General features: G+C 47.6%; 1 protein-coding gene and 1 long non-coding RNA gene across 19 annotated transcripts; one reads left to right on the forward strand and one right to left on the reverse strand.

Moving 5' to 3' along the window:
• Positions 1-42,889: 42,889 nt before the first annotated feature.
• LOC140899366 (uncharacterized) lies at positions 42,890-109,840 on the reverse strand. 18 transcript variants are annotated; one of them, XM_073314785.1, is made up of 14 exons: positions 109,775-109,840; positions 107,482-107,570; positions 106,669-106,795; positions 90,334-90,443; positions 89,537-89,663; positions 87,268-87,414; positions 70,229-70,342; positions 69,187-69,885; positions 61,223-61,336; positions 60,366-60,863; positions 47,783-47,881; positions 47,014-47,433; positions 44,198-44,314; positions 42,890-43,826 (listed from the first exon to the last, which is right to left on the reverse strand). In XM_073314785.1, the coding sequence occupies exons 2-14, from the start codon at positions 107,551-107,553 to the stop codon at positions 43,195-43,197; spliced, it is 3,276 nt and encodes a 1,091-aa protein (XP_073170886.1). In that variant the 5' UTR covers positions 107,554-107,570; positions 109,775-109,840; the 3' UTR covers positions 42,890-43,194. The 18 variants fall into 18 exon arrangements, with proteins under 18 accessions (XP_073170886.1, XP_073170890.1, XP_073170888.1 ...); XM_073314789.1 differs by lacking the exon at positions 109,775-109,840 and adding an exon at positions 109,425-109,763; XM_073314787.1 differs by lacking the exon at positions 109,775-109,840 and adding an exon at positions 109,142-109,300.
• A 27-nt stretch (positions 109,841-109,867) lies between these two features.
• LOC140899369 (uncharacterized) lies at positions 109,868-114,296 on the forward strand. The gene is made up of 2 exons (XR_012155301.1): positions 109,868-110,231; positions 110,635-114,296. It is a non-coding gene; the product is annotated as an uncharacterized lncRNA (long non-coding RNA).
• Positions 114,297-137,726: the final 23,430 nt, after the last annotated feature.

The following is a 137,726-nucleotide window of genomic DNA, read 5'->3' on the forward strand; positions in this document are numbered from 1 at the left end:
AGAGACTGTTAGATCATCTCATCTGGCCTCCCTACACATCACAGGCCTCCTGCATGGCGCAGTAGCGAGTTTTGGATCAAAGCAGACTCGAGAAAGGCATCTCATCAAGGGATGGAGGAAGCACCACTTCCCTTGTGAGTCTGGAGGAAATTGATGCTGTGGGGGGCAGGGAACTGACCCCAAGGCCACATTTGTGAGTCTGTATCATAATACACATGCACAACAGCACTGCGCAAAGTATGTACACATCACCTTAACTCTGATGTTTCCTAACGTTTAAAGGCCTGGCCTCCAGGGTGTTCTTTGTGCTTACAGATCTATTTTGGGGAGAGATGCACTCATTTAGTTCAGAGTGGTAGCCGTGTTAGTCTGTATCAGCAAAACCCCCCAAAAAACGAGGAGTACTTCTGGCACCTTAGAGACTAACAAATGTATTTCGGCATAAACTTTCGTGGGCTAAAACCCACTTCATCGGATGCATCCACTGGTGTTAAGGTTCCTTCCCCACTCTGAACTCTAGGGTACAGATGTAGGGACCTGCATGAAAACCTCCTAAGCTTACTTTTACCAGCTTAGGATAAAACTTCCCCAAGGTACAAACTATTTTACCCTTTGCCCTTGGACTTCCACTGCCACCACCAAACGTTTATCTGGGTTACTGGGAAAGCGTTGTTTGGAAACGTCTTTCCCCCCAAAATCCTCCCAACCCTTGCACCCCACTTCCTGGGGAAGGTTTGGTAAAAATCCTCACTAATTTGCATAGGTGAGCACAGACCCAAGCCCTTGGATCTTAGAACAATGAAAAAAGCATTCAGTTCTTGAAAAGAAACATTTTAATAAAAGAAACAGTAAAAAAAAAAAAAAAAAAAAAAAAGGATCACCTCTGTAAAATGAGGATGGTAGATACCTTACAGGATAATTAGATTCAACATAAAGAATCTGTCTAGGCAAAACCTTAAGTTACAAAAAAGACACACAGACATGAATATTCATTCTCTTCAGCACAGCTATTTTCTCAGCCATTTAAAGAAATCATAATTTAACACATACCTAGCTAGATAACTTACTAAGTTCTAAGTCTTGGCCCTACACCAGTCGCATTGTCAGGATTCTTTTAATTCCTAATAGATTTTTTTAAAAACTCCTTCTTATTGTCTTTAACTGTTGGCCATAGATTTTCACTTCCGTGCCTTTACAAATGAAGTGCTTGAGTACTTAAAGTGCAAGCCATCTAATCCACATTGCTTCACATGCATGGGTTCAAACCAGTGGTGAGCTGGAGCCAGTTCACACCGGTTTGCTGGAACCGGTTGTTAAATTTAGAAGCCCTTTTAGAACCAGTTGTCCTGCGAGAGACAACCAGTTCTAAAAGGGCTTCTAAATTTAAGAACTGGCCAAAAGTGGCACCTTAAGCGCTGACTCCGTGGGTGCTCCTGGGCTGGAGCACCCACAGGGAAAATTCGGTGGGTGCAGAGCACCCACCGGCAGCTCCCCGCCCCATCCCGTGCCTGGCTCCAGCTCACCTCCTCTCTGCCTCCTCCTCCTCCCCTGAACGTGCCGCCCCGCTCTGCTTCTCTGCCCCCCTGGCTTCCCGCGAATCAGCTGTTCGCGTGGGAAGCCGGGGCAGGCTGAGAAGCAAGCGGCTGCTTCATGCTCAGGCCCAGGAGGCGGAGGCGGTGCGGAGGCGAGCTGGGGCGGGGGGGGTGCAGGAGAACCGCTCCCCACCCCAGCTCCCCTCTGCCTCCCTGGGCCTGAGTGTGAAGCCGCTGCCTGCTTCTCAGCCCTCCCAGGCTTCCCGCGCAAACAGCTGATTCGCAGGAAACCACGGGGGTGGGGGGAACGGAGAAGCAGAGCAGGGGGGCGCATTCAGGGGAGGAGGCGGAGGTGGAGCAGAGGTGAGCTGGGGCTGGGCGTGGAGCGGGAAGCTGCTGAGCACCCACCAAATTTTCACCATGGGTGCTCCAGCTCCGGAGCACCCACGGAGTCAGTGCGTAAGGTGCCACTTTTGATGTGATCAGTGGGGGAGCAGCTGCTCCCCCTGCTCTCCCCCTAGCTATGCTACCCTGCCCCTAGGAGCCAGAGGGACCTGCCGGATGCTTCCTGGGAGCTGCCCCAGGTAAGCACCACCAGGTCTCTCCACCTTGCCCCCCAGCAGGTCCCTCGGGCTCTTAGGGGTGGGGTGGGCACCCACTACGGTGGCCCACGAGACCCTCATGCCCGGTTCTGGGGGCAGTTGGGGACAGGGGTCTGGGGTGGGGGGCATCAAGGAACATGGGGGGTTGGATGGGGCAGGAGTCCCGGAGGTCAGGGGTGGGCCATGACCCCCTTGTGGGGTGAGGAGGGAACCGGTTGTTAAGATTTTGGCAGCTCATCACTGGTTCAAACCTCATCCTCCCTGGATGTTTATATTCTTCTACCCTCCTTACCAAAAAACCCCTCCCCCTTCAGTTTAGGGACAACCTCTCATTCATTGCTTCATAGACACAAAAACCTTGCCAAAAAGACCCTCCCCAAGGAGACTGGATCCCTGCTCCTCTATTCCACAGAATTCAAACATGATTCAAGGTATCAGGCCCATTGGTGGTTGACAGGGAGGTTGGTGCTGGGACGTTTAAGTTACATTGTCTGGCACCACCTAGATACTATTGCACCCACCTTCTCTCCTACACCCCTCAAACCTACCTACACAGCAACTTCTTCACCTGCAGCATCACTGCACATTCTCAGAGTGTGGGGTACAGGTGAAAGCACTGGTTGAGCTGCAAACAAGTAACATTTGCAGCTGCGTCTGAGAAAAGAGCCTGTATCCAAGAGTTATTCAGAGCAGGGCTTTGTTCTCACATCTTGCTGGGATTGGCAGGACTCAGCTGGGAAAGCAGCAGAACCTGCCTGGAGGGAATCAATGTCCCATTTTCCTCCCTATTCCATCAATATCTATTTGCAGCACAAGTGACTGGAGCTGAGTCAGGTCTCTGTTCAAGTTTCCCACTCCCTGAGCCTGTGCTGCTACCTTCTGGCCATTGCACAGAGAAAAGCTATTTTCCTTGCACAGACCCAGAAACAGGAAAAAAAATTCAACATTCTGTCTTGTGCCAGGACCCATCTGGGCTGATCCCCAGAGGCACTAGGCACTCCCAGTTCTAAGTGCAGCCAAGGAGGGGGATGAGCCCTCTGACAATCCAGTCCTGGGCAGGGGACAGACTATTTCTCGGGAGAATTGCCCCACTTGGGAAGACACAGGTGTAGTAAAGAGAGCCTGGAGCACTGGGCCTGGTGCAAGATCTAAGGCCTGAACCAGAGGCTGTGAACCAAAGTCAGGCCATATAATAAAGCAGATGCTTACGTGTTCGCTGTCCGGAACATGAATTTGGCAAAGTTGTTGCTAGTGTACTAGGCACTAGCTGTTTATGTAAATATATTGCAGCGAGGACACATACATTGCCATATAGTACAAGAAAAGATGGTCTGACAAAATAATGAATAGGGATGTTTGGTTCAAGATCTCAGGAACAAGGGGAGATGTCATGAAATACGTATGGCGCTGTGTAAGTTGTTTGTGTTAGTTGTTTGTCTCAGCCTATAAATGTCAAGGTACTTCGCCTTAAGCCTTTGTTCAGCCTGGGGGACAGCAGACTGAGACATTCCTTGCTAGTAGGCACTTAGGTGTCAGTGTACCTGTGACCACAGAGCCAGGGTGCTGAGACTGTGTCTAGGGGGGAATAAACCTGGCTGAGTGCCTTTGTTGTCAAACTGTGCCTTTCATTCTTTTACATAGAAACTGTCCAGTTTGGCCAATGTACATGGCAGAGGGGCATTGCTGGCACATGATGGCATATATCACATTGGTAGATGTGCAGGTGAACGAGCCTCTGATAGTGTGGCTGATGTGATTAGGCTCTGTGATGGGGTCCCCTGAATAGATATGTGGACACAGTTGGCAACGGGCTTTGTTGCAAGGATAGGTTCCTGGGTTAGTGGTTCTGTTGGTTGGTTGCTGGTAAGTATTTGCTTCAGGTTGGGGGGCTGTCTGTAAGCAAGGACTGGCCTTTCTCCCAAGATCTATGAGAGTGATGGGTCGTCCTTCAGGATAGGTTGTAGATCCTTGATGATGTGTTGGAGAGGTTTTAGTTGGGGGCTGAAGGTGATGGCTAGTGGCATTCCTGACAGCCTGTAGTCCATCTTTGTGTGGAATGTTGGTGTAGAGGGCTTCTACATCCATAGTGGACAAAAATCAGACGTCAAGAATTACAACATTCAAAAACCAGTCGGAGAACATGTCAATCTCTTTGGTCACTCAATTACAGACCTAAAAGTGGCAATTCTTCAACAAAAAAAACTTCACAAACAGACTCCAATGAGAGACTGCTCAATTGGAATTAATTTGCAAACTGGATACAATTAACTTAGGCTTGAATAAAGACTGGGAGTGGATGTGTCATTAGACAAAGTAAAACTATTCCCCCCCGCCACTGTTCCTCAGACGTTCTTGTCAACTGCTGGAAATGGCCCACCTTGGTCATCACTATAAAAGGTTCCCCCTTCCCCCCCCCCACCCCGCTGGTAATAGCTCACCTTACCTGATCACTCTTGTTACAGTGTGTATGGTAACACCCATTGTTTCATGTTCTCTGTGTATATAAATCTCCCCACTGTATTTTCCACTGAATGCATCCGATGAAGTGAGCTATAGCTCATGAAAGCTTATGCTCAAATAAATTGGTTAGTCTCTAAGGTGCCACATTTTTTTCGTTATTGTTGTGGTGGGAGGTGTAGGCCTTGTTGGAGCCCTTGACATAACTAGGAGTTAAGCTTCCTTTATATCCTCTCTCAGTTTGCTTGCTAAATTCTCAGGTGCCTGTACTTTAAAATGACACCACAGAGTTAATTAATCTTTCTTGGCTCATGCCTCCCTCCCTTCCTAGGTTGTGTCCCTCACCCCCCTCAGCCCTCTCTTGGTTTTAAAAATTAAAACTTATTGCAAAAAACCCCATTGCAGGAAGAAACAGAGGAATGAAAAAAATCATCCAAATGCCGCAGGTGGTAATGTTACTTTAAATAAGGCCAGTAAATGAATTATTTCAACCCTTCTGGAATGAAACAGTTGGAAATTCTCATAGCTATCTGAAGATAGTGTTGCCAAGCAAGAGAAATGCAGACTCTGCTTCTACTCCCAGCCACTAACTAATATTTGAAACATGGGCTGTTCTTATTTCTAGGTAGCAGCATTGTAAAAATAAAAGTAATATGAAGTAATGGAAGTTGCTTTAAGTTTAGTAAATAAATACAAAAAAGTGGGCAAATAATTTTCTAGGAATTTTTATCAATTCTTATTAAAATTTTTAAATAAAAAGGTGATAACCTACTTATTTAATGTTTCTTTTGTTTATCTCTCTCTTTTCTCAAGTGCAATTTCCTCAATAACTTTAAGCTCTCAATTCATTATATTCTATAGTTATAAATACAGTTCTGGCATCATTTGTCTTTAATTGTAAGTTTATCCTGTATGTCATGCCTGTTGTCCTCTGTCATTGTATGTTGTGAGTGTCAAATTACTATTTTTTTGTTTTTGTTTAGTTGCAGCAAAAGCAAATTTTTTACTTTTAAAAAAAATTCTACCATACTATTTTAATATTATGGTTGGGGTTTAGACATAATTATACCAATTCATTTTTTTCAAAGTTCAAAAAGGCTTCAGTTGCAAATATATGTACGTTTATTTCTGCATAAACAAGTAATGCTGTTGTAAAGAAAAAGAATTCTCTTCTATTAATCACAGGATTTTAAAAAAAATTCAAAGAAAAAACTGTAGGGGAAAAACCTCAACATTAATGCAAAGTTAATATTATCAAAATGTCAATTTCTGCTTTGGGTTTTTTAAAAACAGTTTGATTATAACCCTATTAGATCTTAAAATATAGTTATAAATGTGCTAGCAAAACTTTCAAAAATATAATTTACATATAAAATGTCTGGCTATGTTGCAAAATGTTAAATAACCAAATAATTTCAATAGGTTTCTACCTTTGTCTCCCAAACACAACCAAGTACTGTATCATAAAAGCTTAACACCCTCAAAATGTTTGCACAGACTTGCAGTTAACTTCATTTTGATTTAATTTTATACTATTTAGCTTGATGTTAATGAGAAGTAGGGTTATTCGAGAGCTTTCATACAGTTAAAAAAAGTTGAATTGCTATCACAAACAAATTAACTTTAAAGAGCTTGGTTAAAAATTCTGTTACTAACCCTTTTGCCAAAAACAAAGTGCTCCTCATGGGACAGCAATACACATTCTCACAGAAGACTGGGAGCCTCTATTTTAGCAGTCAAAAAAATTTGTGATACACATGTTAAATGAAAACGAGTGTTTATGCCACAACTGCAAAGGAACCTAAAACGGTATATTTGTGCTAAAGCAAAATCAGAGAACAAAAGCATAGCTTGTGTTTTAAAAGTCTTGGTCCCTATTACCGTGTGAACAAACTAAATTAATCTGTGTATTAAATTTCTGCTATTAAAACAAGTGAAATGTAAAATAAACTAGCAGAAACTTCATTATGTTTACCAAGTTAAGCTGTTTAAGGGTGCACCGACAGTCCGAAGACACCAAAAGATATCAGGTTTCAGAGTAGCAGCCGTGTTAGTCTGTATCCACAAAAAGAACAGGAGGACTTGTAGCACCTTAGAGACTAACAAATTTATTAGAGCACCTTCAGCCCCCAACTAAAACCTCTCCAGCGCATAATCAAAAGATTTACAACCTATCCTGAAAAATGATCCCTCACTCTCACGGATCTTGGGAGACAGACAAGTCCTCGCTTACAGACAGCCCCCCAACCTGAAGCAAATACTCTCCAGCAACCACACACCACACAACAAAACCACTAACCCAGGAACCTATCCTTGCAACAAAGCCTGGTACCAACTCTGTCCACATATTTATTCAAGTGACACCATCATAGGACCTGATCACACTAGCCACGCCATCGGGGCTCGTTCACCTGCACATCTACCAATGTGATATATGCCATCATGTGCCAGCAATGCCCCTCTGCCACATATATTGGCCAAACCGGACAGTCTCTACGCAAAAGAATAAATGGGCACAAATCTGACATCAGGAATCATAACATTCAAAAACTGGTAGAACACTTCAACCTTTCTGGCCACTCCGTAAAAGATTTAAGGGTGGCAATTTTGCAACAGAAAAGCTTCAAAAACAGACTCCAACGAGAAACTGCTGAGCTTGAATTAATATGCAAACTAGATACCATAAACTTGGGTTTGAATAGAGACCTGGGAGTGGCTGGGTCATTACACATTGTGACAAAGCTCTGTCCTTGCCTCTGTGGGTCCTGTGTTTCCTGGCGGATTTCGCTAGCTTCAGAGGCTCACTGTGACCCTCCACGTAACCTTTCTCTCTCTTGAGACAAGGGTCACAGTCTACTGAGCCATTTTCATCATAAGCCAGTGAGGGAGGTGAGGAGAAGTTATCCTTCCTTGCACAGTCTCTGTTGTCTCCCAGTCTCAGTGATTAATCAGGGGGCAAAGGGGGGGGGGCCAACCCTCTACTCCGGGCTCCAGCCCAGGGACCCTAATAGTATCAGCTATGGTAGCTGACCTTTTAGAAACATGACATGTACAATTCCCTGGGCTAATTTCCCTATAGCAGCCCTCAATTCCTCAAGCTCCACTTCATCCTTACCTCAGGGCCTCCTTCCTTGTGCCTGATATGGTGTGTACTGCTCAGCCTCTCCAACAGCGCAACTTCTTCCCACAGCTCCTGACACGCACACCCACCTGACTAACTGGGAGGCTTTTAACTAGTTTCAGCCAGCCCCTGATTGGCTTCAGGTGTCCCAATCAACCTAGCCTTCTCCCTGCCTTCTGGAAAGTTCTTAATTGGCCCCAGGTGTCTTAATTGACCTGCAGCAGCTGCCATTTCACTTATCCTGGTACCAGGGATTTGTTTAGCCTGGAGTTAATATATCTATCTCCCACTACTTTTCTATAGCCATCTGGCCTTGCCCCGTCACAACATATTGAATCGATTTCTCTAAGTTAAGTATCCTCACACCTTCTTGTCAACTGTCTAAATGGGCCATCTTGATTATCACTCCTGCTGATAATAGCTCATCTTAATTAATTAGCCCCTTACTGTTTGTATGGCAACTTCCACCTCCTCTATGTGTATATATATATATCTTCTTACTATATGTTCCATTCTATGCATCCGATGAAGTGAGCTGTAGCCCACGAAAGCTTATGCTCGAATAAATTTGTTAGTCTCTAAGGTGCCAGAAGTCCTCCTGTTCTTTTTTCAAAAGATATCAGTACAATGAACAACCCCCTGGGCATCTGAAGAAGACAAGATAAAGTGCTTTATACCACATATAAAGCACTTTATCTGGTCTATAAGCATATGCTATATATATATATGTCTACCACATATGGACAACTGAGTATGCAACTAACTGTACAGACATTATAGAAAACTGTAGTTGGGCCAGTTCTAACTGTAAAATGTGTATTACTAAGCAAAGTGAGTTAATGTACTCGTAGCTTTAAATCTTTATAATTGAAACATGGCTGAATTTGCTTACAATGTAAAAGCCAATGTATCTTTAGTGTATGTTTCTTTGTTAATACAATATTAGCATAGAATCATAGAATATCAGGGTTAGAAGGGACCTCAGGAGGTCATGTAGTCCAACCCTCTGCTCAAAGCTGGACCAATCCCCAACTAAATCATCCCAGCCAGGGCTTTGTCAAGCCTGACCTTAAAAACTTCAAAGGAAGGAGATTCCACCATCTCCCTAGGTAACGCATTCCTGTGCTTCACCACCCTCCTAGTGAAAAAGTTTTTCCTAATATCCAACCTAAACCTCTCCAACTGAAACTTGATACCATTACTCCTTGTTCTCTCATCTGCCACCCCTGAGAACAGTCTAGATCCATCCTCTTTGGAACCCCCTTTCAGGTAGTTGAAAACAGCTATCAAATCCCCCCTCATTCTTCTCTTCTGCAGACTAATAATCCCAGTTCCCTCAGCCTTTCCTCATAAATCAATCGTAGTTTGCCGACCTCTGACTTAGATCCATCCCATCTCGGTAGATAATTTTCAAAGCCAATAATAACAGTTGTAGCAATTTTAAGACAACAACCAAGGATCGCTCACAAGAAAGCCAAAGGGTTTTCCCAGGTTTTCCTAAGTTGAACTTCAGTCCCAGAGTATCTTCTATTTTTCCCAAGATGTTCAGTCCATTTGGACACTTGCTGAAAAAAAAAAGAGTATAATGAAGACATAACATTTATGGCTTTTTAAATGTCTTTTGAAGATTCAGCAGCTTGTACTAGCACTAACCGGAGTAGATGGCCTGTGCAGTGTGTATACGAGAGATTAGGGTTACACTTTTCTCTGAGCAAATCTTGTACTCTACTATGTCTACCAGAGAAGTTTGCAGCTCTACCAAATGCACAAGCAGCCATCTGTCTGGGGTTCATTTACAAGCATTTAACTCAGAGGTGGGCAAACTACAGCCCGCGGGCCACATCCGGCCTGCGAGAACGTCTTTGCCCAGCCCTTGAGCTCCTGGCCAGGGAGGCTAACCCCTGGCCCCTCCCATGCTGTCCCCCCTCCCCTGCAGCCTAAGCTTGCCCTGCGGACAGCGCGGCTGGCTCCATGAAGGCAGCGGGGTTACGAGCTCCTGCTGCTCTGAGTGGCAAGGTAAGGGGGCGGGGGCAGCGGGGTTGGATAAGGGGTAGGGGGTCCTGGGAGGCAGTCAGGGGACAGGGATCGGGGGCGGTTGGATGGGGCAGAGGTTCTGGGGGGGAGTGGTCAGGGGACGGGGAACAGGGGGGATTGGATAGGGCGTGGGAGTCCTGAAAGGGTCTGTCAGGGGGTGGAGGTGTGGCTAGGGGTCGGGGAGGGCAGTCAGGAAATAGGGAGCAGGGGGTTGGATAGCAGGTGGGGTCCCACGGATTGGGGCGGGAGGTTGGATTGGGGAGGATTGGGGCGGGAGGTCCTGGGAGCGGGCAGTCAAAGAGCAGGGGGCGTTGGATGGGTCGGAGGGTCTGAGGGGGGCAGGGGCCAGGCTGTTTGGGGGCACAGCCTTCCCTACCCGGCCCTCCATACAGTTTTCGCACCCTGATATGGCCCTCGGGTCAAAAAGTGTGCCCACCCCTGATTTAACTCGTCTAAGCTGTGAGATGTTACAGATACAGCCAATGTGTCTTCTTTAATCTGAACATCTAGAGATGCGTTTATTGGCCTACCACGGACATGAAGATAACCACAGTGCCCTAATACTTGATGCCCATTTGTCTCATAGCATTCATCAGCCGTGCATGCACATTTTGGAATATGGTGAGAGAATTCTTCACTTTTTCAACGGCTGAGTCTTTCACTGTTGCACCACATGCATCTAGCCAGTCAGTGGAGTTTTTTGCAGAAAGACAGCGAGCATTTGCTGGTCTTGGTCAGAACCAGTGTCCAACTTCAGGATTAACAAATGATAATGGATTTAACAGAGGCCTCCAGTTTGTAGTGTGTGGTAGTCTTGCTTAAATAGAACGTATGATGAGACTGCCATGTTGGTTTGCATAAACTGTGTTTGTGTCTCCAGCAATCTCAACAGCCTCATTAAATACTTCTAAAACTGGCTTTTACAGTGACTGGCGAATAAGGCTTTTTGCATGTTGATGCAGTCCAGAGGATTGGTGTTTGGCAGTCTTTTCACGTAGTTTGTTGGCATTGGGTTTGCTGATCAGTCTGGCAAACCAAACTCATAGATTCATAGATACTAAGGTCAAAAGGGACCATTATGATCATCTAGTCCGACCTCCTGCACAACGCAGGCCACAGAATCTCACCCACCCACTCCTGCGAAAAACCTCTCACCTATGTCTGAGCTATTGAAGTCCTCAAATCGCAGTTTAAAGACTTCAAGGAGCAGAGAATCCTCCAGCAAGTGACCCATGCTACAGAGGAAGGCGAAAAACCTCCAGGGCCTCTTCCAATCTGACCTGGAGGAAAATTCCTTCCCAACCCCAAATATGGCGATCAGCTAAACCCTGAGCATATAGGCAAGATTCACCAGCCAGATACCCGGGAAAGAATTTTCTGCAGTAACTCAGATCCCACCCCATCTAACATCCCATCACAGGCCATTGGGCCTATTTACCATTAATATTTAAAGATCAATTAATTACCAAAATCACGTTATCCCATCATACCATCTCCTCCATAAACTTATTGAGTTTAATCTTAAAGCCAGATAGGTCTTTTGCCCCCACTGCTTCCCTTGGAAGGCTATTCCAAAAGTAGCTCCTCTTCTTTTATAATATAAATCCATGGTACACCCACATCTTGAATTCTTTGTGCAGTTCCGGTCACCCCATTGCAAAAAAAGATATATTGGAATTGGAAAAGGTACAGAGAAGAGTAACTGAAATGATTAGGTGTATGGAACAGAACACTCTGGCCACTGTTGTTCGCCGTGCCACTGTTCACTCCATCACTCCATTGCTAATTGCCCTGCACCATCAACGTTTGCTGCCACCTGCCACTATGAACTCTGTGTGTTGATCCCTTGAGGTTCCACCCAGCTCTCAACGATTTCAGCTCTCAGTGGGTGAATCTCACTGCTAGCGCAGGCTGGGCAGTCCCTTCCACAGAAGCACTGTCTTATAGCAGGTCTCAGCACTTAAGACCTGATTATCAGTGAGTCAGCTCTAGTGGTCACTTAAAAACACAAAAACTCTCTATGGAGCCTAATCAGCTCTATTTTTAAACAGGGGAGGGGGCAGGTCAAATAGTGCCTGTGACTCTTAAGCAGAGGCCACACCACCAATCAAAACACCTGTCCCAACCCTCTATCTCTCTCCCCTGGTATCTGGCATCCAAACCGCCTGCTTAGCGAGGTCAGTTCAGTTGAGGGTGACCAGTGCTTAATTTGCAATGAAAAGGATGCCAGGGCTCAAGAAAGTTTTTTATATTCATCATTGATATGGCAAGCCAGAGGTCCTGGGGCTATGAACTGCGAAGCCTAGAGGTGCCGGCTCTCAGCCCTGGCAAGCCCTGGCACAAATTAAGGTGAGGGTGACCCCCTCAATCAGGAAAAGCTAATCACAGTTCTGCTGCCCTTTACTCCTACAACAACAGCATTTAATGACCCCCACATTCAATACTAAAGTGATTTGTAAGCCAAACCCAGCCAAAATTGATCACTTGGGCAACACAGCTCTGTCTGTTGGCTACCTAGGCAGAGTATGTGTGTTCATGTAAATACAGTCTGGTCCTGAAGCTTTTCCTCCCCACCCCCTGGCAATTCACTAGCTGTCAGAAGAGAGCTCATTCAAACCTTGCCTAGAAATCATAATTGAAATTATAAAGTTTGCCAACATTGCTGAAACAAATGTGCCAACATTGTCATAAAAACAACAGCTGTGTGAGGAAGCTAATCTTTGTTTATACTTTTCAAAATTATGCTTTTTCAGGTACAAGTATTTTATCATATACTGTAAATGTGTATTAATGTTTTGATTTAAATTCAAATTTTTAATCAATGACAAAATTAACAACACTGCATGTAACTAGCTGACCACTGTGGGGTGTTGGGGAAATTGGGGTGGGGGGGTGCACAACCCACTCAGGGGGGTGTAAGGAAATCCCTGCCTTTTGCTGCTGCATTTTGTGTCCATCAAGAAGGAATATAGAACAAACTCCTCCTGGAGCAGGGATTGTAACACTGAGGACTGTGAGATACAGACACATGTTCTCCAAGGAGTACTTGTAAAAAGAAAAGGAGTACTTGTGGCACCTTAGAGACTAACCAATTTATTTGAGCATGAGCTTTCGTGAGCTACAGCTCACTTCATCGGATGCATACCGTGGAAACTGCAGTAGACATTATATACACACAGAGACCATGAAACAATACCTCCTCCCACCCCACTGTCCTGCTGGTAATTACCAGTGGGGTGGGAGAGGGTATTGTTTCATGGTCTCTGTGTGTATATAATGTCTACTGCAGTTTCCACGGAATGCATCCGATGAAGTGAGCTGTAGCTCACGAAAGCTCATGCTCAGATAAATTGGTTAGTCTCTAAGGTGCCACAAGTACTCCTTTTCTTTTTGCAAAGACAGACTAACACGGCTGCTACTCTGAAAGGAGTACTTGTGGCACCTTAGAGACTAACAAATTTATTTGAGCATAAGCTTTCTACTGAATGCATCCGATGAAGTGAGCTGTAGCTCACGAAAGCTTATGCTCAAATAAATTTGTTAGTCTCTAAGGTGCCACAAGTCCTCCTTTTCTTTTTGTGGATACAGACTAACACGAGTGCTACTCTGAAACATGTTGTCCAAGGTTTGCTGTCTTTCTCAGCAGGCACAAGGATGACACTTACAGCTCCTTTCCTTGTACTCACTCCCAGCATTCCCTTGGGAGGCAGGGGGATCTGGGAGACCCTGGACACTGGGGGATATTTACCCAGAGCTCAAGAACAATCTACTCAGGGGTGATGCAGTAGAAAAGAGTTGGGCGCTGCTTCCCCCCACTTACTTCCACTTCTCCCTGTTAGGGGGCTTATTCCTTCACCCACTTACTTCCCTGGTCCTTCTCGCATGAACAGAGAGCAACAATACCCAAAGTCCGAAGGTGCAAACAATTCGATGTTTATTGGGGTGAACTTCCAGCAAGCTTAAATACAAGTTCCTTTTTTCCTTATTTTCGAATCCCAACTTACTTCCTGTTTGCCCCTAATTTATATAGTAATATTCTTAGCTATACCTTAACCAATCATTCTACTAAAATTTAACTAACCAATCCTAACATGGATTAGCTAACCAATTATATCCCACCACCTTAATTAGTTTACACCCAGCAAAATTAATTATACAGCAGACAGAAGCAATCACAGAACCAGACAGAGACCATGCCAATAAACAATAGCAAAGTGGGAACTATAATGACAAAACAATACAGAAGTGAGGATTTCACAACTACATCTGTAAAGACATAAGAGTTTCCCAGCTGTGTCTATTGATAAGTGAGTTCTTACCAGACAGAAAACTATCAACCTCAATTTCCTTTTACAGCTTCTAGGCACTTCCCTTTCTCTGGAGGTGATAGGCACTATAAGGACAGGATTAAATTCCTAACAGCCCAATAGCACCTTATTTCAATGTGACTAGTTTGGAAAGTGAGGATGTGACCGTTCGCTTCCCAGCTTATGGCTGCCTCTGTCGCTTAGCCAAAGGCCTTAGCCTAAGCACAGGGCCTCAGACTGTCACAGTAAGAGAAGGCCCTTACACCAGCAGACAGTGATTTTGATTCTTTCTTTTATACCTCTAGAACTAGCCAAGTGATAAGAATACACCTAAATTCTTAGAGTACAGGCCTTTACAGACAGGCCTGAATATCTATATCCTAACACTCCCCTTCCAGTATGTTAGGATATAGATATTCAGGCCTGTCTGTAGAGGCCTATACTCTAAGAATTTAGGTGTATTCTTATCACTTGGCTAGTTCTAGAGGTATAAAAGAAAGAATCAAAATCACTGTCTGCTGGTGTAAGGGCCTTCTCTTACTGTGACAGTCTGAGGCCCTGTGCTTAGGCTAAGGCCTTTGGCTAAGCAGCAGAGGCAGCCATAAGCTGGGAAGCGAATGGTCACATCCTCACATTCCAAACTAGTCACACTGAAAGAAGGTGCTATTGGGCTGTTAGGATACAATCCTGTCCTGATAATGCCTATCGCCTCCAGAGAAAGGGAAGTGCCTAGAAGATGTAAAAGGAAACTTAGTTTGATAGCATCCTGTCTGGTAAGAACTCACTTATCAATAGCTGGGATGTGAAATCCTCATTTCTGTGTTTGTTCTATCACTATAGTCTCCATTTCCCTATTGTTTGTCTGTATAATCTCTGCCTGGTTCTGTGATTGTTTCTGTCTGCTGTATAATTAATTTTGCTGGGTGTAAACTAAGGTGGTGGGATATAATTGGTTAAATAACCATGTTACAATAGGTTAGGATTGGTTAGTTAAATTTCAGTAAAATGATTGGTTAAGGTATAGCTAAGCAGAACTCAAGTTTTACTATATAGTCTGCAGTCAATTAGGAAGTGTGTGGGTGGGGTGGGGGAAATGGGAACAGGGAATGGGGGTAAGGAAATTGGAATCATGTTTTGCTAAGGGGGGGAATGGGAACAGGGACACAGGTAAGGTTCTGTGGTGTCAGAGCTGGGAAGGGGGATACTAAGGAAGGAAACTGGAATCATGCTTGCTGGAAGTTCACCCCAATAAACATTGAATTGTTTGCAACTTTGGACTTCGGGTATTAATCATAGAATCATAGAATCATAGAATATCAGGGTTGGAAGGGACCCCAGAAGGTCATCTAGTCCAACCCCTGCTCAAAGCAGGACCTATTCCCAGTTAAATCATCCCAGCCAGGGCTTTGTCAAGCCTGACCTTAAAAACCTCTAAGGAAGGAGATTCTACCACCTCCCTAGGTAACACATTCCAGTGTTTCACCACCCTCTTAGTGAAAAAGTTTTTCCTAATATCCAATCTAAACCTCCCCCACTGCAACTTGAGACCATTACTCCTCGTTCTGTCATCTGCTACCATTGAGAACAGTCTAGATCCATCCTCTTTGGAACCCCCTTTCAGGTAGTTGAAAGCAGCTATCAAATCCCCCCTCATTCTTCTCTTCTGCAGGCTAAACAATCCCAGCTCCCTCAGCCTCTCCTCATAACTCATGTGTTCCAGTCCCCTAATCATTTTTGTTGCCCTTCGCTGGACTCTCTCCAATTTATCCACATCCTTCTTGAAGTGTGGGGCCCAAAACTGGACACAGTACTCCAGATGAGGCCTCACCAATGTCGAATAGAGGGGAACGATCACGTCCCTCGATCTGCTCGCTATGCCCCTACTTATACATCCCAAAATGCCATTGGCCTTCTTGGCAACAAGGGCACACTGCTGACTCATATCCAGCTTCTCGTCCACTGTCACCCCTAGGTCCTTTTCCGCAGAACTGCTGCCTAGCCATTCGGTCCCTAGTCTGTAGCGGTGCATTGGATTCTTCCATCCTAAGTGCAGGACCCTGCACTTAACACTTATTGTTGCTCTCTGTTCATGCGAGAAGGACCGGGGAAGTAAGCGGTGGAAGGCATAAGCCCCCTAACACAGTACCTCTCTCCTCTTTCCCTTTCTCACCTCTTCCCTCCCCCATCTAATAGGGAGAATTGGTCACACTCCAGCTCCCAGGGGTGCTCACTCTTCCAAGCTGGATCGGCCCTTGTGCGTGCTGACAGGAGCGTGAGTCTGGGTGTGGGTCAGACCATACAGAGGCTCAGGGACATGCCGAAGAGGGAGCAGAGATGGGGCTAGTTCCCACCTCAGAAAGTCCCTCCAGTGGGTGCAGCAGGCTGCAGCCCAGGTTAGCCTGGAAGAAGCCAGGAAGGGGCCGGAGCAGTGTGGAGCGGGGGGCTGATAAGAAGGAAGCAGGAAAAAGAAGGAAAAGAGCCGTAGGGCAGCTCCTGGAGGTGGGGCTCTGAAAGGTACAAGATGCTGCTGCTGCCTCCAGTGTGAGCTGGGAGCCCGGGCTGAGCTCTGGCTGCTGCTGCAGCCCCAGCGGGGCTGGGCCAGGGACAAACTTTCACTGAAGCGCTTTCTGTGCCCATCGGTCTGGGGACTTTCTCCAGCTGGACCCAGTCCCGGGCTCTGCCGCCCCTGGCCAGAAGCCACAGGCACTAGGGGCCGGAGAGACCTGGGGCCAGCGCTGGGCGAGCAGGACAGAGATTCCGCACAAAGTCTCCGGGAGAAGCAGGTCTCGCAGCCCCTGGGGATCTGCTCCCGTGTGGGGAATGAGCCTGGGCGGGGCCTGGTCAGTGATGGAGCCGCTGCCCTCTCGCTGCCTCAGGTGTAGTGCGAGAAACTGCTGTCTGTAGGAATTTGCTACTTAGGGTGCACTAAGCACGCTCACACGGTCTGAGCATGCTCATTAACATCAGCTGAAGTCACTTCCCTTCACCCTGCCCTTACTTGGCATAAGGTTCTGCCGACTGCTTTTTACAGGGCTTAAAAAGGGGCAAAGGGGGCAAATCAGAGCAGGGGGCAGAAATTGACTGGTCAGGGGGGTCAAGCAGCTGGAGGCAAGGTTAGGATAGGGGCTGAAGGGCAAAATCAAGGAGTTTGCCTGGGATCTGCCTGAGAGGAGGTATGCTAAGGGCTGCATTAAGGAGGCTGTGTTGGTGAGTATCTGAGTGTTTGTTTGTTGTGAGTATCTGAGTGTTTGTTGTGAGGACAGTTTGACCGTGTGCTTGATTGTTGTTTGAAAAGGGCGGGAACTGGGTGTGCTTTGTTCCAGGTGAGCCTTAAGTGGGCCTGACTGTATAAAAAGCCAGTTAGCTGCGAACCAGCTGAGCAGTGAACAGCACAGCAGCTAACAGAAGGAGTTTGCCTGGGAGTTCGCCTGGGGAGAGCCTGCTTAGGCTTACATCTTGCCGAAGTCTCTGAATAATTACTACAACTCCTGAGGAAGCTCGTAGAAGGAAGGTAATATGGATGGGGGGTGTTCAGCTGTTGTGACATGCACTGGATGTGCCATGTTTGTCTTTCTTCCACAGGACAGAAGTGACTTTGTATGTACAAAGTGCAAGCTGGTCTCCATATTGGAAGAGAAGGTTCAAGGCCTGGAGCAACAGGTATCGACCCTGTGTTGCATAAGAGAAACTGAAGATTTCCCGGACAGACGTCAGGATATGCTTCTACGGGCACAACGTTCTGAAGATTCACTGCGCAGCGGGGACAGGAGGATGGTGAAGAAATTTGGCAGCATGTGACCTCCAGAAGAAGAAAGGGGAGCGTCCATTACCAGCAACGCAGATACAGGTAAGTAACCATTTTCATGTTCTCTCCACAGGTACTAATGCGGAGAGTGGACTAGATGATTTTGGAAAGCGATTTTGGAAAGCGATTTTGGAGAGTGGACTAGGAAGTTTTTGGAAAGCGTAGGGGACAATTTCCTGGCGCAAGTGCTAGAGGAGCCAACTAGGGGGGGCGCTTTTCTTGACCTGCTGCTCAAAAAACCGGGTAGAATTAGTGGGGGAAGCAAAAGTGGATGGGAATCTGGGAGGCAGTGACCATGAGTTGGTTGAGTTCAGGATCCTGACGCAGGGAAGAAAGGTAAGCAGCAGGATATGGACCCTGGACTTCAGGAAAGTAGACTTCGACTCCCTCAGGGAACGGATGGCCAGGATCCCCTGGGGGACTAACTTGAAGGGGAAAGGAGTCCAGGAGAGCTGGCTGTATTTCAAGGAATCCCTGTTGAGGTTACAGGGACAAACCATCCCGATGAGTCGAAAGAATAGTAAATATGGCAGGCGACCAGCTTGGCTTAATGGTGAAATCCTTGCGGATCTTAAACATAAAAAAGAAGCTTACAAGAAGTGGAAGGTTGGACTTATGACCAGGGAAGAGTATAAAAATATTGCTCGGGCATGTAGGAATGATATCAGGAGGGCCAAATCGCACCTGGAGCTGCAGCTAGCCAGAGATGTCAAGAATAACAAGAAGGGTTTCTTCAGGTATGTTGGCAACAAGAAGAAAGCCAAGGAATGTGTGGGCTCCTTACTGAATGAGGGAGGCAACCTAGTGACAGAGGATGTGGAAAAAGCTAATGTACTCAATGCTTTTTTTGCCTCTGTTTTCACTAACAAGGTCAGCTCCCAGACTGCTGCGCTGGGCATCACCAAATGGGGAAGAGATGGCCAGCCCTCTGTGGAGATAGAGGTGATTAGGGACTATTTAGAAAAGCTGGACGTGCACAAGTCCATGGGGCCGGATGAGTTGCATCCGAGAGTGCTGAAGGAATTGGCGGCTGTCATTGCAGAGCCATTGGCCATTATCTTTGAAAACTCGTGGCGAACTGGGGAAGTCCCGGATGACTGGAAAAAGGCTAATGTAGTGCCAATCTTTAAAAAAGGGAAGAAGGAGGATCCTGGGAACTACAGGCCAGTCAGCCTCACCTCAGTCCCTGGAAAAATCATGGAGCAGGTCCTCAAAGAATCAATCCTGAAGCACTTGCATGAGAGGAAAGTGATCAGGAACAGCCAGCATGGATTCACCAAGGGAAGGTCATGCCTGATTAATCTAATCGCCTTTTATGATGAGATTACTGGTTCTGTGGATGAAGGGAAAGCAGTGGATGTATTGTTTCTAGACTTTAGCAAAGCTTTTGACACGGTCTCCCACAGTATTCTTGTCAGCAAGTTAAGGAAGTATGGGCTGGATGAATGCACTATAAGGTGGGTAGAAAGCTGGCTAGATTGTCGGGCTCAACGGGTAGTGATCAATGGCTCCATGTCTAGTTGGCAGCCGGTGTCAAGTGGAGTGCCCCAGGGGTCGGTCCTGGGGCCGGTTTTGTTCAATATCTTCATAAATGATCTGGAGGATGGTGTGGATTGCACTCTCAGCAAATTTGCGGATGATACTAAACTGGGAGGAGTGGTGGATACGCTGGAGGGGAGGGATAGGATACAGAAGGACCTAGACAAATTGGAGGATTGGGCCAAAAGAAATCTGATGAGGTTCAATAAGGATAAGTGCAGGATCCTGCACTTAGGACGAAAGAACCCAATGCACAGCTACAGACTAGGGACCGAATGGCTAGGCAGCAGTTCTGCGGAAAAGGACCTAGGGGTGACAGTGGACGAGAAGCTGGATATGAGTCAGCAGTGTGCCCTTGTTGCCAAGAAGGCCAATGGCATTTTGGGATGTATAAGTAGGGGCATAGCGAGCAGATCGAGGGACGTGATCGTTCCCCTCTATTCGACATTGGTGAGGCCTCATCTGGAGTACTGCGTCCAGTTTTGGGCCCCACACTTCAAGAAGGATGTGGATAAATTGGAGAGAGTCCAGCGAAGGGCAACAAAAATGATTAGGGGACTGGAACACATGAGTTATGAGGAGAGGCTGAGGGAGCTGGGATTATTTAGCCTGCAGAAGAGAAGAATGAGGGGGGATTTGATAGCTGCTTTCAGCTACCTGAAAGGGGGTTCCAAAGAGGATGGCTCTAGACTGTTCTCAATGGTAGCAGATGACAGAACGAGGAGTAATGGTCTCAAGTTGCAGTGGGGGAGGTTTAGATTGGATATTAGGAAAAACTTTTTCACTAAGAGGGTGGTGAAACACTGGAATGCGTTACCTAGGGAGGTGGTAGAATCTCCTTCCTTAGAGGTTTTTAAGGTCAGGCTTGACAAAGCCCTGGCTGGGATGATTTAACTGGGAATTGGTCCTGCTTCGAGCAGGGGGTTGGACTAGATGACCTTCTGGGGTCCCTTCCAACCCTGATATTCTATGATTCTATGATACATCTGAGGGAAGGGAACAGAAGGAGACTCCGCCGATTGGAAGGCATGAGATGCACTGTCCTAGGGTTGGGGGTTCCACGACCACCACTCCCAAGAGAAGAAGGTGGGTGGTGGTGGTCGGGGACTCTCTCCTCAGTGGGACTGAGTCATCTATCTGCCGCCCCGACCGGGAAAACCGAGAAGTCTGCTGCTTGCCAGGAGCTAAGATTCACGATGTGACGGATAGACTGCCGAGACTCATCAAGCCCTCGGATCGCTCCCCCTTCCTGCTTCTCCATGTGGGCACCAATGATACTGCCAAGAATGACCTTGAGCGGATCACTGCAGACTACGTGGCTCTGGGAAGAAAGATAAAGGAGTTTGAGGCGCAATTGGTCTTCTCGTCCATCCTCCCCGTGGAAGGAAAAGGCCTGTGTAGAGACCGTCGAATCGTGGAAGTCAACGAATGGCTATGCAGGTGGTGTCGGAGAGATGGCTTTGGATTCTTTGACCATGGGATGGTGTTCCAAGAAGGAGGAGTGCTAGGCAGAGACGGGCTCCACCTAACAAAGAGAGGGAAGAGCATCTTCGCAAGCAGGCTGGCTAACCTAGTGAGGAGGGCTTTAAACTAGGTTCACCGGGGGAAGGAGACCAAAGCCCTGAGGTAAGTGGGGAAGTGGGATACCGGAAGGAAGCACGAGCAGGAGCACGTGAGAGGGGAGGGCTCCTGCCTCATACTGAGAAAGAGGGGCGATCAGCGAGTTATCTCAAGTGCCTATACACAAATGCACGAAGCCTGGGAAACAAGCAGGGAGAACTGGAAGTCCTGGCACAGTCAAGGAATTCTGATGTGATTGGAATAACAGAGACTTGGTGGGATAACTCACATGACTGGAGTACTGTCATGGATGGATATAAGCTGTTCAGGAAGGACAGGCAGGGCAGAAACGGTGGGGGAGTTGCATTGTATGTAAGGGAGCAGTATGACTGCTCAGAGCTCAAGTATGAAACTGCAGAAAAATGTGAGAGTCTCTGGATTAAGTTTAGAAGTGTGAGCAACAAGGGTGATGTCATGGTGGGAGTCTACCATAGACCACTGGACCAGGGGGATGAGGTGGATGAGGCTTTCTTCCAGCAACTCGCAGAAGTTACTAGATCGCACATCCTGGTTCTCATGGGAGACTTCAATCACCCTGATATCTGCTGGGAGAGCAGTACAGCAGTGCACAGACAATCCAGGAAGTTTTTGGAAAATGTAGGGGACAATTTGCAAGTGCTGGAGGAACCAACTAGGGGCAGAGCTCTTCTTGACCTGCTGCTCACAAACGGGGAAGAATTAGTAGGGGAAGCTAAAGTGGATGGGAACCTGGGAGGCAGTGACCATGAGATGGTCAAGTTCAGGATCCTGACACAAGGAAGAAAGGAAAACAACAGAATACGGACCCTGGACTTCAGAAAAGCAGACTTTGACTCCCTCAGGGAACTGATGGGCAGGATCTCCTGGGAGAACAACATCAGGGGGAAAGGAGTCCAGGAGAGCTGGCTGTATTTTAAAGAATCTTTATTGAGGTTACAGGGACAAATCATCCCAATGTGTAGAAAGAATAGTAAATATGGCAGGCGACCAGCTTGCCTTAACAGTGAAATCCTTGCTGATCTTAAATACAAAAAAGAAGCTTACAAGAAGTGGAAGATTGGACAAATGACCAGGGATGAGTATAAAAATATTACTCGGGCATACAGGAGTGATATCAGGAAGGCCAAATCACACCTGGAGTTGCAGCTAGGAAGAAATGTGAAGAGCAACAAGAAGGGTTTCTTTAGGTATGTTTGCAACAAGAAGAAAGCCAAGGAAAGTGTGGGCCCCTTACTGAATGAGGGAGGCAACCTAGTGACAGAGGATATGGAAAAAGCTAATGTACTCAATGCTTTTTTTGCCTCTGTCATCACGAACAAGGTCAGCTCCCAGACTACTGCACTGGGCAGCACAGCATGGGGAGGAGGTGACCAGCCCTCTGTGGAGAAAGAAGTGGTTCGGGACTATTTAGAAAAGCTGGACGTGCACAAGTGCATGGTGCTAGATGCGTTGCATCCGAGAGTGCTAAAGGAGTTGGTGGATGTGATTGCAGAGCCATTGGCCATTATCTTTGAAAACTCATGGCGATCCGGGGAAGTCCCAGACGACTGGAAAAAGGCTACTGTAGTACCCATCTTTAAAAAAGGGAAGGAGGAGGATCCTGGGAACTACAGGCCAGTGAGCCTCACCTCAGTCCCTGGAAAAATCATGGAGCAGGTCCTCAAGGAATCAATTCTGAAGCACTTAGAGGAGAGGAAAAGATCAGGAACAGGATCAGGAACAGTCAGCATGGATTCACCAAGGGCAAGTCGTGCCTGACGAATCTAATTGCCTTTTATGACGAGATAACTGGTTCTGTGGATGAAGAGAAAGCAGTGGACGTGTTGTTCCTTGACTTTAGCAAAGCTTTTGACACTGTCTCCCACAGTATTCTTGCCATCAAGTTAAAGAGGTATGGGCTGGATGAATGGACTATAAGGTGGATAGAAAGCTGGCTAGATTGTCGGGCTCAACGGGTAGTGATCAATGGCTCCATGTCTAGTTGGCAGCTGGTATCAAGTGGAGTGCCCCAAGGGTCAGTCCTCAGGCCGGTTTTGTTCAATATCTTCATAAATGATCTGGAGGATGGTGTGGATTGCACCCTCAGCAAGTTTGCAGATGACACTAAACTGGGAGGAGAGGTAGATACGCTGGAGGGTAGGGATAGGATACAGAAGGCTCTAGACAAATTAGAGGATTGGGCCAAAAGAAATCTGATGAGGTTCGACAAGGACAAGGGCAGAGTCCTGCACTAGGACAGAAGAATCCCGTGCACTGCTACAGACTAGAGACTGAATGGCTAGGCAGCAGTTCTGCAGAAAAGGATCTAAGGGTGACAGTGGATGAGAAGCTGGATATGAGTAAACAGTGTGCCCTTGTTGCCAAGAAGACCAATGGCATTTTGGGATGTACAAGTAGGGGCATTGCCAGCAGATTGAGGGACGTGATCGTTCCCCTCTATTCGATGTTGGTGAGGCCTCACCTGGAGTACTGTGTCCAGTTTTGGGCCCCACGCTACAAGAAGGATGTGGAAAAATTGGAAAACGTCCAGCGGAGGGCAACAAAAATGATTAGGGGACTGGAACACATGACTTCTGAGGAGAGGCTGAGGGAACTGGGGATGTTTAGGCTGCAGAAGAGAAGAATGAGGCGGGATTTGATAGCTGCTTTCAACTACCTGAAAGGGGGTTCCAAAGAGGATGGCTCTAGACTGTTCTCAGTGGTAGCAGATGACAGAACAAGGAGTAATGGTCTCAAGTTGCAGTGGGGGAGGTTTAGGTTGGATATTAGGAAAAACTTTTTCACTAGGACGGTGGTGAAACACTGGAATGTGTTACCTAGGGAGGTGGTAGAATCTCCTTCCTCTGAGGTTTTCAGGGTCAGGCTTGAGAAAGCCCTGGCTCGGATGATTTAATTGGGGATCAGTCCTGCTTTAAGCAGGGGGCTGGACTAGATGACCTCCTGAGGTCCCTTCGAACCCTGATATTCTATGATTCTATGGGGGAGAGAAAGGAGCTGGACTTAAGCCCAGGGTGAGGTGCTGCCAAATGGTTACAAAGGGCAAAACTCTGACACAGGCTGGGGCAGAGGGCTAACAGTTACCCCGCTGGACTGAGACACCAGTATTCAAAAAAATATGGTGGTGGGGAAGAGGTGCTTTTATTTCCCTTCCCACAGACAGCACCTCTCAGCATTGGCTTCCCAGGGGTGGGTTCTTAAAGACACATGCATTCCAATGCTTTTTCTTAAAGGCACAGGCATCCCAATGCCTAGTCACTGCAGCTCCTCTCTGTCTGATGTAACATACTGTTGTGCTGCAGGAGAGTTAATTCAGTGATATATTTTACATATACCCCCTCAGAAACAAAGAATCCCTTATCAGTGTATCTGACTGCACAAAGTCTCATAGCACTTCACAGATTTGTCTTATCTGATGCTGGGATTCCCTGATTCCCTGAATTACTCTTATCACTTCATCATTTAGCTTTGTTATTGTGGAGATGCATGTGATTGTGCTATTTAATTTATATTTTAACTACTCATTGAAAATATGCATAAGTAAGTACTTGCTAGTAGTTTTAGCAGTGACATTTGTGTTTCTAGTATTGCACTTGCTATGTTTTTTTTACTGAGATTTCTAATTTGGAATTTTTAATTCTAACTTTTTCTTCTTATTTTTAGAGCAGAAGTTTCTTCTCTTGGATCATCTGACTTCCAGTCTGACTGAATTTCTGACCAACTTTTTTTTCTGATCAAAGCAGGATCGGTCCTGCTTTGAGCAGGGGGCTGGACTAGATGACCTCCTGAGGTCCCTTCCAACCCTGATATTCTATGATTCTATGACCGGCTCTCAAAACTTTTTTTTCATTCAATCCACCAAAGGTGATTGCCTTTTGCAACTGCTGTTTTGCTTCTCAATCCAGCCCTTAGTGTTTTTCCAGATGCTATTGCTTGTGTGTAGAACTTGATTCACAAATATTCAACAAAGGCCGTATGCAATTGTAACACCGACAGACCCCGATCGTCCCTGGAGCTTAGTGCATGAGCCTCTATCGCATGAGCTAAGGCTGTAGGGCAGACTCAATCAAATCTCTCTCTCTCTCTCTCCAACCCTCACCCCCTGCCCCACTAGATGGGACAGGAACAACACACACACCTATAACATCTTTCTCAGAGGCAAAAGTCTGTTGTAACTTTTGCTGAACATTAGAACTGCCATAGTGGGTCAGACGAACAGTCCATCTAGTTCAGTATCCTGTCTTCTGATAGCAGCCAGTGCCAGGTGCTTCTGAGGCAATGAATAGAACAGGCAATCAACGAGTGAACTATCACATCGTCCACTCCCAGCATCTGGCAGTCAGAGGTTTAGGGACACCCAGAGCATGGGGATGCATCCCTGATTATCCTGGGGCACTCCACTTCATACCGGCTGCCAAGTAGACATCAAGCCGTTGATCACTACCCGTTGAGCCTGACAAACTAGCCAGATTTCTATCCACCTTCTAGTCCATTCATCCAATCCATACTTTTTTAACTTGCTGGCAAGAATATTGTGGAAGACTGTATCAAAAGCTTTGCTGACGTCATGCCCACTGCTTTCCCCATAACCACAGAGCCAGTTATTTCATCAAAGATAATGGCCAATGGCTCTGAAATCACATCAGCCAACTCCCTCACCATCCTCGGATGCATTAGATTTGGACCCATGGACTTGTGCATGCCATGCTCAACTCCTACTCTCAACCCACCCACCACAGTGATAAATCATAGAATAGAATATCAGGGTTGGAAGGGACCTCAGGAGGTCATCTAGTCCAACCCCCTGCTCAAAGCAGGACCGATCCCCGACTAAATCATCCCAGCCAGGGCTTTATCAAGCCTGACCTTAAAAATATCTAAGGAAGGAGATTTCACCACCTCCCTAGGTAACACATTCCAGTGTTTCACCACCCTCCTAGTGAAAAAGTTTTTCCTAATATCCAACCTAAACCTCCCCCACTGCAACTTGAGATCATTACTCCTCATTGTTAGGGGGCTTATTCCTTCACCCACTTACTTCCCTGGTCCTTCTCGCATGAACAGAGAGCAACAATACCCGAAGTCCAAAGGTGCAAACAATTCAATGTTTATTGGGGTGAACTTCCAGCAAGCATGATTCCAGTTTCCTTCCTTAGTATCCTCCTTCCCAGCTCTGACACCACAGAGCCTTACACCTGTGTCCCTGTTCCCATTCCTGCCCTTAGCAAAACATGATTCCAATTTCCTTACCCCCATTCCCTGTTCCCATTTCCCCCTTTAGCAAAACATGATTGCAATTTCCTTACCCCTATTCCCTGTTCCCGTCTCCCCTCTTTAGCAAAACATGATTCCAATTTCCCCACCCCCATTCCCTCACTTCCTAATTGACTGCAGACTATATAGTAAAATTTGAGTTCGGCTTAGCTATACCTTAACCAATCATTTTACTGAAATTTAACTAACCAATCCTAACATATTGTAACATGATTATGTAACCAATTATATCCCACCACCTTAATTAGTTTACACCCAGCAAAATTAATTATACAGCAGACAGGAACAATCACAGAACCAGAGAGATTATACAGACAAACAGTAGCAAAGTGGGAACTATAATGACAAAACAATACAGAAGTGAGGATTTCACATCCCAGCTATTGATAAGTGAGTTCTTGCCAGACAGGATGCCATCAAACTAAGTTTCCTTTTACATTTTCTAGGCACTTCCCTTTCTCTGGAAGTGACAGGACTACAATCCTGTCCTGATAGTGCCTAACAGCCCAATAGCACCTTATTTCAAAGTGACTAGTTTGGAATGTGAGGATGTGACTGTTCGCTTCCTAGCTTATGGCTGTCTCTGCTGCTTAGCCAAAGGCCTTAGCCTGAGAACAGGGCCACAGACTGTCACAGTAAGAGAAGGCCCTTACACCAGCAGATAGTGATTTTGATTCTTTCTTTTATACCTCTAGAACTAGCCAAGTGATAAGAATAGACCTAAATTCTTAAAGTACAGGCCTTCGCAGACAGGCCTGAATATCTATATCCTAACACTCATTCTGCCATCTGCTACCACTGAGAACAGTCTAGAGCCATCCTCTTTGGAACCCCCTTTCAGATAGTTGAAAGCAGCTATTAAATCCCCCCTCATTCTTCTCTTCCGCAGACTAAACAATCCCAGTTCCCTCAGCTTCTCCTCAGAAGTCATGTGTTCCAGTCCCCTAATCATTTTTGTTGCCCTCCGCTGGACGTTTTCCAATTTTTCCATATCCTTCTTGTAGTGTGGGGCCCAAAACTGGACACAGTACTCCAGATGAGGCCTCACCAACGTCGAATAGAGGGGAATGATCATGTCTCTCGATCTGCTGGCAATGCCCCTACTTATACACCCCAAAATGCCATTGGCCTTCTTGGCAACAAGGGCACACTGTTGACTCATATCCAGCTTCTCATCCACTGTAACCCCGAGGTCCTTTTCTGCAGAACTGCTGCCGAGCCATTCGGTCCCTAGTCTGTAGCAGTGCGTGGGATTCTTCTGTCCTAAGTGCAGAACTCGGCACTTGTCCTTGTTGAACCTCATCAGATTTCTTTTGGCCCAATCCTCTAATTTGTCTATGTCCCTCTGTATCCTATCCCTCCCCTCCAGCGTATCTACCTCTCCACCAGTTTAGTGTCATCTGCAAACTTGCTGAGGGTGCAATCCACACCATCCTCCAGATCATTTATGAAGATATTGAACAAAACCGGCCCGAGGACCGACCCCTGGGGTACTCCACTTGATACCGGCTGCCAACTAGACATGGAGCCATTGATCACTGCCCGTTGAGCTCGACAATCTAGCCAACTTTCTATCCACCTTATAGTCCATTCATCCAGCCCATACTTCTTTAACTTGCTGGCAAGAATAGTGTGGGAGACCGTGTCAAAAGCTTTGCTAAAGTCAAGGAATAACATGTCCACTGGTTTCCCCTCATCCACAGAACCAGTTATCTCGTCATAGAAGGCAATTAGATTAGTCAGGCATGACTTGCCCTTGGTGAATGCATGCTGACTGTTCCTGATCACTTTCCTCTCCTCTAAGTGCTTCAGAATTGATTCCTTGAGGACCTGCTCCATGATTTTTCCAGGGACTGAGGTGAGGCTCACTGACCTGTAGTTCCCAGGATCCTCCTCCTTCCCTTTTTTAAAGATGGGCACTACATTAGCCTTTTTCCAGTCGTCCGGGATTTCCCCGGTTCGCCACGAGTTTTCAAAGATAATGGCCAATGGCTCTGCAATCACATCCGCCAACTCCTTTAGCACTCTCGGATGCAGTGCATCCGGCCCCATGGACTTGTGCTCTCCAGCTTTTCTAAATAGTCCCGAACCACTTCATTCTCCACAGAGGGCTGGTCACCTCCTCCCCATGCTGTGCTGCCCAGGGCAGTACTCTGGGAGCTGACCTTGTTTGTGAAGACAGCTTTTCTAAATAGTCCTGAACCTGTTCCTTCACCACTGAGGGGCGAGATGCTGATGTGGCCAACATCAGAAGATGGTAGGAAAGCAGGGCCAGCCCCCCTGGTGGGGCGTCTTACCGTTCCCACTCAAGGTGCTCACTTTTGCAGTGGGGCAGGAGATTTTTCCCCAAGAGGCTTTTCCCCAGCTGGCAAGAAGCAGAGAAACACCGAGGCTCCAAAGGTACTACTTCGCCCCCTCAGGCACAGGGACAGGTGCACATTTGGAGGAGGAAACTGCTCTACACGCTAGCCCAGGCAGCTGCCCATTTTCTTTGGCAAGTCAGGAATGGAAAAGGCTAGACTGAAAACACCTGGGACTCATGCCCTAGCCTTTGTGACGCCCAAAACCAACTCCTTCCCGGGGCTCTAGCTGAAGCCACAGCATTGGCCTGAGCGGCCAAGAAGGGGATCCAGCCCTGAAAGGAGCAGGACTTTCAGTACAAAAGGAAAACTGCACAAGCACAACCACAAAGGGACTCGACCCCTCAATCGCCTGATCCGAAGTCAGACGCTGTATCCGTTAGGCCACGTGGTCACAGGAGAGAAGCCTCTCCAAGCACTTCTTTAGGAAAGGCAGACAATGTGTTTCTCAGGTCATCTACTGAGGGGGCAGAGACACTCTGAGCACACAAAGTCGAGTTCCCAGCGAGATGTGAGACTTAATTCTATGGAGCCAGGTGCAGGACTTTTGCAGGGAGGGTTAAGCATGGGGGATTGGGGTGCAGTGGACGGACTGGTTGTCTAGGAGTGGAGATTTAGTTGCACTGAGGCACAGGAGGGAGGAGGAGGAGGAGGAATCCTGCTGATAGGCAGTAGCAGTGGAGAAAAAGAGGAGGGGTTCCTGGGACTTTTTTTTGCCTCGCTTTTGCATGCCTGCCTGCTTGTGTTTGTGGTGGAAGGGGTAGATGTTTTCAGCAAGCCTGGCTAGTTCAATCTGTAGAGCAGGGGTGGCCAACCTGGGGCTCCGGAGCCACACGTGGCTCTTCAGACATTAATACGTGGCTCCTTGTCCAGGCACCGACTCCGGGTCTGGAGCTACAGGCGCCAACTTTCCAATGTGCCGGGGGCGCTCACGGCTCAAACCCTGGCTCTGCCACAGGCCCTGCCCCCACTCCACCCCTGAGCCTGCTGTGCCCTCGCTTCTTCCCCCTCCCCCCAGAGCCTCTTGCACGCCACGTCATAGCTGATTGGGAGGTGCAGGGAGGGAGGGGGAGGTGCTGATCGGTGGGGCTGCCAGTGGGTGGGAGGCGCTGGGAGCAGCGGGGAGCTGATGGGGGGCTGCTGACATATTACGGTGGCTCTTTGGGAGTGAACACTGGTAAATTCTGGCTCCTTCTCAGGCTCAGGTTGGCCACCCCTGCTGTAGAGCATCAGGCTCTTAATTTGAGGGTACAGGGTTCAAGCCCCTGCCCGGCCCCTCAGCTTGTACACTGCCTTGTGGGCCAGGAGCTAAATGATTCCTGATCCTGGCCAGAGCCACACACGGATTCCCGGAAACCGTGGCAATTTCCTGGAAAGGCGCCTTTCTCCGGCTGAGTCCTTAGGAATCAGGAGAGGCCCAAATCCACAGGAGCAGGCCTAGAAAGCACAGTCTCAGGCTGGCAGGAAGTGCTGTGGGGCCAGGTGCTGAGGAAGCCCAGAGGGAGAGCAGTAGAGATGGGGGAGGAGAGAGAGGGAGCAGCTGCAGGGAAGCAATGAGTACAGCATGCAAGTGTAAAGGGGGGGTCTGGTCCTGATGATGTGGCAAACTTTCCTGGCTTATACACGACACGGGTGGAATTGGTTAGTGAAAGGATCCAAGTCCTCACTCCCACTCCCTTACCCAGAGGCCTGCCTGACCTCGAGGACTCTCCTTCTAGTCTCCTGTGTGGCAGAGTCCTCGTAACCCCGACAAGGCTGGGCCCAGGATTCCTGGGAGGCTCGATCCCCAGTCTTGTCATGGTCACTTAGAACAGGGGTAGGGTGTACCCGCTCTTGACACTTCCCTGACCCACTCATCATTGCATGCGCTTCAAGCAAATACAATTTATTAACCAGCAATCAATTTAAACCATAAGGAAAGATGGGAAAGGTTAAAAGAAAACATGTCACCCCACTCTGTGGCACAGGGAGATCACCAACAGTGTCTCTGGAACGCAAGGGAAGTTCACAGTCTCTCCCTCATATGTCCAAGGCGTCCTTCCCAGGCCCTGGCTGTGCTGCAGGGATGCCACGGGCTGGACGCTTGCTCTGGCCGTGGTCACATGCCCTCAGGCTCTAGGTGGCAGGACCCTTCTTCCAAGCGTCAGCCCCCATGTTGGGGTTATGATCCCCCCACAAGTCCGGCCTGCAAGGCCTCTTGACTTGTGGCGTCTCCCTGCACTGGGCCTTCTACCCAGGGTCCCCCTTGCCCTTCCCAGCTGCTCACCACACCCACCTCCAGCCCCAGTGCCGCTGCTGCTCTGCCTCCATCTCCCTGGGCCATTCCTCCGGCCTCTCTGGCTCTGCTTGCTGCAGCTCGTCTCCCAGCATAGATCTGCTCCCTGGACTGCTTCTATGGCTCCTGCTGCTGCAGCTCGTCTCCCAGCACAGATCTGCTCCGGTTCTCTCTGGCTGGCGCAGCTCTGCTCCCCGGCTCCTGCTCTCTCCTTAGCTCGGCCCCACTCTGGCCCACGTAATTCCAGCTCATATGGAGGATGGGACCCCTTGGCCTGGTGACTCCCCCATTAGATTGCCTGCCCTGTCAGTCCAGCTAACTTGGAGCTTTGTCCTCTCCCCATTGCCCCTAGAACTGAAAGCCAAGGAAGCTGAACCCCACAGACTAGCCATGGAGAAGAAAGAAAGAAAGAGAGAAAAAAATGCTAATTGGATTGCTAGTAAAGCAGAACCAGAACCTTCCCACATCACTGATTCCCACCTTCCAAAAATCCACAAATGGGAACGATTGTGTCCTGCATGCAAAGTGACAGACGACATTACAGAATATTTCAGATTCCTGAGGACAAGAAAATTCCCACAAAGTTGCAAAGTTAACTAGTAAAGTTCTGAATACATTCAAGGAAGTGCCAATTCAGGATGGTTTAGATTGCTATAAACTCAAAGAAATGATTTTGAAATGATTTCAGATCTCCCCAGAAACATATTGGGTGAAATTTAGGAATCTTAAAAGAAATGCTGGTATGAATAATGGGGAATATGTAAACAAGATGAAAGATCTGATGGGAAAATGATGAGTGGAAGGGGAATTGCAAGCTTTGAAGAAATGTTTGAATTTGTTGCTCAGGAGCATTTCTTAAGCATATGTAAAGATGATGTGAAGCAGTGTCTATGGGACAAAAATGTGAAAACTGTGGATGAGGAGGTGTCTCTAGCTGATGCCTTTGAACAGACCCAGATATCTACTGAGTGTAAACCACAGAAAGGGAGTTTAAACCTGGTGGAAAGCAGGGTTCCCGTTTTACCCCTGGGAAAAAGGAGGGTGGCTGGGAGGCTGGGCACTCATCCCCAAAACCATTCCTCTAATCCCCATCCCAAACCTCCTGTGAAAACAAGAGCCAAAAAGGTGCTGTCACTGTAATTCCACTGATAACCTGAGGAATAAATGCCCTGTTCTGAGAGGAAGCAGGCAACAAATAGCCCATGTTAATTCTGCTGTCCTCAACACAGAAACCTTGCATGTGCCAGACACTTATTGTATTGGTTTTGTGGGATTACCATCTGCAGAACCAGACACGGAGCACATAAAGGTTGTCAAGATTAATGGCGAGGTTTGCCTATGATGGGAGGCTACAAGTGCAGAAATTTCTGTGGTTAAGCAGAGTGTAATTCAAGAAGGTAAGACTGCCAGGAGAAAGGGCAGAACTTTTATTAGTAGGAGGTTACAGGATTCTTGTGCCTTTGACGAAAATGCACATAGAAACTGTGAAACGAAACATAGAAACGAAAGCTCATGCTCAAATAAATTGGTTAGTCTCTAAGGTGCCACAAGTACTCCTTTTCTTTTTATAGAAACTGATGGTTTTAAAAACTATCCCCATTGACATGCTTATTGAAAATGATTTTTTTTAGTGTAGCTCAGACTGTTATGGTGCATAGTCGCAGCAAGAAGAAATATGATGCTGGGACCCCATAGGGAAAGAGTAAAGTTCCATGAACTGCTGAATGAATGGGAGAGAGTCTCTTTAACTGCTCTGCAGGAGGGGGAAGCAGCATTATTTCAGGTGTAGGGGAGGTTGAGACCAGTTCCTGCACTGCTGCTGAAGACTCCACCACGTCAGGAAGGGAAGGGGATAAAGTGCCTGTCAGTGAGAAAACTGTCCAGGCTGTTAGCTGTGAACCCTTTGCAGCTGAAGAGGGGTCATATCCTGCTGTAGAGAGCACAGAGAGGTATGGTCATAGAGGGGGGCCTAGAGAAGAAAACTGGGGAAATAATAGTGGAAGTACATGAAAGTCTCCTCACTGGTCATTTGGGAGAGGATGCCAAGGATAGAGTGGCTGATTCAGCATCTGTGCACCCAGGCACTCAGCCTGACTCAGGTTCAGAGAGGACTGACTGTGAAACTGACCTCCCAAAGGGGAGCAGTCACACAGCTCACTTCTCGGGGATAGAGAAAGGGGCAATGGAGGGTACCCCAATCCAGGTCCCAGTTTTTCAGGACACCGGTCCTGATATGCTTCTGGAAATAAACTGTCTCTCTTTAAGACAGGATGCAAATTCTACTGAAGAAATGCTTGTCTGTGAGAATGCAAATGACTCAGTTGGCAGAGGGGAGTAGGGCTTCCCCTGGGGTTGGTAAGACACAGAGAGCAGCTGAGTGAGAGCTCCTGGGAAAAGTTTTGTCAGACCAAACAGCAAACACTCTTAACCCAGACAGCTCATATCACAACCCTCTAGGAAAAGGGGGAAGGTCCCAGTGCTGGGAGTGAGGATCACATTGTAACACCAAGAGGGGAAATGGATTTTTTGCATGTGCATAACCCCAGGGTTGGGAGACAGCTCCACAAAAGGCCAGCCAGTATGCAGAATCCCCCTACATCCTTATCTCACCACACCATGGAGTACCAAAGCCCAAAATATATGATTGCATTGAGGACCCACACTGAAGGGGACACTGAAGGGAACACTGGAGGGAAATTAAAACCAGTAACTGAACACGTTCTAAGGTTCAGGAAGGAGTTGGAAGACACAATGTGGGTATTGAACAAACCAGACTGTCTAAATAGAAGATAAAGATACTTGGAAATGCCTACCTGTGATGAAGGATATGGTGTTACTATTAAATCTCATGATAAAAGGTTTGATACTAATGGTAAACCTTATGACAAAGAATTTGATATTGATGGTAAATTCTATAAAAAGGTGCAATATACACAATTTTTGGGAAAAGCTTTTGGGACATGCTAGGAGTGGTAAATAAGAGCACAGCCTTTGTTAGGAAGCTTTATGGTAATGCTGCTTCTCAGCTAATACCTGTAAATAGGCTTGAAGCTTGTCACAGCAGAGAAACCATAATAAACTTGGTCTGCTGAGAAAAAGGGGAAACTAAGGCACTCCACCTCATTGCATTGATGGCTAAATGCCAAGATACACTCTAGAAAACGTTAATATCTGTATTGAGCTAATACCAGTTGGAAAAGCAGAAGGGTTAACAATGCTGCACAGATACAAAGAGGTACTTTCTAGCAACCCAGAGAAGGCATACTGGCTACCTTTTGAGATCATCAGACTGATCCAGAAAGTGTTAAAAGGTACACAGAACTTTGCAAGAGCACATGTGGGAAACACTACCATGTTTAGCAACACTTGGGAGTTATATGGTCAAAACCTAAGACAGACGTTGGGCACACTGCCTCCGCATTAGACTGGCTAACACTCCTGTAGTAAGTAGGGAGGTGTGACACTCTGGGCCCAAAAGCAACACCCTGGCACCCCCGTATTTACTAGGGTGATATGATTATGATATGCTTTGTACAAAGTATGCCTTGGGAGGTTCATTTTGAACGTCTTAATCTGTTGAACATTAATATCCTGTTGGATTGTATGAAGTATTGTGAAATGAGTTACTAAAAACTGTTATGATGTTGGGAACACCCACATTACAGTTACAATAAAGAAGTAGCCATCTACAGCCAGAGAGCATTAATGGCTCATCAACCCACAATCCACTATCCCAGAGAATACTTGGAGAAGGCAAGCAGGCCATGGGGTGGACTACTACATGTCACAGTAAGGATCTTTCTAGCAAGCTGGAAGAAGGTATAAAGAGAGAGACAGTGACATCATCACTTAGCCTCTTGCCTCTACCCCATCTCAACATCTGGAGGAAGGCCTGGAAGACAGAGACTTTGAACTGGGGAGTTTGGTTCCAGGCTGGAAAAGGGGCCAGTCTGTGCACTGAGGAACTGTAACCTGCTCGCAACAGCTGTCAGGGTGAGAAAAGCTGTTTGAACCAACTCTTGCTTAGAATAAAAGTTTAGGATTTACAATGGGTGTTTCTATTTTTATTTCTTAAGATAAGTAACTTTGACCTTTATGCTTACCACTTATAATCACTTAAAATCTATCTTTCTATAGTTAATAAACTTATTTTAATGTTTTAGCCTTACCAGTGAATCTGTCTAAAGTGCTTGAGAAATCAGCCCAGGTCTGCATGTCCACTTTCCTTTGACAAAGTGGCAAACTAGGTAATGAACTTACACTGGCCAGGCTTCTGACCAGTGCAAAATGGGACTGTTCTGGGGTGCAAGGCTGGAGAGCTGGGGGGAATTGGCTGGAGCCTATTGATCATTCATGAGTGGCTGGGAGATCATCTGTGTTACACAGTTGGGTGTGTCCCTGCCTGTGGATGGCTGTGTAAGTGCAGTGCCTATCAGAGGCTTGGAGCTTAATATCAGCATCACAGTGTGAGAGGCAGCCCAGGCAGTGCAATCCACACTAAGGCAGTTGAATATTTTAACATCAAAACCAAAACATTGTTCATGGTTAAGCTACAACCCCAAAGCCAATTAAATCTTCCTCCTCAGATTTCACGATTGGCTAAATCCTTCTCCTTCCCCCTCCAACACAGATCAAAACCTTACAGGGGCTTTAATAAGCAGAAGTTTAACAGCTTGTCACTGAATAGTTTACAGCTAACAGTTTAGTTTCTTCAGACTTCACAGAATGGGGAGTACACATTCGAGCATTTCAGAGGGCAGAGTTTAAGGGATATTTAGATTTGGAGAACTATTCTATCTGGTGCGTTCCCTGTCTGGATTCCACTGGTGATCACTGGTGCACACACTGACACACTACTATGATAGGAAAGCCAGGACATCTACCAGTCAATAAAAATGAAAGAAAAAAACAGGACAAGGAATGCTAAAATGACAAGGGGTTGGAACTTGCCAGCTCTCGTAGTGTTCCGACTCACATAGAGTAGGAGCAGTAGCTGTAGTCAAGAAACAAAGTGATTGGGCAGCTGGCCAAGCACTCCCCACTGCTGGGTTTTCTCAAGTATAGAGAGATGGAAAAGGCTGCCAGAGCCTGTCATTGATTACATGACTTCCTTCCCTAGAGGGGATCAATCTTTCTTAGAGAGCTTGTTGACTGGAAAGGTAGAAGATTTCAGCCTTTCCTTGGTCTTTATGGTTGACAATTCCAGCTTACTCCACTTTAGGGTGTGTCCCCTGAGATCTCTGGGCAAATCAGGGTGAAGTATGCCTTGGACACCGACAACATGACCCAATGCAGTTGGAATGAGGCAAACTTTGGGTTAACATCATTTTGGAAAATTCTTCCCTAATCCAGCAGTTTTCTTAAAGTACCTGTTCATGAAAACCACATTCAGTGTAGATGTGTGAACCCCAAAGATAAAAACGAAAGAAAAAGCAAGGCCAGTTTTGAGGATGGCTCCATAGCCTGGCCTAAACGGTTCAATAGCTATGCTTTAATATCTAGTATTAGGATATAGATATTCAGGCCTGTCTGCAAAGGCCTGTACTTCAAGAATTTAGGTGTATTCTTATCACTTGGCTAGTTATAGAGGTATAAAAGAAAGAATCAAAATCACTGTCTGCTGGTGTAAGGTCCTTCTCTTACTGTGATAGTCTGAGGCCCTGTTCTTAGGCTAAGGCCTTTGGCTAAGCAACAGGCAGCCATAAACTGGGAAGCGACCGGTCACATCCTCACATTCCAAACTAGTCACATTGAAAGAAGGTGCTATTGGGCTGTTAGGAATACAATCCTGTCCTGATAGTGCCTATCACCTCCAGAGAAAGGAAAGTGCCTAGAAAATGTAAAAGGAAACTTAGTTTGATAGCATCCTGTCTGGCAAGAACTCACTTATCAATAGCTAGGATGTGAAATCCTCACTTCTGTATTGTTTTGTCATTATAGTTCCCACTTTGCTATTGTTTGTCTGTATAATCTCTGTCTGGTTCTGTGATTGTTCCTGTCTGCTGTATAATTAATTTTGCTGGGTGTAAACTATTTAAGGTGGTGGGATATAATGGTTACATAATCATGTTACAATATGTTAGGATTGGTTAGTTAAATTTCAGTAAAATGATTGGTTAAGGTATAGCTAAGCAGAACTTAAGTTTTACTATATAGTCTGCAGTCAATCAGGAAGTGAGGGGGTGGGTGTGTGGGTGGGGGTGGGGAAATGGGAACAGGGAATGGAGGTAAGGAAATTGGAATCATGTTCTGCTAAAGGGGGAAATGGGAACAGGGAATGGGGGTAAGGAAATTGGAATCATGTTTTGCTAAGGGCAGGAATGGGAACAGGGACACAGGTGTAAGGCTCTGTGGTGTCAGAGCTGGGAAGGAGGATACTAAGGAAGGAAACTGGAATCATGCTTGCTGGAAGTTCACCCCAATAAACATTGAATTGTTTGCACCTTTGGACTTCGGGTATTGTTGCTCTCTGTTCATGCGAGAAGGACCAGGGAAGTAAGTGGGTGAAAGAATAAGCCCCCTAACATCTAGCTTTTTCAAAAGGAAAGGAAAGGGGTCTGACTACCTATAAAAATAACTGGTTACAGACGTTTTTAACAAAAAGAACAAACCAAAAAACTAGTAATGGTCTCATGCTTTTTCCATCATCTTTCTTATAAATATATATTGACATCTCATCACAGAAGTTGTCTTTCCTTTGCTAACAAGAACTAGAGAAATTAGGTAACCCTAACAGTCTAACTGGGTAAAAGGTTACATAACTGTCTCCTTGAGTAGTTGTGCTCCTAACAGAAATTGACTTTAAAGCTTGTCAGAATAAATTCAGTTTGAAATAGAAATCATTAAAGTCTATACAGTTCTGTATTCTCATGCACATTATTACTCTCTCATATTCCATCACCACAACCTTTGGAGTATGGTTTTATTTCAAAATTCCTTAGTAAGAAGTGGTAAAATACCTCAAATAAGCTTTTAAGGATTAGCTACTGTTTGCTATATTAGTAATGAAAAGAGAAATATAATCAGAAATATATTGGAAAGATGAAAGTTATCACATAATTAGTCTCTTGTTCGTTAACAAATAATGAACCTCATGTTTAATTTCATTGTCACTGGTAACAATAACATAATCAAAGATTACAAAATCTTATAATATATGGTACTTTCCTTTAATTCCATTTAACACCCATTTCCACCAAATGAACCCTTCTGTAAACTTGTGGTTTACACCCATATAGGTGCCTTCCATTTCTGGAAGTTAATTTATCTGTGGCTTTTCTGACATAAGTGTTGGTGGAAAGGGTCTCACACTACGGGTGGGAAGGCTTGCAACATGAGTAAAACCATCTCTATTCTATTTTCACACTATTTATCTTTCAAAGTAGCTGGAGATGGAGACATGATGCAAAGGCATAAAACACAAGACCAAAACTAAGAGACTAAAGCATAGAATCAGGACTCAACATTCATGTATCTTGCAGTCTGAACCTGGAGCTTGACACAGTATATCCCTAATGGGTTACCACCACTTGCGCAGAAGGAAAGTCCTTATTGTCCAACAGTGCAGCCAGATTGGGATTCATGAGGAAGGAATGTCCTCAGAAAAAGAGTTGATCCTCCACTCTGCCTCGTGAAACTTTGGATTCAAATGGTAAAGGGCAATTTCAATCTAACCACTGCATCCTTTGGGACTCTAATCAATGCCACTGAACTAGGGAGTTGTGTTCTAAACACAGTTTTACTTTGACCATAGCTGTCAAGGTTCCTCCCCCACTCTGAACTCTAGGGTACAGATGTGGGGACCTGCACGAAAACCTCCTAAGCTTACTTTTACCAGCTTAGGTTAAAACTTCCCCAAGGTACAAGCTATTTTACCCTTGGACTTCCACTGCCACCACCAAACTTTATCTGGGTTCCTGGGAAAATGTAGTTTGGACACGTCTTTCCCCCCAAAATCCTCCCAACCCTTGCACCCCACTTCCTGGTGAAGATTTGGTAAAAATCCTCACCAATTTGCATAGGTGACCACAGACCCAGACCCTTGGATCTTAAGAACAATAAAAAAGAATTCAATTTCCTTACAAGAAGACTTTTAATAAAAGTAAAAAAAGAATCACCTCTGTAAAATCAGGATGGTGAATACCTTACAGGGTAATTAGAGTCAAAACATAGAGAATCCCTCTAGGCAAAACCTTAAGTTACAAAAAAGACACACAGACAGGAATATTCATTCTATTCAGCACAGTTATTTTCTCAGCCATTTAAAGAAATCGTAATCTAACACATAGCTAGCTAGATTACTTACTAAGTTCTAAGACTCCATTCCTGTTCTGTCCCCGGCAAAACCATCATACAGACAGACACAGACCCTTTGTTTTTCTCCCTCCTCCCAGCTTTTGAAAGTCTCTTGTCTCCTCATTGGTCATTTTGGTCAGGTGCCAGCGAGGTTACCTTTAGCTTCTTAACCCTTTACAGGTGAGAGGATTTTTCCTCTGGCCAAGAGGGATTTTAAAGGGGTTTACCCTTCCCTTTATATTTATGACAATAGCTCACAACAGCTTTCATCTCTATGGTGAAAACCAACTACTGGGTGCCTGCTGTTTTTACCTGAGTTCTTGCCAAATCCTTGGTCTTGATGAGGGCAAATTTACATTTCTCTGGAGAAGAATCCTTTACCAAACCATCCAAAATCTCAGAAGTGCTAGTGAAGAATGACTTCCCCAAACATGCTCAGTTTATTTCTTTAATCTGATGGAACAAGTCTAAATTAGAAACTAAATAAAGGTCTGGATGAGAATCACTATACGGTACAAGACGTGGGGGGTTTATTCAAAAAGAGTAAACTTTCTGCAGCTGTCCCACATTAAACACTCATTTCATTTGATACACATTGGAAGCATTACAGAGGGTGAGTTCAACAACAACAACAAAACACTTCTATTTTCTCCACATTTGCATTGCTAGAGACAGCACTTCTCTCTGTTAGGATTAGCTAGGAGATATCTTCAGGAGTAACCACCTCTAGCGCCTGGGTAACAACTAGGGTTGCCAACCTTCCCAGATTGGCCGGGAGTCTCCCAGAATTGGCCTCAATCTCCCGGTGGCTATTACAAGCCATTTGTGAAATTTTAATAGGTCATTAAAAGTCCAGTGGGCAGTGCAGCAGGGCTAAGGCAGGCTCTCTGCCTGCCCTGGCTATGAGCGACTCCTGTAAGTGACCGGCAAGTCCCTCTGTCTCTTAGGCGCAGGGACGGCCAGGGATCTCTGCGCACTGCTCCCGTCCAGAGTGCTGACTCCACAGGTCCCATTGGCCCGGAACTACGGCCAATGGGAGTTGCAGGGGTGGTGCCTGCAGGCAGGGGCAGCACGCAGAGCCACTTGTCACCGTTCCTCAGTCATAACTGAGAATACCAAATTCAGGACAAACTCAGAAATAGGCCAGACACACCCCAAAACTGGTGGTTATTCTCCCATAAGATATACCAGACCAGCAACAAACGTAAACTTCTGTTTCACCACTCTGGCTAACAAGAAGTCAGAAAAGCAGTTTCCTTAGGTATTCCAGTCCTTGTACCACCACCAAAAACACTAAACTTAATGATGAGTAGTTATTTAAAACCAATTTAATCAACCAAAGGGTTCTTCTGATCTCAGAGGTCCAGCCACACACCCAGGTCAATACAGAACTCAGATCTTACCCAATAAACATGCTGTTGCCATTCCTTTAGTATCTAAAATCTAAAGGTTTATTTATAAAATGAAAGAAAGAGGTGAGAGTTAAAATTGGTTAAAAGAATGAAATACATACAGTAACTGCAAAGTTACTGGATCAGGCTTCTAGCAGTGATGGAATAAACTAATGGCTTGTTAAGTCTCTGGTTGCTGCCAAATCATTGGAAGGTCCTCAATCAATTGGTTAGAATGCTCCCATTAGTGTAAGTCCATATTCCAGTGGCGATGTTTCCAGGGCTTTTACAGCTTCTGCGAAGTGAAGGGAAACCCATTGTTCTAGTTTGTGGAAAATTACAGGTAACAAGATGGGGTTTGGAGTTACATGGGCAAGTCACATGTCAGTGCCTGCTTCGCTTAGTTATAGCGGAGGCCATTACCCATACTTTCTTTAGTTAGAACGTTCACAGGAAAATCCATCAGGCATGGATAGAAGTCTTCCAAGGTCCACTGTGAGTTCAGTGTTCTTTGATGGGCCATTCAACTTGAATAGTTCCTTCACAGTGTGCTGGCTAAATATCTTGTGGGTGTTACCACAGGAGCAAACGTGTAGTAATACAGGTACATAATTAATATTCGTAACTTCAGGTACCAAGACAATACATGCATAGAAATAGCATAAGCATATTCAGAAAATCATAACTTTTCCATTGACCCCTAACTTGACACACTTTGTACAAGATCTGTTGCAATTATATAACAGTACAATGATCTATATGATCATATTTTAATTATATAATGTCACAGCCTGGCTGCCCCTGAGCCTAGGAGCCGGACACGTCAGCCGCTTCTGGGAGCTACCTAAGGTAAGCACCGCCCAGCCGGAGCCCGCTCCCCACACCCCCTCCCGCCCCCAAACTCCCTTCCAGAGCCCTCTCCCCACACTCCAACTCCCCACCCCAGGCCTAAGCCCACTCCTGCACCCAAACTCCCTCCAAGAGCCCCCTCCCCCTGCCCCAGTGCTGAGTCCCCTCTCACACTCCGAACCCCTAGGCCCCAACTCCCAGGCCAGAGCCCACACCCTCTCCCCCTTCCCCAGCTCAGTGAGAGTGAGTGAGGGGTGGTGGACAGTGAGCGATGGAGGGAGGAGGATGGAGTGAGCGGGGGACGGGGACTCAGAGAAGGGGTGTGGCAGGAGCATGGCCTCGGGGAAGGGGCAGGGCAAGGATGCTTGGCTTTCTGCGATTAAATGTCAGCCTAGCCGTATTCAAGGTTATGTGAATATTTCTATTGGTGTAACTATATCAGGAGGTTGCACCAATGTAACTAGATTGATTTTTAGTTGCCAAGGTGCAGGCTGTCTCGTAGATAAGCCTTCGTCAGATGAACCTTGCAAGAGGATAGCTTAAAACCACTAAAAACCTTAGCAAAACCTTGATTTAAAATGTCAAGGAGAAGAGTCCTTGCAAGATTCATGTGAGCAATAATTTCCTCGATAGCATATCCCATAACTGTGAATATTCTCTCCAGTTGACTGAACTGCATTTGAACTTTCCCATTTCTTCACGGAGCGGAGAGGAAAAACAAAAAATAAGGAAAAAAATTACCATTGAAGCAAATGGGACTTTGAGACAATAAATCTGCCAGAGAAAACGAATATCCAGTTGTGTGACCAAACATCCTTTAAGAAAGAGAAAAATCTACCAGAGATATAAGACATTTTCTGTTTCCGACAGAATGAGATTCTAGAGCAGGTTTCATCTGATGACTCAAAATCAGGGCCACAGATTTTCCCACTGCATTGTCCTCTGATCCACTGAAACCTGCTTCACTCACTGCTGTCTCATTATTATTGAGTTGCATTATTTGCAAAAGTTTTAGCATCATGATAATGGTTTGTCTAGACTAGGAAATGTGGAGAACATTAGGACAGGTCAAGGGGAAATACACTGGCTAACCCACAATAGTATACTTGGGCCATGTCAGTATAGAAAACAGCTGTGATTTTACATCTGGGTAGCTCACTGGAGCTAGCTAACTACAAAAACATGCTAATGGAGAAAAGGCTCAGGTAGATTTGACCACAATCTGACTAACTGACGTCATTTGTATTTCACCAACCTGGGGCTGATGTGCATTCCTAATAAGAGGGACTCATAACTGCCATTACCCACAGAACAAAGATGATGATAGAAAGGGTCTTTGGGGATTCACCCAAAGAAGGGCAACCTGCAAAAAGCAAAACTGGACAACCCACCTGGGGGAGCAGAGGGACCACAATGAAGTAAATGGCACTAAGAGCCTAAATACCAAAAACATTAAAGAAAAAAAAACAACACATTTTATTGTTAGCCCTAGACAAGGTATTTATGGTGTTTATCTCCTTTGTGGCTTCACTGAAGATAAATAACGTGTGACTTCTGATAGAAGCTTTTTTCCCACTCTCAGAACATGTACAAGGTGTCAATCCTGTGTGGACCATTAATTATCTCCTGAGGTCTGAGTGGTAAATGAAAGTTTTCCCGCACTCACAACATTCACAGGGTCTCTGTCCTTTCTGGAATCTCTGATGATTAATAAGGGCTTATCGAACAGAAAAGTTTTTTCTATACTCACAGCATTCCTAGGGCCTCTCACAAGCATGGATTCTCTGATGTCTACTCAGGGTTGAGCTCTGAGAGAAGGTTTTCCCGCACTCACAGCATTGAAAGGGTCGCTCTTGGGTGTGGGTTCTCTGATGTCTGATAAGATGTGAGCGCCGAGTGAAGGCTTTCCTGCACTCACAGCATTCATAGGGCCTCTCTCCTGTGTGGATTCTTTGATGTACAATAAGCTGTGAGTGCCAAGGGAAGATTTTCCCACACTGGCAGCATTCATAGGGGCTAGTGCCTGTGTGGGTTCTCTGATGTCTGATAAGGTCTGAGCGCCGAGTGAAGGTTTTGCCACACTCACAGCATTCATAGGCTGTCTCTCTTGTGTGGATTTTCTGATGTAGAATAAGGTGTGAGCATCGAGGGAAGGTTTTACCATACTCAGGGCATATGCTTTTTCTCTCTCCCATAAGGATTCTCTGCTGGGCTGTGGTTTCCTTGAGGTCCTTGTGATTTTCCTCACAACTGATGGATTTACTCACTTTCTCCCCTAGTGGGGATACGTTTCGTTTAATTCCCTGTGATAATCCCCCACGCAGTTCCACGTGCTCATCATCTTCCAGCTGTGGATTCTGCTCCTTGTTCTCACTCACCATCCCATCACCTGCAAGAACAGAAAGAAACCTCAGAAGAAGAGATGGAAAAGGGGAGAGGAAACCAAAGGAAGTGCTGGAGAGATAGGGGAAAAATCAGGAAATTACTTCCCCCAAACTCGTTCCCAGAGGGAAAAGAGGAGGGGATCAACTGTTGTCTGAGATCCAATTCCAAAGCTCAGGATGAAGGCAGGTTAGGAATTGAACTATTGCCATGGGTCAGCCAGGATGGGTAGGAAGCCATGAGCGATATCTGCTCTGAGGATATGACACCTGCTCGGGGACAATCCCGAACTCAAAGAGCTCTCAAGGTCCTGGTAGGGAATCCCAGCTGTGTTCTTCAGGCCCAGATGGTATTTGAGTTGGTCTAATGATTCCTCACCTGTGCAGGTTTCTGTCAAGATCTCTTTTTCCTCTGAGCCCTGGAGATCTGAGACCCATAGCTCTTCCCCTGGTTCCAGCTGAGACATCACCTCAGGTCTGGAGACTGGAAACCCTGCTGAGATGAAAGAAAATAAGTGAGATCAGGTGAATTCATGGGACCTTAGTCACAAAGAATATGGCCTTTTTTTTTAAACCCCTGCTCATTTTAAAGCACTGAAAATCTCGAGCCAGCTCTCCAGGCGTTCAAAGGCACCAGACACTCTGCTTATAAGGGGATTTACTACTCACCTCTGCTGGTGCACACACAGCCAGACACTCCTCATCAAAGGGGCTCCTGAAACCTAGAGAAAGTAACTCCAAATTACAGAAAGCCAAGGGGAAGTCACCTTGGAACTGCTTCTTACTGACAGAGAGACCCCAAGGGAATGAGAAAGTCATAGGGAAACTGGGACTGGTGAGCATGGGCTTGTGGGGCTCAGCATAGTAACGAATGGGAAGGAGTGGAGAGATCACTGAATGAAGCATGTCAGGGGTGTTAGGGATCAGGAAAGCACATTCTGAGAAGTTAGGGAATATAGCGAGTCAGGTCAAATAGAAAGGAGCATGAAAATCTTATAATGTATGGGCAAGGTTATAGAATGACAGAATCATAGAAATGTGGGGCTAGAAGGGATTCCAAGAGGTCATTTAATCCAGCCCATGCACTGAGGCAGGAACAAAGAAACCTAGACCATCCTTGAGAGGTATTTGTTTAAGCTGTTCTTAAAAGCTTCCAAGATGTGGATTTCACAACTTCCTCTGGAATCTGATTCCAGAGCTTAATTACCCTTGTAGTCACAATTATCTTCCTAATATCTAACCTAAATCACCCTTGCTGCACATTAAGATACCAGCAGCAACGCAGAAGAAAGGGTGGCAAAGGGGCACTAAGTCTACTGTGAAAAGTGATATCGACAAAGTTTCTCCCCCACAACCCTATTATTGAACAGTAACTATTTAAAAGAATAACTTTTGGACTTACAACAATAATTCTATATAAATGTGTTTTAGTCTTTAATTAATTAAGACAATTAATTAATTTAAATTAATTTAAAACAATATGGTAATAAATTTAGCATTTAAAATAGTGTTAAATATAAAAAAATGTGTTTTAAATTTATAAGGGGGGAGGTCGCACTCAGAGGATTGCTGTCTGAAATTTTCCAATACAAAAAATTTGGAAACCACTGCTCTATGGGCATGCAGGGTATGGTTAGTGGTTTACATTTGAGATTATTTGAGCAAGCAGTTCCTGAGATTCATCCCCCAGAACTCCCCCTCTCAGGATCTTTTTACACAACCCTCTTGCTCTTACAACATTTTGCACACACCCAGGCGGAAACCGTGCTTCTAATGGTTCCCAGACTGATCTCATTTACTTGGCATTTATCTTAGCTAGTACAAGGTAACCTCCTGTAGGGCGTGGCTTACAACTGTTTTGGGAACCAAATACATGGACTTTTTGCCTAGTTCCAAGTAACTTACTGTGGAACTCTCTCCCCAGATATGTGAGATAATACTGACCTACATAACTGAACAACACCGTGATTATATCCAGTTACGTAGATTAGTTGCTCAGATTGGGGTGTGCTGTTGTTCACATTTCAGACTGGAGAGTTCAAACCACTCCTGTTTCCTTGGTAGCATATCCCATAACTAGGAGGATTCTCTCCAGTTGACTGAATTGCATTTGAACCTTCCCATTTCTTCACGGAGCAGTGGGGAAAAACAAAAAATAAGGGAAGAAATTACCATTGAGGCAAATGGGAATTTGTCTCAAAGTCCCCAATAAATCTGCCAGAGAAAACGAATATCCAGTTGTGTGACCAAACAGCCTTTAGGAAAGAGAAAAATCTACCAGAGATATAAAACATTTTTCCGTTTCAGATAGATTGAGATTCTAGAGCAGGTTTCATCTGATGACTCAGAATCAGGACCACAGATTTTCCCATTGCATTGTCCTCTGATCCACTGACACCTGCTTCACTCACTGCTGCCTCATTATTATTGAGTTGCATTATTTGCAAAAGTTTTAGCATCATGATAATGGTTTGTCTAGACTAGGAAATGTGGAATACATTAGGACAGGTCAAGGGAAAATATACTGGCTAATGCAGACTAATATACTTGGGCCATGCCAGTATAGCAAACATAGTGATTTTCCATCTGGATAGCTCACTGAAGCTAGCTCACTACAAAAACTAATGGAGACAAGGCCCAGGAGCTAATGGAGACAAGGCCCAGGTAGATTTTACCACAGTGAATCTAACTGACGTTACTTCTGTTTCCCCCACCTAGGGCTGACGTGCATTCCTAGTAACAGGGACTCATATGCCTCTGACTCAGAGCAAAGCAGTTGATAGAAAGGATCTTTGGGGATTCACCCCAAAGAAAGGCAAGCTACAAGAAGCAAAACTGGACCATTCACTTGGGGGAGCTGAGATAACAATGAAGTAAATGGCTCTAACAGCCTCAAGGGCCACATGTGCGAATTAGCAAAAATATTAAAGAACAAAACCTATTTTCTGTCAGCCCTAGCGAAGGTTTTTATGGTGTTCATCTCCCTTTGGCCTTCTCTGATGCTAAATAAGGTGTGACCTCTCATGGAAGCTTTTCCCACACTCAGAGTCTCTCTGGGGAGTCTATGCTGTCTCAATCATCTAATGTCTCCTAAGGTCTGAGTGGTAAATGAAAGTTTTCCCACACTCTGCCCTTTGTGGATTCTCTACTGATTAATAAAGGTTTCTCTATCAGACATGTTTTCTCTATACTCACAGAATTCACTCGGGTTCGCACCTGTGTGGATTCTCCGATGTCTAATGAGGTTTGGGCGTCGAGTAAAGGCTTTCCCGCATTCACAGCATTCATAGGGTCTCTCTCCTGTGTGGATTCTCTCATGCAAAATAAGATTTAAGCGCCGATGGAAGGTTTTCCCACATTCAGAGCATATGTTTTCTCTCTCTCCCTTGAAGAGTCTCTGCTGGGCAGTCGTTTCCTTGAGGTCCATGTGATTTTCCTCACAACTAATGGATTTACCCTCTTTCTCCCCTGAGTGGTTTCCCTGCTGCCTCTCTTCACAACTCTTGGACATGTTCCCTTTAGTTCCATGTGATAATCCCCTGCGCAGTCCCATGTGCTCAGCATCTTCCTTCTGTGGATTCTGCTCCATGTTTCCACTCACAATCCCATCACCTGCTAGGACCAAGAGGAACCTCAGAAGCAGGGACGGAAAGGGGGAGAGAAAGCCAAAGGAAGTGCTGGAGAAATGGGGGGAAAGATCAGGAAATGAATTCCCCCAAATTCTTCCCCAGAGGGGGTGGGGAGGGGAGGGGATCAACTCTTGTCTGAGATCCAAATCCAATGATCAGGATGAAGGTAGGTTAGGAATTGAGTTATTGGCAGATGTCAGCAATAGCTGCTCTGAGGACATGACACCTGCTAGGGGACAATCCAGAACTCAAAGAGCTCTCAAGGTCTTGGTAGGGAATCCCAGCTGTGTCCTCTAGGCACAGACAGTATTTGAGTTGGTCTAATGATTCCTCACCTGGGCAGGTTCCTCTCGGGATCTCTCTTTTCTCTGAGCCTTGGAGATCTGAGACCCACAGCTCTCCCCCTCCTTCCAGCATCACCTCAGGTCTGGAGACTGGAGATGAAAGAAAACAAGTGAGATCAGGTGAATTCATGGCCTTTTAAAAGCCCCTGCTCATTTTAAAGCACTGAAAATCTCGAGCCAGCTCTCCAGGTGTACAAAGATATCAGACACTCTGCTTATAAGGGGATTTACTACCCACCACTCTGCTGGCGCACACACAGCCAGACACTCCTCATCAATGGGGCTCCTAAAACCCAGAGAAGTAACTCAGAAGTATCACAGAAAGCCAAAGGGAAGTCACCTTGGAACTGCTTCTTACCAACAGAGACCGCCCCAAGGGAATGAGATGGTCATAGGGGAACTGGGACTGGTGAGCATGGGGTTGCGGGGCTTGGCATAGTAATAAATAGGGAGGAGTGGGGAGATCACTGAGTTCAGCAGGGCTCAGGATAGTAAAGAACAGGAAGGAGTGAGAAGATCACTGAGTGCAGCAGGGCTCAGCATAGTGAGGAATGGGAAGGAGTGGGGAGATCACTGAGTGCAGCATGTGTGGGAGGGGGAAGGATAGCTCAGTGGTTTGAGCACTGGCCTGCTAAACCCAGAATTGTGAGTTCAGTCCTTGAGGTGGGCCATTTAGGGATCTGGGGCAAAAATTGGGGATTGGTCCTGCTTTGATCAGGGTGGTGGACTAGATGACCTCCTGAGGTCCCTTCCTAACCTGATATTCTATGTCAGGGGTGTTAGGGATCAGGAAAACACATTTTGAGAAGTTAGGGAATATAGCGAGTCAGGTGTAATGGAAAGGAGCATGATAATCCCCCAGTGCATGGGGAAGGTTATAGAATGATAGAATCTCAGAAATGTGGGGCTGGAAGGGACTCCAAAAGGTCATTTAATCCAGCCCATTCACTGAGGCAGGAACAAAGAAACCTAGACCATCCCTGGGAGGTATTTGTCTAAGCAGTTCTTAAAAGTTTCCAATGGTGGGGATTCCAGAACCTGGAATCCTATTCAAGAGCTTTACTACCTTTGTAGTCCCCCTCCCCTCCCCAATATGTAACCTAAATCACCCTTACTGCACATTAAGATATAGTACGGTCTTTCAACCAGTTTTATACCCACTTCATAATAATTTTATCTAGACCAGATTTCCCTAGTTTCCCTATGAGAATGGCACGTGGGACTGTGTCAAAGGACATACTAAAATTAAGATCTAGCAAATCTGCTGCTTCCCTGTAATACCCTAGGCCAGTAACACTGTCAAAGAAGGAAAATAGGTTGGTTTGATATGATTTGTTCTTGAGAAATCCATGCTAACTATTGCCCATAATGCTATTATCCTCCAGGTGCTTACAAACTGATTGCTTCATAATATGGTCCAATATTTTTACAGCAGAATTAGGCTGAGTGATCTGTAATTCCTCTGGTCCACTTTGTTCCCCTTCTAAAAGACAGGTCCTGTATTTGTCCTTAACCAGTCCTCCAAGAGTTCTCAAAGATAATTGCTAATGGTGCTGAGACTGCCTCAGTTAGTTCCTGAAGTACTTAGGATGAGGTTGGGGAATTACATATTATAAGTCAGTAGCAACAGACTAATTCCTCTGGAAAAGAGAATATGAAAAGTAAGATTAACACCATGTGATCTCAGGAGCAACTGCCTCAACTATCCAAAGAGCCTGCAGGGAAGAGAGACTGTGGCTGCTGCAGGTAGTGAGGGGGGAGCGAGACCCTCAATTCCCACAGAAGTTTCATTACCAAGCTAGTACATCACCAGGTAAAGAGTCACCTTATGTCTGGCAGGAATGTAAGGAATCAGGAACAGTGGCTAGGGTGACAATTTGTAGGGAAGACGGGGGAGGTGTGTGTCATGGTGGTAGGGACTGAACATTGGAGAGAGAAGAATGAGAAACATAATATTTGAAAATTTGTAAAATAAAGTAAAAGTGGATTCTAATTAGAATGGAGAGCAGGCTCTACATGAACGGGGACTGGGCAGGGATTCTTTCAACAGGTTGGGATCCCCTGCAGCTCTAGATCCCCAAAACCACCCCTCCCTTTCCCCTACTAACCCCACCTTCCCCACTTACCAGGTGTCCCTTAGGCCACTCAGATGTTAAGCTGATACATTGCTCTGGTGTGTGTGGGGGTGAAAACTCCATACCCCTGAGTAACATAATTAAGCCGACCTAACCCCAGTGTAGACCGCACTACAGAAACGGAAGAATTCTTCTATCAACCTAGCTAGCACTTCCTGGGGAGGTGAATTAACTATGGCAATTAACTACGGCAATTAACTACGAGAATCCCTCCCCCTCGCTATCGTTAATGTCAACACTGAAGTGCTAATGTGGTGCAGCTGCAGTCCTGCGGCTGTGCTGCTATAGCGTTTGAAGAGTAGACAAGTCCTTAGTCCTATTTCTCCAAACCCCCCTACGTTGGAGTTGCTCTGTAATAATGATGAGTACTGGCAGGTGTCCTGGATACTGGGATATTTACTGTATGAATATTTTGTAGAGCTGTCAATTAATCGCAGTTAACTCACGCGATGAACTCAAAAAAATTAATCACGATTAATCGCACTGTTGAACAACAGAATACCAACTGAAATTTATTAAATATTTTTGGATGTTTTTCTACATTTTCAAATATATTGATTTCAATAACAACATAGAATACATAGTGTACAGTGCTCACTTTATATTATTTTTTATTACAAATATTTGCACTGCAAAATGATAAACAAAAGAAATAGTATTTTTTAGTTCACCTCATATAAGTACTGTAGTGCAATCTCTTTATCATGAAAGTGCAACTTACAAATGTAGGTTTTTTTCATCACATAACTGCACTCAAAAACAAATCAACATAAAACTTTAGAGCCTACAAGTCCACTCAGTCCTACTTCTTGTTCAGCCAATCACTAAGACAAATAAGTTTGTTTACATTTACAGGAGATAATACTGCCCACTTCTTAATTACAATGTCACCTCAAGGTGAGAACAGGCATTCACATGGCACTGTTGTAGCTGGCGTCGCAAGATATTTACATGCCAGATACACTAAAGATTCATATGTATCTTCATGCTTCGGCCATCGTTCCAGATGACATGCTTCCATGCTGATGACGCTCATTAAAAAATGTACGCATTAATTAAATTTGTGCCTGAACTCCTTGGGGGAGAATTGTATGTCTCCTGCTCTGTTTTACCCATGTTCTGCCATATATTTCATGTTATAGCAGTCTTGGATGACGACCCAGCACGTGTTGTTCATTTTAAGAACAATTCCACTGCAAATTTGACAAAAGATACAATTGTGAAATTACTAAAGATAGCTACAGCACTTCCCACAAGATTTAAGAATCTGAAGTGCCTTCCCAAATCTGAGAGGGACGAGGTGTGGAGCATGCTTTCAGAAGTCTTAAAAGAGCAACACTCTGATGCAAAAACTACAGAACCCAAACCACCAAAAAGGGAAATTCAACCTTCTGCTGGTGGCATCTTTCTCGGATGATGAAAATGAACATGCGTCGGTCCGCACAGCTTTGGATCGTTATCAAGCAGAACCCATCATCAAGTGGAATGCCCTTAGGGTCAGTCCTGGGGCCGGTTTTGTTCAATATCTTCATTAATGATCTGGAGGATGGCGTGGATTGCACCCTCAGCAAGTTTGCAGATGACACTAAACTGGGAAAAGTGGTAGATACGCTGGAGGGTAGGGATAGGATACAGAGGGACCTAGACAAATGAGAGAACTGGGCCAAAAGAAATCTGATGAGGTTCAACAAGGACAAGTGAAGAGTCCTGCACTCAGGACGGAAGAATCCCATGTACTGCTACACATTAGGGACCGAATGGCTAGGCAGCAGTTCTGCAGAAAAGGACCTAGGGGTTAGAGTGGACGAGAAGCTGGATATGAGTCAATAGTGTGCCGTTGTTGCCAAGAAGGCTAACGGCATTTTGGGCTGTATAAGTAGGGGCATTGCCAGAAGATTGAGGGACATGATTGTTCCCCTCTATTCGAAATTGGTGAGGCCTCATCTGGAGTACTGTGTCCAGTTTTGGACCCCACACTACAAGAAGGATGTGGAAAAATTGGAAAGTGTCCAGCGGAGGGCAACAAAAATGATTAGAGGACTGGAACACATGACTTATGAGGAGAGGCTGAGGGAACTGGGATTGTTTAATCTGCAGAAGAGAAGAATGAAGGGGGATTTGATAGCTGCTTTCAACTACCTGAAAGGGGGTTCCAAAGAGGATGGATCTAGATTGTTCCAGTGGTACCAGATGACAGAACAAGGAGTAATGGTCTCAAGTTGCAGTGGGGGAGGTTTAAGTTGGATATTAGGAAAAACTTTTTCACTAGGAGGGTGGTGAAGCACTGGAATGTGTTACCTAGGGAGATGGTGGAATCTCCTTCCTTAGAAGTTTTTAAGTTCAGGCTTTACAAAGCCCTGGCTGGGATGATTTAGTTGGGGATTGGTCCTGCTTTGAGCAGGGGGTTGCACTAGATGACCTCCTGAGGTCCCTTCCAACCCTGATATTGTATGATTCTAACATCAGCATGGATGCATGTCCTCTGGAATGGTGGTTGAAGCATCAAGGGATATATGAATCTTTAGCACATCTGGCATGTAAATATCTTGCGACGCTGTCTACAAGAGTGCCATGCAAATGCCTATTCTCACTTTCAAGTGACATTGTAAACACGAAACAGGCAGCATGATCAGCATGATCAAATGTAAACAAAGTTGTTTGTCTGAACAGTTGGCTGAACAAGAAGTAGGACTGATTGGACTTACAGGCTCTAAACTTTTACATTGTTTTATTTTTGAATGCAGGTTTTTTTGGTATATAATTCTACATTCTTAAGTTCAACTTTCATGATAAAGAGATTGCACTACAGTGCTTGTATTAGGTGAACTGAAAAATATTATTTCTTCTGTGTTTTACAGTGCAAATATTTATAATGAAAAATAAATATAAAGTGAGCACTTTACACTTTGTATTCTGTGTTGTAACTGAAATCAATATATTTGAAAAAGTAGAAAAACATCCAAAAATATTTAAATAAATGGTATTCTATTATTTAACAGAGCAATATATCGTGCAATTGATCACGATTTATTTTTTAAATTGCTTGATTGCCCTAATATTTTGGTTTACTTTAAAAGGGGGGTAAGGAAAAGAAGCAGAAAGGGAAGAAGAATGGCTAAACATGAGTCACAACATGGTAAACCCTTAAGGATTATGAAGAGACTATGTCAGAATGATTAGCTTTGAATATTCTATGTCTTAGCTCCAACCTGGCTTAGACAAACAGGACCAGAAGATCAAACTGACTGGAGCAGTTAAAGGGGAGGGGCATGGCTGTTCAGGTGATTGTTTGGTGAGAGAGACCATCAACACGATTCCACAGGGGTGCCTGAAGAACTTAGACTTGCCTTGGTGGCCATTGGGGGATGGAAAGTATTTAGGTAAGACACAGGTGTGAAGACTTTGTTATTTTAAAATCCTTTTACTCTTTTCTTGTTGCTCTGCTGCAAAGTAAAACAGCCTTCTTCAAACTCAAGTGGTGTTTAGTGTCACTGCACACCACTCATCCCAGACTCCCAAAGGTGTCCACACTCAGCCTGACGTGCGGGGTAAGCAGAGCAGATATGCTGGGTATGGAAGCTAATGGCCCAGTCTGGGAGAGGGAGAAAAAATGGTTATTTACTTTCTCGTAACTGTTCTTCGAGATGTGTTGTTCACGTGCATTCCACATTAGGTGTGTGCGCGCCACGTGGATGAGCGTTGGAAAATTTTCCCTTAGCGGCTCTTGTCGGGCTGGCGGGGCCCCCGAGTGGAGCCACTGCACCGTGCATATATACCTCCACCAGCCTGACCCCCTCCAATTCCTTCTTGCCTGCGACTCCGACAGAGGGGTAGGAGGGTGGGTGCTGGAATGGATGTGAACAACACATCTTGAAGAACAGTTACAAGAAGTAAGTAACTGTTTTTTATTCTTCAAGTGCTAGTTCACGTCCAACCCACATTAGGTGAATCACAAGCTTACCTTTGGAGGACGGTAGGAGTCACGGAACAACTGCTTGGAAGACTGCTCTGCCAACCGCCGTGTCCTCTCTGGCCTGCTGATTAATGTGTAGTGGGCCGTGAAGGTGAGCACCGAGGACCAGGTGGCTGCTCTGCAGATCTCCTAGATCGGGACCTGTGCCAGGAAGACTGTGGAAGTCGCTTGCGCCCTGGTTGAGTGGGCCGTGACCGCCGGGGCTGGAACACCTGCGAGCTCATAGCACACCCGGATGCAGCTTGTAATCCAAGACTAAATCCACTGCGCCGACACTGGGAGGCCTTTCATCCTCTTGGCTACAGCCACAAACAGCTGCGTGGATTTGCGAAAGGGCTTGGTGCGCTCCAAATAGAACGCCAGCGCTCGACGCACATCCAGAGTGTGCAAGCCGCAGTAACTCGGGTCCATATGGGGTTTTGGAAAGAACACCAGCAGACAAATGTCCTGGCCCAGACGGAATTGGGACACCACCTTAGGGAGGAACTTGGGGTGCGGCCGGAGCTACACCTTGTCCTTGTGAAATACTGCATATGGTGGCTCAGAGGTGAGGGCCCTCAGTTCGGGCACCCTTCTGGCCGAGGTAATGGCAACCAGAAATGCCACCTTCCAGGAAAGGTGAAGGAGAGAACAGGAAGCAAGGAGCTCGAAAGGGGGTCCCATGAGCTTAGAGAGGACCAGGTTAAGGTTCCATGGAGGAACTGGTGGGAGGGAGTATGGGAACACCCTCTCCAACCCTTTAAGGAACCGTCCGTTGGGTGGGAAAACACTGAGCCCACCGAGAACCCCGGATGGAAGATGGAGATGGCCACCAGGTGCACTCTGAGTGAGGACGGGGCTAGCCCTTGCTGCTTGAGGTGCAGGAGATACTCCAGGATGGCCTGCACCGGGGCCTGGCACAGCTGCACCTATCGGGGTTCACAGCAACACGAGAACCTTTTCCACTTGGCCATATAGGCCGCCCTGGTAAAGGGTTTCCTACTGCCAAGCAGAATCTGCTGCACTGGAAGGGAACACTGGCTCTCCAGGGCGTTTAGCCACAGAGCCCCCATGCCGTCAGGTGCAGTGACTGTAGGTCGGGATGGAGAAGCCCCCCGCCGTCCTGTGTAATGAGGTCCCAGTGTAAGGGCAGGACTACCCGGGCCGTCATTGACAGCTCTAGGAGCGATGTGTACCAGTGCTGGCGGGCCCAGGCTGGGGCGATGAGGATCACCGCCGCCCTGTCCCTGCGCATCTTGAGTAGGACCTTGTGCACCAAGGGGAGCGGGGGGAAAGGCATACATCAAGCCCCCCCTCCACGGGATTGCAAACGCGTCCGCGAGCGAGCCCAAGAACGAGCAGAAATGCGGGCACTGGGTGTTGGCCCTGGTGGCAAACAGGTCTACCTGGGGAAACCCCCACCTGCTGAAGAGCGAAAGCACGACGTCCGCCCTGAGTGTCCACTCGTGCTTGCGGTACCACGTGCTGAGGGAGTCCACCAGCTCATTTCGTACCCCCAGGAGATAGGACGCCTCAAGGTGAATTGCATGGGCTATGCAAAGGTCCCAGAGGAGGAGAGCCTCGAGACAGAGTGGCGAGGAATGAGCCCCGCCCTGTTTGTTTATATAGAACATGGCAGTAGTGTTGTCTGTCAGAACTGTCACGCTGTGACCACTCAGAGTGGCATGAAAGGTCTGGCAGGTGAGACAAACTGCCCTGAGCTGCTTCACATTGATATGGAGCGACCGCTTTGCTCCGGACCACAACCCCTGCATCATGAGGTCCCCCAGGTGAGCCCCCCCCCCCCCCATCTGTGGCCTGTTGCGTCCGTCACCAGAGTCAGGTTCGGTTGTGGGGCGGCAAAGGGGATGCCTTTGGAAACCACAGGCTGGGACTGCCACCACCAAAGCAGGGAATCCAGCACATCCCTGGGGGCTGTCGCTACCAAGTCCAGGGGGTCCCTGCCTGGGCGGTACACCTGAGCGAGCCACGCCTGCAGAGTCCTGAACCTCAGTCTGGCATGCCTGACCAGGTGCGTGCATGCTGCCATGTGGCCCAGCAGCCGCAAGCAGCACCTGGCCGTTGTCGTTGGAAACTGGCGCAGGGAGGCCACCACTTGCTGGATAGCTTGGAATCAGGATACCGGAAGGCTTGCCCTGGCCTGCACTGCGTTCAAGACCACCCCTATGAATTCCACTCTCTGCGTGAGTACAAGCGTGGACTTGGGGACGTTGACCAGGAGTGCCAGCTCGCGGAACAATCTCAGGGCTACCTCCACATGGCCACGCACTTCTGCCTTGGATCGGCCTGCCAGGAGCCAGTCGTCGAGGTACAGGTACACCCGGATTCTCTGTCTCTAAAAGAAGGCCACCACCACTGCCATGCACTTCGTGAACACCCTCGGGGCCGCGGTTAGACCAAACAGCAGAACTGCAAACTGGTAATGTTCTCGGCCCACGGTGAAGCATAGGACCCGCCGATGTGCTGGGTGGTGGCAATATGAAAGTACGTGTCCTTCATGTCGAGGGCGGCGTACCAGTCCCCCAGATCCAGGGAAGGGATGATGGTGCCCAGAGAGACCATGCGGAACAGGGCCTTGACCAGGAATTTGTTGAGCCCGCTCAGGTCTAGGATGGGGCAAAGACTCCCTTTGGCTTTGGGAATGAAGAAGTACGGGGAGTAGAACCCCTTCCCCCTTAGGCTGTGTGGCACCGCCTCTACCGGCCCCACCGCTAGCAACGAGCGGACTTCCTTCTCTAGTGAGAGGGGTCCCTGAAGAGGGACAGGGAAGGGGGCTGGGAGGGGGGGAGGGAGGCGAACTGTAGTGAGTACCCGTTCTACACCGTGTGTAAGATCCAGCAGTCTGACGTAATGGTGGACCACGCACAGGAGAAACGGGTGGTTCGGGAAACAAAGGGACGGATCCAGTGACTGGTCTGGTACACTGTCCTCGAGTGCACCTTCAAAAGCCTGGCTTAGTGCCCGGCTGGGGTTTGTGCTGGTCTTGGTTCTGGCCTGGCACATTATTGTTATCCTTGTTATTGCACCGTCGCCTGTTATCCATGGCTCGCCTACGGTAAGGCTCATGCCTACGGCGAGGCTGGTACTGGCGTTGATGGGGAGGCTGCGGCTTAAAGGGCTTCCTCTGGGTAGCTAGGATGTGCATACCCAATGACTTGAGCGTAGCTTGTGAGTCCTTGAGGTTATGCAGCCTCGTGTCTGTCTGGTCCGAGAAGAGCCCGGACCCTTCCAAGGGGAGGTCCTGGAGTGTATTCTGGACCTTGGGTGGCAGGCCTGACTCCTGGAGCCACACCGAGCGCCTCATGACCACCCCTAACGCAACTGTTCCAGCCGCTGCGTCTGCCGAATCCAGGGAGGCCTGGAGAGAGGTCTTGGCTACTGCCTTGGCCTCGTCCACCAGGGCCGTGAACTCCTGTTATGAGCCTTGGGGAGGTTGTCCTTAAACTTCCCTACTGCCGCCCAGGAGTTGAAATTGTGCCTGTTGAGGATGGCCTGCTGGTTCGCAATCCTCAACTGAAGGCCCCCAGATGAGTACACCTTTCTGCCAAAAAGGTCCAGGCGTTTTGCCTCCTTGGCCTTTGGGGCCGGGGCCTGCTGTCCATGGCGCTCCCTTTCATTTACCGCTGAAACCACTAGGGAGCATGGTGGCAGAACAGGAACTCATAGCCCTTAGATGGGGCAAAGTATTTACACTCCACTCCTTTAGCTGTTGGAGCGCTGGAAGCCGGGGTCTGCCATATAGTCTTATAGTTGGATTGAATGGTCTTAATGAGCGGGAGCGCTATTCTGGTTGGACCTTCGGGGCTCAGAATGTCCACCATGGGGTCCTGCTGCTCAACCGCCTCCTCAGCCTGCAACCCCAAGTTTTGGGCGATCCTGCACAGCAATTCCTGGTGGGTTCTATGGTCTATCGGCGGAGGGCCGGGCACCTCTGTACCCGCCACCGCCCCATCAGGGGAAGATGAAGAGGTTAGCTGCTGCTCGACCTCCTCTGGTTGGTCCTCCTGTTCCCCATTTCCCATGGGAGGGGCCTCCGGCTCAGGATGGGTCAGGAGTCCATAGGACGGCACCAGGCTCGGTGCTGGTCTCTCCGGTCTATGCTGGGGGGATGGTGGAGGCCTGGATACTGTTGCCTCCAGCACCGTCTGGCATCAGTGTGGCAAGTGGGACCACTGCACCGAGTAACTTGCCCTGGACAGGGTCCCTTGGCGCTCCTGATAGGCCGAGGGGGTCCAGAAGGGTCAATGGCCTGGCGGCCCCCACTGGGGTTGCCAGTTCCCCTGAGGGTCCCTGCTGTCCGGGGCCCGGTGTGGGTAACTATACTCCAGGGCCGACAGTTTACGGTACTTAGCCAGTGCCGGGTCTCTTGATGGCTCCAGGGCACTACACGCCAAGGAAGCCTGAGCTGGCGTTGGGCGCTCCGGGCCCTGCAGCTGCAATGCGGCCCATCAACAGCTGCTTTAGGTGAAAGTTTCTCTCTTTCCTTGTCCTTGGCTTAAACACCTTGCAAATCCTACACCGTTCAGTTTGATGTCCGTCCCCCAGGCAACGTAGACACGAGTTGTGGGGGTCACTAACTGGCATAGGTTTGCGGCACGAGGGCAACAAAAATGATTAGGGGGGCTGGGGCACATGACTTACGAGGAGAGGCTGAGGGAACTGGGCTTATTTAATCTGCAGAAAAGGCGTGATGGGGGATTTGGTAGCACCCTTCAGCCACCTGAAGGGGGATTCCAAAGAGGATGGAGCGAGGCTGTTCTCAGTGATGGCAGATGACAGAACAAGAAGCAATGGTCTCAAGTTGCAGCGGGGAAGGTCTAGGTTGAATATTAAGAAACACTATTTCATTAGGAGGATGGTGAAGCACTGGAATGGGTTACCTAGGGAAGTGGTGGAATCTCCATCCTTAGAGGTTTTTAAGGCCCGGCTTGACAAAGCCTTGGCTGGGATGATTTAGTTGGTATTGGTCCTGCTTTGAGCAGGGGATTGGACTAGATGACCTCCTGAGGTCTCTTCCAACCCTAATATTCTATGATTCCATGTTATGCTTTGACTTGTAATCACTTACAATTTATCTTTGTAGTTAATAAATTTGTTTATTCTACCTGAAGCAGTGCATTTGGTTTGAAGCATGTCAGAGATTCCCCTTGGGATAACAAGCCTGGTAAATATCAATTTCTTTGTTAAATTGATGAACTCATATAAGCATGCAGCGTCCAGCAGACATAACTGGACACTGCAAGATGGATGTTCCTAGGGTTGTGTCTGGGACCGGAGATATTAGCTAATGTTATTCGGTTGCACAATCCAAGGAACAGCTTACATGCCAGAGGCTGTGCGTGAACAGCCCAGGAGTGGCGGTTGAGTGGGGGTTCTCACAGCAGAGCAGGGTAAGGGCTGACTCCCAGAGTCAAGAACTTGAGTGACCTAGCAGATCACCGGTCTGCATAACACCAGAGGGCAAGCTGCAAAAAGCAAAACTGGACCACTCACCTGGGGCAGCTGAGACCACAATGAATATTAAAGAACAAAACCTATTTATTATCAGCCCTAGAGAAGATTTTTATGGTGTTGATCTCCCTTTGGCCTTCTCTGATGCTAAATAAGGTGTGACCTCTCATGGAAGCTTTTCCCACACTCAGAGCGTCTATAGGGAGTCCATGCTGTTTGGATCATCTAATCCAGAGGTGGGCAAACTACAGCCCGCGGGACCGTCCTTGCCAGGCCCTTGAGCTCCTGGCTGGGGAGGCTAGCCCCCAGCCCCTCCTCTGCTGTCCCTCCTCCCCCGCAGCCTCAGCTCGCTCTGCGGACAGTGTGGCTGGCTCTGTCCGGGCAGTGGGGCTACAAGCTCCTGCTGCTGCTGAGTGGCATGGTAATGGGGTGGGGGCGGCATGGTTGGATAAAAGGTAGGGAGTCCTGGGGGGCAGTCAGAGGACAGGGATCGGGGGCAGTTGGATGGGGTGGAGGTTTGCGGGGGGAGCGGTCAGGGGATGGGGAACAGGGGGGACTGGATAGGGTGGGGAGTCCCGGGAGAGCCTATCAGGGGGCGGAGGTGTGGCTAGGGGTCGGCGGAGGGGAAGTCAAGGGACAGGGAGCAGGGGGGGTGGATAGCAGGTGGGGTCCTGATGGGTGCGGGTTGGAGCAGGAGGTCCTGTGAGCAGGCAGTCAAGGAGCAGGGGGGTTTGGATGGGGGCAGTCAGGGGAAAGGAAGTGGGAGGGGGTGAATAGGGGATGGGGATCAGGCTGTTTGGGGGCACAGCCTTCCCTACCTGGCCCTCCATACACTTTCGCACCCCGATGTGGCCCTCAGGCCAAAAAGTGTGCCCACCCCTGATCTAATGTCTCTTAAGGTCTGAGTGGTCAATGAAAGTTTTCCCACACTCACATTCATAGGGTCTCTGCCATTTGCAGATTCTCTAATGATTAATAAAGGCTTCTCTATGAAAAACGTTTTTTCTATACTCACAGCATTCACTGGGGCTCACGCCTGTGTGGATTCTCTGATGTCTGAAAAGGTCTGAGTGCCGAGTGAAGGTTTTCCCACACTCACAACACTCATAAGGTCTTGCGTCTGTGTGGGTTCTCTGATGGCTGATAAGGGTTGAGCGTCGAGCGAAGGCTTTCCCGCATTCACAGCATTCATAAGGTCTCTCTCCCGTGTGGATTCTCTCATGTATAATAAGGTGTGAGCGCCGAGGGAAGGTTTTCCCACATTCAGAGCATGTGTTTTTTCTCTCTCCCTTGAGGATTCTCTGCTGGGTGGCAGTTCCCTTGAGGTCGTTTTCCTCACAACTGATGGATTTGCCCACTTTCTCCCCCAGCTGGTTTCCCTGCTGCCTCTCCTCATGACTCCAGGACATGTTTCCTTTAGTTCTTCGAGATAATTCCCTGTGCAGTTCCACGTGCTCAGCATCTTCCTGCTCTGGATTCTCCTCCTTGTTCTCACTCACTGTCCCGTCGTCTCCTGGGACAGAGAAAGAAACCTCAGAGGCAGGGATGGAAACGGGAATAGGAAACCAAAGGAAGTGCTGGAAAGATGGGGGGGAATATCAGGAAATGAATTCCCCCAAACTCTCCCCAGAGGGGAGAGAGGAGGGAATGAACTCTCTTTCCACATCCCATCCCAACACTCAGGATGAAGGGAGGTTAGGAAGTGAGCTATTGCCATGTGTCAGTCAGGAGGGGTATGAAGGCATGAGCAATATCTGCCTTGACTATATGACACCTGCTGGGAGACAATACTGAACTCAGAGAGCTCAAAAGGTCTTGGTAGCTGTTTCCTTCAGGCACAAACAGTATTTCTTTGGTCTAATGATTCCTCACCTGTGAAGGCTCCTTTCAGGATCTCTCTTTCCTCTGAGCCCTGGAGATCTGAGACCCACAGTTCTTCCCCTGCTTCCAGCTGGGACATGACCTCAGGTTTGGAAATTGGAAACCCTGCTCAGATGACAGAAAACAAGTAATATGAGGTGAATTCATGGGATATTTGTCACAAAGAACATGGCTTTTCTTAATCCCTGCTCATTTTAAAACACTGAAATTCTGGCGCTAACTGTCCAGTGATCAAAGGTGCCAGACACTCTGCTTATAATGAGATTAACTCTCCACTGCTCTGATGCCGTGCACACAGTCAGACACTTGTCATCAAAGGGGCTCCTAAAATGCAGAGAAAGTAACTCCATATCACTGAAAGCCAAGGGGAAGTCACCTTGGAACTGCTTCTTACTGACAGAGAGACCCCAAGGGAATGAGACAGTCATAGGGGAACTGGGACTGGTGAGCATGAGCTTGCTGGGCTCAGCACAGTAAGGAATGGGAAAGAGTGCGGAGATCACTGAGTGCAGTGGGGCTCAGCACAGTAAGGAATGGGAAAGAGTGAGATGATCACTGAGTGCAGCATGTCAGGGATGTTAGGGATCAGGAAAGCACATTTTGAGAAGTTAGGGAATATAGCGAGTCAAGTGTAATGCAAAGGAACATGATAATCCCCCAGTGCATGAGGAAGGTTATAGAATGATAGAATCACAGAAACGTAGAGCTGGAAGGGACTCCTAGAGGTCATTTAATCCAGCCCATGCACTGAGGCAGGAACAAGGAAACCTAGATCATCCCTGAGAGGTATTTGTCTAAACTGTTGTTAAAAGCTTCCAATGATGGGGATTCCTCAATCTCCCTTGGAATCCTATTCCAGAGCTTAACTACTCTTGTAGTCACAATTATCTTCCTAATACCTAAGCTAAGTTGTCCTTGCAATACATTAAGATACAGTACAGTCTTTCAACCAATTTTGCACCCATTATTATAATAATTTCATCTAGACCCCATTTCCCTAGTTTCCTTATGAGAATGGCATGTGGGTCTGTGCCAAAGGAGGTAGTAAAATTAAGATAAGGCAAATCTGCTGCTTCCCTGTAATACCTTAGGCCAATAACATTATCAAAAAAGGAAATTAGGTTGGTTTGGCATAATTTATTCTTGACAAATCCATGCTGTAATCATAATGCTATAATCCTCCAGGTGCTGACAAACTGATAGTTTAAAAATATGTTCCAGTATCTTTCCAGATCTCAATGATAGACTGACTGATCTATAATTTCTCTTGTCCTCTTTGCTCCCCTTTTCAAAGACAGGTACTATGTTTGCCCTTCACCAGTCCTCTGGGATCTCACCTGTTCTCCATGAATCCTCAAAAATAATTGTTAATGGTGCTGAGATTGCCTCAGTTAGTTCCTGAAGTACCTAGGATGAGGTTGGGGAATTAGATATTATAAGTCAGTAGCAACAGACTAATTCCTCTGGAAAAGAGAATATGAAAAGTAAGAATAAGACCGTGTGATCTCAGGAGGGATTGCCTCAAAGATCTAAGGAGCTTGCAGGGAAGAGAGACTGTGGCTACTGCAGCTAGGAAGGGGGGAGCGAGACCTTCCAAGTCCCCAGAAGTTTGATTTCCAGCCTATGACATCATCAAGAAAATGTGCATTTATAGCAGGGAAGGAGCCACCTTGTGACTGGGAGGAATGTGACCAATCAGGAATGGTGGCTGGGGTCACAGTGTGTAGGGAATAGGTGTGTGTGTGGGGGGGCAGGTAAGCACTGATCAGTGGAGAGAGAAGAATGAGAATCATAATATTTGAGATGATGTAAAACACAGTGAAAGTGGACTCTGATTAGAATGAAGTGCAGGATCTACAGCAGGGGTGGCCTGAGAAGGAGCCAGAATTTACCAATGTACATTTCCAAAGAGCCACAGTAATATGTCAGCAGCCCCTCATCAGCACCTCTCCCCGCACTGCTCCCGGAGCCTCCCACCCACTGGCAGTGCCGCTGATCAGCACCTCCCCCTCCCTCCCAACACCTCCCTACCAGCTGTTTCTTGGCATGCAGGAGGCTCAGGGGGTGGGGGGTGGGGGGGAGGGAGTGAGAGTACAGCAGGCTCAGGGGAGGGGGCAGGAAGGGGTGGAGTGGGGGCAGGGCCTGTGGCAGAGCCAGGGTTTGAGCCGTGAGCGCCCCCGGCACATTGGAAAGTTGGTGCCTGTAGCTCCAGACCCGGAGTCGGTGCCTAGACAAAGAGCCGCATATTAATGTCTGAAGAGCCACGTGTGGCTCCGGAGCCACAGATTGGCCACCCCTGCTCTACAGCAATGGGGAACTGGGCAGGGGTTCTCCTCTAACAGGCTGGGATCCCCTGCAGCTCTCAATTGCCCGAACCATCCCTCCCTTCCCCCCACTAACCCCACTCACCAGATGTCCCTTAGGCCACTCAAATGTTAAGTCGACCCATCACTTGAGGGGTGAAAAATCCACACCACTGAGTGATATAATTAAGCCAACCTAACCCCCAGTGCAGACTGTGCGAGGTCAATGGAAGAATTATTATGTCAACCTAGCTAGCACCTCTTGGGGAAGTGAATAAACTACGGAGATGGGAGAATCTGTCCCATCGCTCTACTGAATGTTTCTGCTGACGTGCTGCTGTGGCAGAGCTCCAGCACTGCTGCTGTGCAGCTCTAGCCCCTAGTCCTATTTCTCCAACCCCCCGTGGTGGAGTGGGAGATGCTGTGTAATTATGATGAATATTGTGTGTTGGCCTGGACACTGAGTTATTTACTGTTTGACTATTCTGGTTTACTTTAATAGGGGGCTGCAAGGAAAAGAAGTAGAGGGAAGAAGTATGGACTGGATGGATGCACTACAAGGTGGGTAGAAAGTTGGCTAGATTGTCGGGCTCAACGGGGAGTGATCAATGGCTCCATGTCTAGTTGGCAGCCGGTATCTAGCGGAGTGCCCCAAGGGTCGGTCCTGGGGCCGGTTTTGTTCAATATCTTCATTAATGATCTGGAGGATGGTGTGGATTGCACCCTCAGCAAGTTTGCAGACGACACTAAACTGGGAGGAGAGGTAGATACGCTGGAGGGCAGGGATAGGATACAGAGGGACCTAGACAAATTAGAGGATTGGGCCAAAAGAAATCTGATGAGCTTCAACAAGGACAAGTGCAGAGTTCTGCACTTAGGACAGAAGAATCCAATGCACCGCTACAGACTAGGGACCGAATGGCTCGGCAGCAGTTTCTGCAGAGAAGGACCTAGGGGTGACAGTGGATGAGAAGCTGGATATGAGTCAACAGTGTGCCCTTGTTGCCAAGGACAATGGCATTTTGGGGTGTATAAGTAGGGGCATTGCCAGCAGATGGAGGGACGTGATCGTTCCCCTCTATTCGACATTGGTGAGGCCTTATCTGGAGTACTGTGTCCAGTTTTGGGCCCCACACTACAAGAAGGATGTGGAGAAATTGGAGAGTGTCCAGCGAAGGGCAACAAAAATGATTAGGGGTCTGGAACACATGACTTATGAGGAGAGGCTGAAGGAACTGGGATTGTTTAGTCTACGGAAGAGAAGAATGAGGGGGGATTGGATAGCTGCTTTTAACTACCTGAAAGGTGGATCCAAAGAGGATGGATCTAGACTATTCTCAGTGATAGCAGATGATAGGACAAGGAGTAATGGTCTCAAGTTGCAGTGGGGGAGATTTAGGTTGGATATTAGGAAAAACTTTTTCCCTAGGAGGGTGGTGAAACACTGGAATGCGTTACCTAGGGAGGTGGTGGAATCCCCTTCCTTAGAAGTTTTTAAGGTCAGGCTTGACAAAGCCCTGGCTGGGATGATTTAGTTGGGGATTGGTCCTGCTCTGGGCAGGGGGTTGGACTAGATGGCCTCCAGAGGTCCCTTCCAACTCTGTTATTCTATGATTCTATGAAGAAGAATGGCTCAAGATGAGCCACAACTTGGTAAACCCTTAAAGACTGTTAAGAGACAATATCAGAATGATTAGCTTTGAATATTCTGCCACCTAGCTCCAGCCAATTTACAGACCTGGCTTAGGCTAACAGGACCAGAAGATCAAATGGACTGGGTCTCTGGGGGGCATGGCTCCTCAGGTGATTGTTAGGGTAGAGACAGAAAGAAAAGAACCCTGCTGGGGTGTTTGAAGAACTTAGACTTGCCTTGCTGACCACTGGGGGATGGGAAGTCTTTATGTGGGACACAGAGGTGAAGACTATTCGTTATTTTAAAATCCTTTTGATCTTTTTCTTTTACCCTGCTGCAAAATAAAACAGCCTTCTTCAAACTAAAGTGGTGTTTGTCACTGCACACCACTGATCCCAGGCTCCCAAAGGTGTCTGCACTCAGCCTGACATGCTGGGGAAGCACAGTTGACATGCTGGGTATGGTAGCCCAGAGCCCAGTCTAGGAGAGGGAGAATTGCAGAAATCCGCTCCAGAAAAACCTTGAGGCTGAAACCTTGGGAGGAGCAGGAGGCACTCAGAGAAACTGGGAAGGCGACAGAGATATAGCTATCCCTGCCGCTCCCCAGGACATCCACTCCCTGCTCTCAGCGCTCCCTGCTTTGTGGTACTGCAGGCACCAGCTCCCCATCATCATCATCATCTCATCCCCCCCACTGCTCTCTGCTCTCCCTTCTCCCAAAGACCCCTGAATAGAAACCTCACCCTGTCTTTCACCAGTGGAAGAGCCCAGCTGTCACACTCTCCACGCGTTTGGGAAGCGATTATGGCAGAGCGCCAGCTCTGACACTGTTACAGTTAAGCACGATGTTCTGTTTAAAAGTTGAGTATTCTAACTGCTCTGAAATGCACGTGTGCTCGGATTGTCTTGGCATTTGCTACTCTCTGAGCATGCAGGGTTTGATTAGTGGTTTAAATTTGGGGTTATTTGAGCAAGCAATTCCTTAGGACCCGCCCCCCCCCCCCCCCAGAATCCACCTAAAAAGAACCTTTTTACAAAATCCCCTTGTTCCTACAACATTTTGCACACACACAGGCTGAAACTATGCTTCTAATTGTCCCGCAACTGATCTCATTTCCTTGGCATTTATCTCACCTAGTACATGGTAATCTGCTGTAGGGCCTGGGTTACAATAGTTTGGAGAACCAAATACATGGACATTTTGCCTAGTTCCAAGTCACTTACTGTGGCACTCTTTCCCGAATTATCTGAGATAATATTGACCTAAATAACTTAACGTTGTGATTATATTAAGCTACTTAAGTTAGTTGCACAGTTTGGGGTGTGCTGTTGTTCACTATTTCAGACGGAAGATTTCAAACCACTACCATTACTTTGGTAGCATATCTCATAATTGGGAGTATTTGTTCCAGCTGACCGAGCTGCATTTGAACTTTCCTCATGTCATCATGGGGGGGTGAGAGGAAACCATAAATAAAGGAAGAAATGACTGTTGAAGTAAATGGTCATTTGTCTCAAAATCCTCAATAAATCTGAACTACATTCTGCCAAAGAAAACTAATATCCAGTTGTGTGACCAAACAGCCTTTAGGAAAGAGAGAAAAATCTACATCTCAGAGAGGTATAAGACATTTTCCGTTTCAGATACAATGAGATTCTAGGGCAGGTTACATCTGATGACTCAGAATTAGGACCACAGATTTTACCAGTGCATTTGTCCTCTGATCCACTGAAACCTGCTTCACTCACCACTGTCTCATTATTATTGAGTTGGATGATTTCCAAAAGTTTTAGCATCACAATAATGGTTTCTCTAGACTAGGGAACATGGAGTAGATTAGAACAAGGGAAAATGTGTTAGCTAACCCATACTACTATATTTGGGCCAGGTCAGTATAGAAAACATAGTTGTGATTTTGTATGTGGATAGCTCACACGAGCTAGCTAATGACAAAAAATGTTAATGGACACAAGGCGCAAGTATATTCACCACAGTGTAGGTAACTGAGATAATTTGTGTTTCACCCACATGGAGCTGATGCGCAATCCTAGGCAGGAGGACTCATACCCCGATGATTCAGAGAAGAAAGCACAAGTCCATGGGGCCAGATGTGCTGCATCTGAGAGTGCAAAAGGAGTTGGGGGATGTGACTGCAGAGCCATTGGCCATTATCTTTGAAAACTCATGGCAATCGGGGGAAGTCCCGGATGACTGGAAAAAGGCTAATGTAGTGCCCATCTTTAAAAAAAGGAAGGAGAAGGATTCTGGGAACTACAGGTCAGTCAGCCTCACCTCAGTCCCTGGAAAAATCATGGAGCAGGTCCTCAAGGAATCAATTCTGAAGCACTTAGAGGAGAGGAAAGTAATCAGGAACAGTCAGCATGGATTCACCAAGGGCAAGTCATGCCTGACTAACCTAATTGCCTTCTACGATGAGATAACTGGCTCTGTGGACGTGTTATTCCTTGACTTTAGCAAAGCTTTTGACACGGTCTCCCACAGTATTCTTGCCAGCAAGTTAAAGAAGTATGGGTTGGATGAATGGACTATAAGGTGGATAGAAAGCTGGCTAGATTGTCGGGCACAATGGGTAGTGATCAATGGTTCCATGTCTAGATGGCAGCCGGTATCAAGTGGAGTGCCCCAAGGGTCAGTTTTGTTCTATACTTTAATTAATGATCTGAAGGATGGCGTGTATTGCACCCTCAGCAAATTTGCAGATGACACTAAACTTGGAGGAGTGGTAGATATGCTGGAGGGTAGACATAGGATACAGAGTGACCTAGACAAATTAGAGGATTGGGCCAAAAGAAGGTTGATGAGGTTCAACAAGGACAAGTGCAGAGTCCTTCACTTGACAGAAGAATCCCACGCACTGCTACAGACTAGGGACTGAGTGGCTAGGCAGCAGTTCTGCAGAAAAGGACCTAGGGTTACCATGGACGAGAAGCTGGATATAAGTCAACTGTGTGCCCTTGTTGCCAAGAAGGCCAATAGCATTTTGGGATGTATTAGTAGGAGCACTGCCAGCAGATGGCGGGAAGTGATCATTCCCCTCTATTTGGCACTGATGAGGCCTCATCTGGAGTACTGTGTCCAGTTTTGGGCCCCACACTACAAGAAGGATGTGGAAAAATTGGAAAGAGTCCAGCGGAGGGTAACAAAAATGATTCGGGGGCTGGAGCACGATTTATGAGGAGAGGCTGAGGGAACTGGGATTATTTAGTCTGCGGAAGAGAAGAATGAGGGGGGATTTGATAGCTGCTTTCAACTACCTGAAAGGGGGTTCCAAAGAGGATGGATCTAGACTGTTCTCAATGGTAGCAGATGACAGAACAAGGACTAATGATCTCAAGTTACAGTGGGGGAGGTTTAGGTTGGATATTAGGAAAAAAATTTTCACTGGGAGGGTGGTGAAGCACTGGAATGGGTTACCTAGGGAGGTGGTGGAATCTCCTTCCTTTGAGGTTTTCAAGGTCAGGCTTGACAAAGCCCTGGCTGGGATGATTTAGTTGGGGATTGGTCCTGCTTTGAGCAGGGGGTTGGACTAGATGACCTCCTGAGGTCCCTTCCAACCCTGATATTCTATGATTCTATGATAGGAAGGATATTTGGAGATTCACCCCAAAGAAGGGAAAGCCACAAAACGGGACCACTCACCTGGGGGAGCTGAGACCACAATGAAGGAAATCATACGAACAGCCTTACAGGCCACATGTGGAAAGTAACAAAATATCAAAGGAAAAAACTATTTTTGTCAGCCCTAGACCAGGATTTTATGCTGTTTATCTCCCTTGTGGATTCCCTGATGATAAATAAGGTGTGACCTCTGACATAAGCTTTTCCCAAAATCAGAGCATCTAGGGTGTCTATCTTGGGTGGATCTTCTAATCTCTCCTAATATCTGAGCAATAAATGAAGCTTTTCCCACACTCACAACATTCATACGGTCGTGTCTCTCCTTTTTTGGATTCTCTGATGCTTAATAAGGGCTCAGAAAAGTTTTTTCTATACTCACAGCATTCATAAGGGCTCGCACCTTTGTGGGTTCTGTGATGTCTGATAAGGTGTGAGCGCCGAGGGAAGGTTTTTCTGCACTTGCAGCATTCATAGGGTCTCTCTCCTGAGTGAGTTCTCTGATGTCTGACAAGGTCTGATCTCTGAATATAGGTTTTCCTGCACTTGCAGCATTCATAGGGCCGCTTTCCTGTGTGGATTCTCTGATGTACATTAAGGTGTGAGCGCCGAGTGAAGGTTTTCCCGCACTCACAGCACTCATAGGGTCTCTCTCCTGTGTGGACTCTCTGATGTACAATAAGCTGGGAGTGCCAAGAGAAGGTTTTCCTGCACTCTCCGCACTCATAGGGTCGCTCTCCTGTGTGGACTCTCTGATGTCTAATAAGGTGTGAGAGCCAAGAGAAGGTTTTCCCACACTCAGGGCACATGTTTTGTCTTTCTCCCTTGAGGATTCTCTGCTGGGCTGTGGTTTGCTTGAGGTCCTTGAGATTTTCCTCACAACTGATGGATTTACCCACTTTCTCCCCTGATTTGTTTCCCTGCTGCCTCTCTTCACGACTCCTGGACATGTTCCCTTGAGTTCCTTCTGGTAAGCCCCTGTGGAGTTCCATGTGCTCAGCATCTTCCTGCTGTGGATTCTGCTCCTTGTTCTCACTCACCATCCCATCGTCTCCTGAGACAGAGAGAGAAACCTCAGAAGCTGGGATGGAAAAGGGGAGAGGAAACAAAAGTAAATGCTAGAGAGATGGGGGGAAAGATCAGGAAATCAATTCCCAGAAACTCTTCCCAAAAGGGGATCAACTCAGTCTCCACATCCCATCCCAATACTCAGGATGAAAGGAGGTTAGGAACTCAGCTATTGTTACGTGTCAGCCAAGATGGGTAGGAAGCCATGAGCGATAGCTGTTCTGAGGATATGACATTGCTGGGAGACAATCCTGAACTCAAAGCACTCTCAAATCTTTGTAGCGATTCTTTGTAGGGAATCCCATATGTTTCCTTCAGCCACAGGCAGTATTTGAGTTGGACTAATGATTCCTCACCTGGGCAGGTTCCTCTCAGGATCTCTCTTTCCTCTGAGTCCTGGAGATCTGAGACCCACAGCTCTTCCCCTAGTTCCAGCTGGGACATCACTTCAGGTTTGGAAACTGGGAACCCTGCTCAGATGACAGAAAACAAGTTACATGAGGTGAATTCATGGGACATTTGTCACAAAGAACATGGACTTTTTTTAATCCCAGCTCATTTTATATTCTGGAGCTAGCTCTCCTGGTGCTCAGAGGTGCAGACACTCTGCTTAGAACTCTCCATTGCTCTGCTGGTGCACACACAGCAAGACACTCCCCATCAGAGAGGCTCCTAAAGCCCAGGGAAAGTAACTCCATATCACAGAAAGCCAACTGAAAGTCACCTTCTTACTGCTTCTTATCGACAGAGAGCCAATCGTAATGAGACAGTCATATGGGAACTGGGACTGGGGAGCATGGGCTTGCGGGGCTCAGCATAGTAAGGAATAGGAAGGAATGGGGAGATCACTGAATGGAGTACATCAGGGGTGCTAGATACCAGGAAAGTACATTTTTATAAGTTCAGAAATATAGCAGGTCAAGTGTAGTGGAAAGGAGCATGAAAATCCTCCAGTGCATGGTGAAAGTTTTAGAATGATAGAACCACAGAAAAGTGGGGCTGGAAGGGACTTGGAGAGGTCATTTAATCCAGCCCATCCATTGAGGCAGGAACAAGCAAACCTGGGCCATCCCTGATAGACGTTTGTCTAAGCTGTTCTTAAAAACAACCAATTATTGGGATTCCACAATCCTATTCAAGAGCTTAACTACCCTTGTAGTCACATTCCCCCCCCCACCCCCCCGGTATTTAACCTAAATCGCCCTTGCTGCAGATTAAAATTGAGTATGGTCTTTCAACCAGTTTTGTACCCACTTCATAATGATTTTATCTAGACCAGATTTTCCTAGTTTCCCTATGAGAATGGCATGTGGGACTGTGTCAAAGGACATACTAAAATTAAGATCTAGCAAATCTGCTGCTTCCATGTAATACCCCAGGCCAAGATCGCTGTTAAAGAAGGAAATTACGATTGATTTGGCATGATTTGTTCTTGACAAATCTGTACTGACTATTGCCCAAAATGCTATTATCTTCCAGGTGCTGACAAACTGATTGTTTCATAATATGTTCCATATCTTTCCAGCTGTCGAAGTTAGACCTGATCTATAATCTCTCAGGTCCTCTTTGCTCCCCTTTTTAAAGACAGGTACTGTATTTGTCCTTAACCAGTCCTATGGGAGCTCACCTGTCCTCTATGAGTTCTCAAAGATAATTGCTAATGATTTTCAGATTGCCCCAACTAGTTCCTGAAGTACCTAGGTTGAGGTTGGGGAATTAGATATTATAACTCAGTAGCAACAAACTAATTCCTCTGGAAAAGGAAACTATGAAAAGAATAAGATCATGTGATCTCAGGAGGGACTGACTCAAATACCCAAGGAGCCTGCAGAGAAGAGAGACTGTGGCTGCTGCAGGAAGTGAGGGGGGGAAGTCCTCAGAAGTTTCATTACCAGCTTATGACATTACCAAGAAAATGCATATTTATGCCAGGGAAGGAGTCACCTTGTGACTGGGAGGAATGTAAGGAATCGGAAATGGTGTTTGGGGTCACAGTTTATAGGAAAGAGGTGTGTGGAGGGGGGGAGGGGTAGGCACTGAACAGTGGAGAGCAAAGAATGAGAATCATAATATTTGACAATATGTAAAACAAAGTGAAAGTGGACTCTGATTAGAATGGAGTGCAGGCTCTACAGCAATAGGGACTGTGCAGGGATTCTCTCATAATATGCTGAGATCCCTGGCAGCTCTAGATCCCCCAAATCACCCCTTTGCCCCCACTAACCCTACCCTCCTCACTTACCAGGTGTCCCTTAGGCCATTCTAATGTTAAACTGACCCATCATTCTGGCAGGTGGTGAAAAATCCACACCCCTGAGTGACATAATTAAACCGACCTAACCCCAGCACAGATTGCACTAGGTCAATGGAAGAATTCTTCCATCATCCTAGTTAGCTCCTCTTGGATAGGTGGATTCATTACGGTGATAGGATAATCCCTCTGATCATTCTCGTTAATTTCTACACTGAAGTACTACTGCAGTACAGCCGCAGCACTGCTGCTGTAGCATTTGATGAGTATTGTGACAGGGTCGGGCCAGATGGCTATAGGAGAGTAAAAGAAGGCAGATATATTAGCCCCAGGCTAAGTAGGTCCCTTTTCCCTGGGTAAGGTAACAGGGAAGGTTCCAGAACAATCAGGAACCTTCTCGAAACAATTAAGACAGGATGATTAGAACACCTGCAGCCAATCAAGAAGCTGCTAGAATCAATTAAGGCAGGCTAATCAGGGCACCTGGGTTTTAAAAAGGAGCTCACTTAATTTTTTGGTGTGTGTGAGGAGCTGGGAGCAAGAGGCATGAGGAGCTGAGAGTGAGAACGTGGACTGTTGGAGGACTGAGGTGTACAAGCATTATCAGACACCAGGAAAAAGGTCCTATGGTGAGGATAAAGAAGGTGTTGGGAGGAGGCCATGGGGAAGTAGCTCAGGGAGTTGTAGCTGTCGCACAGCTGTTCCAGGAGGCACTCTAGACAGCTGCAGTCCACAGGGCCCCGAGCTGGAACCTGGAGTAGAGGGCGGGCCCGTGTTCCCCCCAAATCCTCCCATCTCCTGGTCAGACACAGGAGGAGTCGACTTGGACTGTGGGTTCTGAAAAATGGCCAAGCTGAGGGCTGCCGTGAAGCTCCAAGGCGAACAAATCCGTCAATAAGTGCAAGACCCACCAAGGTAGAGCAGGAATTTTGTCACAACTGGTGTGGGAAGTGGGATCTGGTGTCCACAGCGTGGCAGAAGAAGGAGGGTGTTGGGCCAAAAAAAAAAGAAAAAAGGGCAAGGGTCTATTTTTATTTTTTTTTTCACCACAGTGGAGGAGGTAGTGCGGGCACTGATACAAGCCACGGCTGCCCAGCAGGAGGCTACTCCTGTCCAGGCAGCCACCCAACAGGAGGCACTGCGGCTGCAGCAAGAGACTAATCGCCTGCTGATGGACCAGGCTGCTCAAGACCGGACTATGTTGCGGGAACTGGTAAACCAAGTAAAGGCCCTTACAAAACTGAACTGCGGCCATGATGGGATGCAGATCATGTGGGCCAGCAATTGGCTGCAGAAAATGAGGCGGGAGGATGATGTAGAGGCATACCTCCTGGCCTTTGAGAGGACAGCCCTGCAGGAGGCTTGGCCCCGAGAACAGTGGTCTGGCATCCTCGCTCCATTCCTGTGTGGGGAGGCCCAGAAGGCCTACTATGATTTGCCTGAAGAGGATGCAGCAGACTACCGCCAGCTGAAAGCAGAGATCCTGGCCAGATCTGGGGTTAACGACTGCAGTGCGGGCCCAGCAATATCATGAGTGGAGGTACCAGGAAAACAAAACCCCGCGATCCCAATTATATGACCTTGTCCATCTCACACGAAAGCAGTTACGAACTGAGTCCCGGAGTCCAGAGGAGATACTAGAAGTTCTTGTCATCGACCAGTACATAAGAGGACTACCGCCAGACCTTCGCGCCTGGGTAAGCCAGAACGAACCCTCCCCCTACGACGAGGTTGTCGTGCTGGTAGAAGGGCGAAGGACGGCGAGGGAGCTGACCCGACCAGTTAAGGAAGAAGCATCCCGGGTTACGCTAGCAGCACCAAACCCTAGCGCTCGGGTGACTGGGCCACCAGGAGAACCCACGTGGAAAAAGAGAGGGGCTGAAGGCCACCAGTAGCCACAAAGAGTTGGAGCACTGAGGGGGAAGAGGATCGTGATGTTAGACTACCCAAACCAAGAGACCGGGGAATGCCTAGGGCTCCATACAGACGTTACGCCTGCAAGGAGTGGGGACACATAGCTGCACAGTGTCCCAATGCCGAGGAGCCTATGCAGTGTAACCTGGGGGACTGGGCAGACCCATGCTCCCTAATCCGCCTTGTGGGGGTCTCACTAACACCACGTATGTACACTAGACCAGTGAAGCTAAATGGGGTAGAGACCACAGCACTGATTGATTCGGGGAATGCTATCACACTTGTCTCGGGGAAGCTCGTGAAGCATAGTCAGCTGCTGTGGGCTAAGCGTATGGGGATAACATGCATCCATGGGACAATTGGTTATTACCCCACCATCCCAGTAAAAAATCGAGATTCAGGGGAACACTACTGAGGTAGCAGCAGGTGTAGTCCCTAAACTCCCATACCCAGTGCTCATAGGGAGGGACTTCCCAGGGTTTGGAGACTTACTCCCGGTAGGGGAACTGGAGAAAGGGGGAAGCCCTGAAAGTAGTGAGGCATCCACAGTAGACTGTCAGCCCCCAACCTTCTCTGAAATATCCCCAGATTTGTTCTCCACTCCCAGAAAGCGTAGAAAGACGAAAAGGGAAAGAAGGGCAGCTAAGGCCTTGGGAACCCGAATACTGGCCCAAAGCCAGAGGGTCGCTCTCGTAGGTAGGCGGACCCGAACAGCTGAAAAGGAGGCCACCCTGGAGGGAGAAGCACCCGAGTCTGACCCACACCCTAAAGCCTCTGAACCAGTAGAGGCAAGAGAGACTGGCCCCCTAGATCTCGGGCAGATTAGCCCCGGGAGAGGAAATTTTGGACGGGACCAGGCTGAAGGCCCAAGGTACGACAACATTAGGAAGGAGGTGACCGAAATAGATGGGGTCCCTGTGGAAGGGAAAACCCAGGGACTGGGACCCTACTTCATAATGAAGAAGAATCTCTTATACCGGGTTGCACCAGTACAGGGCAGCAGGTACAGCAGATCCTAGTACCTCAGAAACACCAGAATGCTGTATTAAGTCTGGCGCATAGTCATCTTTTTGGGGGGCATTTGGGGGTAGAAAAGACACTGGCACGGGTCCTGCGACGATTCTTCTGGCCCGGAGTACATGAAGAAGTGCAGAGGTACTGTGCGTCCTGCCCAGAGTGTCAGCTGCACAGTCCCTGTCCCCACTTGAGGGCACCATTAGTACCCCTTCCCATCATAGAGATCCCCTTCGAGCGAATAGCCATGGATCTAGTGGGACCCCTGGAGAAGACAGCCCGGGGCCACCAATATATACTTGTCGTTCTGGATTATGCTACTTGCTACCCTGCGGAACATGGCCTCTAAAACGATAGATAAAGAGTTGGTGGGGATCTTTGCCTGAGTGGGGCTACCAAAGGAGATATTAACAGACCAAGGTACCTCATTTATGTTGAAGCTAACGAAGGACCTCTGTACGCTGCTCCATATACATACCCTGAGAACTTCAGTCTATCATCCGTAGACTGATGGGCTGGTAGAAAGGTTTAACCAAACCCTCAAGGCAATGATAAGGAAAGTGGTAAGTAGAGACGGGAAGGATTGGGACACCCTACTACCCTACCTTGTGTTTGCAATCCAGGAGGTACCTCAGGCCTCAACTGGGTTTTCCCCCTTTGAATTATTATACGGACGCCACCCCCGTGTGTAGCCAGACAGCCAGGCCCCCCCACGCCAGACCAGCATTGCTGGAAACACAGGAGGAAGCCGGAACAGGGCACTTAACATATATTCCAGCACAGCCTTTGAAGCTGTGAAAGCACAGGTGTGCTGCTACAATGTGCCTCTGGGAGCAGATACAACGATTAAGCTCACAGCAGGCAGAGGCCCTGTGACAGACATGGCTCTTAGCCCCTACTAAATAGCGTGATGCACACACACCAACATCCTAGGTGGGAAAATATTTACCCTGATAAAAGAAATGTCCAGTAGTCGAAACTTATTGTTTCTCTCCTTTGCAAGTGTAAACTACACTTGCGAAAGCTGGCGTCGCCCAGACAGACCAGCCTCAATTTGGCATAAGAAAGGAGAAAGAGAATAAAGGAGTACAGAGGTATAAGTAGGGGACCTACAGCACCATGATTTTTGAGTGCTTTTCACTATCTATCTGCTGGTCAGATAAGTGACAGCCTCCCAAGGCTTCTGCAGCTAAGAGGGTCCCTACGCCTTGTCCCTTATTCGTCTTTCCGCGGAATTGAGTGACCGATCCTGGCTTGGCACCGCTGGAATTGAGAGATGCAAGGAGGGTAAGAAGCACCCACACCTGATCTCCTACCTTTAGTGTACACATATTTTGAAATAGAGCTCTATACTTTGCTTTCTTTCTTTGGGATTGTGGCTTCAGTTTTGTAACTTGTTTGTGTGTGTAACATCTCTACATTTAAATAAGTAGGCACTAGCAATTTTGTAACCACATGATTAGAATCGAGCTTAATAAATTTTGGTAACCATTTATGCATAAGCCTGACTTGTTTTCTCTGGTTTACTGTAAAGCAGCCAACACAATTAAAGAACCTCAGCCGTTTTGGCTCTAAAGCCTGGCCATTAGGTGAGAGTACTAAGAGCCTAGCGTTGAGTTGTGCCGCCTCCAGGGGGCAAACTCTTGGGGCACCTGTCAGTCAATCCTGGCTGCCCGCTGCGAAGGAGCTCTGAGCTCTAGCAGTTAAAGTCACGGGTGTGGAGAGGCTCTTAGTGCTGCCATTGGGGCACCTGTCAGTCAGTATTGACTGCCCGCTGCGAAGGAGCTCTGAGCTCTAGCAGTTAAAGTCACGGGTGGTTAGGACCTTGGGGCATCCGTCAGCCTAGGCCGGGCTGCCCGCCGCGAAGGGACAGTGCGTCCTCGCGGTTAAAGTCACGGATGGTATAAACGGGCATAGCTGGCACCTCACCAAACATCCTTGGCCGTCGGCTAACAGAAATTGGCGTCACGAACAGGATTGTGATATAGGCTGCACTACAGTAACACAATGAAACCAGTCATGATAAACACCACAGAATTCCCTGAGCTAGAGAAAAGTTTGACCCAAGAGGGATGGGGAAATCCTCTGTGGAGCAAAGAACTGCTGGAGAAATATTGGGGAAAACCAGCAGAGATCTGGCAGCATTTCTGTAACTGGAGAACTGCCTGCAAGATGAAGAAAGGGAAAGGAAAAGGTGCTTGTATATGGCTGCTTACTAACATTTGGCAAGCTGCCTGTAAGGATTATCATAGTCTGGCAATAGAATTTAATAGGCTACAACAGGAAAGGGACACACTGCGCCAGGAATGCCAGAATTTAGATACCAGAGTAAGAACACTGAATAGGGATATGGAACATCTTCAGAAAAGATTACTTCCCTTAATTGAGAAAGAAGGGATAGAACGAAGGGAAAAGCTGGAGACTAAAACACGCAGAATCAACCGGGCTAAAGTTGAGACTGCTCTCTGGCTAGACCCTGAGGAATGGGATGGAGACATTTGGGATTCAGCAGATGAGTCCCCCTCCTCTGAGGAGGAAGGTCCTCTGTAAAAATTAAGACCAGCTGTCACACATCACAAATCAGAAGAACATGAGGAAAATTTGAGTGGGGCAGAGCTGGATGAAGAAGGGGATGACAATTATCCATCCACCTCTTCAAAAACAAAGAAGGGAGGTAAAAAGGGAAAAGGGAGTAAAGCTTCAACACACTTTACCAAAATTACCACCCGCCAATATACTCCCATGGAGTTAAAAACAATCCAGGGAGATTTTGCTAAAAAGCCTGAGGAAGGTATAATAGAGTGGCTGGTCCGCCTCTGGGACACTGGGGGTGGATATATACGCCTGACAGCCCAAGAAACTGAGCGCCTTAACTTAGGTGCAGGAATATTCCTGGAACACTCAGAGGGGAACACCCCTAAAACACTTTGGTCTCTGGCTTGTCGATGGGCAAGAGGAATTTACCCAGCAGACCGAGATGAACCCACAGTAATGCACTGGACCAACATAGATGAGGTAAAAACAGCTCTATTAACTGTGGCTGTCATTAGCATGCTTGGCCAAAACCCTCAAGAGTTAGCCTATGAAAGCCCATGGGAGGGTCAGGTAGATGTAGATGATCTCAGACCCCTGCTTAAGGGAGTTCCGAGTAACCACAGGGCTATGGCACTGTCCCTTAGATCAGAAGCTGCAGCACATAACAGTACCTTTCGGGCACTGCTAAACCTTCTGGTGTCATACTTTAGAGAATTCGGAGACATCAGAGCACTGACAGGCAAAGCTAAGATGCGTTCCCTTCAGGGAAACAAGGGGGCACCATCTAAAGGACATAAAAACAAGCGAGAGCCAACCCAGGAGGAAAAGGAGCTTAGAGCCAAGTTGTGGAGACAATGTCTGGCTTTAGGTTATCCCAGAGATGTGATAAATGGACTGCCCACAGAGCGGCTAAAATTATTCACCACCTTTAAAAGAGCTGACTGGGAGACAACTCATGCTACTCCCAGTGCACCTCTGCAGCTCTCTCCTCTTTCCCCACCTGCAGACACCCGGTATACTCCATTGCTGCAGCAACTGCAAGAGTTACCAGAGCAGGGAAACTAGCTTGCGGGGGTCAATCTCCTCTCCTAATAAACCAGCTTAAATCCAAAGAGGAGAGAACAACAGCAAAAGACCCCCGGATACATGTAACTGTAAATGACAAACACATTATTCCTTTCTTAATGGACACAGGGGCTCAAAGGTCCATGATTAAGCAAGAAAGTTTTCAGGGCTCGCCACCTACTGGCGGAAAGCAGGTACTTGTTACAGGGGTAAATGGCAGTACCATAACTTACCCATTAGTTAAGATAAAACTGGATATCCCCTTGCAACCCCACCATCAGCCCCGAAAATATGAGGTGATTTTGGGCAATGCCAACATACTGGGCATGGACGTTTTAAGAGGAAAGAAGGGAAGGATTAATGGGGAAAGATGGGCTTTTGGAGTCAGTTCTGTTCCTAATGCCACCCACCTGGAAGAGGAAAGCCCTCCCCACTATTCTGTAAACTTACTTAGCAGCGCGCCTGCCCTCCCGCCCTCAACAGTAACAAACATAAAGCAGTATAATGCCCCAGCTGAGGCCATAAGCCCTGTTACTGACCTGATCAAAGATTTGGAACAGCGAGGAATTTTAATTCGTACCCACTCTCGCTTTAATTCTCCTGTGTGGCCCATCAAGAAACCAAATGGCAAATGGAGACTTACTATAGACTATAGGAAGCTAAACAGTAACACTGGACCATTAACTGCAGCAGTCCCTAGCATAACAGGTATTGTAAACACCATACAAACCTGGGATAAACCCTGGCTAGCAGTATTAGATGTAAAGGACATGTTCTTCATGGTCCCTTTGCAACCAGCTGACCAGGAAAGATTTGCTTTTCCTTGGAAAGGTGTACAATACACTTTTACCCGAATGCCACAAGGGTTTAAACACTCACCCACTATTTGCCATGGGGCACTGGCAAAGGTCCTAGATGACCTTATACTGTCACCCAATGTACAAACTGTGCAATACATTGATGACATCTTAATAGGTGGGAAAACCCCAGAAGAGGTACAGGAGGCTATGAATCAAATCAAAGGAGCACTAGAAGCCCTTAATTTAGAGTTACCAGCTGAGAAATGCCAAGGTCCCTCCCAAGAGATAAAATTCTTAGGTACTGTATGGATGGGAGGTAGGAGGTCTGTGCCTAATGACACTGTGCAAGAGCTAAATCAGGCACCCTCCCCTGAAAGTAAAGATCAATTGAGACAGATTTTGGGAACCCTGGGGTTTTGGAGAAAACATGTACCTGGCTTTGCCATTATCGCCAGACCATTGTACAATTTGTTAAAGAAAAGTGCTGCCTGGGAATGGGCTCCTGCCCATGAGGAAGCTCTCAGGCAACTGATAGGGGAGATACACACCTATCAGGCTCTGGGTCCCATACATCCTGAAGCCCCACTCCATTTGTACCTAACTGTGGGAGCCACTGGAATGTCTTATGCTCTCTGGCAAGAAAGTGACACTGCTCCCAGACGACCAATTCAGTTTGGTTCCAAGTCATGGCAAGGGTCACAGACTAACTACACGCCTTATGAGAAGGTGCTTCTGGCAGCTTATACAGCCTTGAGAGAAACTGAGGAATTAACTCAGGATAAGGACATCACAATTCACACTCCTCTTCCAATCATTAAACCTATATTGGAAGGGAAAGAGTTACCACCTGGTGTAGCACAAAAGATGACTATCCAAAGATGGGCACTTTACATACACCACAGGGTAGGGAGTGCAGACACTGCACAAAACCCCACTATGATTCAGGAATCCCTATGGAAAGTAGGAATGCCTGATGAATACCGCCTGCCTCCACAGCAGTCTCCCATTAAGGATGCTGCCCCATTTGATCCTTCTAAGCCTGAGGGAGTATGGTTCACTGATGGCAGTGCCAGGCTGGTCAAAGGAAAATGGAAGGGAAAAGCTGCAGCAGTGCCTGCAGACCCCTCTGCAGCACCCCTAACTGCTGAAATTGATGGGTCAGCACAACTTGCAGAATTGGCTGCAATTAAACTGGCCTGTGAAGCAGGAGCCACCGCAGTATATACGGACTCCTATGCAGTATGGGCAGGTGCCACTCAGTGGATCACTAACTGGAAAAATAACCACTGGGAAATAGGAGGTAAACCAGTCTGGGGACTGGAATACTGGAAGTGGTTATATCAGCATGGCCTGCAACAACCCCTGTCTATAGGACATGTCTCAGCTCATCAGAGGAATAATACCCCAGCTGCACAGTTAAACGATTTAGCCGATGCAGCTGCCCAGCTCTTTACCACACAAGTAGAATGGGAACGCTTATATTCATGGTTACATGATAATTTAGGACACACAGGAAGTGATGAGTTAGTGCAGCAAGCACATATCAGGGGGTGGCCTATCACCCACAGACAGGCTAGAGACCTGGTGCAAGCCTACACTATTTGTGCTGAGACTAGAAAACATATAGCAGAAGGACAAAGGTTTGCCAGGCTAAGAGATGGAAAAACACTATGGGCAACCTGGCAGGTCGACTATGTCGGACCACTGCCCACTACAAGGCAGAGGTGGAAATACATCTTGACTGGGGTAGAAATTGTTTCAGGGATTGGTTTTGCATATCCAACCCGATTGGCAACAGGGTTGTCCACAGTTATGGGACTAAACCGCTTAACAGCAATTGTCCCAATGCCTCAAGAAATCCAATCAGATAATGGTTCGCATTTTAAGAATAAACTTGTAAGGGAATGGACCCTTAACCATGGAGTCCAATGGACCTTCCACCTTCCATATCGACCTCAATCTAATGGCATGGTCGAGCGCTGGAATGGGTTGCTAAAGAATCACTTGAAGCCTACTGATGGCACATGGGGAGACAGACTGGACGAAGTGGTGCAGAGATTAAACAACAGACAGACTCCTACAGGAAGTCCAATCAGCAGGGGATTCTTCCCTACAGGGAAAGCTATCTCCCCTGCCAGAACACCACTGCACAGTTCCAAGTATGCTCCCGGAGATACTGTTGTGATTAAACACCCAGCCCTGGGAACCTTTACCTGCGTTTTGCACGCCTATAAAGAGAAAGGTGTATGGAGTGCCTTAAATGCTGATAAAAGGCTAATAACCATTACAGAGGCTTGGATCGCATCCAAGACTGGCTGACCATGTGATTTATTGCAGGAATGGTCCCATGGTTCCGAGCAACCTGCCAGCTAACCTGTCAGCAAAATGGACCATGCAGCCGACCTGTTTGATCACTAGAGACTACTATGGACTGTTGATATATTTGCCATTACTTATAATAGCAGGTGTAATTTTTGCTTTTGGTTTTAAAATAAGTTTTTTAGCTAGAACACGACCCACCAGAGATATGTTGCTGCAAGCCCTCATGATCCTTCTGTTGGCTCCAGTCACCTTGGCAATACCAGAACATCCTCTTCGGGGAGCAATCCAAACCATCGCCTCAGCTGCTGGTGCTACAAATTGCTGGATGTGCACCTTGCTAGATTCAACCAATGGACTGGGAATTGAATTGGTACCACTACATGCAGTGGCTGAGAATGGACAAACCTCATGAATGCAATGGTTAGCTCAACACTTGGGATTCTCCCTCTCCCCGTTTTTACATTCGGTTGTGAATACTGTTTTAACCATTTTAATTATTGTAATTGTTTTTTGTGTAACTTTACGTATTATGAAGCGTTTGATTCAAACTGCTCTTTCCTCCACACAAATCAGATACCTAGAGCTAAAAAGGGATCCTACCCAATTCCGCGAACCCTCATCCTCTAATTTGGTTGTTGGGTATTTCTAGATTTCCCCAAGGAGGGCAAGAGGTGCTGGCATCACCGCCACCTTGCAATCTGGGATGTAGTGTGGTGCATCAGGGGGTGGAATGTAGCCAGACAGCCAGCCCCCCCGCTCTCAGACCAGCATTGCTGGAAACACAGGAGGAAGCAGGAACAGGGCACTTAACATATATTCCAGCACAGCCTTTGAAGCTGTGAAAGCACAGGTGTGCTGCTACAATGTGCCTCTGGGAACAGATACAACGATTAAGCTCACAGCAGGCAGAGGCCCTGTGACAGACATGGCTCTTAGCCCCTACTAAATAGCGTGATGCACACACACCAACATCCTAGGTGGGAAAATATTTACCCTGATAAAAGAAATGTCCAGTAGTCGAAACTTATTGTTTCTCTCCTTTGCAAGTGTAAACTACTCTTGCGAAAGCTGGCATCGCCCAGACAGACCAGCCTCAATTTGGCATAAGAAAGGAGAAAGAGAATAAAGGAGTACAGAGGTATAAGTAGGGGACCTACAGCACCATGATTTTTGAGTGCTTTTCACTATCTATCTGCTGGTCAGATAAGTGACAGCCTCCCAAGGCTTCTGCAGCTAAGAGGGTCCCTACGCCTTGTCCCTTATTCGTCTTTCCGCGGAATTGAGTGACCGATCCTGGCTTGGCACCGCTGGAATCGAGAGATGCAAGGAGGGTAAGAAGCACCCACACCTGATCTCCTACCTTTAGTGTACACATATTTTGAAATAGAGCTCTATACTTTGTTTTCTTTCTTTGGGATTGTGGCTTCAGTTTTGTAACTTGTTTGTGTGTGTAACATCTCTACATTTAAATAAGTAGGCACTAGCAATTTTGTAACCACATGATTAGAATGTAGCTTAATAAATTTTGGTAACCATTTATGCATAAGCCTGACTTGTTTTCTCTGGTTTACTGTAAAGCAGCCAACACAATTAAAGAACCTCAGCCGTTTTGGCTCTAAAGCCTGGCCATTAGGTGAGAGTACTAAGAGCCTAGCGTTGAGTTGTGCCGCCTCCACGGGGCAAACTCTTGGGGCACCTGTCAGTCAATCCTGGCTGCCCGCTGCAAAGGAGCTCTGAGCTCTAGCAGTTAAAGTCACGGGTGGTTAGGACCTTGGGGCATCCGTCAGCCTAGCCCGGGCTGCCCGCCGCGAAGGGACAGTGCGTCCTAGCGGTTAAAGTCACGGATAGTATAAACGGGCATAGCTGGCACCTCACCAAACATCCTTGGCCGTCGGCTAACACCGTGGCATACTAGATATTGCAAAAGAAATCTGGGAAGAGAAACCCAATGAGGGGAGAAATATAATTGACCATGTGTTGCAGATGCGAGAACGGTAGCCCGGGTCACCCCTATTGTACGGGAACATTTGGAAAAGGCGCAGGAGGCCCAGTGAACCCATTTCAATTGCCAGGCAAAAGTCCGATAATTCCAACCAGGGGATTGGATGATGGTTTTGGTACCCACAGCAGAAAGCAAGCTTTTGGCCCAATGGCAGGGGCCCTATGAGGTGGTTGAACCTGTGGGGGAAGTAACCTACAAGGTGCGGCAGCCGGAATGCCAGAAACAAGAACAAATTTATCACATTAACCTCTTAAAGCCTTGGCACCAACGAGAGGCGTGTGTAGTGGCCCAAGAGACCCCGATCCAGGGAAATAATATGCAGGAGCAGATCAGGATATCCACTGATCTGACACCAAACCAGAAGACGGAGGTAACTGAGATGGTCAACCGATACCAGGACGTGTTTTCAACCAAACCAGGCCGGACCACCAAAGCATATCACCACATTATCACAGACCCTGGGGCAAAGGTAACTTTAAGGCCCTATCAGGTCCCAGCAGCAAAAAGGGAGGAGATCAAGGCAGACGTAAAAAGGATGTTGGAGCTGGGAGTCATCGAAGAGTCCCACAGACAGTGGTCAAGCCCAATTGTGTTGGTGCCCAAACCCAATGGCACCACTAGGTTTTGTAATGACTGTCGCCGGCTGAATGAGATATCCAAATTCGATGCATACCCCATACCCCGTATCAATGAGTTAGTTGACCGCCTGGGCAATGCCTGATTTTTGACCACCCTTGATTTAACAAAGGGATACTGGCAGATTCCCCTTGCCAAAGGTGCGAAAGAAAAGACGGCATTCTCTACACCAGAGGGTCTGTTTCAATATACTGTTCTTCCTTTTGGACTGCATGGGGCACCTGCCACCTTCCACCATCTTATGGACAAGCTCCTACGGCCCCATACCAGTTATGCAGCTGCATACCTGGATGATGTGATTATTCACACCCCCGACTGGGAAACCCACTTAGAATCATAGAATATCAGGGTTGGAAGGGACCTTAGGAGGTCACCTAGTCCAACCCCCTGCTCAAAGCAGGACCAATCCCCAATTAAATCATCCCAGCCAGGGCTTTGTCAAGCCTGACCTTAAAAACTTCTAAGGAAGGAGATTCTACCATCTCCCTAGGTAACGCATTCCAGTGTTTCACCACCCTCCTAGTGAAGAAGTTTTTCCTAATATACAACCTAAACCTCCCCCACTGCAACTTGAGACCATTACTCCTTCTCCTGTCCTCTTCTACCACTGAGAATAGTCTAGAACCATCCTCTCTGGAACCACCTCTCAGGTAGTTGAAAGCAGCTATCAAATCCCCCCTCATTCTTCTCTTCTGCAGACTAAACAATCCCAGTTCCCTCAGCCTCTCCTCAGAAGTCATGTGTTCCAGACCCCAAACATTTTTGTTGCCCTTCGCTGGACTCTCTCCAATTTATCCACATCCTTCTTGCCCAAAACTGGACACAGTACTCTAGATGAGGCCTCACCAATGTCGAATAGAGGGGGACGATCACGTCCCTCGATCTGCTCGCTATACCCCTACTTATACATCCCAAAATGACATTGGCCTTCTTGGCAACAAGGGCACACTGCTGACTCACATCCAGCTTCTCGTCCACTGTCACCCCTAGGTCCATTTCCGCAGAACTGCTGCCTAGCCATTCGGTCCCTAGTCTGTAGCTGTGCATTGGGTTCTTCCGTCCTAAGTGCAGGACCCTGCACTTATCCTTATTGAACCTCATCAGATTTCTTTTGGCCCAATCCTCCAATTTGTCTCGGTCTCTCTGTATCCTATCTCTGCCCTCCAGTGTATCTACCACTCCTCCCAGTTTAGTATCATCCGCAAATTTGCTGAGAGTGTAATCCACACCATCCTCCAGATCATTTATGAAGATACTGAACAAAACCGGCCCCAGGACCAACCCCTGGGGCACTCCACTTGACACCGGCTGCCAACTAGACATGGAGCCATTGATCACTACCCGTTGAGCCCGACAATCTAGCCAACTTTCTACCCACCTTAGGAACGGTGGAAGCAGTTCTGGACACGCTAAGACAAGCTGGCCTCACAGCCAACACAGCCAAGTGTGCTATAGGGCTAGCCAAGGCTAAATACCTTGGCTACATTGTAGGAAGGGGCATGGTCAAGCCCCAACTAAACAAACTAGAGACTATCCAAAATTGGCCCCGCCTGAATCAGAAAAAGCAAATCCGGGCATTCCTGGGTGTGGTGGGGTACTACCGATGATTTATTCCCCATTTTGCTACCAGAGCGAGTCCCCTGACAGACCTGATAAAAGCCCGGGGTCCAGACGTGAAGTGGACAGATGCCACAGAGAAAGCATTCATGGATCTACGGACAGCCCTCTGCAATAACCCTGTGCTTACAGCCCCAGACTTCAACAAAGAATTCATTTTACAAACAGATGCATCTGAAGTAGGATTGGGAGCTGTCCTATCGCAGATGGTCGGAGATAAAGAACACCCAGTCCTCTACCTTAGCAGGAAACTCCTCCCGAGAGAGCAGAAGTATGCTGTGGTTGAAAGAGAGCGCCTAGCTGTGAAATGGGCCATGGAAACCTTATGTTATTACCTTCTGGGACAACAATTTACCCATGTGACCGACCATGCACCCCTCCAGTGGATGCAGCTAAATAAAGAGAAGAACGCAAGGGTGACCAGATGTTTCCTGTTCCTACAACCTTTCCAATTCACCATACCGCACTGGGCTGGAAGCCACCATGGCAATGCAGATGGCTTGTGACAAGTACACTGCCTGACGTCCCAAGTTGCCCAACCCCATAGTGTTGAGCAGAGGGGGGGATATGTGACAGGGTCGGGCCAGATGGCTATAGGAGAGTAATAGAAGGCAGATATATTAGCCCCAGGCTAAGTAGGTCCCTTTTCCCTGGGTAAGATAACAGGGAAGGTTCAGAACAATCAGGAACCTTCTCGAGACAATTAAGACAGGATGATTAGAACACCTGCAGCCAATCAAGAAGCTGCTAGAATCAATTAAGGCAGGCTAATCAGAGCACCTGGGTTTTAAAAAGGAGCTCACTTCAGACTGTGGTGTGCATGTGAGGAGCAGGGAGCAAGAGGCACGAGGAGCTCAGAGTGAGAACGTGGACTGTTGGAGGACTGAGGTGTACAAGCATTATCAGACACCAGGAAAAAGGTCCTATGGTGAGGATAAAGAAGGTGTTGGGAGGAGGCCATGGGGAAGTAGCTCAGGGAGTTGTAGCTGTCACACAGCTGTTCCAGGAGGCACTCTAGACAGGTGCATTCCACAGGGCCCTGAGCTGGAACCTGGAGTAGAGGGCGGGCCCGGGTTCCCCCCAAATCCTCCCAACTCCTGGTCAGACACAGGAGGAGTCGACCTGGACTGTGGGTTCAGAAAAACGGCTAAGCTGAGGGCTGCCGTGAAGCTCCAAGGCGAGCAAATCCGCCAATAAGCACAAGACCAAGGTAGAGGAACTTTGTCACCGTATATATACCTTTAGTCCTGTTTCTCCAAACCCCTGCGGTGGAGTCGAGCTGCTTTGGAATAATGAATGTTGTACGATGATTATAGCAGAGCACCAGCTCTTCCACAATTATGGTGAGCCCTACTTTCTGTTTAAAAGTTGACTCTTCGAACCACTCTGAAATGCAAAAGCGCTCTTATATTATCCTGACATTTGCTACTCTTTGTCGGCATGCAGGGTGTGGTTCTTAGTTTAAATTTGGTGTTATTTCAGCAAGGAGTTACTGAGATTCCCCCGACTCCCTCCAAAAAAGAACCATTTTAGAAAATTCCCACCCTCTCATAACATTTTGCACACACTTAGGATGAACGTGAGGTTCTAATTGTCCCCGAAGGATCTCAGTCACTTGGCATTTATCTCAGCTAGTACAGAGCACCCAATACCTCTCTGAGGAAGCAGTATTGAAAAAGTGAAGTGTAAAATCGGGAATTTCAGATCAGCAGGAGCCAAACTGATAAATCAAAGAGACTGAAATGCACATGTGTAGGAAGATTAAGGCTCTGTTAACAGCAGAAGGTTTCTTGCAAACAGCTGTCACAGTATTTGCTTGTCTCTAGCGGACATGCTGGGGCCATTGCTGAACCTGAGCTACATTTGAATTTGAGCCCTACCATTGACAGCTTTCAGATAATCTGTGTTGAGCTTTATTCTTGCATTTTATAGGGGTCCCCTTTGGAAGATTTGCCCTGATGCCAAAATTTCTGGAAGGAAAAATATTTTAAAATACTCAAATCCAAATGCAGATTTTCATTTTAGTTTTGCCAGCATAGCTGTGTCAGTTAGCTACGTGATAAATCTGTATGTGAAGAGATTTATAAATCTGGGACTTTTCAGCTTGGAAAAGAGATGGCTAAGGTGAGATATAATTGAGGTCTATAAAATCATGACTGGTGTAGAGACAGTAGATCAGGAAGTGTTGTTTACTACTTCGCATAAAACAAGAACTAGAGGTCACCAAATGAAATTAATAGGTTAAAAACAAATAAAAGGAAGCATTTCTTCTTACAACACACAGTCAACCTGTGGAACTCCTTCCCACAGGATGTTGTGAAGGCCAAGACCATAACAGGTTCAAAAAAGAACTAGATAAATTAATGGGGGATAGGTCCATCAATGGATATTAGACAGGATGGGCAGGAATGGTGTCCCTGGCCTCTGTTTGCCGGAAGCTGGGAATGAGCAACGGGATGGATCACATGATGATCTGTTCTGTTCATTCCATCTGGGGAACTTGTCACTGTCAGAAGACAGGATACTGGGCTAGATGGACCCTTGGTCTGACCCAGTAAGGGCATTCTGATGTTCTTAGGTAAACTGAGAATGTATAGAAAGGACATCAGAACATATTTTTCTGAGAGAATATTCTTGGCAACGAGGTTTCCTTTGTCCAAAACTCTATATAGTGATACTGATATGGGAATTTAGCTGGGGGAATGAAAACTGTGCATCCCTTCCAGGTGAAGGAGAGACACAGATCCAGCTCTTAGTCTCACAACAAAGGGTGGCAATGTATCATAGAATCATAGAATATCAGGGTTGGAAGGGACCTCAGGAGGTCATCTAGTCCAACCCCCTGCTCAAAGCAGGACCAATCCCCAATTTTTGCCCCAGATCCCTAAATGGCCCCCTCAAGGATTGAACTCACAACCCTGGGTTTAGCAGGCCAATGCTCAAACCACTGAGCTATCCCTCCCCCCCAATCTATTAGGGCTCATTATTAAGCAGAACCCCTCATCAGCTTGGAAGCATGTCCTCTGCAATGGTGCCAAAGCATGAAGGGGCATACCAATGTTTAGCATATCTGGCACACAAATACCTTGCAACGCCAGCTACAGAAGTGCCACATGAACGCCTGTTCGCACTTTCAGGTGACACTGTAAGTAAGAAGCCGGCAGCATTATCTCCTGTAAAGGGGTGGTAACATTTTGCAAGTCTGAGCTGGTTTGTGTGAGGTAGGCTCAGTGTTTGAGTGGCCAGGCGTAGGTAACTTCTGTTCTTTATGCTAGACCTAAACCCAAGTTTTGCCTTAGCAAAGAAAAGACCTTAGACTTTGTGTTATCCTGCTCCTGTGCTCTGTTCCCAAAGCGTTCTCTAGCGGGGAGGGGGAGTGCTAGTATGTGTGTCACTGGCATGTTGGGGTGTTGCTGAAACAGGGAAGAGTTGAAGTTCCACTGTGGAGTGATGTGAACCTCAGCTCTTCATTTCCCCTTCTAATAACGGAGGGGACAGAAATCCTTACCCAGCAAAGTCACATTCTCACAGTTCTCCTGCATGACATCCCAGTATAGGTCTCTCTGAGCGGGGTCCAGCTGAGCCCACTCTTCCCTGGTGAAATACACAGCCACCTCCTCAAAGGTCACTGGCTCCTGTAAGAGCAAGAGTCCAACACTCAGTACTTACTGCCCACTGACAGCCCCACGATTCACAGGGGCGCAGGGTCCATCAGATGGAAGCTCTGAGATGCACACAGTCAGCAGAGTCCAATCCTCCCCCTGCTCAGAGCAGCCAGTATGCATCAGGGTAAAGGGAGAAAGAGAGCCCTTGTCCCTCCCCTCTCTCTGCTGCGGGAGGATACTGTCTTTCCTCATAGGCTGATATAGGACACGGAGCCCCCAGCAGTGTCCAGGGACAGCTCCCTGCGGGGAATCCAAAGTAACCCTCCTCATTGCCATCAGCTGAAGTGAGAGGATGGGGCATCTCCCCTAAGCCCCTTCATACCTCTCTGCAGCCTCTGGTCAGTAGGTTCAGGCTGCAGCAGTGGCAGGCTGGTAATTTCTCCAGCCCTGTCTGAGGGGGTGTTTCCTGTCCCAGAAATTGGGCAGCTTCCTCTCCCAACCCCCATGGGTCTGTTCCTAGAACCTAAGCCCCAATTTAAACAAATTCCAGCAGGTTTGTCACACCCTGTCCCCATGCTTTTCTCCAGCCTGTGGATTTCGTGCCCCCTCCCACCTCCAGACTAAACTTCCCAGAAGCTATGGGTTTACTGCCCCTGTCAGTGCAGAGGGAACCCATCAGCAACTCCCTGATAATCCCTACCTGAGCCAGCTCCACGGCAACCATTTTCCTTCCCCGTCCCCTAGGAGGCTGGGCCCATCCGGAGTGAAATGTGGATGTTGTTCTGCAGCCCATCAGGGTGAGAAGGGGGACTGAAGAGATTTCATAACCAGCTTTAGTGAATTTCACAGCACATTCCCCCAGGCTCTTTCCCTGCAGAGAAATGTTCTCGGCTCTCCTATGGCAAAACACTCAGTCACTTTATTGCAGCGCAGACCCGACCCTTCCCACCAGGGCTAAACCCATTGAGATCCTTTAGCACCCTATCTGCTGCTTATTAATTTCATCGGGTGACTCCTGGTTCTTGCGTTATGTGAAGGGGTTAATAACACTTCCTTATGCACTTTCTCCACACCATTCATGACTTTATAGTCCTGATAGGGGCGCTTTTCCATACCCCTAATCATTTTTGTTGTCCTTCTCTGCACCTTTTCCAATTCTAATATATCTTTTTTGACATGGGCTGACCAGAACAGCATACAGTATTTAAGGTGTGGCATATCATGTATTTATATAGTGGCATTATGATATTTTCTGGCTTACTACTTATCACTTCCTGAACAGTTCCTAATGTTCTGTTATGTATTTTGACTGCCACTGCACACTGAGTGGATGTTTTCAGAGAACTATCCACAATGAATTCAAGATTTCTTTCTTGAGTGGTAATAGCTAATTTAGACACCATACTTTTGTATCTATAGTTGGGATTATGTTTTTCAACGTGCATTACTTTGCATTTATCAATATTAAATTTCCTCTGGTACTTTGCTGCCCAGTCACCCAATTTTGTAGTGCCCTTTGTAACTCTTCAGTTTGCTTTAGACTTAACTATCTGGAGTAATTTTGCATCACCTTCAAATTTTGCCACCGCATTTCCCCATGTTTCTACTTCATTTATGAATACATTGAACAACAATGGCCCTAGTATAGATCCCTGGGGGACCCCACGATTTACCTCCCTCCAATGTGAAAACAGACCATTTATTCCTACCCTGTGTTTCCTGTCTTTTAATCAGTTACTGATCCATGAGAGGACCTTCTCTCCTATCCCATGACTGCTTACTTTTCTCAAGAGCCTTTGGTGAAGGACCTTGTCAAAGGATGTCTGAAAAGCCCTGGCTGGGATGATTTAATTGGGGATTGGTCCTGCTTTTGAGCAGGGGGTTGGACTAGATGACCTCCTGAGGTCCCTTCCAACCCTAATATTCTATGATTCTATGAAATTCCAAGTACACTATAGCCACTGGATCACCCTTGTCCACACATCTGTTGACCCCCTCAGGGAATGCTAATAGATTGGTGAGGTATGATTTCCCTTTCCAAAAGACATGTTGACTCCTCCCCAACAAATCATGCTCACCTTTGTGTCTGATAATTCTATTATTTACTATAGTTTCAAAAATGTGCCTGGTATTAAAGTTAGGCTTACTGGTCACTAATTACCAGGATTGCCTCTGCAGATTTTTAAAAAAAAATAGTTTTCATTAGCTGCCCCTAGTTATCTGGTACAGAGGCCGAGTTCAGTAGTTCTGAACTTTTCATATCCGAGCCCCTCCAGTATTATTAGGTCAATACCATCCAGTCCTGGTGACTTATTAATGTTTAAATTACCAATTTGTTCCAAAACCTCCTCTATCAGCACTTCAATCTGGGACTTTTCCTCAGATTTGCCAGTTAAAAAGAATGGCTCAGGTGTAGGAAAGTCCCTCACATCCTCTGCAGTGAAGACTGATGCAAATGATTCATTCAGCTATGCTGCAATAGCCTTGGCTTCCTTGTGTGCTTGTTTAGCACCTCAATCATCCAGCAGGCCCACTGATTGTCTGGCAGGCTTCCTACTTCTGCTGTGCTTCAAAAAATTGGTGTTCGTTTCAATGACTTTTGCTAGTTGCTCTAATTCTTTTTTTGGCCTGCCCAATTATACTTTTACACTTGATTTGCCGAGTTTATGCTCTTTTCTATTTTCCTCAGTAGGGTTTGACTTCCAATTTTTCAAGGATGCCATTTTTGCTTTTAACTGCCTTAGCCATGGTGGTATTTTTTTATCCTCCTACTGTTTTTTCCCCCTTTTGGGATACACATGTATTTTGATCCTCTATTATGGAGTTTTTTAAAAGTTTCCATGCAGCTTGCAGGTATTTCACTTTTGTGAGTGTTCCTTTTAATTTCTATGTAACCAGCTCTCTCAATTTGGTATAGCTCCCCTTTCTGAAGTTAAATGCTACTGTAGTGGGCTTCTTTGGTATCTGCCCCCTCACAAGGACGTTACATTTAATTACATTATGGTCTCAATTACCAAGTGGTTCAGCTGCATTCACCTCTTGGACCAGATACTGTGTGCCATTTAGGACTAAATCAAGACTTGCCTCTCCCCTTGTGGGTTTCAGGACTAGCTGATCCAGCCATTAATGGTTTCTAAAAACTTTATCTCTGCATCCCGTCCTGAGGGGACATTTACCTAGTAAATATGGGGATAGTTGAACTCCCCAATTATGGAGTTCTCTATTTTTATAGCCTCTCTAATCTCCCTGAGCGTTTCATAATCACCATCACCATCCTGGTTAGATGGTCAATGGCATATTCCTACTGCTATATTCAAATTATTCAAGTGTGGAATAATCAGTAGAGATTCTATGGCACAGTTTGATTCATTCAATTTTATTTTTTTTTTTACTATATTTGACTCTACGCTTTCTTTCACATATAGTGCCAACTACCCATTGTTGACCTGAGAGCTGATAACCCTCTCGCCCCTGTATTAAACCAGCCTTGGGTGAAACTCAGGGAGTTTACCATTAAAATTGAAAAAAAGAATGTTCTGCTGCTGATAAAGCACCCCCACCTCAGGAATGGATATAAACTGGCCACTAGGAAATTTAGATTAGAAATTAGACGAAGGTTTCTAACCATCAGAGGAGTGAAGTTTTGGAATAGCCTTCCGAGGGAAGTAGTGGGGGCAAAAGATCTATCTTGCTTTAAGATTAAACTCGATAAGTTTATGGAGGAGATGGTATGATGGGATAACATGGTTTTGGTAATTAAATATTCATGGTAAATAGGCCCAATGGCCTGTGATGGGTTTTTAGATGGGGTAAGATCCAAGTTACCCGGGAAAGAATTTTCTGTAGTATCTGGCTGATGAATCTTGCCCATATGCTCAGGGTTTAGCTGATCGCCATATTTGGGGTCGGGAAGGAATTTTCCTCCAGGGCAGATTGGAAGGCCCTGGAGGTTTTTCGCCTTCCTCTGTAGCATGGGGCACGGGTCACTTGCTGGAGGATTCTCTGCTCCTTGAGGTCTTCAAACTACAATTTGAGGACTTCAATAGCATAGATATAGGTGTGAGGTCTTTTTTAGGAGTGGTGGGTGAAATTCTGTGGCCTGCATTGTGCAGGAGGTCAGACTAGATGATCATAATGGTCCCTTCTGACCTAAATATCTATGAATCTATGAATGTCCCTAACGAGAGTTACAACCACCAGGTTGTAAAGTAGAGACGCCCAGGTGCTGTGAAATTAGGAAGGATACAGAAAGAGGCTCAACAAATGTTAAGATAAGCTCTGACCATCATTTTTATGCTGACTATCTGCACAAATAGAGAAGGTCACAACTAAGTTACAATTCGGGCGTGAAAGATACAATGTAAAAAAACGTGGTCAGGACTGAGAACAGTGTGTAATTGGTTAAAATCTCTTATTCAGGAGTGTAGGATAATGTGATATGTTTAGTAAATTTGAAGGCAGTAGCTAGTTTTACTGTAATGTAATTGAAAAATGTTCCTTAGGAATCAACCTCGGACTGCAGTACAACAAGCTGCAAAACATCGTACCCACTACACGACTGTGCCGTGTATGGGCACTGGGAATCCCCAGATGAGTGGAGCCTGACTGGCCACTGGCTGAAATTTGTCTGTATAGTGGGAGTGGTGAGCATTAGAGATTTTCTTGGTATTTGTGTTGTGTGTGTGTTTGTAACAAATAGACATTTAGAGCACAGCTTTGTAAGACACTTTCACTAGGAAAAGGTTCTGTAGACCTGTAGAGCCCTGAGGGAAAGGGCAGGCACTTAAATTGACCAGGTTTCTTCCTGAGCCCCGTGGGTAAGAATAGGTGTCTTACACCCCGAGCCCTCAGTAGGGTAGAGGTTGGGTGCCCTAGATTGTGGGGGTAAAACCACAAGCACAACCTATTCTGTCATTCCTATATATTTTGTATTGTGATATTACCATGTCCCATTGATTATCATCATCCCAAGTTCAGTAATGCCTATTATATCAATATCCTCATTTAAAACCAGGCATTTAAGTATACTCATTTGAGAATTTAGCTTTTCTGCATCTGTATACAAGAACTTATAAATATTGTCAATATTTAGTTGTCTGCCTTCATCTGATATAATTAAATAGGACTCTTTCATTTGACAGTTTCTCTTCAGCTACTACCTGTACTTTATGAACTTCTATCCTCTCCTCTTTACTAGGAAATAGAGAATCCCTGTTAAGAGATCCTCCCCTAAAGGATGGCTCTGTCCAAACCATTTGTTTCTTCTCACCTATTGCCATTCCCCCAGCCCTTAGTTTAATATCCCCTTTATGAACTTTCATAGAATCATAGAATCATAGAATATCAGGGTTGGAAGGGACCCCAGAAGGTCATCTAGTCCAACCCCCTGCTCAAAGCAGGACCAATTCCCAGTTAAATCATCCCAGCCAGGGCTTTGTCAAGCCTGACCTTAAAAACCTCTAAGGAAGGAGATTCTACCACCTCCCTAGGTAACGCATTCCAGTGTTTCACCACCCTCTTAGTGAAAAAGTTTTTCCTAATATCCAATCTAAACCTCCCCCACTGCAACTTGAGACCATTACTCCTCGTTCTGTCATCTGCTACCATTGAGAACAGTCTAGAGCCATCCTCTTTGGAACCCCCTTTCAGGTAGTTGAAAGCAGCTATCAAATCCCCCCTCATTCTTCTCTTCTGCAGGCTAAACAATCCCAGCTCCCTCAGCCTCTCCTCATAACTCATGTGTTCCAGTCCCCTAATCATTTTTGTTCCCCTTCGCTGGACTCTCTCCAATTTATCCACATCCTTCTTGAAGTGTGGGGCCCAAAACTGGACACAGTACTCCAGATGAGGCCTCACCAATGTCGAATAGAGGGGAACGATCACGTCCCTCGATCTGCTCGCTATGCCCCTACTTATACATCCCAAAATGCCATTGGCCTTCTTGGCAACAAGGGCACACTGCTGACTCATATCCAGCTTCTCGTCCACAGTCACCCCTAGGTCCTTTTCTGCAGAACTGCTGCCTAGCCATTCGGTCCCTAGTCTGTAGCTGTGCATTGGGTTCTTCCGTCCTAAGTGCAGGACCCTGCACTTATCCTTATTGAACCTCATCAGATTCCTTTTGGCCCAATCCTCCAATTTGTCTAGGTCCTTCTGTATCCTATCCCTCCCCTCCAGCGTATCTACCACTCCTCCCAGTTTAGTATCATCCGCAAATTTGCTGAGAGTGCAATCCACACCATCCTCCAGATCATTTATGAAGATATTGAATAAAACCGGCCCCAGGACCGACCCCTGGGGCACTCCACTTGATACCGGCTGCCAACTAGACATGGAGCCATTGATCACTACCCGTTGAGCCCGACAATTTAGCCAGCTTTCTACCCACCTTATAGTGCATTCATCCAGCCCATACTTCCTTAACTTGCTGACAAGAATACTATGGGAGACCGTGTCAAAAGCTTTGCTAAAGTCAAGAAACAATACATCCACTGCTTTCCCTTCATCCACAGAACCAGTAATCTCATCATAAAAGGCGATTAGATTAGTCAGGCATGACCTTCCCTTGGTGAATCCATGCTGGCTGTTCCTGATCACTTTCCTCTCATGCAAGTGCTTCAGGATTGATTCTTTGAGGACCTGCTCCATGATTTTTCCAGGGACTGAGGTGAGGCTGACTGGCCTGTAGTTCCCAGGATCTTCCTTCTTCCCTTTTTTAAAGATTGGCACTACATTAGCCTTTTTCCAGTCATCCGGGACTTCCCCGGTTCGCCACGAGTTTTCAAAGATAATGGCCAGTGGCTCTGCAATCACAGCCGCCAATTCCTTCAGCACTCTCGGATGCAACTCGTCCGGCCCCATGGACTTGTGCACGTCCAGCTTTTCTAAATAGTCCCTAACCGCCTCTATCTCCACAGAGGGCTGGCCATCTCTTCCGCATTTTGTGATGCCCAGCGCAGCAGTCTGGGAGCTGACCTTGTTAGTGAAAACAGAGGCAAAAAAAGCATTGAGTACATTAGCTTTTTCCACATCCTCTGTCACTAGGTTGCCTCCCTCATTCAGTAAGGGGCCCACACATTCCTTGGCTTTCTTCTTGTTGCCAACATACCTGAAGAAACCCTTCTTGTTACTCTTGACATCTCTGGCTAGCTGCAGCTCCAGGTGCGATTTGGCCCTCCTGATAACATTCCTACATGCCCGAGCAATATTTTTATACTCTTCCCTGGTCATATGTCCAACCTTCCACTTCTTGTAAGCTTCTTTTTTATGTTTAAGATCCGCTAGGATTTCACCATTAAGCCAAGTTGGTCGCCTGCCATATTTACTATTCTTTCGACTCATCGGGATGGTTTGTCCCTGTAACCTCAACAGGGATTCCTTGAAATACAGCCAGCTCTCCTGGACTCCTTTCCCCTTCAAGTTAGTCCCCCAGGGAATCCTGGCCATCCGTTCCCTGAGGGAGTCGAAGTCTGCTTTCCTGAAGTCCAGGGTCCGTATCCTGCTGCTTACCTTTGTTCCCTGCGTCAGGATCCTGAACTCAACCAACTCATGGTCACTGCCTCCCAGATTCCCATCCACTTTTGCTTCCCCCACTAATTCTACCCGGTTTGTGAGCAGCAGGTCAAGGAAAGCACCCCCCCTAGTTGGCTCCTCTAGCACTTGCGCCAGGAAATTGTCCCCTACGCTTTCCAAAAACTTCCTGGATTGTCTATGCACCGCTGTATTGCTCTCCCAGCAGATATCAGGAAAATTAAAGTCACCCATGAGAATCAGGGCATGCGATCTAGTAGCTTCAGTGAGCTGCCGGAAGAAAGCCTCATCCACCTCATCCCCCTGGTCCGGTGGTCTATAGCAGACTCCCACCACTACATCACTCTTGTTGCACACGCTTCTAAACTTAATCCAGAGACACTCAGGTTTTTCTGCAGTTTCGTACCGGAGCTCTGAGCAGTCATACTGCTCCCTTACATACAGTGCTACTCCCCCACCTTTTCTGCCCTGCCTGTCCTTCCTGAACAGTTTATAACCATCCATGACAGTACTCCAGTCATATGAGTTATCCCACCAAGTCTCTGTTATTCCGATCACGTCATAGTTCCTTGACATCACCAGGACCTCCAGTTCTCCCTGCTTGTTTCCAAGGCTTTGTGCATTTGTATATAAGCACTTGAGATAACCTGTTGATCGCCCCTCATTGCCAGTATGAGGCAGGAGCCCTCCCCTCACAGACATTCCTGCCTGTGCTTCCTCCCGGTATCCCGCTTTCCCACTTACCTCAGGGCTTTGGTCTCCTTCCCCCGGTGAACCTAGTTTAAAGCCCTCCTCACTAGGTTAGCCAGCCTGCTGGCAAAGATGCTCTTCCCTCTCTTCGTAATTTTTAATTTTACGTGTCAGAAGTCTGGTTCCATTTTCATCTAGGTGGAGCCCATCCTTCCTGTACAGGCTCCTCCTTTCCCAAGACCCGGACCATGACCTTGGAGATCGCCCCCACCTCTAGCAACGAGCGGACTTCGTTCTCTAGGAGATGTTCATGAGAGGGGTCCCTGAAGAGGGATGGGGAAGGGGGGGAGGGAGGTGAACTGCAGTGAGTATCCATTCCGCACCGTGCGCAAGACCCAACAGTCTGACGTAATGGGATAAACGGGATAAACGGGACAGGCGGTTTGGGAAACAAAGGGACGGATCCAGTGACTGGTCTGATACACTGTCCTCGAGTGCACCTTCAAAAGCCTGGCTTAGTGCCCGGCTGGGGCTTGTGTTGTCCTTGGTTCTAGCCTGGCGCATTATTATTGTTATTGTTCTTGCGCTGTCGCCTGATATCCCTGCCTCGCCTATGGTAAGGCTCATGCCTATGGCGAGGCTGGTACTGGCGTTGATGGGGAGGCTGCGGCTTAAAGGGCTTCCTCTGGGCAGCCAGGGTGTGCATACCCAGCGACTTTAGCATAGCTCGTGAGTCCTTGAGGTTATGTAGCCTCGTGTCTGTCGGGTCCGAGAAGAGACCGGACCCTTCCAAGGGGAGGTCCTGGAGTGTATTCTGGACCTTGGGTGGCAGGCCTGACTCCTGGAGCCACACCGAGCGCCTCATGACCACCCCAACGCGATTGTTCTAGCCGCTGCGTCTGCCGAATCCAGGGAGGCCTGAAGAGAGGTCTCTCAGTCTTAATGGTGTCCTCCTGCTCAACCGCCGCCTCGGCCTGCAACCCCAAGTTTTGGGCGACCCTGTGCAGCAATTCCTGGTGGGCTCTATGGTCTATCGGCGAAGGCCGGACACCTCTGTACCTGCCACCGCCTCATCAGGGGAAGACGAAGAGGTTAGCTGCTGCTTAACCCCCTCTGGTTGGTCTTCCTGCTCCCCATCTCCCGTGGGAGGGGCCTCCAGCTCAAGCCGGGGCGGGAGTCCATAGGACGGCACCGGGCTCGGTGCCTGTCTCTCCAATCTATGCTGGGGGGATGCTGGAGGCCTGGATACGGTTGCCTCCGGCACCATCTGGCATCGGTGCGGGGACTGGGACAGCTGCACCGAGTAACTTGCCCTGGACGGGGCCCCTTGGCACTCCTGATAGGCCCAGGGGGTCCAAAAGGGCCAATGGCCTGGCGGCCCCCACTGGAGTTGCCAGCTCCCTGCTGTCCGGGGCCTGGTGCTGGTAGCTATAGTGGCCGGAGTCAGTGCCAGACTGCAGCAACGCTGATTGCAAAGACCATAGCGGTGTCAACGATCTGCACCGGGGGGAGAACGAGCGGCTCTTGGATAAGCAGAAGCAGTACTGGTATCCCCAGGGCCGGGACTGGGATCTGGACCAGTGACGGCGTTCCCTGGACCAGGACCGTCTGCGGGAGTCCTCTGGCGAGGGCCGTCTCAACTCCTCCCATTGCTGGTCTCTGGATCGTGCCGGAGAGCGGTGTGCCCTTTTCTGGGTGCTTCTTCGCATCGACCCACTGCCGGTGCCGCAACCTCCTTCTGGGCCGCTGGCAAGTGTGAGTCCACAGAGTCAGAGCTCAACCGGGACCAACTCTAGGAGCAGTGCCGGGAGGGTGTCCTTGAGCGGCACACCATTGCCGTCGTACCCCTTGACAGCACCCCAGGAACGGGTGCTGCAGGGTTCTCCCCATACGGGAAGGGGCTCGCCGCCGACAGCTCAATGAGGTCCTTTGCAGCCTCAAAGGTGCCAGGCGTAGAGGGCTGCTGATCCGTTATGCCCTCAAGCCCATCGTCTGCACTGAGCTCACTTAGGTCTGGGCTCGGTGGGGCTTGTGCTGCCGGGACCGCCAGCGTCAGCGCCGGTACCGCGGCCTTCCCACTCTTATCGGTGCTCGGGGCCTTGGGAGGCACCGGCCTCCTGTGCGGGGAACGACCGTGCCTTCCTTTAGGCTGCGCTGGGGGCCGCACAGGGGAGGACGAGCGGTGCCAGGGCCTAGCCTGGCACTCCGGGGCCGACAGTTTACGGTGTTTAGCCGGTGCCGGGTCTCTCTACGGCTCCACGGCACTAAGCACCGAGGAAGCCTGAGCCGGCGTCGGGTGCTCTGGGCCCGGTGGCTGCAATGCAGCGCATCAACAGGCAAAAGTCTCTTTCTTGTCCTTGGCTTAAATGCCTTGCAAATCCTACACCGTTCAGTTTCATGTCCATCCCCCAGGCAACGCAGACACAAGTTGTGGGGGTCACTAACTGGCATAGGTTTGCAGCATGTGGCGCAAGTCTTGAAGTCATGGGCTGCCGCATGCCCCGCGACCTGGGGCAGGTGCTGGAGGCCTCCAAGCACCAAATGACTTAAGTGTCCATAATCTGTATGTAAACGAACTAATAACAGCTACTCTAAAGGCTATGGAGCTGCTCCTCTACGAGAGAGAGAGAGAGAGAGAGAGAAGGAACTGGAGGGGATCGGGCCGGCGGGGGTATATATGCATGGCACAGCGGCACCACTCGGGAGCCCCGCCGGCCTGACGGGAGCTGCTAAGGGAAAAAGTTTCCGATGCTCGTGCACGCGGTGTGCGCACACCTAATGTGGAATGGATGTGAACAAGCACTCGAAGAAGAATGGCAGAAATCCACTCCAGGAGACGGAAAGGCATGAGGCTGACACATTGCAGGGGAAGGGGAAAGAGATAACTAGCCCTTTCACTCACCAGGACACCCAGCCCCCTTCCTCCCACTGCTCTCAGCCCTCCCTCCTTTATGGTAGTGCAGGGTCACCAGATCCCCATCATCTCATCCACTCCACTGCTCCCTGCTCTCCCTTCTCCCAAGGACTCCTGACAGGAATCTCACCCTGTCTCGTATCAGTGGATGGGCCCAGCTGACTGTCACACCCTCCATGGATGTGGGAAGTGACTACAGCAGAGTGCCAGCTCTGACACAGTTACAGCTCAGCACTACCTTCTGTTTTGTAAACTGACAAATCTAACTGCTCTGAAATCCACGTGTGCTCAGGTTATTTTGGCATTTGCTACTCTCCTTGGTAGCGGTTCTGAAACTGGAGGTGAAAACCCCTCAAGGGGTCATGGGGTTATTTTTTGGGGCCACGAGCACATGCATGAAACAGAGAGCAACTGCTATAATATATATAATTTAAATCTTGGGTTTTAAAAAATTACACACACCTTTCCATTGCAATGTGTATTTACTTCCAAAAGAATTGTAAGTATGTAATACAGAGTTATTGTTCTGAAACAAAATATGTTTGTATTATCACCACTTTAAGGAAATTGGACTCTGCGGATCATAGTATTGTGTGCAGGTTTGTTGCCTTGAGACTGAAAAGGTGGGTCTGAGACAACATTAGAGGGATTGAGCATTCAGCAGCTGAAGACCTGCATTAAACCGCAGACCAATCAGAACACAGAGTTGGGCAAAAAAAAAAAAGGAAATAATAATTTAACACTCAGACACACAGACAAGGGTGGTGCTGCGGGGGGCTAGTGGGAGCTATAGCCACCCCAAAATTTGCCTGAACTCCCCGCTCGTAGCCACCCCTTTCAGCACAAAGGTCAAACAATACTCAGAAATAAGGATGCCTCATATGGCATTGCCACCCTTACTTATGCAGTTGTGTGCTCCTACTGGCAGCAAAGTTGCCTTCATAGCTGGGTGACCAGCTGGCAGCCGCTGCTCTCTGGCCCCCCAGCTCAGAAGGCAACGCCTGCTGCCAGCAGAGGCCCAGAAGTAAGGGTGGCAATGGGGCACTAAGTATACTGTGAAAAGTGATATGGACAAAGTTTCTTCCCCCCCCCCCCCCTCCACACCCCATTATTTAACAGTAACTATTTAAAAAAATACCTTTTGGACTTACAACATTATTTCTATACAAATGTGTTTTAGTCTTAATTTATAAACAATGAGAACAGATTAATTTAAAACAATATGGTAATAAATTTAGCATTTAAAATAGCATTCAACATAAGAAAATGTGTTTTTAATTTATAAGGAGGGAGGTCACACTCAGAGGCTTGCTGTCTGAAAGGGGTTGCCAATACAAAAAGTTTGAGAACCACTGCTCTATGGGCATGCAGGGTATGGTTAGTGGCTTACATTTGAGATTATTTAAGCAAGAAGTTTCCGACATTCCTCCCCCAGAGATCCCCCCAAAAAGAACATTTTTATACAACTCCCTTGCTCTTACAACATTTTACACACACCTAGGCGGAAACCGTGCTTCTAATGGTTCCCGGACTAATCTCATTTCCTTGGCATTTATCTCAGCTAGTACAAGGAAACCTCCTATAGGGCCAAGGTTACAACTGTTATGGGAACCAAATACACAGGTATTTTGCCTAGTTCCAAGACACTTACTGTGGAACTCTCTCCCCAGATATTTGAGATAATACTGACCTACATAACTGAATAACACTGTGATTATACCCAGTTCCATAGGTTAGTTGCACAGATTGGGGTGTGCTGTTGTTCACCATTTCAGACTGGACATTTCAAACCCCTCCTGGTTCCTTGGTAGCATAACCCATAACTAGGAGAATTCTCTCCAGTTGACTGAGCTGCATTTGAACATTCCCCATGTCATCATGGAGGGGTGACGAGAAACCATAAATAAAAGAAGAAATGACTATTGAAGCAAACCGTCATTTGTCTCAAAGTCCTCAATAAATCTGAACTACATTCTGTCAAAGCAAACTAATATTCAATTATGTGACCAAACAACCTTTAGGAAAGAGAGAAAAATCTACATCTCAGAGAGATAGAAGACATTTTCTGTTTCAGATAGAATGAGATTCTAGAGCAAGTTACATCTGAGGACTCAGAATCAGGACCACAGATTCTCCCATTGCATTGTCCTCTAATCCACTGAAATCTGCTTCACTCACTGCTATCTGATTATTATTGAGTTGTGTTATTTGCAAATGTTTTACCATCATGATAATATTTTCTCTAGACTAGGGAATGCGGAGTAGATTGGGACATGTCAAGGGAAAATATATGAGCTAACCCAGAGTAGTATACTGGAGGCACGTCAGTATAGAGAATATAGCTGTGCTTCTATATCTGGATAGCTCAATGGAGCTAGCTAACTATAAAAACATGCTAACGGAGACCAGGCCCCAGTAGATTTTACCACAGTAAAGCTAACTGATGTAATTTCTGTTTTCCCCACCTGGGGCTGACGTGCTGTGACGTTCGGTACCTCGTGGGAACACCCTACACCCCCATGTTCATCCTTATAAAATGATTGTGTGGTATCCAATGCAAAATTTGTCATGTTGGGTGTTTTGTGAAGGCTCATGATGCACTGAGCATTGCTGTTACAGTGATGTTATAGTAATTGTTGTTGCAGTAATGTATACAGTTATGAGGCTGAAAATGCATCCTCATGGCTTAAAATAAGACCAGGCAAAAACACTCTAAGAGCAAAGGGGCAGTTCACACCTCATCAATGCATGTATGGGACAAACCCAGCACAGCCTCACAGGAATAAAGGACGCTGGCCTATGCAGTAACAAAAGGATCTGTTGGACTCTCGAGTGAGTCACCCCCTTTCCTTTGGTCAGTTTGGGACTGCGATGAGGTAATGCTCATCTGACTCTGAAGGGGGGGAAGGGGCAAAGCCAAGAGGGAAGAAAGAACATGGTAAGAGGGAGAGACGTTTGCCATGCTCTCTCTCTCTTCCACGTACATCTACAGACACCACACCAAGAGACTTAAGCGCTGATCAAAGGGGACAGCCTGGCTGAAGAGCAACCAGCCAGCCTGTGGTGAGACGCATCGAAGTTTGTAAGGGCACTGGAAGTGTTACAATCAGCTTAGAATGTGTTTTGCTTTTATTTCATTTGACCAAATCTGACCTGGTCACGAAATACGAGGAGGATACAAGACGGGAAGCCTCCTGATTCATACTGAGAAAGTAGTGCGGAAATAGATGAAGGGAATTTGGATGCAGGCCTCTGAAATGAGCAGGAGTCAGGCTAACTCTAGCTTTAATAACGCGAGATTTGTAGAAGCGGGGATAGTGAGAAGCGAGTGGAAAATAACTGTGAAAGAGGCTGCTGTGACCTTGTATTAGATAAGAATAGAATGCAGACTATAAGAGAAATGGTAAGAAAAATAAGATATCATGAAGGAATATGTATAAACAATATGCAGTTGTTGCTTATTATTGTCTGTAATAATGGTATAAATACTTGCTCAAATTGTTTATCTGGGAGAGACCTGCCTAGGTGGGGGAAACCCTGTGTCCTAGTGCACTCTCTCCCTCTGTGCAATTGCTTGAGATAATAAACTGTATCTGACTTGCTGCACCCAACCGGAGAGTGAGAACTGTGTTCTTCTCCGACAGTAGGGCAATCAGCTAGTTATTTTAGGTGCATGTACATGAACGCAAGAAGCCTGGGAAACAAACAGGAAAAATTGGAAGTCCTGGCACAATCAAGGAACTATGACATGACTGGAATAACAGAAACTTGGTGGGGCAGTTCACATGACTGGAGCACTGTTATGGATGGGTATAAACTGTTTAGGAAGGACAGGTACAGGAGGAAAGGTGGAGGAGTTGCATTGTATGTAAGAGAGTGGTATGATTGCTCAAAGCTCCAGTTTGAAACTGCAGAAAAGCCTGTTGAGAGTCTTTGGGTTAAGTTTAGAGGCAAGAGCAACAAGGGTGATGCCGTGGTGGGCATGTGCTATAGACCACCAGATCAGAAGGATGAGGTAGACAAGGCTTTCTTTGGACAACTAACTGAAGTTTCCAGATCACAAGCCCTGATTCTAATGGGGGACTTCAATCACCCTGACATCTGCTGGGAGAGCAATACAGCAATCCAGGAAGTTTTTGGAGAGTGTTGGGGAGAACTTTCTGGTACAAGTGCTGGATGAAGTGACTAGGGGCCGTGCTCCTCTTGACCTGCTACTTACAAACAGGGAAGAATTGGTAGGGAAAATAGAAGTGGGTGGCAACCTAAGCAGCAGTGACCATGAGATGGTTGAGTTCAGGATCCTGACAAAAGGAAGAAAGGAGAGTAGCAAAATACGGACCCTGGACCTCAGAAAAGCAGACTTTGACTCCCTTAGGGAGCTGATGGGCTGGATCCCCCGGGAAGCTAATATGAGGGGGCAAGGAGTCCAGGAGAGCTGGCGGTATTTTAATGTTCTCTGAGCTTGTGACGTTGCAGGGAGGGGAGAGTGTTGACCTGGGAATGTGGGGATGGGATACCTGAGAGCCTGTAACCTGAGCCAGGAGGGGGTTGGGCCCAGGTGACATGGGAAACTGGACAAAGGCTGGAGGAGGAGCTGGGGGGAGGCTGGGTGGGACGCTGGAGGGTTTTTCTTTCAGTTTGGCGTGGGCTAGGGAAGAGGGGAGAGCCCCAGAGTGGGGGGTCTAAGCTCTCTACCCCCCACAAGGAGCCCTGACTAAGGAGTCCTGTTCATGCCTACAAGCTCGGGGCTGGATTGTGTTCCTTGTCATCTCTAATAAACCTGCTGTTCTACTGGCTGGCTGAGAGTCACGGTGAACGTGAATCGCAGGAAACAAGGGTACAGGACCCTGACTCCCCCACGCTTCATAACAGAGCTCATGCAGTCCTCCCGCACTGAAAGAGCTCAGCAAAATGCATGGAGGCAAGCAATGTCAGAGTTCAGAAAAGCACAAAATGAACACGAGGACAGGAGGGACGCACAAGATGAGAGGTGGTGGGATGCAATGCTGAGGCTACTAGAGGATCAAACTGATATGCTCCTGCATATGGTTGAGCTGCAGGAAAGGCAGCAGGAGCACAGACCGTCGCTGCAGCCCCTGTGTAACCACCTGCCCTCCTCCCCAAGTTCCATAGCCTCCTCACCCAGATGCCCAAGAACACGGGGGGGAAGGGGGTGAGACGGGGCACGCTCCAGGCAAACAAATCTACTTCTATAAATTCAACCTAATTCCGTAGTGTAGTCATACCCTTAGTGCAAGGCTAATAGGGTGGCAACATTGTAAAAGTCTGAGATGGACTGTGTGCAGTAGGCTCAGTGTTTGAGTGAAGGCTAGGGGTAGATAGCCAGTGATGAGCTGCCAAAAGCTGATGAACCGGTTCCTTCAGTCGCTCCGGGTCTTCGGCAGCAGATCCTTCAGTGCCGCTGAAGACCGGAGCGAGTTAGGGACCCGCCGCTGAAGTACCGCCAAAGACCCAGAGCACCACTGGGTGAGCAAAAATTAAAAAGGGGAGCCTCCTCAGATGACAGCTCAGGCGGCCCGGACAGGATGTGGCCTGCGGGCCGGAGTTTGCCCACCCCTTTAACGACCGGTTCTAAACCGGCTTCAAAATTTAACAACCAGTTCACAGCGAACCAGCTCCAGCTCACCACTGTAGATAGCTTCTGTTCCCTGCACTGGACCTAACCCCAAGTTTTGCGTTAGCAAAGAGAAGGTGTTAAACTTTGTGCTATACCACACTTGTGCTCTGTTCCCAAAGTATTCTGTAGCCACCAGGGTAATGTTTGTCATTGGCCAGTTGGGGTGTTGCTGAAACAGGGCACAGTTGAGTTGCATTGTGAGATGTCATGAACCTTAACTCCTCATTTCCCCTTCTAATACCTGGGGGAACAGTAATCCTTACCCAGCGAGGTCACAGTCTCATAGTTCTCCAGTATTACATCTCTGTAGAGGATTTTCTGACCCAGGTCCAGAAGAGCCCATTCTTCCTTGGTGAAATACACAGCCACCTCCTCAAAGGTCACCAGCCCCTGAAAAAGCAAGAGCCTCCTGACAACCCCATTGTTCAGAGGGGAGGAGGGCCAATCACATAGAAGATCTGGGAGACAGGCTGTCAGCATAGTCCTGCCCCCATCCCATCAGAGCAGCTAGGAGGCATCAGGGTGAGGGGAGAAAGACAGAGCCCTGCACCCCTCCCAGCAGAGAGAGGGGGCAGGGGTCTTCACATTCATCACTCACCTATTAGCCAGAGGCTGATACAGGAGATGGAGCCCCCAGCAGGAACAAGGGACATCTCTCTGGTGAGAATCAGAACACTCTCCCCATGGCCAGCAGGCAGGATGGGGTATCTTCCCTGGGCCTTACTGGTGGGTTCCCCTTTAAATCTCACAGGGGCCTCTGGCTAATAGGTTCAGGCTCCAGTACTGGAGTCTAGTTAAAGTTTTCTCAGCCCACTCCAGGCTGTTTGCTTCCTGTTTGTCAAATCAGGAAATTCCCACCCACAGACTCCATGCATTTGTTGCTGGGATCTAGGTCTCACAGTAAACAAACCCCAACAGGTTTGTCATCACACTGCCCCCCTTCATTTCTCCACCCTGAGTATTTCCTAACCCCTCCCACCTTCAAACTAACCCCCCCAGAAATGCCAACCTCCTCTGTATTTACTGCCCTCCTCCCTCCAACAGCAACCCACCAGCAACTCCCTGATAATCCCTACCTCAACTGGCTCCACTGCAGCCATTTCCCTTTCCTGGTCCCTGGAAGGATGGAAAAACCTGGCAGAAAACATGGATATTGCGCTGCAGCCTGTTAGGGCAAAAAGGACAATTGGGGACACGTCAGAACAGGAAATAATTTCACAGCACAACTCCCCGCAGGCTCTTTCTCTGCACACTGATGTTCTAGACTGTCCTGCGTGTAACAGAAAAATTCAAAACTAGGGCTGTCAGTTAATCACAGTTAACTTTTGCAATTTGTTTCAGTTAACTGCGATTAATCAGAGTTTTAATCGCACTGTTAAACAATACCAATTTAAATTTATTGGAAATATTTTTGGATGTTTTTCTACATTTTCAAATATATTGATTTCTATTACAACACAGAATACAAAGTGTACAGTGCTCACTTTATATTATTTTTTCTTACAAATATTTGTACTGTAGAAAAGATAAAATACTGTAATGTGATCGCTTTATCGTGAAAGTGCAACTTACAAATGTAGATTTTCTGTTGTTACATAAATGCACTCAAAAACACAACAGTGTAAAAATTTAGCGCTACAAGTCCACTCAGTCCTACTTCTTGTTCAGCCAATCGCTAAGACAAACAAGTTTGTTTACATTTACCGGCGATAATGCTGCCCGCTTCTTACATACAATGTCACCTGAAAGTGAGAACAGGCATTCACATGGCCCTTTTGTAGCCAGCACTGCAAAATATTTATGTGCCAGCTATGCTAATATCCATATTCCCCTTCATGCTTCAGCCATCATTCCAGAGGACATGTCTCCATGATGACGATGATCGTTAAAAAATAATGCGTTAATGAAATTTGAGACTGAAGATCTTGAGGGAGACCATTATGTCTCCTGCTCCATGGTTTTATCTGCATTCTGCCATATATTTCATTTTATAGCAGTCTCGGATGATGACCCAGCATATGTTGCTCATTTTAAGAACACTTATACTACGGAGTTGATAAAATGCAAAGAAGGTACTAATGTGAGATTTCTAAAGATAGCTACAGCACTTGACCAAGGTGTAAGAATCTGAAGTGCCGTCCGAAATCTGAGAAGGCCGAGGTGTGGAACATATGGTCAGAAGTTCTAAAGGAGCAACACTGATGCAGACGCTACAGAACCTGAACTGCTAGACAAGAAAATCAACCTTCTGATGGCAGCATACAACTCAGATGATGGAAATGAACATACATCAGTCCGCACTGCTTTGGATTGTTATGGAGCAGTACCCATCATCAGCATGGAAGCATGTCCCTGACTGGCCTGGCCTCTGAATGCCAGAAACTGGAAGCCCCCCCCCCCCCCCGCCCTTTTGGGAAGATGTGTCTCAGGGCTTTGCAAGCTGCTGCACCCATTAAAACCCATCCCAGTTGGGAAATGACTCAGGGCAACAATTTCCTATATAAACAAAGAAAGTTTGCTGCACATCAAATGGGTGGGAAAATATCCCAAATCTGAGATTTTAAATTGAACTAGAGAGAAAAGGGGAGAAATCAACACGGATTTTACATCCATTGGTGACAATCAGAAACAGAAATCAGAGAAAAAGGGGGTAAAACCTGAAAAGGAAAACAGAGAAAGGGTCAACAATTCCTCCGTCAGCACCGCCCCTTCATGGCTGAATTGCCGCCCTCACACCTGAAAGGAAACGTCCTTTCTTTGACTCCTGTCCCTGGGCGCTGGGCGGCTGGGGTGCAGGGGGAGCAGGAAGTGCCCCAGGAAGCTGATTTGAGGCTAGCACAGGGCACCCCAGGAGCGAAGCCAAACCAGCCCCTAGGCTCAGCGATGGGGGAGGGGAGGGGGACCAGGCGTCTGTCCCGATTTTTAGTTTTGTCCCTTGGACGCCGTTTGTCCCGGTATTGCCGCACTGGCCGCTCCGGCGGCTTTTTTCTTTTGCGTCCCGATATTTGGTCCGTCTCACCGGGTAACCCGAGGGGAGGCGAGGCGAGGCGAGGGGAGCACGTTACAAACTGGTGCCAGGGGAGGCAGGTCACGGGGAGGGGGAAGAAGCAGCCCGGGCCAGGTCCATGTGTGGGCAAGGGGAGGGTCGGACCGGGGGGGCAGGACGCGGGCGGGGCAGGTGGGACCCCGGGACTGAGGCTCCCCCCGCCCAGCGAGCAGCCCCTGCCCCCGCCCCCGGGCTCCCCACAGCGCAGACTGCCCGGGACCAGGCTCCAGTTCGCCTTAGAAAGCGGAAGGAACCCGGGAGGCTTCGGGGGGGCGGGTCTGAGAGGCGCCGGCTGCGGGAGAGGCGCGGAGCCAGGCCCTTACCTGAGCTAGAGAAGGCGGAAGCGCCCCCCAGGGCAGCCTGGGAGATGTAGTTCCTGAGTCTCTTGGGAGCGGAAGTGACGTTGGGCGGGGGAATGACGAGCAGGGCTGAGAGTTCGTGAGGGCCGTTGGAGCCTCTCCCAGGCCCGGGGAAGAGTTTTGTATCGCTTGAGAGCTTGTCTCCCCCGCCCACAGACGCTGGTCTCGTGAAAGATGGGCTCCGGGCATGCGCAAATGCGGGGGAGTCCCGCATGCGCAGATGGCGGGGGGGAGGGAAGAGTCCCGCATGCGCAGATGGCGGGGAAGGGAGAATCCTACAACCGCCGAGGAAGAAGTCACAGAACTCATTTCTCAGAGCACCTGGGGCTCCCCCAGGAATCCCCCCTCAGTCTTTAGGCTCAGGCAGCCCCGCCTGGGGGCTGGGAGGCAGGAGTCTGGGACAACAAAGGAAGGACTAAGGGTACGTCAACAGGACAAAGTTATTTCAAAATTATTCTATTTGAATTTTCGGAAGCTATTTTATACATTCGGTCTCCTGTGTCCCCACTGAAGCATGTGAATTTGGCGGATTGCGTCCACAGGCTAGCATTGAATGTCAGAGCGGTGCACCGTGGGTAGCTATCCCACAGTTCCCGCAGACCCCGCCGCCCACTGGAATTCTGGATTAAGCTCCCAGTGCATGATGGGCCAAAAACATTCTCACGGGTGTTTCTGGGTGTGTGTCATCACAAAGCTGTGGCAGACAATTGTTTCATGCCTTTTTGGCGTGCAGACACCATACTGCTTTCAGCAGATGGTGCACCGCTGCTCTGCTACTATGAATCCACCTCTCATTTCCTCTCATCTTCCTATGTAATCTCTAGTATCTACTCGTTCTCTTCCTCATCGAACGCTTCCGCTGCCAACTCTGCTCGGCCATCGTGAAGCGAGCAGCACAGCTTCCGCCGCCAACTCTGCTCTCCCGCTATCGTGGTGCTTCCAAGCTTCTCTATGTTGTCTGTCCTGGGCTCCCACCTCCGTGAAAGCCACAGAAGACAACCATTTTCAGCCTTTGTTTGGCTACCGTGAACCAAACAGCACAGCTTCCGCTGCCACTCTGCTCTCCTACATTTCGTGCCCTTTTTCCAGGATTACCCGTGCAGGTGCCATAGTCGTGGAGCCCGATCCGATCTCCGCTGCAGTTTTGACCATTGTAAATACCTCATGCATTATCCAGCAGTATGTGCAGTACCTACAAAACCGGGCGAGGAAGCGACGACAGCGCGATTACTATACTGATGAGGACATGGACACAGACGGCACAGCATGTGGCGACTGGGAGATCATGGGCCAGGTTCATGCCGTGGAACGCTGATTCTGGGCCCAGGAAACAAGCACAGACTGTTGGGACTGCATAGTGTTGCACGTATGGGATGATTTCCAGTGGCTGAGAAATGCGTAGGACCACTTTCATGGAACTTTGTGACTTGCTGTCCCCTGCCCTGAAGTGCAAATACACCAAAATGAGATCAGCCCTCACAGTTGAGAAGTGAGTGGCCATAGCTCTGTGGAAGCTTGCAACGCCTGGCAGCTCCTGGTCAGTCGGGAGTCAGTTTGGAGTGGGGAAATCTACTGTGCTGCAAGTAACCAACGCAATCATTGACCAGCTGCTATCAAGGGTAGTGACTTTGGGAAATGTGCAGACCACTGTGGATGGCTTTAATGAGCTGGGGTTCCCTAACTGTGGCGGGGCAATAGACAGAACGCATATCCCTATTTTGGGACTGGACCACCTTGGCAGCCAGTACATAAACCGCAAGGGGTACTTTTCCATGGTGCTGCAAGCACTGGTGGATCACAAGGGACGTTTCACCAACATCAATGTGGGATGGCCGGGAAAGGTGCATGATGCTCGTATCTTCAGAAACTCTGGTCTGTTTGAACAGCTGCAGGAAGGAACTTACTTCCCAGACCAGAAAATTATTGTTGGGGATGTTGAAATGCCTATAGTTATCCTCTGGGACCCAGCCTACCCCTTAATGCCAAGGCTCATGAAGCTCTACACAGGTATCCTGGACAGTAGTAAGGAGCAGTTCAACTATATTTTAAAGAATCCTTATTGAGGTTACAGGGACAAACCATCCTGATGTGTAGAAAGGATAGTAAATATGGCAGGCGACCAGCTTGGCTTAACATTGAAATCCTTGCTGCTCTTAAATACAAAAAAGAAGCTTACAAGAAGTGGAAGATTGGACAAATGACCAGGGATGAGTATAAAAATATTGCTCGGGTTTGCAGGAGTGAAATCAGGAAGGCCAAATCACACCTGGAGTTGCAGCTAGCAAGAGATGTTAAGAACAACAAGAAGGGTTTCTTCAGGTATGTTAGGAACAAGAAGAAAGTCAAGGAAAGTGTGGGCGCCTTACTGAATGAGGGAGGCAATCTAGTGACAGAGGATGTGGAAAAAGCTAATGTACTCAATACTTTTTTTGCCTCTGTCTTCGTGAACAAGGTCAGCTCCCAGACTACTGCAGAGAGCAGCACAGCATGGGGAAGAGGTGACAAGCCCCCCGTGGAGAAAGAAGTGGTTCTGGACTATTTAGAAAAGCTGGACGACCACAAGTCCATGGGGTCGGATGTGTTGCATCAGAGAGTGCTAAAGGAGTTGGTGGATGTGATTGCAGAGCCATTGGCCACTATCTTTGAAAACTCATGGCCATCAGGGGAAGTCCCAGATGACTGGAAAAAGGCTAATGTAGTGCCCATCTTTTAAAAAGGGAAGAAGGAGGATCCTGGGAACTACAGGCCAGTCAGCCTCACCTCAGTCCCTGGAAAAATCATGGAGCAGGTCCTCAAAGAATCAATCCTGAAGCACTTAGAGGGGAGGAAAGTGTTCAGGAACAGTCAGCATGGATTCACCAAGGGCAAGTCATACCTGACTAATCTAATTGCCTTCTATGACAAGTTAACTGGCTCTGTGGATGAAGGGAAAGCAGTGGACGTGTTGTTCCTTGACTTTAGCAAAGCTTTTGACACGGTCTCCCACAGTATTCTTGTCAGCAAGTTAAAGAAGTATGGGCTGGATGAATGGACTATAAGGTGGATAGAAAGCTGGCTAGATTGTGAGGCTCAACGGGTAGTGATCAATGGCTCCATGTCTAGTTGGCAGCCAGTATCAAGTGGAGTGGCCCACGGGTCGGTCCTGGGGCCGGTTTTGTTCAGTATCTTCATAAATGATCTGGAGGAGGGTGTGGATTGCACTCTCAGCAAGTTAGCAGATGACACTAAACTGGTGGAGTGGTAGATACGCTGGAGGGTAGGGATAGGATACAGAGGCACCTAGACAAATTGGAGGATTGGGCCAAAAGAAATCTGATGAGGTTCAACAAGGACAAGTGCAGAATCCTGCACTTAGGATGGAAGAATCCCATGCACTGCTACAGACTAGGGACCGAATGGCTCGGCAGCAGTTCTGCAGAAAAGGACCTAGGGGTTACAGTGGATGAGAAGCTGGATATGAGTCAACAGTGTGCTGTTGTTTCCAAGAAGGCCAATGGCATTTTGGGGTGTATAAGTAGGGGCATTGCCAGCAGATCGAGGGACGTGATCATTCCCCTCTATTCGACATTGGTGAGGCCTCATCTGGAGTACTGTGTCCAGTTTTGGGCCCCACACTACAAGAAGGATGTGGAAAAATTGGAAAGAGTCCAGTGGAGGTCAACAAAAATGATTAGGGGACTGGAACACATGTCTTATGAGGAGAGGCTGAGGGAACTGGGGATGTTTAGTCTTCAGAAGAGAAGAATGAGGGGGATTTGATGGCTGCTTTCAACTACCTGAAAGGGGGTTCCAAAGAGGATGGCTCTAGACTGTTCTCAGTGGTAGCAGATGACAGAACAAGGAGTAATGGTCTCAAGCTGCAGTGGGGGAGGTTTAGGTTGGATATTAGGAAAAACTTTTTCACTAGGAGGGTGGTGAAACACTGGAATGCGTTACCTAGGGAGGTGGTGGAATCTCCTTCCCTAGAAGTTTTTAAGGTCAGGCTTGACAAAGCCCTTGCTGGGATGATTTAGTCAGGGATCAGTCCTGCTTTGAGTAGGGGGTTGGACTAGATGACCTCCTGAGGTCCCTTCCAACCCTAATATTCTATGATTCTATAGTCTGAGCAAGTGCAGAATGGTGGTAGAATGTTTGATTGGATGTTTGAAAGCGTGCTGGCGCAGTTTACTGACTCGGTTAGATCTCAGCACAACCAGTATTCCAGTTGTAACTGCTGCTTGATGTGTGCTCCACAATATCTGTGAGAGTAAGGGGGAGACGTTTATGGCAGGGTTGGGAGGCTGAGGCAACTCGCCTGGCAGACAGTTTTGCACAGCCAGACAACAGGGCGATTAGAAGAGTGCAGCAGGGCACGCTGCACATCAGAGAAGCTTTGAAAGCCAGTTTCATGACTGGCCAGGGTACAGTGTGAGAGTTGTGTTTGTTTCTCTTAAAGTTACCCACCCCTATATATAGGAAAGGAAATAAAGTCACAATCATTTAAAAATCATTCTTTATTATTTGTTGCACAAAACATTGAGAGAAATGAGATGGGGGAGGGGGGCATTAGGTTGGGGGGTGGAGGAGGAGGAGGAGGAAGAGGGAAGGACAAGTCCAGAAATCAAATCAAAATTTAGGATACGCCAGCTTTCTGCTGTTTGTGCAATCCTGTGGGGTTGACTGTGTGGGTCCCCGTAGCCTCCCGCCCCGTGTTCTTGGGCGTCTGGGTGAGGAGGCTATGGAACTTGGGGAGGAGGGAGGGTGGTTATTCAGGGGCTGCAGCAGCAGTCTGTGGTCTTGCTGCCTTTCCTGCATTAGATCCACCATACAGCAGAGCATGTCAGTTTGCTCCCCCATGAGCTTGACCATGGCATCCTGCCTGCTCTCATCGCGCACGTCCCTCCTCTCTTCATATTCATGTAACGCTTTACGTGACTCCACAGTTGTTTGCCTCCACGCATTCAACTGGGCCCTATCAGTGCGGGAGGTCTGCATGAGCTCGGCAGACATGTCGTCCCAAGTTCGTTTTTTCTGCCTTCTGATCTGGACCAGCCTCTGGGATGGAGTAGATAGAGGCCGCATTGAAACATTTTCACCTGCTGCAGGAGGAGAAAAAGGGAGGGTAGTAGTTTAAAAGATACATTTTAGAGAACAAAGGGGACACTGTTTCTCAGTGAAACAGGCAATTCATAGTACACAGCACATGTTCTTTCCATACAAGGTCGCATATTGCCTCTTATACTGAAGTGCCTGCCACTTTGATGTGAGTAAGCCATCACATGCAGCCGGGCAAAAGAATTCAGCTTGCAGGCAGCCATGGTAAGCCCTAGGGGCATGCGAGGTTCTGCTTCTTCCGCATTCATTTCAATGCTTTCAAACTGCTGGGCCCCCTTTCCCATAGCAAGAAATTACTGGTGGGTTTGCCATATAAAGGGAGGGCCTGCGGGCTCTCTGGGATGTTTGCTTCACACAACACCCGCCCACACAGACACACACTGCGTGGCGCCGATGAGGCTCTGAGCAGGGATGAGCACTTTAAACTAAACGGAACAGCCCAGCGTGGCTTTCCCCCACCCCGTACCACGTGGCTCCGATCAAGCTTTCACTCACCAGAAGTGCCTTCTCCAAGGTCATGGTCCGGGAGCATGCCTTGGGAGTGGGGAAGGCTATTGGCTCCAGCGTTAAGAATAGTTTCTGGCTGGGGGGGAAACGGATTCCCCACTTGCCGCCTGTGCACAGTCCTCCTCCTCCTCTTCATCCTCCAAAAACTCATCCTCCTCGCTCCGTGCTCCTCCCCCCTTGCAGGTGTCCACGGACAGTGATGGAGTAGTGGTGTCATCACCCCACATAACTGCATGCAGCTCACAGTAGAAGCGGCATGTATGGGGCTGTGACCCAGAGCGCCCGTTCGCCTCCCTGGCTTTTTGGTACGCTTGCCTGAGCACCTTGATTTGTATATGACACTGCTCTGTGTCCCTGGAGTAGCCTCTTTCTGTCATGGCCCTGGAGACTTTAGCATACGTATTTGTGTTTCTTTTTGTGGAGTTTAGTTCTGCCATAACAGATTCGTCTCCCCAACATGCGATGAGATCCAATACCTCGCGTTCGGACCATGCTGGAGCTTGTTTGTGAATCCGGAACTGCGTGGTCTCTTGAGATGGTGGGCTCTGCATGGTCACCTGTGATGGAGGACTGTGCTGATGGTCACTTGTGCTGATGGTGACCAAACAGGAAATTCAAAAGTTCCTGTGGCTTTTACTGCCTACCTGACTAGTGCATCAGAGTTGAGAGTGTTGTCCACAGTGGTCACAAGGGAGCATTCTGGGATAGCTCCCGGAGGCCAATAACGTTGAATTTCATCCACGGTACCTGTAACCCAGAACTGTGATCTCAATTTTAGTGCTACTCCACTTGCCTAGGTGGAGTACAGAAATCGGAGTAAAGAGCCCTTTAAACCGAAAAAACTGGTTTGGTCATGTGGACAGAATCAGTTTTATTTTGAAGTAACTCGGCTAATTCTGAAATAACCGCCTACTGTAGACCAGGCCTTAGTGTGATCAGGTCCTGGGTGAGTGCCACGCTGCTGCCTCCGTTGTGATGTGGGGGCCCAGGCTGAGCAGAAGAGGTCTATGCTGGGAGAGACCTTCATTAACCCCCCCTGTGCCCAGCCTGGGGGACCTTCTCCAGTTCGAGCTAACCTGGGGTACAGTCCCGGGCTCTGCCCGCCTCCGCTGTGGAGCTGGAGCCTCCAGGTAATGGAGAGAGACCTGGGGGAAGGTGCTGAGGATGGGCAGGGAACTAACTATGCACCAGTGTCAATGAGAACATGGGATCTCGCAGCTGCTGGGATCTGCTCCCTGGGGTGACAACCAATGCCCCGCCTGGCCCTGCCAGGTTCTGTCTGCCTTGGGGCACAACTGGGAGATTCAGGGATGGAGGGAACCAGCCCCCACTGGATTTTCTGTGTGTGGCTGGGCAGGAGGGTGGAGGGAGACCTGGGAAAAGGGGCAGATGGAAAAATTTCTGTACAGCCAGGAAATTGCAGGGAGAGGAGAAGAGCAGGTGACCCCTGAGGAGTGGGGAGAGAAAGGGGGGGAATGAGATCCCCTCTGATTTACCGCTGCCCTCTCCCATGGTGATACCATTCTCTCCAGTCCTTCCCCGTTTCTCTCTAGATAACAAAGATCAAAATCAATGGTGATCCCCCCACCTTCTTTCAAATTCCTGAGAAGTTCTTTGTTCTCCTCCACTGATTGTACCCCATTTTCTCTCCACTTCTCTAATGTCCAGTTCAAATCTCAGATTTGTGGTGTTCCCTGCATTTTTACCTACAGTGAATTGTACTTATTTAGATGGGAAATCGTTCCCCTGAGTGACTTCTGAAATGGGAAGAGGGTTAATGGGCAGAGTCTGGGAGAGCACTGAGACGCAGATTCCTCTGGGCTGGGCTGGGGTGGCCACTCTCTGTTGGCAACAGGGCATGGAAAGGCACAGAAAGGGAAGGGAGGAGCAAGCATTCCCCATGGAGACTGCCCAGTCCCAGGTTTCTCAGTCCCAGCCCCCTCCTGCGATGGATGTGTGACTCCCATGCTGCAACTGGGGAAACTGAGGCCCGGGGGCAGTCAGAGCCACAGGGCTCCATTGGAGCCACCACGCCCTGCAGAGCCTTGGCTTTCACAGGCTGCAGAAGCTCCAGGCCTCGGTGGTTCGGCCTGAGGTTGCCTGGGGCTACTGTGAGCCTGCGCCCATTGCTGGGAGAGGGGGAACTTACCCATGTGTGACCAACGCAATGGCGCTGCCTAGGGCTGCTGAGAGCCTGCGCCCACAGCTGGGGTGGGGGAGAGATGCAGCAAATGCATCAATGTATGAGCCCAGCTCCCCTGGAGGGGCCGAAGCTCCAGGGCTACACAATCCCCTCAGTGGGCTGGAACAGCTCTCACCACTAGAGGTTAGTGTGATAAGAGCTGCTGTGAGTCCCAGCCCCCTACCCCACCTCCAGTACTGCCCCCATCTCTATTACAGGGTTGCTGGAGTGGGGGCACCGGCGGGGCAGGGAGTGAAGCTGGCTGGACCAACCTGGCTGGATGGGGCAGGGAGGGGCCCCTGCACTCCACCCAGGTGCTGTGTTTTATTGAGAGCGAGACCAGAGGGGAACCTGGCCAGGCCAGATACCCACTGTCAGGGGACATTCTTTATAGACCCAGGCATCCTGGCTCTCAGGCCTGCCCCTGCCCTCACCGCTCGAACCACCAGACCCACTCCCCTCCCAGAGCCAGGGACATAAACCAGGAGTCCTGATTCCCAACACCCCTCCTCCCACACTGCTTTAATCACCACACCCCACTTCCCTCCTGGACCCAAGGAAAGAACCTAGGAGTCCTGGCTCCCAGTCCCACCCCTGTAACTCAGTAGACCTCCCCCTCCCCTCCCAGAGCCTGGGACAGGCTCCCAGCCTGCTCTATCAGTGGGACCCCTGCCCCTTTGTGCAGTTCGGGATGCTGGCTGGGACAGTGTGAGAAAAGTGCTCAATGTCAGCCCCTGGGGGCCTAGTTTTGCCAACGGGAGGTGGGGGAGTGGCTGCGGGGTATGGCCAGACTCCCCTCCCCATCCCACCCCCGTGCAGCAGGGTTTGTATGTGCAGGCCCCATCCCTCGGCAGTGGGAGTGTCATGACAGCCAGCCCCAAAGCCCTGAGCCCCAGGCAAAGCAGGGCTCTGCCTGGTACCCCATTTGTCAAATAGGAGTCACAGCTCTAACTCACGTGGGGAGCGAGTCAGCTGCAGGCCCCAGCCCTGGCAGGGGAGTGGGGTCTATGGTTAGAGCAGATGGGCTGGGATCCAGGACTCCTGGGTTCTGTCCCCAGCTCTGGGTGTGGGGATCCAGAAGGTTAGAACAGTGGGGCTGGGAGACAGGACTAATCCCTATCTACCATGTCATCTTGGCTGCCTCTCTAGGCCTCATTTTCTACTCCTTCCCTTTATCTGTTCACACTGTGAGCTCTTTAGGCAGGACCTGTCTCTTGCTGTGTCTGGGCAGCGCCTGGCACAACAGGACCCCCTGATCTCAGCCGGGCAGGGCCTGACTCTTGCTGCGTGTTGGGGCAGTGCCCAACTCAAACAGAGTCAATTAGGACAGTTGCCTTGGCATATGCAGGTTCCAGGTCGATCCCCAGGAAACCGCCCCAACAAAGCCCTGCAGCACCCTGCAAATCAAACAATTCCCCTGGGCACGGCCAAGACACCACTGGCCAAAGAGCCAACGGGACCGCACTCTCATTGCCAAGCCTGCTAATTCCCCTCAGCCCAATCATGGCCTGGCCAGTTAAAACATCCTCTCACCAGAGGGTGCTTAAAATGGCCAGAGAACCGAGTGTGGGGGCTCTAGCATCCTCCGGGTGCAGTAGCTTTCGTCCAACAGGCCCAGACCTTCCCAGGCATTTCAGTGCCTCACTGCCACTGATTTCCAGGAATGACGGTGGATCAATATTAATAGACCTTGCCAAAAATGACCTTGAGCGGATCACTGCAGACTACGTGGCTCTGGAAAGAAGGATAAAGGAGTTTGAGGCGCAAGTGGTCTTCTCGTCCATCCTCCTCGTGGAAGGAAAAGGCCTGGGTAGAGACCGTCGAATCGTGGAAGTCAACGAATGGCTACGTAGGTGGTGTTGGAGTGAAGGCTTTGGATTCTTTGACCATGGGATGGTGTTCCAAGAAGGAGGAGTGCTAGGCAGAGACGGGCTCCACCTAACGAAGAGAGGGAAGAGCACCTTCGCAAGCAGGCTGCCTAACCTAGTGAGGAGGGCTTTAAACTAGGTTCACCGGGGGAAGGAGATGTGACAAAGCTCTGTCCCTGCCTCTGTGGGTCCCATGTTTCCTGGCAGATTTCACTAGCCTCAGAGGCTTACTGTGACCCTGCACGTAACACTTCTCTCTCTAGAGACAAGGGTCACAGTCTACTGAACCATTTTCATCATAAGCCAGCGAGGGAGGTGAGGAGAAGTTATCCTTCCTTGCACAGTCTCTGTTGTCTCCCAGTCTCAGTGATTAATCAGGGGGTAAAGGTGGAGGCAGGGAGCTCGGGCCCACCCTCTACTCTGGGCTCCAGCCCAGGGACCCTAATAGTATCAGCTATGGTAGCTGACCTTTTAGAAACATGACATGTACAATTCCCTGGGCTAATTTCCCTATAGCAGCCCTCAATTCCTCAAGCTCCACTTCATCCTTACCTCAGGGCCTCCTTCCTTGTGCCTGATATGGTGTGTACTGCTCAGCCTCTCCAACAGCACAACTTCCTCCCACAGCTCCTGGCACGCACACCCACCTGACTAACTGGGAGGCTTTTAACTAGTTTCAGCCAGCCCCTGATTGGCTTCAGGTGTCCCAATCAACCTAGCCTTCTCCCTGCCTTCTGGAAAGTTCTTAATTGGCCCCAGGTGTCTTAATTGACCTGCAGCAGCTGCCATTTCACTTATCCTGGTACCAGGGATTTGTTTAGCCTGGAGTTAATATATCTATCTTCCACTACTTTTCTATAGCCGTCTGGCCTTCCCCCGTACCAGAGACCAAAGCCCTGAGGTAAGTGGGGAAGTGGGATACTGGGAGGAACCACAAACAGGAGGGTGTGAGAAAGGAGGGCTCCTGCCTCATACTGAGAAAGAGGGGCGATCAGTGAGTTATCTCAAGTGCCTATACACAAATGCAAGAAGCCTGGGAAACAAGCAGGGAGAACTGGTAGTCCTGGCACAGTCAAGGAATTATGATGTGATTGGAATAACAGAGACTTGGTGAGATAACTCACATGACTGGAGTACTGTCATGGATGGGTATAAACTGTTCAGGAAGGACAGGCAGGGCAGAAAAGGTGGGGGAGTTGCATTGTATGTAAGGGAACAGTATGACTGCTCAGAGCTCAAGTATGAAACTGCAGCAAAACCTGAGAGTCTCTGGATTAAGTTTAGAAGTGTGAGCAACAAGGGTGATGTCGTGGTGGGAGTCTGCTATAGACCACTGGACCAGGGGGATGAGGTGGACGAGGCTTTCTTCCGGCAACTCACGGAAGTTACTAGATTGCAGGTTCTCATGGGAGGCTTCAATCACCCTGATATCTGCTGGGAGAGCAATACAGCGGGGCACAGACAATCCAGGAAGTTTTTGGAAAGTGTAGGGGACAATTTCCTGGTGCAAGTGCTGGAGGAACCAACTAGGGGCAGAGCTCTTCTTGACCTGCTGCTCACAAACGGGGAAGAATTAGTAGGGGAAGCAAAAGTGGATGGGAACCTGGGAGGCAGTGACCATGAGATGGTTGAGTTCAGGATCCTGACACAGGGAAGAAAGGAGAGCAGCAGAATACGGACCCTGGACTTCAGAAAAGCAGACTTTGACTCCCTCAGGGAACTGATGGGCAGAATCCCCTGGGAGAATAACATGAGGGGGAAAGGAGTCCAGGAGAGCTGGCTGTATTTTAAAGAATCCTTATTGCGGTTACAGGGACAAACCATCAGCATCTGTAGAAAGAATAGTAAATATGGCAGGCTACCAGCTTGGCTTAACAGTGAAATCTTTGCTAATCTTAAACACAAAAAAGAAGCTTACAAGAAGTGTAAGATTAGACAAATGACCAGGGAAGAGTATAAAAATATTGCTTGGGGATGCAGGAGTGAAATCAGGAAAGCCAAATCACACCTGGAGTGTTAAGAGTAACAAGAAGGGTTTCTTCAGGTATGTTAGCAACAAGAAGAAAGCCAAGGAAAGTGTGGGCCCCTTACTGAATGAGGCAGGCAACTTAGTGACAGAGGATGTGGGAAAAGCTAATGTATTCAATGCTTTTTTTGCCTCTGTCTTCACGAACAAGGTCAGCTCCCAGACTGCTGCACTTGGCAGCACAGCATGAGGAGGAGGAGACCAGCCGTCTGTGGAGAAAGAAGTGGTTCGGGACTATTTAGAAAAGCTGGACGACCACAAGTCCATGGAGCCGTACACTGTAACCCCTAGGTTCTTTTCTGCAGAACTGTTGCCTAGCAATTCAGTCCCTAGTCTGTAGCGGTGCATGGGATTCTTCCATCCTAAGTGAAGAACTCTGCACTTGTCCTTGTTGAACCTCATCAGTTTTCTTTTGGCCGAATCCTCCAATTTGTCTAGGGCCCTCTGTATCCTATCCCTACTCTCCAGCGTATCTACCTTTCCTCCCAGTTTAGTGTCAATTGCAAACTTGCTGAGGGTATGTCTACACTACGAAATTCGGTCGAATTTATAGAACTCGAGTTTTTAGAAATCGTTTTTAAATAGTCAATTGTATGTGTCCCCACACAAAATGCTCTAAGTGCATTAACTCGGCAGAGTGCTTCCACAGTACCAAGGCTAGCGTCGACTTCCGGAGTGTTGCACTGTGGATAGCTATCCCACAGTTCCCGCAGTCTCCGCTGCTCATTGGAATTCTGGGTTGAAATCCTAATGCCTGATGGGGCAAAAAACATTGTCGCGGGTGGTTCTGGATACAAGTCATCAGGCCCTCCTTCTCTCCCTCCCTCTGTGAAAGCAACGGCAGAGAATCATTTCGTGCCTTTTTTCCTGAGTTACCTGTGCAGACGCCATACCACGGCAAGCATGGAGCCCGCTCAGATCACTTTGGCAATTAGGAGCACATTAAACACCACATGCATTATACAGCAGTATATGCAGCACCAGAACCTGGCAAAGCGATACCGGGCAAGTAGGCGACGTCAGCGCGGTGACGAGAGTGATGAGGACATGGACACAGACTTCTCTCAAAGCATGGGCCCTGGCAATGTAGACATCATGGTGCTAATGGGGCAGGTTCATGCCATGGAATGCCGATTCTGGGCCCGGGAAACAAGCACAGACTGGTGGGACCGCATAGTGTTGCAGGTCTGGGACGATTCCCAGTGGCTGCGAAACTTTCGCATGCATAAGGGCACTTTCGTGGAACTTTGTGACTTGCTTTCCCCTGCCCTGAAGCGCATGAATACCAAGATGAGAGCAGCCCTCACAGTTGAAAAGCAAGTGGCTATAGCCCTGTGGAAGCATGCAACACCAGACAGCTACCGGTCAGTTGGAATCAGTTTGGAGTGGGCAAATCTACTGTGAGGGCTGCTGTGATGCAAGTAGCCAACGCAATCAAAGATCTGCTGATATCAAGGGTAGTGACCCTGGGAAATGTGCAGGTCATAGTGGATGGCTTTGCTGCAATGGGATTCCTTAACTGTGGTGGGGCCATAGACGGAACCCATATCCCTATCTTGGCACCGGACCACCAGGCCGGCGAGTAAATAAACTGCAAGGGGTACTTTTCAATAGTGCTGCAAGCACTGGTGGATCACAAGGGACGTTTCACCAACATCAACGTGGGATGGCCGGGAAAGGTACATGACGGTCGCATCTTCAGGAACTCTGGTCTGTTTCAAAAGCTGCAGGAAGGGACTTTATTCCCAGACCAGAAAATAACCGTTGGGGATGTTGAAATGCCTATAGCTATCCTTGGGGCCTAGCCTACCCCTTAATGCCATGGCTCATGAAGCCGTACACAGGCAGCCTGGACAGTAGTCAGGAGCTGTTCAACTACAGGCTGAGCAAGTGCAGAATGGTGGTAGAATGTGCATTTGGATGTTTAAAGGCGCGCTGGTGCAGTTTACTGACTTGCTTAGACCTCAGCAAAGCCAATATTCCCACTGTTATTACTGCTTGCTGTGTGCTCCACAATATCTGTGAGAGTAAGGGGGGGGCGTTTATGGTGGGGTGGGAGGTTGAGGCAAATTGCCTGGCCACTGGTTATGCGCAGCCTGACACCAGGGTGGTTAGAAGAGCACAGGAGGGTGCGGTACGCATCAGAGAAGCTTTGAAGACCAGTTTCATGACTGGGCAGGCTACGGTGTGAAAGTTCTGTTTGTTTCTCCTTGATGAAACCCCCTGCCTCTTGGTTCACTCTACTTCCCTGTAAGCTAAGCACCCTCCCCTCCTCTCTTCGATCACCACTTGCAGAGGCAATAAAGTCATTGTTGCTTCACATTCATGCATTCTTTATTAATTCATCACACAAATAAGGGGTCTTTCATGCGGGTCCCCAAATCTGTACCCCAAAGTTCAGAGTGGAAAGAAAACCCTAACACACCTAACTGGTGTGGATGGGACTCTGCTGATTGTGAACCTCCCATAGCTTCCATTTGATTGGCCCTGCGCCCCTGTGAATCGTGGGGCTGTCAGTGGGCAGTAAGTACTGAGTGTTGGACTCTTGCTCTTGCAGGAGCCAGTGGCCTTTGAGGAGGTGGCTGTGTATTTCACCAGGGAAGAGTGGGCTCTCCTGGATGGCATGCAGGAGAACTATGAGAATGTGACCTCGCTGGGTAAGGATTTCTGTCCCCTCCGTTATTAGAAGGGGAAATGAAGAGCTGAGGTTCACATCACCCCACAGTGCAACCTCAACTCTGCCCTCTTTCAGCAACATCCCAACATGCCAGTGACACACATACTAGCACTCCCCCTCCCCTGCTAGAGAACGCTTTGGGAACAGAGCACAGGAGCAGGATAACACAAAGTCTAAGGTCTTCTCTTTGCTAAGGCAAAACTTGGGTTTAGGTCTAGCATAAAGAACAGAAGTTGCCTACGCCTGGCCACCACTCAAACACTGAGCGTACTGCACACAAACCAGCTCAGACTTGCAAAATGTTGCCACCCCTTTATCCCTCTCCCTCAAGGATTACTTCTGAGTCATTGCCTTCACTTACCCCCTCACTGAACCCTGTAAACAACTGATGTATGCCACCAGAGTGCTGACAATCCCCATGGCAAGAACACACCCTTGTGCATTGTTACTGACACAACCTGCAACACAGCACTGAAATGAGGCATACACGGTTCTTCAAGGTTCACATGCACCTCTCTTCATACCACAATCATAGCTCTGCCAAGCTGCTCCAACTAATCCCTCCACCATTCAGTTACAGCTACACCTGACACAGTGCACACAGCTGGGGGGCATGCAGATAAATGCTGGCATTCCAATCTGTGGAACACAACACAAACAATGACATGTTCTCTTAGTCCTTTCTCATAGATATTATTGATTAAAAGGCCAGGAGGAACTATTAGGACATGTAATCAGACCTCCTGTACAACAAGCCATAAAATTTCATCTAATTACTGCTCTACAGAGCTGAATACCTTGTGTTGGACTAAATCAGCTCCCAGAAAGGCATCCAGCCTTGACATGAAGGTTTCAGGAGATGGAAAATCCTCCACTTCCCTTGATAGTTTGTTTACCTTTGCACCACCCTGACTGAATTGTTCCCAGTGGTGACTGCCAGCTCTGGGATTAGAGGGGCAAAGTTAAGATTGTGTTGTAGAGGTGTGTGGTGGGATTCAGCTCTTCATTTCCTGGTTTTCAGAGGTTGGTTTAGCCACTGTCCAGGTGGTGAAAGGCATGAGGCAGCTGTTGCATGTCTGAGTTAATGACTCAAGATTATTGAAATAACAGGTTCAATTTTATAATCTTACATTAAATAATTCCATCAGAGATTTGTACACCACTATACAGAAAGCAATAGATACTAGGGCTGTCAATCACAGTTAACTCAAGCAATTAACTCAAAACAAATTAACTGGATTAAAAAAATTAGTCATGATTAATCCAGTTTTAATCACATTGTTAATAATAGAATAGCAATTTAAATTTATTATAAATATTTTTGGATGTTTTTCTACATTTTCAAATATATTTATTTCAGTTACAACACAGAATACAAAGTGTCCAGTGCACTTTATATTATTATTTTTTATTACAAATATTTGTGCTGTAAAAAAGATAAACAAAATAAATAGTATTTTTCAATTCATCTCATATAAGTACTGTGGTGCGATTTCTTTATCGGGAAAGTGCAGTTAGCAAATGTAGGGTTTTTTTGTTACATAACTGTTTTGTTTTTGAGTGCAATGTAAAACTTTAGAGCCGACAAGCCCACTCAGTCCTACTTCTTGTTCAGCCAATCACTAAGACAAACAAGTTTTTTACATTTATGGGACATAATGCTGCCCGCTTCTTATTTACAGTGTCACCTGAAAATCAGAACAGGTGTTTACATGGCACTTTTGTAGCTGGCGGCGTTGCAAGGTATTTGTGTGCTAGATATACTAAACATTTGTATGCCCCTTCATGCTTCGGCCACCATTCCAGAGGACATGATTCCATGCTGATGAGGGGTTCGGCTCAGTAATGAGCCCTAATAGATACATTACCACCCTTTGTTGTCAGACTAAAAGCTGAATCTATCTCTCTCTCCTGTATATGGAAGGGATGGACAGTTTTCATTCCCCCACCTAAATTCCATATCAGTATAATTATGTAGAGTTTTGGATGCATAGTAGATACAATTATTGAACAGGTTCACTTATTGGTCAAGGGCGGGTGTTCTGAGCCTTTGAATTCAGATGTACTCTTTGTTGAAGATAAAGGTTGTAAAGAATAGTTAATCAATATATGCATGAAATATACAGAAAGAAAGAACTAAAGCATTAATATTTACTAACAGGTACTAACCCAGCACCGGGCAACCTTAACTAGTAATTGATGTGGTTTGTGAACATTTCATTATCTTGATTTTTTTAATGGACTTTTTTTCCACAATAACTGTGCATACGCTAGAGATTTTGCTGGCGTAGCTATTTGTTAGTTGTCTTGTCGTCTTTCGTATGGTGCCATTGCGTTGCTGATAGGGAGTCATTTCTGGACATGATCACCAATTTGGTATTATTCATTGTGTTTATAAACGTAGCAGGGGAGACGGTGAGTAGGGTGTCATCTCCTACCCCATTTCAGGTTTCAGAGTAGCAGTCGTGTTAGTCTGTATTCACAAAAAAAAAAAGGAGGACTTGTGGCACCTTAGAGACTAACACATTTATTTGAGCATTTCAAATTTATTAGTGAAGCGATTTGTCGCATAGCTAACTGACAACGCTTGCAAAACTAAAGTAAAATCTGCATTTGGATTTGAGTATGTTAAAATATTTTTTTCCCAGAAATTCATCTGCTGAAAGTCATTTCTCTATCCATATATGTGTATCATTAATGCATATGAAGTTCTAGAATTGTGTTGTATGATTGTCACTAAAGCATGCTGTAAACTGGGGAATCAGACAAATACTAGCTCCCCAGAGGCGACAGCAAGGAAATTAACCAACACCCAGGCGGGGTGTGAAACAACCCATCAACAACCATTGTCCAGCAGGGGAGATACAATGCAATGACTCACCTGCGTGAGGCCACACCAGGGGAATTGCTCATCCTTGCTTGGAGAGACTCAGCAATGCCCCCAGACATGCCTGTACTTTTGTTCCCCAAGCACATGGACTGAGGGTATAAAACAGAAAGAGTGGATACATACTGGGCCCTTCTCCTGCCCCCACCTATGCTGCAAGCAACCAAGACCCTGAGAAGAAGACAAGACTCCAACACAGGAGATAATATACAGGTTTGTTCCTTAAAGCAGGGCCAAAGGACTGCAATATCCAGTGGGGTGAGAAAAACTGCTTAATCTAGTTGTTGCCCAGTCTAATAGGGTTGAGAGTTTAGACTGCGTGGTTACGTTTTATTTCTTTTGGTAACTAACTCTCACTTTTTGCCTATCACTTAATATCACTTAAAATCTATCTTTGTCATTAATAATTTTGTTTGTTTGTTCTGCCTGAAGGAGTGCGTTTGGTTTGAAGCGTGTCAGAGACTCCCCTTTGGATAACAAGCCTGGTGCACATCAATTTTTTTGTTAAATTGACAAACTCATATAAGCTTACAGCATCCAGCAGGCATAACTGGACACTGCAAGACGGAGGGTCCTAGGGTTGTGTCTGGGACCAGAGATATTGGCTAGTGTCATTTGGTTGAACAATCCAAGAAGCTTACATGCCAGAGGCTGTGCATGAACAGCCCAGGAGCAGGGGTTCTCACAGCAGAGCAGGGTAAGGCTGGCTCCTAGAGTGAAGGATTGGAGTGACCGAGCAGATCACCGGTCCCGATAACACCAGAGGGGAATGTCACAGTGGCGCAGCGAGCAGAGTGTATGTACGGCTTGTTACTCCAAGTGGAGTTCACACTTTAAGCACTGATATTTGTGATTTTAAGTGAGTCTTAAGTGCAGTGGCTAAGAACAGTCAGGAGGAGGTCACAGTTTTGTTATTTTCTGGTTGTTTATTTCGGGTGAGGGAAATAAGCACAGGAAAGCAAAGAAATGACTATCAGTGAGGCAACTACAAAACTAGAGCTGGCCAGACTGGAAGCTGCAGAGATAAATGTGGCAGGCAGAAATGAGGCTAAAAGAAGCAGCTGTGGCCAGGGAAACTATGGAGGCAGAGGCAGGCAGGGAGGAGGCTGCACACAGAAGGGCAATGGAAGAAAACAGAGAAAGAGAGAGAGAGAGAGAGCGAAAACACCAGCTGGACCTGCTAGAAAAGCAGAACCAGAATCCCCTAACCCCAGCAACTCCCATCACTCCAAAAATCCACAAATGGGAACACTTATGTCCTGCGTACAGTGAGGAGGATGATATTGCTGAATATCTGACTACCTTTGAAAGGTTGTGTGTAATACATGAAATCCCTGAAAAGAGAGTTCCTACCCTGATTGCAAAATTAACGGGTAAAACTCAAAATGTATTCAATGGAATGCCTATTGAAGATGCTTTAGACTATTGTAAATTTAAAGATACTGTTTTGCAAAGTTTTCAGATTACCCCTGAAACATATAGAGTTAAATTTAGGTTTCAGAGCCCTGGTCTACACTAGGACTTTAGGTCGAATTTAGCAGCGTTAAATCGATTTAAACCTGCACCCGTCCACACAATGAAGCCCTTTATTTCGACTTAAAGGGCTCTTAAAATCGATTTCCTTACTCCACCCCTGACAAGTGGATTAGCGCTTAAATCGACGTTGCCGGCTCGAATTTGGGGTACTGTGGACACAATTCGATGGTATTGGCCTCCGGGAGCTATCCCAGAGTGCTCCATTCTGACCGCTCTGGACAGCACTCTCAACTCAGATGCACTGGCCAGGTAGACAGGAAAAGAACCGCGAACTTTTGAATCTCATTTCCTGTTTGGCCAGCGTGGCAAGCTGCAGGTGACCATGCAGAGCTCATCAGCACAGGTGACCATGATGGAGTCCCAGAATCGCAAAAGAGCTCCAGCATGGACCAAACGGGAGGTACGGGATCTGATTGCTGTTTGGGGAGAGGAATCCGTGCTATCAGAACTCCGTTCCAGTTTTCGAAATGCCAAAACCTTTGTGAAAATCTCCCAGGGCATGAAGGACAGAGGCCATAACAGGGACCCGAAGCAGTGCCGCGTGAAACTGAAGGAGCTGAGGCAAGCCTACCAGAAAACCAGAGAGGCGAACAGCCGCTCCGAGTCAGAGCCCCAAACATGCTGCTTCTATGATGAGCTGCATGCCATTTTAGGGGGTTCAGCCACCACTACCCCAGCCGTGTTGTTTGACTCCTTCAATGGAGATGGAGGCAATACGGAAGCAGGTTTTGGGGACGAAGAAGATGATGATGAGGAGAAGGTTGTAGATAGCTCACAGCAAGTAAGCAGAGAAACCGGTTTTCCCGACAGCCAGGAACTGTTTCTCACCCTAGATCTGGAGCCAGTACCCCCCGAACCCACCCAAGGCTGCCTCCTGGACCCAGCAGGCGGAGAAGGGACCTCTGGTGAGTGTACCTTTTAAAATACTATACATGGTTTAAAAGCAAGCATGTGAAAGGATTACTTTGCCCTGGCATTTGCGGTTCTCCTAGATGTAGTCCTAAAGCCTTTGCAAAAGGTTTCTGGGGAGGGCAGCCTTATTGCGTCCTTCATGGTAGGACACTTTACCACTCCAGGCCAGTAACACGTACTCGGGAATCATTGTAGAACAAAGCATTGCAGTGTACGTTTGCTGGCATTCAAACAACATCCGTTCTTTATCTCTCTGTGTTATCCTCAGGAGAGTGAGATATAATTCATGGTCACCTGGTTGAAATAGAGTGCTTTTCTTCAGGGGACACTCAGAGGAGCCCATTCCTGCTGGGCTGTTTGCCTGTGGCTAAACAGAAATGTTCCCCGCTGTTAGCCACAGGGAGGGGGGAAGGTTGAGGGGGTAGTCACGCGGTGGGAGGAGGCAAAATGCGACCTTGTAACGAAAGCACATGTGCTATGTATGTAATGTTAACAGCAAGGTTTACCCTGAAAGAGTGTAGCCACTGTTTTATAAAATGTGTCTTTTTAAATACCGCTGTCCCTTTTTTTTTCTCCACCAGCTGCATGTGTTTCAATTATCACAGGATCTTCTCCTTCCCAGAGGCTAGTGAAGCTTAGAAAGAAAAAAAAACGCACTCGCGATGAAATGTTCTCCGAGCTCATGCTGTCCTCCCACACTGACAGAGCACAGACGAATGTGTGGAGGCAAATAATGTCAGAGTGCAGGAAAGCACAAAATGACCGGGAGGAGAGGTGGCGGGCTGAAGAGAGTAAGTGGCGGGCTGAAGACAGGGCTGAAGCTCAAATGTGGCGGCAGCGTGATGAGAGGAGGCAGGATTCAATGCTGAGGCTGCTGCAGGACCAAACCAGTATGCTCCAGTGTATGGTTGAGCTGCAGCAAAGGCAGCTGGAGCACAGACTGCCACTGCTGCCCCTCTGTAACCAACCGCCCTCCTCCCCAAGTTCCATAGCCTCCACACCCAGACGCCCAAGAACGCGGTGGGGGGGCCTCTGGCCAACCAGCCACTCCACCGCAGAGGATTGCCCAAAAAAAAGAAGGCTGTCATTCAATAAATTTTAAAGTTGTAAACTTTTAAAGTGCTGTGCTTAAAGTGCTGTGTGGCATTTTCCTTCCCTCCTCCACCACCCCTCCTGGGCTACCTTGGTAGTCATCCCCCTATTTGTGTGATGAATGAATAAAGAATGCATGAATGTGAAGCATCAATGACTTTATTGCCTCTGCAAGCGGTGATTGAAGGGAGGAGGGGCGGGTGGTTAGCTTACAGGGAAGTAAGAGTGAACCAAGGGGCGGGGGGTTTCATCAAGGAGAAACAAACAGAACTTTCACACCGTAGCCTGGCCAGTCATGAAACTGGTTTTCAAAGCTTCTCTGATGCGTACCACGCCCTCCTGTGCTCTTCTAACCGCCCTGGTGTCTGGCTGCGCGTAACCAGCAGCCAGGCGATTTGCCTCAACCTCCCACCCCGCCATAAACGTCTCCCCCTTACTCTCACAGATATTGTGGAGCACACAGCAAGCAGTAATAACAGTGGGAATATTGGTTTCGCTGAGGTCTAAGCGAGTCAGTAAACTGCGCCAGCATGCCTTTAAACATCCAAATGCACATTCTACCACCATTCTGCACTTGCTCAGCCTGTAGCTGAACAGCTCCTGACTACTGTCCAGGCTGCCTGTGTACGGCTTCATGAGCCATGGGATTAAGGGGTAGGCTGGGTCCCCAAGGATACATATAGGCATTTCAACATCCCCAACAGTTATTTTCTGGTCTGGGAAGAAAGTCCCTTCCTGCAGCTTTTGAAACAGACCAGAGTTCCTGAAGATGCAAGCATCATGCACCTTTCCCGGCCACCCCACGTTGATGTTGGTGAAACGTCCCTTGTGATCCACCAGAGCTTGCAGCACTATTGAAAAGTACCCCTTGCGGTTTACGTACTCGGCGGCTTGGTGCTCCGGTGCCAAGATAGGGATATGGGTTCCGTCTATAGCCCCACCACAGTTAGGGATTCCCATTGCAGCAAAGCCATCCACTTTGACCTGCACATTTCCCAGGGTCACTACCCTTGATATCAGCAGATCTTTGATTGCGTGGGCTACTTGCATCACAGCAGCCCCCACAGTAGATTTGCCCACTCCAAATTGATTCCCAACTGACCGGTAGCTGTCTGGCGTTGCAAGCTTTCACAGGGCTATCGCCACTCACTTCTCAACTGTGAGGGCTGCTCTCATCTTGGTATTCATGCGCCTCAGGGCAGGGGAAAGCAAGTCACAAAGTTCCATGAAAGTGCCCCTACGCATGCGAAAGTTTCGCAGCCACTGGGAATCGTCCCAGACCTGCAACACTATGCGGTCCCACCATTGTGTGCTTGTTTCCCGAGCCCAGAATCGGCGTTCCACAGCATGAACCTGCCCCGTTAGCACCATGATGCATGCATTGTCAGGGCCCATGCTTTCAGAGAAATCTATGTCCATGTCCTGATCACTCACAGGACCGCGCTGACGTCGCCTCCTCGCCCGGTATCACGTTGCCATGTTCTGGTGCTGCATATACTGCTGGATAATGCGTGTGGTGGTTAATGTGCTCCTAATTGCCAAAGTGAGCTGAGCGGCCTCCATGCTTGCCTTGGTATGGCGTCCGCACAGAAAAAAGGCGCGGAACGATTGTCTGCCGTTGCTCTGACGGAGGGAGGGGCGACTGACGACACGGCTTACAGGGTTGGCTTCAGGGAGCTAAAATCAACAAAGGGTGTGCTTGTACATCAAGGAGTATTTCAGGCAGGACTGCACGGAGGGTTCCAATAAGAAATGGTGCACCTAAGTTATCGTTGTTATTGGAACAAGGAGGTTAGCCTGGCCTCTGATTGATACATGGCTCGATTCCCAGTGGCTGCGAAACTTTCATCCATTGAACCGTCTTATGGTGAGCGGGCAGGCGATATGGACTGCTAGCAGTCGTACTGTACCATCTTCTGCCAGGCAGGCAAGAGATGAGGATTGCTAGCAGTCGTATTGTACCATCTTATGCCAGGCAGGCAAGAGATGAAGATGGCTAGCAGTCGTACTGTACCATCATCTACCTCGCTGCACCTTCTCTGTGAGTGACTGCAGTGTGATCTAGACAGGGGAGGAGGCAAATGAGTACAAAACAAATCTGGTCTATTTCTTGTTCTGACCCACTCCATCTATCTTTTACATCTTTGGCTGGCAGCAGACGGTGCAGAAGGACTGCATGCCATCCACATCTCATGGCTGCTCGGCAGAAGATGGTACAGTACGACTGCTAGCAGTCCGTATCGCCTGCCCGCTCACCATAAGACGGTTCAATAGGACTGACTGCAGGACTAAAGAGAATGACCTGCTCAAGTCACTCCAAATTTAGTCCCTGCGCCCATGTCTGCCCAGGCGCTCCTGATCGACCTCACAGAGGCGACCAGGAGCACCTCAGACATGACGATGATGGCTACCAGTTGTACTGTACCGTCTGCTGCCACAAGGCAAGGGGTTGCTGCTACTGTGTAGCAATGCCGTACCGCGTCTGCCAGCACCCAGGAGACATAGGGTGACGGTTACCTGAGCGGGCTCCATGCTTGCCGTGGTATGGCGTCTGCACAGGTAACTCAGGAAAAAAGGCGCGAAATGATTGTCTGCCCTTGCTTTCACGGGGGGAGGGAGGGAACGGGGGCCTGACGATATGTACCCAGAACCACCCGCGACAATGTTTTAGCCCCATCAGGCATTGGGATCTCAACCCAGAATTCCAATGGGCAGTGGAGACTGCGGGAACTGTGGGATAGCTACCCACAGTGCAACGCTCCGGAAGTCGACGCTTGCCTCGGTACTGTGGAAGCGCTCCGCCGAGTTAATGCACTTAATGCACTTAGAGCATTTTCTGTGGGGACACACACACTCAAATATATAAAACCGATTTCAAAAAAACCGACTTCTATAAATTCGACCTAATTTCGTAGTGTAGACATACCCAGAGTAGCAGCCGTGTTAGTCTGTGTTCGCAAAAAGAAAAGGAGTACTAGTGGCACCTTAGAGACTAACAAATTTATTTGAGCATAAGCTTTCGTGAGCTACAGCTCACTTCATCGGATGCATTCAGAATATACATGCATGGGAATGTACATGTTCTGTATGTATATAAATCTCCCCACTGTATTTTCCACAGTATGCATCCGATGAAGTGAGCTGTAGCTCACGAAACCTTATGCTCAAATAAATTTGTTAGTCTCTAAGGTGCCACAAGTACTCCTTTTCTTTTAGTTAAATTTAGGAATCTTAAGAAGGATATTGCTATGAGTAATGGGAAATATGTAGACAAAATGAAAGATTTGTTGGGAAAATGGGTGAGAGGTAAAGTGGCAAGTTTTGAGGGAATGTCGGATCTTGTTGCTCAAAAGCATTTTCTAAGCATATGTGAGGCTGATGTGAAGCAGTGTCTATGGGACAAAGAAGTAAAGTCTGTGGATGCGATGTCTTTTTTAGCTGATGCCTTTGAACACAATCAGGTGTCTATTGAGGGCAGGCCACAGAAAGAGGGGTTTACAACTGGTGGGAAGGGAGGATCCCATTTTGCCCCTGGGAAGAGAGAAGGGGGCTGGGAGCCTAAACATTCTCTTACCCAAAAATATTCCTCTAACCCTCATCCCAAATCTCCTGTAAAAGCAGAAGAGCCCAAAAGGTGCTATCTGTGTAATTCCACTGATCACTAGAGGAATAAATGCCCTGTGCGAGGAGGAAGCAGGCAACCAATAGCTCATGTTAGTTCTGCTGCCCTCAACACAAAAACCCCCAAAGCAATTGAAACTGATCATGTTGGTTTTGTGAGATTAGCCTCTGCAGAACCAGACATGATGCATGTTAAGGTTGTCGAAATTACTGGCCGGGAATACTTGGGGCAGAGGGATACAGGGGCCCAGATCTCTTTGGTTAAGCAGAGTGTGGTCTCAAAGGCCAGTATGTTGCCTGGCCAAATGGCAAAGATTGTGTGGGAGGGCAAAAGCAGATTCCTCGTGCCACTAGCTAAAATCCATGTGGTGTGGGAACGTTTGGAAAGTGTTTTGACTATGGGGTTAATAGAACACCTCCTAGTCGACCTGCTTCTTGGTAATGCTCCTTTCCATTACACCTGACTCATTATATTTCCTAACTTCTCAAAATGTGCTTTCCTGATATCTAGCACCCCAGACAGACTGCGCTCAGTGATATCCCCACTCCTCCCTATTCATTACTATGCTGAACCCTGCAAGCCCATGCTCACCAGTCCCAGTTCCCCTATGACTGTCTTATTATTATTGGGTCTGTCGGTAAGAAGCAGTCCCAAGGTGACTTTTCCTTGGCTTTCAGTGATACGGAGTTACTTTCTGTGGGTTTTATGAGTCTCTTTAATAAGGAGTGTTTGTCTGCGTGTGCACCAGCAGAGCGGTGGAGAGTATTAAGCAGAGTGTCTGGCACCTTTGAGCACCGGGAGAGCTAGCTCCAGAATATAAAATGAGCCAGGTTTTTTTAAAAAAAAGTCCATGTTCTTTATGATAAATGTGCCATGAATTCACCTGATCTCATTTGTTTTCCTTCATCTGAGCAGGGCTTCCAGTTTCCAAAGCTGAGGTGATGTCCCAACTGGAACCGGGGGAAGAGGTGTGGGTCTCAGATCTCCAGGGCCCTGAGGGAAGAGAGAGCCTGAGAGGAACCTGCACAGGTGAGGAATCATTAGACCAACTCAAATACTGTCTTTGCCTGAAAGACACAGCTGGGATTCCCTACCAAGAACTTGAGAGCTCTTTGAGTTCTCTACTGGCCCCCAGCAGGTGTCATATCCACAGAGCAGATATCGCTCATGGCCTCCTACCCATTGTGACTGACTCATAACAATTAGGGCTGTTAAGCAATTACAAAAATTAATTGTGATTAATCATGTGATTAAAGAATAATAGAATACCATTTATTTAAATATGTTTGGATATTTTCAACATTTTCAAATATATTGATTTCAATTACCACACAATACAAAGTGTACAGTGCTCACTTTATATTATTATTTCTGATTACAAATATTTGCATAGTAAAAAACAAAAATAGTATTGTTCAATTCACCTAATGCAAATAATATAGTGCAATCTCTTTATCATGAAAGTTGAACTTACAAATGTAGAATTATGTAGAAAAACTAACTGCACTCAAAAATAAAATGATGTAAAACTTCAGAGCCTAAAAGTCTACTCAGTCCTACTTCTTGTTCAGCCAATCACTAAGCCAAATACATTTGTTTACATTTATGGGACATAATGCTGCCCACTTCTTATTTACAATGTTGCCTGAAAGTGAGAACAGGCATTTTCATAGCACTTTTGTAGCTGCATTGCAAGGTATTTACATGCTAGATATGCTAAACATTTGTATGCCCCTTCATGCTTCAGCCACCATTCCAGAGGACATGCTTCCATGCTGACAACACTTATTTTAAAAAAAAAAGTGTTAATTAAATTTGTGACTGAACTCCTTGGGGGAGAATTGTATGCCTCCTGCTCTATTTTACCCACATTCTGCCAGGTGTTTCGAGTTATAGCAGTCTTGGATGATAACCCAACACATGTTGTTTGTTTTAAAACACTTTCACTGCAGATTTGTCAAATGCTAAGAACATACCAATGTGAGATTTCTAAAGATAGCTACAGCACTTGACCCAGGGTTTAAGAATCTGAAGTGCCTTCCAAAAGCTGAGAGGAACGAGGTGTGGTGCATGCTTTCAGAAGTCTTAAAAGAGCAACACTGCGATGTGGAAACAACAGAACCGAACCACCAAAAAAGAAAATCAACCTTCTGCTGGTGGCATCTGACGCAGACGATGAAAATGAACATGTATCGGTCTGCACTGCTTTGGATCATTATCGAGCAGAACCCGTCATTGGCATGGATGCATGTCCTCTGGAATGGTGGTTGAAGCATGAAGGGACATAAGAATCTTTAGCTTGTCTGGCATGTAAATATCTTGCAATGCCAGCTACTACAACAGTGCAATGCAAACACCTGTTCTCACTTTCAGGTGACGTAAATAAGAAGCAGGCAGCATTATGTCCCATAAATGTAAACAAACTTGTTGTCTTAGCAATTGGCTGAACAAGAAGTTGGACTGAGTGAACTTTTAGGCTCTAAAGTTTTACGTTGTTGGGGTGGTTTTTTTTTGTTTTTTACTGCAGTTATGTAACAAAAAAACTGCATTTGTAAGTTTCTTGATGAAGAGATTGCACTACAGTACTTGTATGAGGCGAATTGAAAAATACTTCATAATTTTTACAGTGCAAATATTTGTAATAAAAATAATATAAAGTGAGCACTGTATACTTTGTATTCTGTGTTGTAATTGAAATCAATATATTTGAAAATGTAGAAAAACATCCAAAAATATTTAATACATTTCAATTGGTATTCTATTGTTTAACTGTGCAATTAAAAGTGCAATTAATCACGATTAATATTTTTATCACGATTAATTTTTTGAGTTAATTGCGTGAGTTCACTGCAATTAATCAACAGCCCTAGTAACAATAACTGAATTCCTAACGTCCCTTCATCCTGAGCATTGGGATGGGATATGGAGACTGAGTTGATCCTCTCCTCTCTCCCCTTTAGGGAATAGTTTTGGGGAATTGATTTCCTGGTCTTCCCCCCATCTCTCTAGCACTTACTTTGGTTTCCTCTCCCCTTTTCCATCCCAGCTTCTGAGGTTTCTCTCTCTGGCTCAGGAGACGATGGGATGGTGAGTGAGAACAAGGAGCAGAATCCACAGCAGGAAGATGCTGAGCACGTGGAACTGCAAGGGCGATTACCAGAAGGAACTCAAGGGAACATGTCCAGGAGTCGTGAAGAGAGGCAGCAGGGAAACAAATCGGGGAGAAAGTGGGTAAATCCATCAGCTGTGAGGAAAATCTCAAGGACCTCAAGGAAACCACAGCCCAGCAGAGAATCCTCAAGGGAGAGAGAGACAAAACATGTGCCCTGAGTGTGGGAAAACCTTCCCTTGGCTCTCACATCTTATTAGACATCAGAGAACCCACAAAGGTGTGAGTCCCTGTGAATGCTAAAACAACGAGGCGTACTTGTGGCATCTTAGAGACTAACACATTTATTTGGGCATAAGCTTTCGTGGGCTAAAACCCACTTCATCAGATGCATGGAGTGGAAA

Source organism: Lepidochelys kempii, chromosome 16 (genome assembly GCF_965140265.1).
Source record: "Lepidochelys kempii isolate rLepKem1 chromosome 16, rLepKem1.hap2, whole genome shotgun sequence".
NCBI classification, from domain to species: Eukaryota; Metazoa; Chordata; order Testudines; family Cheloniidae; genus Lepidochelys; species Lepidochelys kempii.

Bases quoted from the DNA above. Each gene is read 5' to 3' on its own strand.
- LOC140899366 (XM_073314782.1), bottom strand. From the start codon at position 106,885: ATGCTGACAGCCTGTCTCCCAGATCTTCTATGTGATTGGCCCTCCTCC. The intron at 90,444-106,668 runs GTAAGGATTACT...AAATCTCTTCAG, and splicing joins TGAGACTGTGACCTCGCTGG to TCCCCCTTCTCACCCTGATG. The intron at 47,882-60,365 runs GTGAGTATAGAA...TTTCATCTCCAG, and splicing joins CGTGAGCCCCAGTGAATGCT to TCTCCAGACCTGAGGTGATG.